Source organism: Lissotriton helveticus, chromosome 7 (assembly GCF_964261635.1).
Source record: "Lissotriton helveticus chromosome 7, aLisHel1.1, whole genome shotgun sequence".
NCBI lineage: Eukaryota > Metazoa > Chordata > Amphibia > Caudata > Salamandridae > Lissotriton > Lissotriton helveticus.
This window is the reverse complement of record NC_136068.1, coordinates 181098388-181235878: the sequence shown is the minus strand read 5'-3', so window position 1 is coordinate 181235878 and position 137491 is coordinate 181098388. Positions and strand designations below refer to the sequence as shown.

Genomic DNA, 137491 nt, shown 5'->3' with positions numbered 1-137491 from the left:
CAAGATCCTGTCTCTTACAAGCATAAGGTGTGCATCTATTGCCATACTGTTAGACCTGGCACCTTGGCGTGAGTTTCCCTTCCACTTTTTGCTGTTGTGCCTCCAATGTTTTGATGGTGTCTGCTACTCGGGGCACTGCGCCACGGCCAACCCGTGCCGCAGTGCAAGTGCTCCCTACTGTAAAGTGTACATATGATTGATGTCCATGATTGGTTCATTGGATTCACTGTTAGTCCCTAGTAAAGTGCACCAGGAGTGCCAGGGCTTGTGAATGCCAATACTGCTAGTGGGCCTGCAGCGCTGGTTGCGCCACCCACAGAAGCAGCCTTAAAATGTGTCTAGGGTCTGCCATGGCAGAACCTGCGTGCAGTCTGGTACTGTCACCCTGGCTGGGCAAGTGCACACACTTGCCAGCCCCTGAACCTTCCCTTAACTTCATATTAGTCACCCCTATAGTAGGCCTGAGGGCAGGGTGCATTGTAGTGTAAGGTAGAACATGCCCTGATGTGTGTGGCATGTTCTAATAGTGAATTACTACCAAATTCGTTTTTCACTATTGTAAGGCTACCTGTTCCCTTCTAGGCCAGATGGGCTGCTGGAATTATTACACTCTATAATCCCAGCAGGCTCAGGGAACATGGTAGAAATTCGTGTTTAGTATGCCTGAACTCAGAATAATAAAATACTTCTTTTAGTAAAGTTTATTTTAATATCCTGTGTTTGCAAATGCTACTTTTAGAAAGTTAGCATTTGCTTGCCTAACCATTTCAGCCCGCCTCTGCTTGGATGTGGATCTGACTGTCTGGTGTGTGTGAGTGACAGGGCTGGGAGTTGACAGGTAGTGATTAGCAGGAGGACCCCTTAATGGGTGGTGGGAGTTTCCCCTGAATGATGCATCAGGCTGTGCCCCTGCCACCACAATGCTGGCTCCGCCCTCCTGGGGAGCGACTGATGACTCAGCCTGCACCTGGCCCAGGAAGGACCGAAGCTTGTCAACAAAGTACTCAGGCCACTCCTGCCCTCTCAATGCCGGCTCCGCCCCCCTGGGGAGCGGCTGATGTGCCTGCCCTCACACTGAATACAGAAGTCATAAGTACCCACAACAAGTACTCAGAGACTGAAGCAGTTATGCAGAGGCCCCCCTGGCCAGTGAGAACAAAAGAAACTGTGTATAAAAGTAGGAGCCCTGCTCCTTGTAAATTAGATCCTGTTTGTGCTACAGAAGAAACTCTGCCCGAAGAGAAGGACCTGGAAGGACAAGGAGGAGTGCTGTCTCTGGCCTGTGTCTGGTGCCTTGCTGCCAAAGGAGAGGAAAGAAAAGACTACCAAAGACTTTTGCTTATTTGAACTTTGTGCCAAACTCTGCTGAAAGATCTCCAAGGGCTTGCCTGTGAACTTGCCCCCTGACCAGCGCTCCAGGAACAGTGAGCGCTACCCCCTGACAGAGGAACCACTGCAAGACGCTGATTTCCTTTTGCGAGCCTCTCCAGGAAAAGCAGAGCGCGCTCTGACAATCGCGCTTTCTAGCACCCCTCTGGGAGCTGCCCTCGCTCTAAACAAAGTGACTGCCGCCTGCCTGGCCCAGAAGCAACGTGACGACCAGCCCAGCTGATCCTAACACCGTGACTGGCCCCGAGCTGCAGCTCGCATCGTGAAGAGGAAGCCGTGCCCGGTGCCTGCTTGCCCCCCTTCGTGTCTTGTGCCCCTAAACGCGCCGCCGCTGTCTGAGAAACAGCTGCTGCGTGGGGTGCCTGAGCGTCGCCTGGATTGACAGAGGCTTGCGCTGAGGATCACTGCCCTCTGCGTGTGTACCCCCCTTCTGTGAGGAAACCCCGAGGCGTTTTCATCAGCCTGACCCGGCCCGCGCCGCAACGCCAACCCCCGAGCCAGAGCCGAGCCGCCGCTCGCTCCACCGTCGGAAGGAAGACACCGCGACGCGGATCGCCGCGCTGACAGACGCCCAGCTGCTTCAACAAAAAGGTACTGTTTCCTGCCCCGCGGTGCGAGTCCTTGCCATCCTCGCTCGCACCGACCTCTGCCTCGCCCAGCCCTCGGAGCCGCGTGGAGAGCGCTCCCTGAGCCCCCGCTCTCTCCCCCGCCAGCCGCACACAGCCGTGCAGCTCGCAGAGAGAGGCGGACGCTGACTCCCCGGCCGCCGCTCCCGCCAGAAGCGTGAGAGTGGGCAGACCGGGCCCGCTTTTCCTACGCGGAGGAGCCCAGGGGCGCAGAGAGGCCCACGGACAGAGAAAGTACATTGAAGAGCCTGAACCCCTTCCCTGAATAAGAAAGACAAGTTGAGAAAGAACTGTGACATTGATAAAAGAGTAACTGGAACCTGCTTTTAAAAGTAACCAAGACTGTATTTACAAGCCTGCTTGAGATTTATATAAAGAGATATATTTTCACAAATACAGTTTGGTGTCATTGAGTGGTGGGTTGGTTGTGATGGTGTAATATTGCAAATGTTTAACCCTACATGCCCCAGAGATTAGCCTAAGACTGCTTAAGCCACACTACCTAGAGGGTAAGCAGAGGTTGTCTTGAAGGTAACCCTCAGCCCTGACGAGGAAGAGAGAGGCCCTGCTTGTCGCCAGTGTTACACTGCGCCAACCAGAGACTCCCCCTTCCTACATTGGACGCAGCGGTGAGGATTCGCGAATTTACATTTGCAGTGTTTTACCTTAGCTACTGACCATTGCATAGTGATTACAGTCCAGTAACTTAGCCACAGACTTTTTGATTTTTTGATTTTGCTAAAGAAGAAGATCCCTAGTGTTGCAAACATGCCTGGCACAAACAGCATTGATGGAGGAGAGTCCATAGCCTCTAGTGCGCAGGGGCTAGAATGGGACGCATCAAAACTGGATGACTACACAAAGAAGCAGTTGAGTTATTTTTGCAGGAAACTCAAGGTTCCACACGCAGGATGCAGAAACAAACCTGAGTTCTACAAGGCCATGAGAGCCTGGATTGAATCTAGGAAGGCACCTGAGGATCAGAATGCACCTGTGGATCCTGTGGGTCTGGAAAAACCAGACAGCGTTCTTAGCTTTGGCAGAGGCCTGTCGCCAGAGGAGCTGGCAGACAGACAGGCAACCAGGGATCATGAGATCAAGATGGCAGAATTGAATTTGAAGGGCCAAATGGAGCTTGAAAGCAAAAAAATGGCTCTAGAAGAAAGAAAACTCCAGTTTGAGTATGATATGAAAATGAGGGAGATGAGTCTAAAAGAGAAAGCCTTGGATCATCCTCCCTCTGGTGGCAGCACAACGCCGGTGCAGGTAGAGTCAAGAGTGCACATCCCCAAAGATGTAGTTAAAGAGTTCTTTAAGGGGGATGACATAGGACAGTGGTTTAGGGCATATGAGGTAGCCATGCTTTCCCACCGGGTCCCTGAGAAGGATTGGGGAGCGGGGTTATGGGGAAGGTTCCTTAGCGAAGGAAGGGACACCCTGCTAGATTTGCCCACTGAAGACCAGAGATCCTATCCCCATATGAAAGAAGCTTTAATGACCAGGTATGGGCTTACCCCTGAAATGTATAGGCAGAAGTTTAGGGGGTGTAATAAGCGGCCTGGGAATACGTATGTGGAGTTTGTGACTTTTTTTTGCAGAGCACTGGATGGTTGGGTGAAGGGTAACAAAGTGAATGATTTTCAAGGTCTCTTTGATTTAATTGCATGGGAGCACTTGTCTGATCAATGTTTTCCTGAGTTACGCCAGCACCTGATTGATAGCAAGTTGTCCAACCCGAGGAAACTTGCTGAGGAGGCGGACCGCTGGCTCAGCACCAGGGTCCACAAGGGTCCAGTGGGAGACTCCGCCAAGGGTGGGCAGGGTCCCCAGCAGAAGAGTGGGGGGGACAAGGGAAAACAGAAAGGGTTCCAAAAAGGCCCCCAAAGTAATCCCCAAGGGGACCAGCAGAAAGGTTCTCAGCCTCCCCCACCCCCTAAGCAGAATGGGGCCCCGACAGGTCGACCTGTTCCAAAGGGGCCCTTCAATTGTTACAAATGTGGTGACCCGGGGCACATAGCCAGTGACCCCAAGTGTCGCCTGTTTGGAAAACCAGCACCCACTGGTGCTCCGCCCCGACAAGTGACCAGTGTTCACTTAGGAGAAGAAGTGATGGTCCCGGGGGGTGGAGATCCTGTTCAGATGACCCTAGTCTCACTAGGAGACAGTGAGATGGTCCCTACAAGCTACCTGCCCTCTAACACTAAAAAATATGGGCAGGTGGTTACCATCAATGGTAAGAAAGCTGAGGCTCTTAGAGACACAGGAGCCAGTGTGACGGCAGTGAGGCATCACCTGGTGTCTCAGGAGCAGGTTGTACCCCATGCCTACTGTAGGGTTGTCAACGCTGACAATTCAGAGAGTCAGTGTCCGATGGCTCAAGTTCCCTTCGAGTGGGGGGGGGGTCTCTGGTACTCTGCAGGTCTGTGTGAGGAAAGCCATGCCTGTTGACTGTTTGCTAGGGAATGACTTGGAGGACTCCCCTTGGGAAAAGGTGGAGAAAACGACTCACCTGAAGATGGTGGGTCTACCTGACTGGGCGTGCGTGACCACCCGGTCAATGGCAGCCAGTAGGGGTGATCAAGAGGTCCTGGGGCCTGACGGAGAGGCCCAGGAACCGGCCTTAGGGAGAAGGCGCAGGGCGCGCGGGAAACCGGCCCCTGAAGTTCCCACGGTCCAGGAGGAAGCAGACCTTGAGGGGGATGCCCTGGAGCCTACTGGGGAACAGATTGCCGAACTGGGGGACCTGCCTGAGCTGACCCATTGGCAGCAAGAAGGAGGCCCCTCCAGGGAGGAATTCTGCAGGGAGCAGAAAGAATGCCCTTCTCTCGTGGGTATGCGGCAGCAGGCTGCAGACCAGGCCAATGGTGTTCAGGCCAAAACACATTATGTGTACTGGGAGAATGACCTCCTGTACTCAGAGCCTAAGGCTGCTGAACCTGGGTCAGCCCGTGTGCTGGTGGTACCCCAGAAGTTCAGAGCCTTCCTACTGGGACTGGCTCATGATGTGCCTTTAGCGGGACATTTGGGGATGGACAAGACCTATGACAGGCTTGTCACCCACTTCTACTGGCCCCAAATGCACAAGAGCTCAGATGCTCATTGTAGGACCTGTCCAACTTGCCAGGCAAGTGGGAAGAGCGGAGGGAAGAACAAGGCTCCCCTCCAACCCTTCCCTGTGGTCAGTACGCCATTCCAACGAGTGGGTATTGATATTGTTGGGCCTCTGGACCCCAAGACAGCCATGGGCAACAGGTTCATCCTGGTCTTGGTGGATCATGCCACCCGGTACCCTGAAGCCATCCCTCTGAGGACAGTGACGGCCCCCGTGGTGGGGCGTGCACTAATGGGAATTTTCTCCAGAGTGGGGTTCCCTCTAGAGGTGGTGAGCGACAGGGGGACCAACTTTATATCTAAGTATATGAAGTCCCTTTGGCAAGAGTGTGGTGTAACCTACAAGTTCACCACACCTTACCATCCACAAGGAAATGGGTTGGTTGAAAGATTCAACCGAACCCTGAAGGGCATGATCATGGGCCTGGAAGGTCCAATGAGGCGTAAGTGGGACGTCCTCTTACCATGCCTGCTCTTTGCATACCGCGAGGTGCCACAGAAGTCTCTAGGGTTCAGCCCCTTTGAGCTGCTGTATGGCCACCCCGTGAGAGGACCACTGAGTTTGGTAAAGGAAGGCTGGGAGCAATCTCCCAGGAAACCTCCCCAGAATGTATATAGCTACATGCTGGCCTTCAGAAACCAAACCAGGCGCTTCAGACAACTTGCTGAGGCAAATCTGGAAGCAAGCCAGGAGGAGATGAAGCGGTGGTACGACCAGAATGCCACTCTGGTAGAGCTTCAGCCTGGACAGGAGGTGTATGTCTTGGCCCCAGTGGAACCCTGTGCACTTCAGGATAAGTGGACAGGCCCATTTGAGGTTGTGGAGCGCAAGAGCTCAGTGACATACTTGGTGGACATGAAGACGCCCAGGAATCCTTTAAGGGTCTTACATGTCAACCGCCTCAAGCCCCACTTGAAAAGGTCCGAAGTGGGCATGCTGTTGGCCACTGATGATGGAATGGAAGAGGAGTCTGAGCCTCTTCCTGACCTCTTAGTGGCCTGTGAGAAAGATGGGTCAGTGGATGGAGTTAACCTCTCACCCACCCTGACCCCTGAGCAACAGGAAGACTGCCGCCAGTTGCTGGGGCAGTTTCCAGACCTGTTCTCCCTGGTTCCTAGTGTCACAGATTGGTGCGTCCATGATGTGGACACAGGAGACAGCTTACCTGTGAAGCATAAGGCTTACAGGGTAACTGACAGGGTCCGGGCCTGCATCAAGGAGGAGGTCTCCAAGATGCTTGCTCTTAGGGTGGTTGAGTCTTCCAGCAGTCCTTGGTCCAGCCCCGTGGTCTTGGTCCCAAAGGCTGCTGCGCCGGGAGCCACACCTGAACTCCGGTTCTGTGTGGACTACAGAGGACTCAATTCAGTCACCAAGACTGACGCGCACCCTATCCCCAGAGCTGATGAGCTCATTGATCGGCTAGGGGCTGCCCGGTTCCTCAGCACGTTTGATTTAACGTCTGGGTACTGGCAGATCGCCTTGACCGATGGGGCAAAGGAGAGGTCAGCATTCTCCACACCAGATGGGCATTTCCAGTTCCGGGTTATGCCATTTGGGATGAAGAATGCCCCTGCCACCTTTCAGAGGTTGGTCAACCAGGTGTTGGTCGGGCTGGATGAGTTCAGTGCCGCCTACCTGGATGACATCGCAGTGTTCAGTGGCACCTGGCCAGAACACCTGCGGCACCTCTGGGAAGTGTTGATGGCGCTGCGCAAGGCAGGCCTCACAATCAAGGCAAGCAAGTGCCAGATTGGGCAGGGTTCAGTGGTGTACTTGGGACACCAAGTGGGGAGTGGCAAGGTGGCACCCTTGCAACCCAAAATTGAGACCATCCTGGCTTGGGAACCCCCCAAGACCCAGACTGCAGTGAGAGCCTTCCTGGGGCTCACTGGGTATTACAGGAGGTTTGTCAAGGGCTATGGCACTATTGTGACCCCCTTGACAGAACTGACTTCTAAGAAGCAGCCCAGGAATGTGATTTGGACTGACACCTGTCAGAAGGCTTTTGACACCCTGAAGACTGCCATGTGCACGGCGCCCGTGCTCCTGGCTCCTGATTTCTCCAAGGAATTCATAGTGCAAACAGACGCTTCAGAGCATGGTGTAGGGGCTGTTCTCTCACAGATGACTGAGGAGGGCTGGGACCAACCCGTAGCCTTCATCAGTAGGAGGTTACTTCCACGGGAAAGTAGGTGGAGTGCAATAGAGCGAGAAGCATTTGCTGTGGTCTGGGCGCTGAAGAAGCTAAGACCCTACTTGTTTGGGTCTCACTTCCGGGTTCAGACGGACCACAGGCCCCTCAGATGGTTGATGCAAATGAGGGGTGAGAACCCAAAACTGTTGAGGTGGTCCATCTCCCTACAGGGTATGGACTTCACGGTGGAACACCGCCCTGGCACAGATCACGCCAACGCTGATGGTCTGTCCAGATTTTTCCGCCTTAGTGATGAGGAACTCCCTGGGGAAGGGTAGTTCTCCCCACATTTCAGCTGGAGGGGACACGTGTTAGACCTGGCACCTTGGCGTGAGTTTCCCTTCCACTTTTTGCTGTTGTGCCTCCAATGTTTTGATGGTGTCTGCTACTCGGGGCACTGCGCCACGGCCAACCCGTGCCGCAGTGCAAGTGCTCCCTACTGTAAAGTGTACATATGATTGATGTCCATGATTGGTTCATTGGATTCACTGTTAGTCCCTAGTAAAGTGCACCAGGAGTGCCAGGGCTTGTGAATGCCAATACTGCTAGTGGGCCTGCAGCGCTGGTTGCGCCACCCACAGAAGCAGCCTTAAAATGTGTCTAGGGTCTGCCATGGCAGAACCTGCGTGCAGTCTGGTACTGTCACCCTGGCTGGGCAAGTGCACACACTTGCCAGCCCCTGAACCTTCCCTTAACTTCATATTAGTCACCCCTATAGTAGGCCTGAGGGCAGGGTGCATTGTAGTGTAAGGTAGAACATGCCCTGATGTGTGTGGCATGTTCTAATAGTGAATTACTACCAAATTCGTTTTTCACTATTGTAAGGCTACCTGTTCCCTTCTAGGCCAGATGGGCTGCTGGAATTATTACACTCTATAATCCCAGCAGGCTCAGGGAACATGGTAGAAATTCGTGTTTAGTATGCCTGAACTCAGAATAATAAAATACTTCTTTTAGTAAAGTTTATTTTAATATCCTGTGTTTGCAAATGCTACTTTTAGAAAGTTAGCATTTGCTTGCCTAACCATTTCAGCCCGCCTCTGCTTGGATGTGGATCTGACTGTCTGGTGTGTGTGAGTGACAGGGCTGGGAGTTGACAGGTAGTGATTAGCAGGAGGACCCCTTAATGGGTGGTGGGAGTTTCCCCTGAATGATGCATCAGGCTGTGCCCCTGCCACCACAATGCTGGCTCCGCCCTCCTGGGGAGCGACTGATGACTCAGCCTGCACCTGGCCCAGGAAGGACCGAAGCTTGTCAACAAAGTACTCAGGCCACTCCTGCCCTCTCAATGCCGGCTCCGCCCCCCTGGGGAGCGGCTGATGTGCCTGCCCTCACACTGAATACAGAAGTCATAAGTACCCACAACAAGTACTCAGAGACTGAAGCAGTTATGCAGAGGCCCCCCTGGCCAGTGAGAACAAAAGAAACTGTGTATAAAAGTAGGAGCCCTGCTCCTTGTAAATTAGATCCTGTTTGTGCTACAGAAGAAACTCTGCCCGAAGAGAAGGACCTGGAAGGACAAGGAGGAGTGCTGTCTCTGGCCTGTGTCTGGTGCCTTGCTGCCAAAGGAGAGGAAAGAAAAGACTACCAAAGACTTTTGCTTATTTGAACTTTGTGCCAAACTCTGCTGAAAGATCTCCAAGGGCTTGCCTGTGAACTTGCCCCCTGACCAGCGCTCCAGGAACAGTGAGCGCTACCCCCTGACAGAGGAACCACTGCAAGACGCTGATTTCCTTTTGCGAGCCTCTCCAGGAAAAGCAGAGCGCGCTCTGACAATCGCGCTTTCTAGCACCCCTCTGGGAGCTGCCCTCCCTCTAAACAAAGTGACTGCCGCCTGCCTGGCCCAGAAGCAACGTGACGACCAGCCCAGCTGATCCTAACACCGTGACTGGCCCCGAGCTGCAGCTCGCATCGTGAAGAGGAAGCCGTGCCCGGTGCCTGCTTGCCCCCCTTCGTGTCTTGTGCCCCTAAACGCGCCGCCGCTGTCTGAGAAACAGCTGCTGCGTGGGGTGCCTGAGCGTCGCCTGGATTGACAGAGGCTTGCGCTGAGGATCACTGCCCTCTGCGTGTGTACCCCCCTTCTGTGAGGAAACCCCGAGGCGTTTTCATCAGCCTGACCCGGCCCGCGCCGCAACGCCAACCCCCGAGCCAGAGCCGAGCCGCCGCTCGCTCCACCGTCGGAAGGAAGACACCGCGACGCGGATCGCCGCGCTGACAGACGCCCAGCTGCTTCAACAAAAAGGTACTGTTTCCTGCCCCGCGGTGCGAGTCCTTGCCATCCTCGCTCGCACCGACCTCTGCCTCGCCCAGCCCTCGGAGCCGCGTGGAGAGCGCTCCCTGAGCCCCCGCTCTCTCCCCCGCCAGCCGCACACAGCCGTGCAGCTCGCAGAGAGAGGCGGACGCTGACTCCCCGGCCGCCGCTCCCGCCAGAAGCGTGAGAGTGGGCAGACCGGGCCCGCTTTTCCTACGCGGAGGAGCCCAGGGGCGCAGAGAGGCCCACGGACAGAGAAAGTACATTGAAGAGCCTGAACCCCTTCCCTGAATAAGAAAGACAAGTTGAGAAAGAACTGTGACATTGATAAAAGAGTAACTGGAACCTGCTTTTAAAAGTAACCAAGACTGTATTTACAAGCCTGCTTGAGATTTATATAAAGAGATATATTTTCACAAATACAGTTTGGTGTCATTGAGTGGTGGGTTGGTTGTGATGGTGTAATATTGCAAATGTTTAACCCTACATGCCCCAGAGATTAGCCTAAGACTGCTTAAGCCACACTACCTAGAGGGTAAGCAGAGGTTGTCTTGAAGGTAACCCTCAGCCCTGACGAGGAAGAGAGAGGCCCTGCTTGTCGCCAGTGTTACACTGCGCCAACCAGAGACTCCCCCTTCCTACACATACTAACTTCTCATTCTTTTTCAAATGGCTGGAATAGTCGCATTAATCTAGGATTTTATCATCCCATCCTTCACATGCAAACTGTTTTCATAGAAAGATAACCTGCTACATCACTGTGAGAACCAATTATGTATTCCATTTTCTAACATGTGTCAGTGGTTCTTTCAACACCATTGGCGAAGAAAGCAGATACTAATTGTTTTGTTATCTGATTTTAGTGTAAAGTGAACAAAGATAACATTTAAAATGAGAGACTGTCCAAAATCAAGTCTGATCCTCTCTCTATTGTTGAATTATTACATTCAGATCCTTGAAGAGACCAAGATGTAAATGCTACAGTTTTTTCTGTTCCCTTTACTCTCCGAGATAATGTAGCCCCCAATACCTTATCACTTGCATCTGTAGTTACATTTGTTTTGAGCTAACATCAAAGTTCCCTAAAGCAGCAGCATTGATGATAGCAGTTTTCACAACTTCGAAAGCATTCTGACACTCTAAATTCCATACAAATTGTGTACATTTTTCTTCACAATGATCCGAGAGGATGAACAGGTTTTTAACACACTCAGGCATGTATTCTGTCAATCCTTGGCCATAGGAGAGGGTGTGTTCTTAACTGCAACAATAAACAATATTTTGGTTTATGCCTTTATTAGAAATTGTGTGACCTACATATTCAATGAAAAAACAACAGTTAATGGACAGAATGCAGAACAATGTCATACATTCACCCCAGTACAGAGATCTGGGCCTAAATCCATCATTTTTTTGCTCACCACACCAACCCAGTTCAGACATGACCATATGCAAATCAGCCTTGACCCTGTGCCTCATGGGAACAGTCCAGCCCGAACTGCCAAGCCGTCATAAACACCATGCAAGTACAGTGGGACACATAGTTTCCATGCCCAGCGAAGTCAGCAGAGGTAGGGTCCTGGAGGAGGTGCTGCCCATACAGGGCAGCAAAACACACAAGCTGATGGACAGAATGTTGCACAATGGCAAAACATTCACCCCCAGTCACAGATCTGGATAGCCAGAAACCGGTCCTAGGATGCTTGATTCCGGTCCAGGGTAGACATGGCTTGGCAGTTCGGGCTGGACTGTTCCCATGAGGCACAGGGTCAATACTGATTTGCATATGGTCATGTCTGAACTGGGGTGGCTTGGTGAGCAAAATAACGATGGATTAAACCCACATCTGTGACTGGGGGTGAATGTTTTGCCATTGTGCAACATTCCGTCCATCATCTTGTGTGTTTTGCTGTTCACCGTATGTGGGAAGGGTATGCCCAGACCTGGGTCCCGTGCTCACTAAGTCACTGGAGTCAAGCTATCCTGGCTGAAGACGGCTGATAGCCAGGAACCGGTCCTAGGATGCTTTATTCTGGCCCAGGGAAAACATGGCTTGGCAGTTCGGGCTGGACGGTTCCCATGATGCACAGGGTCAAGACTGATTTGCATATGGCCATGTCTGAACTGGGGTGGCTTGGTGAGCCAAATAACGATGGATTAAACCCAGATCTGTGACTGGGGGTGAATGTTTTGCCATTGTGCAACATTCCGTCCATCATATTGTGTGTTTTGCTGTTCACCCTATGTGGGAAGAGTATGCCCAGACGTGGGTCCCGTGCTCACTAAGCCACTGGAGTCAAGCTATCCTGGCTGAAGACAGCTGATAGCCAGAAACCGGTCCTAGGATGCTTGATTCCGGTCCAGGGAAGACATGGCTTCGCAGTTTGGGCAGGACTGTTCCCATGAGGCACAGGGTCAATACTGATTTGCATATGGCCATGTCTGAACTGTAGTGGCTTGGTGAGCAAAATAACGATGGATTAAACCCAGATCTGTGACTGGGGGTGAATGTTTTGCCATTGTGCAACATTCCGTCCATCATCTTGTGTGTTTTGCTGTTCACCCTATGTGGGAAGAGTATGCCCAGACGTGGGTCCCATTCTCACTAAGCCACTGGAGTCAAGCTATCCTGGCTGAAGACGGCTCATAGCCAGAAACCGGTCCTAGGAAGCTTGATTCCGGTCCAGGGAAGACATGGCTTCGCAGTTTGGGCAGGACTGTTCCCATGAGGCACAGGGTCAATACTGATTTGCATATGGCCATGTCTGAACTGTAGTGGCTTGGTGAGCAAAATAACGATGGATTAAACCCAGATCTGTGACTGGGGGTGAATGTTTTGCCATTGTGCAACATTCCGTCCATCATCTTGTGTGTTTTGCTGTTCACCCTATGTGGGAGGGGTATGCCCAGACGTGGGTCCCGTGCTCACTAAGCCACTGGAGTCAAGTTATCCTGGCTGAAGACGGCTGATAGCCAGAAACAGGTCCTAGGATGCTTGATTCTGGTCCAGGGAAGACATGGCTTGGCAGTTCGGGCTGGACTGTTCCCATGAGGCACAGGGTCAAGACTGATTTGCATATGGCCATGTCTGAACTGGGGTGGATTGGTGAGCAAAATAACGATGGATTAAACCCATATCTGTGACTGGGGGTGAATGTTTTGCCATTGTGCAACATTCCGTCCATCATCTTGTGTGTTTTGCTGTTCACCCTATGTGGGAAGGGTATGCCCAGACGTGGGTCCCGTGCTCACTAAGCCACTGGAGTCCAGCTATTCTGGCTGAAGACGGCTGATAGCCAGGGACCGGTCCTAGGATGCTTGATTCTGGTCCAGGGAAGACATGGCTTGGCAGTTCAGGCTGGACTGTTCCCATGAGGCACAGGGTCAAGACTGATTTGCATATGGCCATGTCTGAACTGGGGTGGCTTGGTGAGCAAAATAACGATGGATTAAACCCATATCTGTGACTGGGGGTGAATGTTTTGCCATTGTGCAACATTCCGTCCATCATCTTGTGTGTTTTGCTGTTCACCCTATGTGGGAAGGGTATGCCCAGACGTGGGTCCCGTGCTTACTAAGCCACTGGAGTCCAGCTATTCTGGCTGAAGACGGCTGATAGCCAGAAACCGGTCCTAGGATGCTTGATTCCGGTCCAGGGAAGACATGGCTTGGCAGTTCGGGCTGGACTGTTCCCATGAGGCACAGGGTCAAGACTGATTTGCAAGCGGCCATGTCTGAACTGGGGTGGCTTGGTGAGCAAAATAACGATGGATTAAACCCAGATCTGTGACTGGGGGTGAATGTTTTGCCATTGTGCAACATTCCGTCCATCATCTTGTGTGTTTTGCTGTTCACCCTATGTGGGAAGAGTATGCCCAGACGTGGGTCCCGTTCTCACTAAGCCACTGGAGTCAAGCTATCCTGGCTGAAGACGGCTCATAGCCAGAAACCGGTCCTAGGAAGCTTGATTCCGGTCCAGGGAAGACATGGATTGGCAGTTCGGGCTGTACTGTTCCCATGAGGCACAGGGTCAATACTGATTTGCATATGGCCATGTCTGAACTGGGGTGGCTTGGTGAGCAAAATAACGATGGATTAAACCCAGATCGGTGACTGGGGGTGAATGTTTTGCCATTGTGCAACATTCCGTCCATCATCTTGTGTGTTTTGTTGTTCACCCTATGTGGGAAGAGTATGCCCAGACGTGGGTCCCGTGCTCACTAAGCCACTGGAGTCAAGCTATCCTGGCTGAAGACGGCTGATAGTCAGAAACCGGTCCTAGGATGCTTTATTCCGGTCCAGGGAAGACACCCAGATTTTACATTTGACTTTTTTGATGGGAAAACTTGCATCTCTTAGATCGGTGATTACTTTTTCCAGAGATAACTCGTACTCTTTCTCAGAGGGACTGAAAACCAAAATATTGTCTTGAAAGCCACAACATTCTGGCAGGCCTTCTAATATGTCCGCATAATTCTTTGAAATACACCTGTCATGAATGCTAAACCAAATGGCATATGGCGGAATCTGTATGCTCCAAATGGGACAATGAATGATGTATGGTGTTTAGAATCAGGTTGTAACATAACCTTGTGGCGCCCTAAGGATAAATCAAGAACAGAGAGACATGTTGCCCCCTTTATTACTCCTATTATCATATTTGCCTAGACATATGAGAATAGGTCTAGGAAAATGGCCGGGAGGTCTGTTAGTGACCAGTGGAAGTCTATGGGCCCGCTGGATTTGACTATCTAAGTCCCAATCAACCAGTTCTGGAAAGGACTTCTGGAACAGATTGACAATATATAGTCGGCAGTCTGTCCCTTCCGATCTTTCTGGTACTCCGAATACTTGCAGATTATTGCGCCTTTGTCGATTTTCCATATCTTCAACCTTCATCTGCATCGATCTTATTTGAGTCCCATGTACATCCTTACGTTTCAATGTTTGGTTCAAAAGGTCTTCGGTGCCAGATACCCTCTGTTGAAGCTCTGTGATATCAGAAGTGACAGAAACTATCTAATCTTTAATTTCTGTCAGAGTGGATCTAATGGCAGAGCATAATGCGCCTGCGCTTCTGCCCTTTGTATTTGCAGTATCTTGATAATTTCTTGCAGCGAAGTATGTTCAACAGCCTTGTTAGAACCATCAATCAGGTCAATTATCTCTTCCAAATTTTCTTGAATAGGTAACGCATTTGGGGAAGAAGTTGAAGAGGAGAACATCGATGATTGCTTTTGAATATTAATGTCCCTCGTATCCTTACGACCAATAGCAGCCCCATTACTAGTCTTCCCTACCATTGAGGGAGCTGGAAAAACGGGACTTGAACCAGATAATCGTGAAATCATTTTCTTCACTTCCCCTTTCTTTGTAACCTACTTTCGAGTTGGGCTGCTAGTTGTAACAACTTTGGCAGATTTAAGAGCAGTATCACCTTGCTTGTCCAGAATCTTCTTTTTATTCTGCCTCTGAATCCTTGGCTTAGCAGATATTTGGATAAGTGTGGCTCAATGGTTAGAGCGGCAGACCCTGATGCAGAGGTCTAGCCCGGGACCAGGGTTCAATTCCCCGCCTCGGCGGGTCTTGGGCTCAAAATTCCACGGACCTGATAATTCTCGCCTCGGTGCCTATTCCAATCATGGAGTCCCACTCTGCAACTCTGGGCAATAGCTTGCTTAATCTCCACAACGGCCCCCACAACGCTAAGGATGCCTGGCCTCCACCTTGGGGGTGCCCAGGAGTGGACGCCTCACAGGGAAAGCCAGGATGGGTTCCACAGCGGTATTCGTACAAGCGCCTTGAGACCCTTGTGGGTGAGTAGTGCGCTATACAAGTATCAATTTACAATTTACATTTACATCTTTTATTCTGTTTGTTTAATAAAGTTCCATCCTTGCCATGTTCAGTGATAGATTTGTCACAACTGACAGATATTCATTCATGAATCCCATAGTTAGTTATTAGAGCGTCTGCCCCATCAGCATGTGAGCAGCTAGAGCTTTGTTCCAAAGTCTGAGATGCTAATTTCTTATAATCCTCCCTTGCACTTCTAGTGCCATGATCCACATCTTCAGACATTTCTTCCTGATTTTCAAAGTCCACGAAATGGCTATCATTACAGAGAGATATCGGCCTAGATAGAATATCATGCAAAATCTGGAGAGATTGTGAAAACTGAGCAGCACCAGAGGTCTCTAAATTTAAAGTAGAGCGTTGGGAGGGGGCAAATGCAGATGCAGGCATAGTTGACATCCCCCCTGAGACTGTTTGTGCTATTAATCCTTTCTCTTCCGTAAATTTTGATTCCCTTGTATCTGTCTGTACCTTCTGGCTCATAGGTGGCGACACTGTCTTAATTAATGCCCTCACCATATCAGACTCTGGAGGCTAAATAACTGCTCCCCCTGGATTGACAACAGACAAAGCCTTCCCAGATTGTAATACTTTTAGAATAGACCAACCTACCAGTGAAGTAGATTGAGTAATATCAGCCTTATCTACTTTCTCTTCTCCTTCCTCGTTTGCATTTTCGGTAGCCCTGTGCTTGCCAGAACTGCAGCCCCCCGAGCGCCGGCGCGCCCCTGTTTCACAGGATTCGATTTAAGTGGTCCCATAATTCAAAGTTTGCAGCAGAAATGGCTAGTCTGCAATTTATAATCCAGCTGGGGAAGGAGTCGGTTAGAACTCCCCAGGACATCCAGCGGCAAGCAGCAAAACCTGGAGTGGAATCCGGTCAGCAAGAAGGATCATACGAACAATTTATAATATCGTCAAATACCAAATAAGTATCAGGTACCAGCCCCCTTCGCGTTTTATTCTTTTTTATTTTCTCCCTGTATTAGCCCACTGGGTTTGCGATAACCCGGTGAGCAGCAATCACTCATCTGAGACCCTCGTCCCCTTGACTCTCGGGAAAGAATTGCGGGGCATATTATCAAGGACCTCTGTTAAAATTATCGCCGTTTTATCGTCAGGAAACTGCCGATAAAACTGCGATAATTTTAACACCAGTCCTTGATAATATGCCCCTCCGTACTTCCACCATCTGGTTTGTTTCGCAAATCAATCAGCCAGTCAGTTTCGCCGAAGGTCTCTGCAGCAGAGTCTGACTGGACAAGGACCTGACCTCTGCCCAGGCTCTGAATACTCCATGCCCCCCCTCCTGAACTCCGGAGGTTGGGGCCCAAGCCCAAGCCCCGGGAACGACAGAGTAAGGGTCCTGGAGGCACCGACCGCCAGGACAGCAAGTTATAAGGCAGCGCGAACGGAGGTTCCGCTGAAAGAAACGGGACCTGCGAAGCGCACCCAAGATGGCGGTCGGGGCTCCGTGATCAACCAGGCTGCGAGTGCAGCTCACCCGGTGAGAACTTTCGGGGCACATAGGTGACGCAGATTACCCCCACACGAAAATCCAGGGAGAGAGTTGCTGGGGGAATAAGGGGCTACCGAGTCGCTAAGAACCTGCTGAGCTGACCGCTCCGGAGGCAGCGGAGATGCAAGATGGCGGCGGGAGTGGCCGGCAGAGTTCTCGCAGCAGCGGAGGTTTGAAGCTGATGGTGATTTGTGGGGATGAGCTGTGCCGTAGCGCGACCCGGTGCAGGGTGCCAGTGGCGGTGCCCCCACTCTCTACTATTCGAGGTCGGAATCGGCGGCAGCGAGGTTGCGCTTGAGACATCTTGCAGCAGACTCCCTGCACAGCATGCTCCTTGCTGCTACCACCGGGGGACCTCTGTCATTGGCATAAAGGGGGTGCACTGTGTAGCGGTTGGAGGCCCTCACCCACCCCAGAGAACACTTCATCAGAGCGGCCTGTCCCGCCACGGATGGAGGGACGCAGAGGTGCCCCCACCCAGGAGTCTAAGCACACAGCTGCCGCTTCCAGGACTGGAGGCATGAGGACAGCTGAACCCAGCCTTCTTTCAGCCCTTCAACCCCTGTGTGCCCCCTCTCCAACAACTTCTGTTGTAGTCAAACAAAGTGCTGCTGCAGCCGGGCAAGAGTGAGGAACCAGTGAACTTTTCCCAGGTATGGGGTTGCGGGAGCCATGCCCGGCTGATTGTCTTTGAAGTTACTCCAGTGGACCGGAGCCTTCACGCCTCCTCTCCCTTCCGGACTTTGATTTCTGAACTATGTCCCCCCCACGGACTTCTCCTGGCACTCTAATTCACTCTCACTGGGTCACTCTAATGAACTTCCTAACGTTTTTTCTTTTGCCCTGCCTGCCATTTTGCTGCTGTTCTCTGCCGCTTTTCTCTTTTCTCTGGACCCTGACCCGCCATCCTGTCCATTCCCTCGTCCTTTCCCCTTTTCCCTCATTTCCCCCCTGGCGATCCTTAAATGTTTCTTCCTTTTTCTAATTTGCCTTTTCTCCATACCCTTATATCCCTCCCACCCTCCCTTGGTGTTGTGACTGCGTCCCCCCTTTGACCCCATTTAATGGAACTCTGCTCTCCTGGTTTTTTGGGTCCAGACCTGAGAAAATCTACTATTTGTATATATATGTATATAGAGATAACTCTAATCACTAGTATATGCAGTAGACCTTTGGACTCTCTACCATTCCTATGTGACTCTTAGAGTATATCCATTCGTATCCCTTCCCTATGTATATAGAGATAACTCTAATCACTAGTATATGCAGTAGACCTTTGTACATTACCATTCCTATGTGACTCTTAGAGTATATCCATTCCTATCCCTTCCCTATGTTTATAGAGATAACTCTAATCACTAGTATATGCAGTAGACCTTTGTACTCTCTACCATTCCTATGTGACTCTTAGAAGTATATCCATTCATATCCCTTCCCTATGTATATTGAGATAACTCTAATCACTAGTATATGCAGTAGACCTTTGTACTATCTACCATTCCTATGTGACTCTTAGAGTATATCCATTCGTATGACTTTACTACCTTTACATTTGCAATGTTTTTTTGTATCTCTTCCTTGTGTGACTTTATAACTTGTACATTTGCAATTTTTTCCTCTGTTTGTATCTATTATGTAACGCATGTAACCCTAAGTCCTTATGTATCGCAACTGGTTCCTATATAAAGCACTCTGACACCTTCGGGTAATGTTCGCGCTATAGAAAATCGCATTAAATAAAATAAAAAATAAAAAATAAAGAGCACGGAGCGGAGGAAGCTGAATGTAGATGCCCGTACGATCTCTTACTCTTTGGCAGCCTTTGGCAGTCTAATTGTCCGTTCCTCACCAAGCCTCCGTCTCAGTGCTTAGCCTTCCCCTAAGCTCACGGGAAAGAATTAAGCATGGAGTGGAATGGAACAAACAGGAAGCAGACCTGGGTAAAACTCCTCATTGTTTGATCGTCAATTATAATGTATAAGCTCCTCATATAGCTGAACTTTCCCCCGCATTTGTCATATTTTGAATTCCAACGTCTACCCTGCTTTGCCAGTCTTTTTTCGCAGGGGAGCTCCGTAGCGTCTTACGAGTGGCGGCATCAATCCGACATCTTCCTTTCCTCTGTTACCAAGGGGAGATCTCTGGCTATCTCGTTAAAGCTCAATTAGCTTCATTACCAGCCCAGGAATCCGCCCAACTAGAACAGGAGATATCACTAGAGGATATATGGTCTGCTTTGGCATCTCTTCCAATGGGAAAGGCTATGGGGGAGGATCCAATTCCTACTGAATTTTATAAAGTCTTTAAAAACATTCTAACTCCAATGTTTGTAAGAGTTTTTAAAGAAATAGGAGAAACAGGTATGGCGCCTCCTTCTTGGGATAATACAAACATGTTTTTTTCTTGTAGAAAAACAAGCCACCTGCATCTTGTGGGTCATACCGACCGATTTCACTTATTAATACGGAGGCTAAATGGTTTGCGAAGATCCTGGCTAGCCGCCTTTCTCCTTTTATGGAAAAGTTGGTCTCGGAGCAGCAACACGGTTTTATTAGGGGAAGGGTGTCTGCTTTGTTGACACTGTTGTTTTTGTGAAGGAAGGGACACCTTCCTGCACTAAAACAATCAATGTCAGTGTTTTTCTCTTTCTATGTGTGCTGCGGAATGCAGCACACGTAGAAAGAGGAAAAAATGGGGAGAAATAAAGTTATTTCTACTCATTACATTTCCCTTGGGGAGGCACACAGTTTTGATGCATTCCCAGGTTTAAAGATCCTTGTAAATCTGGGGATCTGGGAATGTGTCAAAACCCATGGGTGTTGCATGGAAAGACCCAGAGCAATGCCCATGGAATGCCTTCTCGAAGTAGCGTAAGGCAATGCAGCACTTTGAGCTGCCTTGCCTTACTCCATCTCTATGAGGCCATGCAAAGCCATGCAGGGTGGCTTTGCGTCGCCTCATAGATTTGATTGAGAGGCCTGCGCCACCAGAATGTCATAAAAAGTACGCTCCAGGGGCGCAGGCCTCTTGTAAATGAGGCCCTAAGATTTCACAATACTATGGTGCACTCCACACAACTTTCTACTTGGTGAGATGAGATGGCAGCAAGGAGAAGCCTCCCAGATGCTGGGGAAAGCTACTATTCTGACTGGCCACTTGATCAAGAGTTCTGATTTTCTTGCTCCCACCCCATTTTATTGTTGACTACTGCACAACCAGCGAGCTTTAGGGAGACTCTCGGGCAAGCCCACTTTGACTGATCTTCCAAAGTTTCCTACATTGACACAGGAGGACTGATCAGTCCCAAATATTCCTGAATACTTCTCTACTACTTGAATTACAGTGGGATAAAAGCTGGAGAGAAATCCAGACTGCAGCTGTCCTGAGTTTGAGGGTCCTGTACTTTGTAGGGCACCCCTTGCAGTCAGAGAGACCCATGTTTAACCTGGGATGGGCTATAGTCAACAATCTAGACTATGGTTTGCAAGTTCTACAGGGGTTAAGCGCTTGGATATGTTACCCCTTTCTCACCCACCCATTGATTCCCCAATAAGTCCTTCTGTTGAAGTGACTTTCACCACAGCCAGATCTGCCCTGTTAACTTACACTGTTATTGGTTGCTATGGTTCCTTTTAGTGGTGGATTTTAGCTGGAGTTGGATGTTCACTCACATCAGTGAATGATCTATAACACAGCTAGAGACTGATGATCAAGTGGGAAGGGGGGAGGAGGAATGTCAACAATTTCTGACTCTTCTTAGTTTGATTGTCTTTACCAAGGAAACATGATCATGTGCTTGAAAAACTCATGTTTGCCAACTTCCTAGGTTAACCTATCTCCTGATGATCACCTGCTACTGACAAGCTTTGTGGTTTGGTTTTGGCACTGGGCCTCTTTAGAATGCAATCATAAATGTTTAGCTTTGTACCAAGGGGATCTCATCCCTAAATAAGACATTTCTATTGCATCCTTGAAGTAGTTTTGTCCCCAAAAGTAGTAGGCGCTTGGGGTTATTATTAAGGCTCCCCGTTTTCCCTTTTTACTGATTTTTACAGATAAATACAGACCCAAAAATATTTTTTTTGTCTGTATTTATTTATTAATATGAATAAAAACGGAAATTGGTTTGCTCTTTGGGTGATTCTAATTACCCTCTGCCATGACTGTCAGGCCAATGGCTGTATGGATTGATAGGTAAGGGGTTAAAAAGTAAGTAATTTTAGTAAAGAGGCTTAAACAGCAGTAGATATGTACAAGGTTGATAATGAAATTTGCATATTTTTTAATATAAGTGCTTTGATTTATCTTCTGCGGGTGTTCATATCAATGAAACCTGGCAAGCATTCAAGCACAAGTACATATTTGTCAGTTAAATAAATGTGGAAATATACCAGATTCACCTTCATTGTTTTCACAAAACCCAATATAAACATAGATAAATACAGATAAAATTATCAAAAAAGATATATGGATGAATTCAGACGGAAATGTCCCAAAAAATAAATACTATTAAACCGGGAGCCTTAGTTGTTATAGACATGCTTGATTTCACTATTCTGTTAATCTGTTTCGTAAATACATTTTAATCATTTTTGATAAAGTCTACAATTGGCAAGGCAGTCACATTTATTCTATTTTCTATGAAAGTGCTACACTGTATCTGGGTTCCTACCACCTACTTCCATCTTGAGTAGGCATTGACTGCTTGACCTCACTAGCCCATGAGAATAAAGTCTCAAAACAAGAGCTGTAGCATATTTGAGTAGTTACTCGTGGCCTGATGTACTATCAAGGGCAGTTCACAAACAAGGGTGTGCAAATTGGACACCATTTGGGGGAGCGATAGACTGCAGTGGAGAAACACTTGGCAGTGGCTCGAGCCGAGCCTATTTTCCACCTGTGCAGCTCGCGGGCTACGTCCCTGACGTGTTCCATCCGTAGGCCACCCATATTGACGTGTTCCATCCGTAGGCCACCCATTCCAAACAGAGCTTTTCCCCGACGGATTATAATGAAAACGTTTTTTTTGCATATGCTAAAATTAAAACATGCCCATAAAAATGAAGTGAAAATGATGTTATTGATTTAGCACGCAGTAGAATTTGGAGAAAAAAAACTTCCTTTTTTAATCGTGTACCACTTTTTGGCCAGTTTGCGTCGGAGCAATGATGCCAGGAAGTGACACACGTTTGCAGGTGTTGATGCTTCTGCTGATTAGAGACACACGTGGCCATCTGACCGGAATTTCTTCACCGCAGTGAGTAGCGACAGCTTGGTGCACTCCGTGCAGAGACTTCCGTTCCGTGGCCTGCCCGCGTCGCAGTAAACACAAGATTAAGCAAAAGTCGCCACAGTCTCATTTTAGGCATGGGTGCAGTGCCAAGGCCCAGCGATATTCTGAAACCTACTTCATGCTCCATTTAGAGGCCCACAATATTGACCAATGACAATAATACTGACATTCATATGGTGCAACCTGGGCTTTAAGTGGGACGGGTCCTGCCGGTGATCAGAACCAGCAGTTCTAAAAAGCAGGTATTGCTGCGACGGGTCCCTTTCATGCTCTACATTTTTGCCCTCATCCTCAGGGTGAAAAAAAAATCTTAACTCTGAAGCATAACACCCTACAGTGCCTACACTTATAGGGGCATATTTATGAGTTCTGGCGCATCTCTACAAATCAGCAGGGATGCGCCAGAACAAATGCGCCACGCAAAACTACCCTTGCGTCACGGCGGATGCGCTGCATTTACAATGCGGCGCGCCGTGGCGCAAGGGTAGGCAGATGCGTGACGCATCTCGTGACGTAATGGCGGCGCATCGCTGGAGTCGCGTCGCAAGCGTGACGCGAATCCAGCAATGCTCGGGTGTGCCCTATACTTAACGTGCTGCATGCAGGCGTAAGGAATTGACGTAGCAGCGTCGCACAAGTGCCTGCGTGAAATCTTGTAGATTTCAAGCAGGCACTTTTGCAAGGCGCACCTGCCCCGGAACGCCCACCCTGCGCCTGAATGCCCACATATGGCGCAGGGCTTTACAACGTGACGCATCTGCCTAGATGTGTCACGTTGTAAATGGGTCGCAGGGATGCGCCATGTTTACGCCGCTGTTGCGTGATGCAACGGCGGCGTAAATGTGGCACAAGTGCCTTGTAAATCTGCCTCCTAGTTCTTTCACAGTCTCATCATTTCAAAACTGAAGAATTTTCAAGGTTATATACAAAGAACTCGTAGTTGGTGCTTATTGATCATATGCAACTAACAACCATTGACAAAGCCAATAGTCCTGGCTTGTTATAAGTGTAATGGTACTTGTTATATCATAAATCAGGATGCAATGACAGAAGCTGCAAAATACCAGTCGGGGGACACACTATCCCAAGCACATATTTTTAGGTTATGTTTTTAAGCCACGCCCCTAATTACATCAGCCACGCCCCTTTGAGTGACTCCCCGTTTTTTCATTCCCCTTAAAGCCCTGAACGCAACCTCTATTTTAACTAGCTCCTTAAAACCATTCATTATTTCAGTCGGTGAACCACTTGTTTCTGAATATAGCCAACACCCACATTAGTCCACTGCCCCCCCTTCCTCTATTCAACGCATCCCCATTCCTTACTTGCGCCCCACTTTGCTTTGCGATTAGAAGGCGCCTTTGACTGAAAGTACGTATCACAGATGCTCCATCAATAAAAGTATGTATATATGAGATAGAAATATACTGGGTTGGTCACGACGGAATGTGATGTTTTTACCTTGGTCAATTTTTTTACTGGGCTTATAGAGAGCAGAGTTAATCATCACAATAGCTTCAAATTGTTTTTTTACACTTCTGTTTTTGATGGGCCAGTCAGGGAGTCGATCCAGATCATTATGACTGGGTAGCAGCTACATTATTGCCACGTCTGATTACTTTTTAGGTCTGGCGTTAGCCAAGACCTCTTGATTTTACTAAAATGATATGTATAAGATACCTACTTAAAGGGCTTTCAGTCACCTCTCTTCATCCATTAGTCTGTTGTTGCGTCACTGGCTAAATTCACTTTGAGTCATTGCATTTAGCCCTTTCACAAGTAGCACATCCCGCACACAATGTAGTCCCCTTCAGTGCCAGTGTTTTTGTATTTAATGTTGACTTTCATTGTAGAGCCCGATGTAATAGCAGGACGCTTTCTACCAAATGTGAGCACAGGGTACATTCCAGCATTATCGGTTCCTGTTTCCTAACAATGCTATTGTAAATTCCTTTTTGAAGTAGCCTTAATTTATCTGATCACTGCTTCTTCTCAACATACTAGCCGCTCACATGAATTCTGAATATAAGCTCATGGAGGTGCTCTATCTTTGCAAGCCTAATGGTCTTTCTTTCTTTCTTTCTTTCTTTCTTTCTCTTTCTTCCTTCCTTTCTTTCTTTTCTTTTTTCTTGTTTCTTCCATTTTTTTCTGCCTTCCTCTTTCTTTCTTTCTTACTTTCCACTTTCTTTCTTTCCTTCTTTGCTTATGTCTTTCCTTCCTCTTTCATTTCCTTCTAGTCTTTCTTTCTTTCTTTCTTTCTTTCTTTCTTTCTTTCTTTCTTTCTTTCTTTCTTTCTTTCTTTCTTTTTTTCTTTCTTTCTTTCTTTCTTCCCCAAAGGCAAGAGGCTGGCAGCAAATACGAGACTGATTTTTTTTTAAAATTTGTGTTAAAATTATGTCTATAACATAATTACTTATATGGGTTTTCACCCTTACTTTATCTGTAAGTCTGTGGTTGTGTGATTCACATTTTTCTTCCAACCACTCGATCAAGCAACAAGGAGCAACACGTCAGCTCACTTCAGCCTTTGGCTGACTTCATTATGAATTATGTCAAGCTGCGGTTACACAAGGAGCACATCCACACACAAAGTAGACCTCATTCAGTGCCAGGGAGTACCATGGTATTATGCACCTTTTTGGGACCAAAAACATATTTGCCTTATGACATTTGTTTTGTTTTAGATTGCCGAAGGCCCAGCAACTTCCCCAATAGTAAAGGTTTGGAAAAACCATGACAAAACAAAACAAGAATTGCCAAAAGGCTGGCGAACTACACCAGGCCTATTGGTTATACCAACCTTTGTTAGCTATGGCACTTGAAAGACTGGCTATAGTGACATGTTTTTAGTTGTTTCTTAAAAGGTTAAAGGTTCTCTTGTTATATCAGCTGTGGATCCAGGTTGTGCAGGAATTTGCACTGGTCACACTCAGCACTTTACTCCAAGTACCCAGAGTTGTAGCCTGTAATTATCCCCAGGCCCTGAGATAGAGGTACCTGGGAATTTGGTCAATTCATGGAGGTTGGGAGGGGTGGTTATTTGGCATTATGTCTAGAAGCCTGATTTTCCACTGAGGAATTCTCCAGCTTATTCTTCATTGGCCCTGCTATTTCACCAGGAAAATCCAACTACTTTTAGCATTTGGAGTTCCAAAGTGAAACACAACAGATTCACAGAGTTATTACAGATGTTATAATTCCATTCCTAGCCACATTGGAAGAAAGAAGACCACTCATAATGAGGGTCTAAATAATCTGTCTCTCTGTTTCACTCTCTTGAAGAACTTCTTAATGATGAAATTATCATTGCTGGATCATAAATTCCCATCCAGAGAGTAGTGAGTTGTGATGCTATCCAGGTCTTTTGGGTCCATCTCCAACAAGGCTCCATTAGGTGTGCCCACTGGGGGAGCGCTATTAAAACTGTCACATTGTGGTTATGCATGATGAACACATATCAACAGATGGTTGCCATTCCACTAACTGCCTCATCAGCCAACATAAAAAATAGGGCGCTCATATTAGTGAAGGACAAATAAATATGTAAAATTCTGCTGCACGTTACCTAGTGTTCTTGATTCTGATGACAAAAATGTATTTAGACTCTCTATCAGGGTCTCTCTAGAGTAGCTACATCCCATATCTGCCTCTGGCTTAATAGTACATTCTCACTAGCAGAAGAACAAGGTGTGTGCAATATTCCTCCATAAAGCTGATCTATCCCCTTACCCAAGAGCAATGTAAGAGACTGGGGAATTAGCAAGTTGTTTATCTGCAAACGTAAGAGAGTACAAGCCCTAAACAAATAAGTGGGCCAACTAATCGGTATAAAACAAACACAAAGAGATGATGGCTGGAGCGCTGAAACTTTTCAGACACTCACAGATATGGGTTGAATCCATCACTCACAGATATGGGTTGAATCCATCATCGTTCTTTAGCTCAATTTGCCACCTCAGTTCAGACCCAGCTATATGCAAATCAGCCCTGACCCTGTGCCTATTCGGAATAGTCCAGCCCGAACTGCCAAGCCAGGTCTTCCCTGAACTGGAAACAAGCATCCTGGGATCGGCTTCGGGGTAACACCCCTCATCAGCCAGCCTAGCTTGTATCCAGTGGCAAAGTGAGCAAGGGACCTACGTCTGGGCATATCCTGCCAACTTAGGGTGAACAAAGCAAACACAAAGAGATGATGGAGGGAGCGCTGAAAATTTTCAGACACTCACACCCAGTCACAGATCTGCCAGGTCTTCACTGAACAGGAAACAAGCATCAACTAATCAGTATAGGAAACATCCAATGATGCTTTAAGAAATGGCAGAACAAGAAGCGATACCACAGGAATAAATGTCATTTCATAATCAATTGTAAGAAAGGAAATCAGTTTGTTGTGGTCCTCCACTTTTTCCTGTCAGGTTTTGCTGGCTTTAGGACTCCGTGCATCCAGCCACTGCTAAACAGTGGTTCAGCACATGTGTGGCTCCGCTAAAATATTGTTTCTCCTAATTGGCTTACCTTTCAATTAAGACAAGTGGGATGGAAGTGAAATATCATGTGTGGGCAGCATTGTGTATTTACACCACCCATATGTATGACACATAGATGTATGGCTCCAAATAATACAATTGTCCTCTGGTGGGGCTGCAGCTTAAACATACTGTACTGACACATAGTGAGGAAGAGTGCTGTTGACCCATGTAAAACCCATATGTACTAAACTATGCCTTCTAGGCCCACATGGCTGGTCGCCTAATTTATTAAAATGAGTCATGCTTTATATTGGGAAAAATATGCCCCATTAGTTAACAATTGCAATAAAACTGGCCTAGTTTTGAAATACAATGACTGTTTCTTATCTTTGTTTGGGCGAATACTAGAGTTCTCAATAAAACTTTCTTTTTCACTTAGTTCTAAAAGTCTAATTTAATGTAATTAGAAGTACATTTTGATAAGTTTAGTTGAAAAAAAACTTCATAAAAGTATGCTTTGTAATACCAGAAATTGAACTGGTTTCAAACTTGTTTGCTTCACAACCATGCTCCAGAGTCCGAATATGCATGCTTGTCAGACTGTAAACGACCCTCCTGCTAGTAGGCAATTGCTTGGCTTCTTGCAGCAGGAAGGCAAGAGTGGTATTGAGAATGGGCAGTTATTAGCAGCCCAGAAGGGGACAGGAATATCCGACAACACAAAAACACAAAGGGATGCTTTTAAGATTCGTCCTTTCAAGAGAAAATCCCAAACAGGGCAACCAGGATCTACAAGTAGTTATTGCAGACTCAGCCCAGACTTTTTGTCTGTTTCCTCAGCAGAAGGAAACAACAGTTTTCGCACTAACTGAGGGGAGGACACCTTATTTCCACAGTGGAGTGGATGGAATGAGGGACAATGTTCCTGCAGCTGGAGAAAGTCTAGGGCCATTTTGTGTTTAGGGCTTCTGAGAAGGTCTGCAGAAAACTCAGCAATTACACGCTAACAAAGTAGGAGGGAATTTTGCAGGAAAGTCGCCCAGATTGGGAGTAGGGTATTCTCCAATCATTGATTGGTGCATAGGATAAGACTAGCACCACACGGTCATACCCTCAGAACGTTGCTGTATCTGGGATGAAAACATCTTAAAGAAAAAAGATCTTGCCTGGCTGCTGGATGAAAGAAGACCAAGGATTCTCACCTCCTTGTTGCACCCTGGGATTGGAGCTGCACTCCAAGGGGCAATGGTTGGCCTCCTATTGACTGCCACAGGTACATAAATAGCAGACAGACATCTGACTTCAAGAAGGAATATCTGACCAAATTTACTGGACCCTGCATGAACCCTGACTGGACACTGTTCTTATACCTAGAAGCCTACTCCGAGGACCAGAGGAGTGCCCAGGAGTAACTTTTCCAGTAGTTGGAGAAATGTGTAGCTTAGTAATTCTTTCCATCTCCAAATGACAAAGATAATATGCTGAGGTGGGCAAGAAATCAAGAGTCGTCCAGAGGTGATTGTTGTGCCATGAATAACAAAAAGGTGTCAGTGGGGTCACGTGGCACAGGTATCTGGCGTCATGACTGTCTGGCTACCGATTTGTGCCTTGCCCTGCTGGTAGATTTCAAGAATCAACAAGCATTAGAAATGCAATCGGGCTCGGATTTTTTGAGTTTGAGCTAATGGCATTGTAAATGCCAATGTATTGTTGCTATGTGTTATGGAGTGTGTTCATGTGGTGTGTACTGCCAGTGATCTCCTTGTGAGTGTGAGAATATTGCACCGTTACTGCCTGTGATGTCCTTCTTGTGAGTGTGAGGAGCTTGCACCTCTGCTGCCTGTGGTCTCCTTGTGAGTGCAAGAAGATTGCACTGCTGCTGCCTGTGATGTCGTTCTTGTGAGTGTGAGAAGCTTGCACCACTGCTGCTTGTGATGTCCTTGTGAGTGGGAGAAGCTTGCACCTCAGCTGCCTGTGGTCTCCTTGTGAGTGTAAGAAGCTTGCACAGCTGCTGCCTGTGATGTCCTTCGTGCGAGTGTGAGAAGCTTGCACCGCTGCTGCCTGTGAGTATGAGAAGATTGCATTGAGCATCTCTGTGCTGTGCCTGTTCTTTGTAAGGGACTCTTGCTCTGTTGCTGCTGCTGCCTTGGCACAGTACCTGCTGTGAGTGTGTAAGGGAAGCTTGCACCACTGCTGCTTGTGATGTCGTTCTTGCGAGTGTGAGAAGCTTGCACCTCTGCTGCCTGTGGTCTCCTTGTGAGTGTAAGAAGCTTGCACTGCTGCTGCCTGTGATGTCGTTCTTGTGAGTGTGAGAAGCTTGCACCGCTGCTGCTTGTGATGTCCTTCTTGTGAGTGGGAGAAGCTTGCACCTCAGCTGCCTGTGGTCTCCTTGTGAGTGTAAGAAGCTTGCACAGCTGCTGCCTGTGATGTCCTTCTTGTGAGTGTGAGAAACTTGCACCGCTGCTGCCTGTGAGTATGAGAAGATTGCATTGTGCATCTCTGTGCTGTTCCTGTTCTTTGTAAGGGACTCTTGCTCTGTTGCTGCTGCTGCCTTGGCACAGTACCTGCTGTCAGTGTGTAAGGGAAGCTTGCACCACTGCTGCTTGTGATGTATTTCTTGCGAGTGTGAGAAGCTTGTACCTCTGCTGCTTGTGGTCTCCTTGTGAGTGTAAGAAGCTTGCACTGCTGCTGCCTGTGATGTCGTTCTTGTGAGTGTGAGAAGCTTGCACCGCTGCTGCTTGTGATGTCCTTCTTGTGAGTGGGACAAGCTTGCACCTCAGCTGCCTGTGGTCTCCTTGTGAGTGTAAGATGCTTGCACAGCTGCTGCCTGTGATGTACTACTCACTACTCTACTCTACTCACTACTCTGCACTCACTACTCACTACTCTGCACTCACTACTCACTACTCTGCTCACTACTCTAGTCACTACTCTACACTCACTACTCTACTCACTACTCTACTCACTACTCACTACTCTACTCACTACTCTACTGACTACTCTACTCACTAGTCTACTCACTACTCACTACTCTGCACTCACTACTCACTACTCACTACTCTCCACTCACTACTCTACTCACTACTCACTACTCTACTCACTACTTTCTACTCACTACTCTACTCACTACTCATTACTCTGCACTCACTACTTTACTCACTACTCTACTCTACTCACCTCACTACTCTACTCACTACTCTACTCACTACTAACTACTCAACTCACTACTCTACTCACTACTCTGCACTCACTACTCACCTCACTACACTACTCACTACTCTCTTCTCACTACTCACTACTCTGCACTCACTACTTTACTCACTACTCTACTCTACTCACCTCACTACTCTACTCACTACTCACTACTCTGCACTCACTACTCACTACTCACCTCACTACTCTATTCACTACTCACTACTCTACTCACTACTCACTACTCTACTCACTACTCTACTCACTACTCTACTCACTACTCTACTCACTACTCTGCACTCACAACTCACTACTCTAGTCACTACTCTGCACTCACTACTCCACCTACATCTGGCCCTATGTGCACTAACACATAAAAACAAAGCCTTTACATACGGAAAGGCAAATAGATACCCATTTACTGGATTTGTACCGAATGAAACCAGGAAACCTCTTTTGAATTTGTCAGTTCAGGCTACTAGTTTTACAAAAATATTACTTTTAATAAGTACTTCTCTGTGCAGTGCTATATTGTGCCATGGTAATGTCTAAGTTACATCATATTGAAGACATCATTTTTTTCAACTTTGTAGTGACTTTAGCATACTTTATGTGGCTTGTTGTATGTTTATTTAACACACATTTACAGCGCTCGGCTCGTGCACACGCTCTACGATCCGAGCCAGACCCGTGGCTCGGCTGACTCCCCCTGTTCATGTGTTGCCTCGCCCCCCTCTAGTTGAATGTACATTTAAGTTGTCCGGGATGGTTCAACAGCCCAAAATTTCAGAATTCTAAGCAGGATGTGAATTTGAAATGCAACATAGGCACAAATCAGACTGCACTATACAGAGTGGGGTGGGATCATTAGACGGCATCAAGGAGTCCAGCTCCATCGCTGTGCCTTGCACATGCCTCGGGAGGAGAGCAGCCCGGATCCTCGGTGCCTCTGCTCATTCTCGCGCACGCCCGTCATCTGCAGACTAGAGCGCCTCGCAGTTCGGTGCTTCTGCTGCCGCTGCCCTGCGCGTGCCCATTACCCAGTGCGGATGGGCTCGGGGGCCATACGGGAGCACAGCGGCGCTGTTGCTGCCACTTGCACGTCACCATACATAAACTGCAGAGAGCACCTCAGCACATCTACTGCTCCTGGCACGTGCCCATAAACTACAGACTAAATCAGGCGGGGACACGGGGGGTGAGCCAGAGAGCGGCAGAGCAGCTCCCCGGGCCGGCAGGAAGGAGCCGCACACGGCGTCTATGCCTGTGTGCACGTGAGGAGGACGCGCGCCAGACAAACACACTGCTAGATGGTGAACGCGCGCACACCATCTGGAATGCATTACACGGCCACCCTGACAGCTCCTAATTATAATTAATGTACTTCTTTGCGTGAGCACGAACGAAATATGCCCAAAATGGCGGAACAAAACTACATTTACCCTATCACTTCAAGCCTATTAAAACGACAACACAACGAAGACGAATCACTGGCCAGATGACAGAACACGCTAAGGAATGTGTGGAATTTGTCTCGGCCAAAGCCCTAGGAGATACTTCTTTTTTTTCTTCTTTAACATTAGTTCTCAAACTCCTCCCACTTTCAGTGGGGAGGAGTCCGAGCCCTAAAAAAGTGACTAATTCTGAAGTTAAAACCTTCGATCAGAGAAAGATGGCAAAATCTGCTCCAAAGGTGACGCAATCTCAGAGTCTACAAAATTCTGCTTTGTCCCACTCAGGGATTTTAGCTCCAAAACAGAAGGCTTCGGAAGGATCTCTCGACTACTGCGATCCGATTGGGCAACCAGACTGGCAGTCCATCGTGGCCGGTCTGAATTCATGTGTAGGTCCCAGTTAGTTATAAAGTGTGACTTCTAATTGCAACTATGCATTTGCTGGGTGCTCTTTTCCCCAACATCTTAAAATTAATACATCTATCTCTCCTTACCCGAGTTTTATTGTTTTCATGTGTTTTTGCATATTAAGTTTACCTTAATTATTCTAAATTGTGTTTGGAATTTTATTGTCATTATTTTCTTACTTTAAAATAGTTTGAATCTGTTTGAACACAGATTTGTCTTGGGAATCAACTACTGATTTTCTCTCTGCCACCAAGAGCTAAGTAGAGTTTCGCTTAAATCTGTGTAGTAACCTAACCAGGGTGAATTTAGGAGGTTGGGAGGTGTCCCATCCTCCCAAAATAATAACCCACTTTCCAACAATAACTTCATGAGAGAAAGCCAAATGTAAATGCGCCCAATAATACAAATGTGTCCTCTCAACTATTGGTGGACAATCTTAATACCATGGGGTATTTAACACAATTGGTAAGGATTTCCCTGCTCATTACTCAACTCAAATGTCTGACAATAGTAACTAGCCAAGTTACAAACTCTGATAAGTTGTGCGCTCTTTCACATGAAGACATGTTAAAAAGCAGTCTAAAGGGTGGGCGGAATTTGCGTAATCGCGTTATGCAAATATCAGCAAAACGGCAAAAAATCTCCGCGAACACGCAGAAATTCCACGAAGGCGCGGAATTGCTTGTTCGCGATGCTTTTTTACTGTTCGCAATCGCTGTTTGCGTGCTCGGGAGGAAATATCTCGCGAACATGCATTTTGAGAGCGCGAACAAGCAAAAAAGTTCGCTAAGTCGTGGAACGCAGAATTTTGGGCTATTTCGCGTTCTCCGCGGAACGCAAAATTACCCAAATTCCGCGAACGGAACAGAATTTACTGCCCAGGCCTAGTCTAAATGAGGAGTCTAAGGTTCTCCTTGTGATGTGTGCCCGGGGGGACTGCTGCATTCAGTAAAACTGAGTAACATACCTCTGATGCTTATCATCATCCATTCCTCATTTAACTCAGATTTAGAACAGTGAGATCTAAAAGAGGCTATTGTTCACTCTTTGCTGAAGAAGATTTCCCTTCAAACTAGCAAATTTTAGGCCAAAGTCACAAAATTATTGGAAAGTGCATCCATTGCTCAATTACTGCCATTTGAAGGATTGTCTGAACTTGATGGACCTTCCCAGACCAGGTTTTGGCTGATTAGGATAGTGGTGACATCAGTGGTTCAGGAATGGAGAAATTATTACTGATGGTGATGGTATGGGAGCTTTGATCCTTTTGTGCCTTTGTGCTGCTTTCAACATTGACCATCAGCTTCTCATTTGCCATACAGTTTAAATACCAATAGGTGGTTCTGTATTTCTGTGGACCACCTCTTTTCTAAGTAATAGGCTTCAAGCAGTACAACTGGCCATTTATTCTTAGAGGTTTAAATTCATACCATGTGGAGTGCCGCAGGTGTCTGTGCTTTCCTGTTTAGATTTTAATCTCCACTACTGCGCTTTGACTGATCTTCTGTGCTAGTTTAATTTGCTTTTTTTTAATATGTATGGCTATGTATGGCTGTGACAACCAGATCCAAGGCAACCTCTTAAAAGATAACTTGATTGCAGCATATATTGCCCCTCGGGCACTAAAATCTATAAAACATAGATGGTGAAAATTTTTGAGAAACATAGATGGAGCATATTTGTTTTCAAATTAAATCTGCCAAAAAATTCAGTAATGTTGACAAACGGTAATCCCAATCATTAAGATTCCAAACTGTGGCCACAAACTATAGAAACCAATGCATGGACAGTTTGTTGCAGTAAGGAACATAGGCGTAAAAATCAACTCAGAGCTTCATTTAAAAACCCAGATACTGCCCAAACAAGATGGCCATTCAATGCTGAAGCTCCGCCCCAGTTTCGCCCTTCCATCCCTGCCTCACTGCCTACAGGGCTTAACAGACACTGCCGATGGCTACCTGATGTCCTGAGCTTCCACAGCCGACAACAGCATATACTCCGGGAAGCAACCACAACACTTCACTGTGACTGAGGGAGCTGTGGTGGCACTGGACTCCTCAGCAGGGGCCCCGCCTGAGTGCTGCCATGCAGCAGCCCCCACCAACCTCCATTGCCATTTCTGTAGCCTACCAATGTCACGTAGAGCTTAGAAGACGTTGGACTGCAACAACACCAACAGCATTGGGTGCTGCTGCACCATCAGCTGAGGGCACCACAGAGTCCCCTTTACACCCCACACTAAGGTATTTAGTGGGTCCTGGCTGCGGTCATCCCTCTAGGACTTGACTGCCACCCCCCCATGGTGATATTCTGAATTGGGTCCCATGCTCCTCACTGACTGGCCATCTCATCACAGATGGCATCCTGCTGACCCCCACAACGGAACCAGAGGCCCCCTCTGCTTGAGAGATTGACTTGGGTGCCCACCTTTCTGGTCATTTCCTTTGCCATGCTTGAGACACCAAAGGCCTGGGTTCACAGGGCCAGGGAGCTACTTGTATGGTGTGGGGGACCTTATTTGTGAGTTAAGTGGCACATCCATGTGGACTGTCCTCCACTCATTTGATGTCCTCGAGCCATTGCCCGCACATGGCACTTGGGTAGGATCCTCACCACATTATTACCCCTCATTAGGTTTTGTGACTGAATGGTGGAAGACAATCTTCATGGCTCCCCATTGAGCTGCATTCCAATTATTGCCAATCTGTCCACGCCCTACCATAAGTGGTTTAGTACCCTTGAGAAGATCCCTGACACTTTGGATTCGTGGGTCCCTCCCCTGTATCGTTCAGGCCTCCTCGCCTTGGATAATTCTAGTTACTAGGTTGATCCTATCCAGAATGACTCGGTGAAAGAATCACACTAACTGAAGAGGTATGTGTAGTTGCAACAAAGGTGTATGTCACTTTGAAGCCTCAATTTTCCAGATAACTACTGTTCTCGGAAGCAGTCAGCAGACATAGGCCACCTGTGTGAACGACACCTCTGTGGCAACAACCTTACCACCTTATGGAGACGTTACTCAAGGATATATCCACCATAGGAGCCACAGTCACCACTATGAAACCAAACTCATTGACTTCACATCTGGGATAAAGTCGATGAGACTACTACCCACTCATGCCTGGACAAGGTGGGTCAACGCCTTGACACTGTGGAAACCCAATACAACCGTCTTCTGAACTGGGTCAGAGAAAGTAAATTCCTTTGTTATCAGATGACAGATCTGGAAGACAGGGTGCAGAGAGATAACTTCCGCATCTGTGGGGTCCTAAAGGGTGCAGAACAGAACAGCATGCCCAGATTCTTCACATTGATGCTAACAAAACTCAACCTGCACCTGGTAGAGCCACTGAAATTGCAAACGGTTCATATGTTTAGGTCATCCAGCACAACCCAGTCGAATACCAAGACCGATCATAGCATGTGTGCTAAGCTATCAACACACCCAAACAATGCTACGTGCAGCTGGAAGGGCAACAGGACTGTTGCTTTTTGAGGGGCATAGCATCTCCTTCTCTGCATACTATACTACAGACACCAATGCTAAATGGAGACGATTTTTTGCCCTCCACCCCTATCTGCAACTAAAAGACTTCAATTAAAAAAGACTTCACACATGGTCTTTTAGACCTGGCTCGTGTGCAATTGACCACAGATGCAGGGACAAAGGAGTGCTTCAATCTTGGAGACCTAGAACAGTTTGTAGACGCTCTTACTGACCCCTCCATGGGCATCATGTCCTATGGGACTGTGACCCACACCCCTATGACTGACCCCCATTCGGCATGGAAATTCCCTGGTTACCAACCCAGACCCCAGAGACTTGGTGGTGCCACAATATGAGAATCCGACAGTTCGGGTCTACATCAAGTGTTGGAAGTGCTCCATAAAGAAAGAGACAGAGCCAAGTTAAAGTTCCCCTGGAAGCCAGGAAATGTGGAATGTGTGGACGGCACACCAAAAGTCTAGTCTGGCACACCAGACATTCACCGCAGACTAATATGTACCACATCTCAACACCAATTATATTGCTTATCGCTTTTCAAAGAGACTTCTGTGGTATGGACATTTCCTCTGGAGCTCCTCTGGAGCTGCTCTATTATTACAGTTTGCTTGGAACCTTCGGTGTTCACCTCCAAAGCCTTCCTTCCTAGTCGTGTGGGAGGGCACCTTGCTCTCATCGGTGCTCTTACCCACTGAGAAGCCCATCTGCTCATACCTACATGGCTGGAGATAGCTCAGATCTGCAAGTTCTAGAGAAGGACAGGTCTTTCCTCACAGTGATTACCTCCCTCATCTGTCTGCCATGGGCACTGCCTGTTGCCTGGACCTTGACGCCAGAAAGATGATTGTGCTGGGCCCTATACCCTCGAATCACCTCTAACCCCCCTTTCTCTAACTTCACATCTTCCTCTGTTTTCCTCCTTGCCCTGCGAGTTTGCTACAGTGGCCTCCTCTTGGAATCCAAAGATGACACGGCCAAGAGACTGTCATTTGCCCTGGACATGGAGAAAGCCTTTGACCAGGTGGAGTAGCAGTATCTCTTTCATGTCATGTCCCACATGGGCTTGGGGAACAGTTCTTGGGTAAATATCACCTTTTGTGTGAAGGCCTTACTGCAAAGGTTATTTGAAGAGGCTTGCTCTCTACTCCTTTGGGATAGGCCATGGTACACTAGTTTTTCTTTTCGAATTGGAGCCCCTTTAAGCAGCTACATGCCACTGGGGGAGGTGTAGGACATATCCACTGCGATTAGAGAATTCAAGGCCGTCTCTAAAGCAGCTGACATTCTGTTCCTTTGTCCTACCCAAAATCCTCAATTGTGACAGTAATTTCTATCATTGATAACGTTTCTAGGCTATTGGGTTACAAGATTAACTGAACAAAGTGTAAGGTGCTTACCAATCCAGGTTCACTACTATGGCTCGTATACTGGGTCATGGTATGCACAGGGTCCCGCAGAGACTTTTATACCTTGGGATGGGGTCCCCAAGGCCACAATTAGCCAGGGAGGAGGCCCGCACAGCCCCCTACCCTAATAAAAAGAAATCTAAATAAAACTCGGGCCATGGGCAAAGGGTCCCGGCCGCCAAAATCGTCCACGTGACCCTTCTCCCCTAATAAAAATGAATAAAAATAAAAAAAGGCTGGCCCTGGGGCAAATCTTCGGAGACCCGACCCCTATCTCAACCACTGTGCAAAGGGCCTCCTGGCAGGCAATTGGATGGGTATGAAGTCCCTTGGCTGCTGACAATGTCAATAAACTACAAAAATAACCTCCATAAAAGCTTGTTCCTTGGTGGCACAAAACTTGACCCAGTTCAGGAATACATGTATCTTGGAGTTACTTTCGACAGGGATGGGTCGTTCTGGCGCCAGAAAGAGAAAGCCAGAAAGGTCTGTTGAATGCCCTAGCAATGAAAAATCTCGCAAGTAAACTGATGGGGCCTACCCTGACTCCGCTTTTGAAGGTAGTCCAGGCTAAACTACTCCCCCTAATTACCAATGGCAGTGAGGCAATGCAGGGAAGAGATGCAAAGGAGCTGGAAAGCACACAGGTCAAGGCCTATAGAATTATGTTCAGCCTTACGTCCTACACATCACCTGCTCAAATAAGGCTGGAGTTTGGCATCCTATGACAAGACCTAGCTAGGCATGGTGCATATATTATCTGCTTGCACAAGATCAGATGTGCCACCACAAATATGCTAAACTATCTGCTGTGGTAGGACATATTGCATAGGGAGCACTCCCAAGCCAGAAGCTACCTACAACTAGCCCTAAAATCTACCCAACTCACAGAACTCTGGGATGGGCAAATTGTCTATCCCAATTTAAAAAAACTGGTCTGGAAAACCTTAAAGCAAATCTCTTTGGTGGAAGACAAAGCAACCTTCTCAAACAGATCGCACACCTGGATGACCCTCAACTCCTACAAATCACTGGCTCCACAATCATATTTCAACCAGGGCTACCCGAAGTCCATAAAAATGAACTTTCTGAGGCATAGGATGGGAATCCTTCCATGCGATCATTAACAGAAGAGGGAGGGAGAGGGAGTAGTGGATTCTGTCTCCCCTAGCAATTATTATAAACAAAATGGAATCCACTAGGTGGAAGGCGGTTGTTACCACAATGGTGGGGAGCAACCAGTGTTGTTAAAATACCCCTCACACACCAACAGGCCCCTTGGTGTCATGCTTCATCATCGGGGTCTACGCAAACCTCTACGGGATGCGGCGTGCTACGACTTCACGACTACGCAGGAGCACTTTTCTTGTGAACTATGTGTTTGGTGTGTGTGAGTATAAAATGTGAGTGGTGAGGTGAAAGTGAAAAATTAAAAAATACCTGGCACGTGAGTACCGAAATTTTTTTATTAAGTCTCCGGCTGGTTTTTGGTGAGGGCCATCGAGATGCATTCCATCACCACACCTCGTGGGGTATGGTAAAGCCACTGTTTGCTGTATAGAACTTCCTCAATGATGTTGAGGGTTTCATTGTGTGGGAGACTGGTGTACAAGCTCTCCACATCGAGGCTCAGTAAGATTTGAGAGGAAGGATTGAAAGGATGGTCTTTTAGTAATTGAAGTACGGCTTTTGTATCCTTGAGATACGTGTCAGTGGCCTGTACCAAAGGTCTCAGGAAAGCATCTGCAAACTTGGAGAGGGGTTCCAATATCGAAGCAATGCCAGACACGATGGGGCGACCAGGGGGGTTCTCAAGATTTTTGTGAACCTTGGGTATCGTATAAAAATACGGTATTCGTGGGTTCTTTTGTGTTAAGCAAAGGGCCTCTTTTTTCGTGAGCCAGTCATGGCTTAGAGCTTCTTCAGTCATTGATCCTACTCTGATTCGTATGGACTCTGTGGGGTCCTCTTCCAGAACCTGATAGTTCCTTCTGTCTGCGAGGAGTCTCCTGCATTCTTGATCGTACGCCGTTGTTGTCTGAATCACAACGGCCCCGCCCTTGTCCGCCGGTTTTATGATGATTAATTTGTTTTGTGATAATTCCCTCACAGCTTCGTTCTCTACTCTACTCATGTTCTGAAAGACCCTAGAGTCTGTATCCATTTTGCCTAACTCTGACATAACGGCTTTTTCAAAAGCTAAAACTTCCACTGGGAGCTGGTTATCCTGTGGTGTAAAGGAAGATTTTGGTTTCAAACCCGTGTCGGATGTCTCGACTCTGGGTGCTTGATTGTGGAAGAAAGCCTTTAGCTTGATGGTCCTAATAAAATCCTGGACCTCTTTGTGTAAGAGAAAAATGTCTGGCTTGTTCGTGGGTACATAGCCTAGGCCTTTGTTCAATACTTTTTCCTGTATTTCAGTTAGTGGCCACGGGGATATGTTTATAACTAATTTCTGTTTTTTTCCTTTTTTTAGGGTTCCTGGACCTTCACTTTTGTTCCTTGTTACCCTTCTGTGTATTTACACAGTATGAGACTAGAAAACATGTATTACCCTGTTTTACTTGATTTTTCTGTTTACAGGTGTCTTTAATCGCCAATTGGGCGCAACGGACCTTACATTAAACATAGATAGGTACATTTTCACCTTATCTTATTTTTGTAGAGCACACTTTAAAATCTACACACATGTGAGTAAGGTGGGGATAAGTAGTGCATATCCTCGTCCTGAAGAAGGAGTTCTTTAAACTCCGAAACATGTCGACGCACTAACATGGTTGGGTTACCCTAATCAGTAGACCACAACCACTCTAGCACTCTTTTAACAATACCAGCCGGAGACTTAATAAAAAAATTTCGGTACTCACGTGCCAGGTATTTTTTAATTTTTCACTCTCACCTCACCACTCACATTTTATACTCACACACACCAAACACATAGTTCACAAGAAAAGTGCTCCTGCGTAGTCGTGAAGTCGTAGCACGCCGCATCCCGTAGAGGTTTGCGAAGACCCCGATGATGAAGCATGACACCAAGGGGCCTGTTGGTGTGTGAGGGGTATTTTAACAACACTGGTTGCTCCCCACCATTGTGGTAACAACCGCCTTCCACCTAGTGGATTCCATTTTGTTTATAATAATCCTTCCATGCGCTCATCATCTTCCATCATGGCAAAGGTCACTAGCACAAGAGCCGTGCAGGTTGTGCAATACCAAACGAGGCAACATACTACACCTAATCTGCTTATGTAAGGACCTGCACCAAGCACGGAAACAGCTTCTCAAAGACCCTTCAGATAGAAAGGCATTCGCACCAGGAGGCAAGCTTTGCTAGCCTGCTTAACCCCAGAAAATACACAACTAAACTGTAGAGTGGTCAAATTCCTTATGCTGGCTGAACATAAAATGCCCAAAACAGCAAAAACTGAACCAGGCCTGGGCAGCACACTGCTAACAGGAACATGTCCTTAACCAGACCATAATAAGAACCTACAGCCAGAAGTACAGGGATAACCCTCTTAACAAGTGGAGAAAACCTGACCAATACAAACACGATGACCTGCAACAGAAATCCATGGCTGATCCAAAGGAACACGCATCTGCAAACCATAGCATCCAATCATTTAAGGACACATATTATGTCTACAATTAACTCTGATTTTATATTTGTAGAGATTTATCCAACACTGGGTTTTAATTTAGTTTAAATCTGACACACACACACACTGTTGAAATTGTAAATATATTTTTGTATTTTATGTAGCAATATTGCAATGGTTTTAGGTAACTATACAGGAAAAAAAGAAACAGAAACTGAAACCCTTGGGTGCTGAGGGTCCGTGGGGGCCAAAAACCCATCGTACTACCTCCAGTAAGCCCGCCAAAGCAGTACTGCAGAGAGCCTAACTGTAATGCTGGGGCCTGTACCCTGGGGTCACCTCTACCCCCTTCCCTAACTTCACAACTTCCTCTGTTTCTCTTCTTGCCCTGAAAGAAACAAAGGTTACAGGGATGCTATAGTTTAGAAATAGAATTATAAAAACCTTAGAAAACTACTGAAAAAAACAAAGGTTACAGGGACGTTATTGTTAGGCTCATAAATCACTCATGCAAAACCAGTGAAATTCATCAGGTATAGTTACCTGAGCTAACTATAACTTATGCCCCCACAATGCACTGCTTATGATCTCACATGTTACATCCCTCATGACATGGTCAGGTACATCACTGATGACATCTCAAATGACACTGATGACATCATCCTGTGACTGATTTATAAATGTGTTTTGAGACTTAAAGTTATATACCATGTGACATCATAAGTAAAATTACTCTTCTTTCTGTACTAGTAACTAGTCATACTACTTCTAACATATCTAATCTGAGTGGTTGTGTGACTATTTGTATTTGTATTAGTGTGTGAGTGGATGTCTTAGTGGCTGTATGGGTGTGTGTGCTGAAGCATTTCAATTACTTAAGACAATAGTCAGCCCAAAACTGTAACAGAGACCTGCAATAACGCTGAACATCCTGTGATTGTGAGCAAATCACTCAATCTCCCCGTGCCTAACAAAAATGAATGTGTTCTCATGTAATGCAACTGGTGCTATGTAAAGCGCTCTGATACCCGATTCGGGTCAAGTTCGCGCTATATAAAGCTCTGTAAAATAAAAAATAAATAAAAATAAATATAAAAAGAGCAAATAATTAGCACTGTGAAAAGCTATATGTGATACTGCTCATGTATGCATGGGGCACTCATCAAGTTAAAGGTGTTGCTCTTTTCATTACAGCGGTAACTTGCCACACTGCCACTGATGACTATGTGTCCCCTCCTAGAACTGGATCATATTCTTCTTAATCGAGGATTACTTTCTTTCTTCAGTCATGAGTGTTGTGACTCTGATCCTTCTATATAGAGAAGTCATGGGCCCACCCAAAGTGGTCAATTGTGAATGCAACAACAGTGGGAGCATGCAGGTGTCTGCAAAGGGCAGAGTGAGCTCTCAGAAATTGACATCTTAGGCTTGGTGAATAGCTACCGACTGCACTCTGCAATTGAACACCTTTTCTGCTTTGCAACTGCGAGAGTGATCAAAAAAGCATTTGTGTATAACCTCATCTTAAGCCACAGTGAGGGGCAAATGGCCTATTGCCACCCCTTTCTATCTCAACGGCAAATGCAAATCTCTCATTCACTGTTTAGGTCTCGGCTAGACAGCGCATGTGCTGTCTGTTCGAGACATGTTGTTTACAATCAGTAGACTTACAGCCCTCCCATAGCTTACCATTTGTTTGCTTCCACGTCGCTCTTGTATCCTTCGTTCCTGTGTGTGATGTTATGCATGCATTGTGCCTCTTCTTGTGTTTGGCCCTCCCCTGGAGCATGGACTTAGGACTTGTGTCCAACCACGTTTGTGGAGCTACTTTATTTGTGTTTAAGCACTCCATATGAGTGCTTGTGTTTTCAGTTGCTATTTCCCCTCCCACCCGCACCCCCGTTCGTGCTCCTTCTTTTACCTTCCTACCTGCCCCCATCCTTGGTACTCTTTTTCCCTCTCAAGCCCGGTTGCATTCACTTTAATGCAGAGAGGATGTGGTATATTGGAAAGAGTTGCCGACTTTGGAGCTGGGGAACCAGGTTCGAGTTTCCTCATTTTCTCTATATCCTGTGATTCTGGGCAAATCACTCCCTGTGTCTACGAAAAAAGAGTGTGTCCTTGTGTAATGTAACTGGTGCTCATATAAAGCGCTCCAATATCTTCGAGTTGAGTTGGTTTCATATTAAAAAAAGCTATAAATCCCCAGTTCAAATCCTGTGGAATTCATAAAGCTGCTCATCCTTTCAAAGTCAACCGTACGAACTGATCCAGCGCCCCTATAGAAAAACTGTCTCACCAACGCTACCCATCACCATAATACTCACCATTAATCATAAATCACTCACAAGGCCCATTAACAAACGAGACAAATTTTGGGCGACTGAATCATGTGACCTAATTAATCAGAACCTATTCACAAACTATTTACACATTTATATACAACTGCAGTTTATTATTTCTTACCAGGGTTTTATGCATATATCATATTAATTAAGTCACTTAGGCAAATGGATCTGCTGATGGTAACTAGACCATGAATAAACAAGACCAGCTTGTCATTTCAAAAATCTAATTTATTAACTTTATTATTCAGGAAAGAGCATTTTATTAGGAATCTTAATTTTATTAGCAAAAATGCAAGCAGCTTTATTAAGGAGTAAACATATTAGACCAACACTTCAAGGCAAATTAAACAGCATGAATTAATAGAAAATAACAGTTTCCATTCCCTAAAATCTATTTCCTGTTTAAATCTCACTTTACCTAAAAAGAAAATGTAATTTAAGCCTGTTATCCTTACGTGCGCCAAAAGTCCATCAGCACGACACGCCCTTCAGAAATCGGAAAGCGAGAGGACACCCTCCTGCCCATGGGGGCAATTTTTATACCTTTTCTGCCTAGCTAATCTTACTAAAAGTATATTTTTTCTCTGCCATCCAGTGTACTCATTGGCTGATCGATGTCAGCACATATGGTGTCACCACTTTTCTCCAAGCCTAGATCGGGCTTTCTTAGAGTCCATTGTCTCTCATTCTCAAGTCACGCAGCTTCCTCAATAAGAAACATTTTACAAGTCACAGGCCGTGACTTCCTTAGCTTGTCAAACTTTGCCTCTTCCTGTCCTTGGGTCAGTCTCACCAAGAGCACGTAAAACAATTTTCATTCGAGCTTGCAAATATTTTTAACATGGTAAAAGTTTCCATGCAGGACTCTTGCTCTCTCTGGACAGGACTGGGCAACACCATTTTTCACTGCATTCTTTAGGCCTCACTTGAAAACTATTATTTAAACAAACACAAGACATCAATTAATTAGAGAATTGAGACCCATTCTGTTACCCACCCCCTTTGCTAATTATTAACCCGTTAATTTATGTTACCTAGCTTAAGCACAAGCCACAGAATTCTCCACAAACTTATACCACACAAAAGACGTAAAGACATAACATAAGCACACAAATAAGCACATGCCATTAATTAAACAGCCGCATTTAATACTGACAAAGACAATAGACAAGGTTAGTTTATTATTTTCAACGCACTTGCAAATGCAACAAAGAGCACATAAGTTAGTCCCTCGTGTCATGTATATGCATTTTAATCTAGGTTGGTTAATATTAATTCACCACAAATCAGTTAATACGGTTATTTATTATGGAAGTTTAACTTTGCGAGCCAGAACAAAATATTATTCTGAATCTCGCTCCATCAGAACACTGCATCTTTCTGAGGTTGGTAAAATAAGTACCACATCTGCGCTTAAAAAGGATGGATGTAGCCCGCCTTTGTTACTAATGGTCATCATAAAGAGTGCATTGTGGGATAGGGGACGTGAATAGTCGGGCCAGTGACATTTTAGACCAGTTTTTCAAATTGTATCAATTTGCATTTTGACTAACCAGTAGCAAGTTCCTTTTCTGTTCCACCAGTAGCGGTCGGTGGTGGGAGTGCTGGCAGGGGAGGGGCAGGGTGGTGGGTAGTAAACTACGGAATACGGTCAAATACAGGTAATTAAACATAAATAAATACAACGAATTTCGTTGCACGCACTGCATCGAATTTGGCAATGTAGTGCACGCAACAAATTTTGTTTTATTCATTTATATGTTTACTTACCTGTATTTGGCCATATTCCATAGTTAACTACACCCACCCTGCCCCTCCCCCGCCACCGCCGGGCAGCACTCCCACGACCGCCCGCTACTCTCAAAGGAGACAGTGCAGCAGATGGCTCTCCCTAAATAAACAACTGAAACAGAGACCATTGCAAATCTAAATTCCACTACTGGGCCATTTGTGCATTGATGCTGACAAAAGATTCTGTTTCCTGATGTTTGGCCTTTGTCCTGGAAACAGCAAAAGACACACCATGTGTGGAAAGGGACTGCAGCTGACCAACTACCGCTTGGCTTCTGCATCCACTTGTGGCAACTACAACAACAAAGGAATGTGGGACCTCGACTGCGGTTTGAATCATGAAATACAGCAATACTCAGGGTTCAGTGGGTCCCTCAGGCCTCAGTGGCCCAGTACCACTGCAAATTCTGCTGTGCCAATGGAAACTACGCCCCTGTGTGGTACCTCCGATTTTTGCTGGAATCTTGGTTATGAATTGGATGAAAGATGTCTAGTGGAACAGAAAAGGAACTTGCCGCCGGTTAATCAAAATGCAAATTGATACAGTTTGAAAAACCCTAAAAAATGAATGTCTCTGCAATGTAGTTGGTGCTCATGTAAAGTGCTCCAATACCTCCAGGAGACGCCCCCGCTTATAAAACTGGAGAAAAAAACCTGTTACATTACACCAGGATACATTTATTTTTAGGTCTCGGCTAGACAGTGCATGCTCTGTCTCTTCACCCCAGTGCTGAGTTCATTGTCCTGCTTCTACTGCCACACAGAAAAAGCGCGATGACGTGGCCAGTGACTCCGGGCCCGATTCACAGAACTAATCTGAGACAAAATCCTACTTTTGGTTAAACTTACCACTTTTGGTTAAAACTTACTACTTTTGGTATTAACTGAAGGCATTTAATAGTAGTAAACTAACTTTACTATTACTAAATGCCTTCTGTGAATACCAAAAGTAGTAAGTTTAACCAAAAGTAGTAAGTGCATTCTGTGAATACCAAAAGTAGTAAGTTTAACCAAAAGTAGTAAGTGCATTCTGTGAATACTAAAGGTAGTAAGTTTAGGATTTAGTCTCAGATTAGTTCTGCGAATCGGGCCCGCCCTGATTTACAGCCAATCTGAACAGAAGGTGTACTGCTAGACAACATGGCTAAAAGACATTCACATTGACAATGCCAATAGCGCTTGCAATGCTGAGACCTAATGGTTTTGCTAATGCTTGTTTCATTCGTAGTTGATTTCACACCGGATTATGGAACGACAAAAGCTTTGTACATCCAGTGATTCACTTGGTACCAAATGAATGTATTCCAACGTGACTTATATGCAGCTCTACATGCTATATGTACCTCGGTAAACAATAGAAACAAATAGTTCATAAATAGGGCATTTCCTATGAAGTGTGCACATTTCTGGGTCATGATGAACTGTCTCTGACAGCCCCAAACGATTGCAAATCGAATTAAATGTCTGTGTCTTCCTTCAGTGAACGGTAAGATTGCATAAACTATGACAGCCCCTATATTTATTTAATTGAGTGAGTGACACTCAAAATGTGCTTGATTGAATCCCCTAGATTTTAACATTTCACAATTTAATTCTCTGACAATTTTGAGCACTGTTAATGTTGGTGAGCATTTAGCGAATAAAGGGAGGTTTCATTTCCTGTCTGAAACAAAGAAACATTTCACTTTCATCTCTGTCAGAAAAATTAAACGACCAAGTTAGCGTGCAGACGAACATGGAGACACTCTTCTTCGGTGAGTAGTGATGACAATGATTAGTTTTTTATATAGTGAGCTTCATACCGCACTTTTGCCGCTTCTAAGCGCTGTGAATACATATACTACTAATCTCCGAGTTATGGTATTGAAATTGATGACCGCGACTTTGTGTGTTTTTTTATGATGTCATTATGTAGCATGCGTTCTCTCATTAGTAGGACATCGCAGCGCTATGGCAATACATTCAGAGCTCTGGTAATAGCACTCATCCTAGTCTAATCCATGGACAGTAGTTGGGGCTCACCAAATGTAGCCTTTGATAACCTTCTCCTCATTCACGCAACCCCTGGCATCCTCAAGCAATCGTTTTTTTTGCCAGTCAATAAAAATTTCCCTCTGGAGCTAGGAAAATGTGAACATTTTTTAAATTGTGACAGGTTTGGCAAGAGACATCTTGATCTGTCTCCCAGAGCTGACACAACAGCTATCCATACAGCATTCTGAATATCGACGTTATAGAATATTGAAAGGTGAAATTGGATAGATTTTTTATAGATTACTCCAAATATACGTAATTCGGTGTTTGATCTATCTATCTATCTATCTATCTATCTATCTATCTATCTATCTATCTATCTATCTATCTATCTATCTATCTATCTATCTATCTATCTATCTATCTATCTATCTATCTATCTATCTATCTATCTATCTATCTATCTATCTATCTATCTATCTATCTATCTATCTATCTATCTATCCATCTATCTATCTGTCTGTCTATCTGTCTGTCTGTCTGTCTGTCTGTCTGTCTGTCTGTCTGTCTGTCTGTCTGTCTGTCTGTTCTGTCCTGTCTGTCTGTCTGTCTGTCTGTCTGTCCATCCATAAATATATATATATTACCTTTTTTTTAACTTGGCTATAGTTTTGGCGTTGTTTGACCAAATCTTCATGAAATATTCCCAAAAAAGGGGGACATCGTTCACATTGAATGCGGTAGAACGCATTCTGTTAGAAAGCATTCGTTACAACGACCGCATTGTTACATCGCAAACCATTACAATGCAAATTGTTACAACGACTTGCTGTAGGGGCAGAAGGTGTTGGATTTAAAATTCAACACCTTCCCTACTGTTGCACAGACTGGAGTTGGAATAGTAATTTATACTATTCCAACATCCAGCACCCCCTACACCAAGTCGTTGTAACGACTTGCATTGTAATGGTATGCGATGCAACAACGAGGTCGTTGTAACAACCCCGTTGTAATGGAATGCGTTGTATAGCATTTGATGTAACATCACATATTCCCCAAAAAGTGCCACGGTAGGTTCTGTGGGTCATGGAAAGTGTGGGGTGATCTGTGCAGTGGGGGCCGAGAAATTTGGCGTGAACTAAGGGTGCATTTGTAATGTTATTTCCATATATCCACTGCTACAGCCGGAAACGCTGAACAGACTTAAGCCAAATTTGGCAGGAAGGTAGATGTTGGTTCAAGGAAGTGCCCTTTGCTTACTTTGTGTAAACCCGTTCAGTAGTTGTTGAGAAATGTAAGTTGAAAATTATAGTGATATCTCTGGCCGGGAAGCCTTCGCGAACAATGACGAGCTCGTGCAGGGATATGCACTGCTCTGATTGGCTGCTAACACTTCCTGGTTGAAGTGTTTGCAGCAATCTTGGGACTCGGCTTCACCGAGTCCCCCCAAAATACGTGAAAATAAAGAAAAGGGGGCAGAGTAGAAATACCCTGGCCCCCAAGCCATGGTCTTGGAGTCCACGGGACCCTGCCACGGCATAAAAGCATTTAAAAAACAAAATTGCTGCGAAATCAAGATGTTCGCAATTTTGCAGCAAAATAAAAAAGCATTTTTTGGCTCCCGCACTCGCTTTTAAATAACTCCCAGGTGGGCCAGGTAGTAAATATAGGAGGGGGCACACTGGGCCTCACTCCTAGGGCTTATCAAATCCCCGGGGACCGTCACCTCCCCGGGGCACTTTTCATGATTAATGCGGGTGGGTCCAGTGGACCTGCCTGCAGCCCTAGGCACCGCCACTTCCCAGGGCTATTTCCAATTATGTTAGGGGGCCTCGCTGACCCCGCTGCTCCAGGGACCCCCCCTTCCCGGGGCTAATTAAAACAATATGGGAGGGCTTTGTGGACCTCCTTGCCCCACCCGGGACATTGCAGTGTGCTGTAGCATTGCGGGAGCCCTACTCCCACAATGCCATAGCAAACTGTGTGCTCCGCTTTGAGCAAGGGAGAGTATTTTGCTCTTGCTTGCTCAAAGTGGAGCACACTATGCTTTTGCACCCAGGGAGCGGCAGGTCAGCAGTGCAGTGGGTTTCCTGAGAGGTTTTTGGAGGCCAAGCCCCCTTTCTCCACCACTTTGCAAACACGACTCCGGTGCATTACTGGTTGGTGGATGAAGTCCACTTTACTCCTGAGAGGCCTTGGGGGCCAAGAAGTCCTCCTCCTACCTCCTGTAAGTCCTACACATTGGAATTCCTGAGAGCTGGTCATAGGCCCCTTCCCCTTTCTTTCCCACTCTTCAAACGCAACTATTACTTTAAAAACCATAGAAATTCACTGAAAAAAAACAAAGGTTACAGGGACGTTATAGTTAGGAATTAGCATTAAAAAACCTTAGAAATTCATTAAAAAAAACAAAGGTTACAAGGACGTTATAGTTCGGCTGACATTTCACTCGTACCAAACCAGAGACATTCAGCAGGTATAGTTAGCTGAAGCTGAAGCTGAGCTAACTATAACTTGAGCCCACGTAATGCACTGCTTATGGCCTCACATATTACATCACACATGACAAGGTCAGTGACATCACTGATGACAACACTGATGACATCTCAAATGACATCATTGATGACATCACTGATGACATCACCCACACAATCTCTGACATACCCACTCACACCCTAATATAACCTTTCATACACCCAATCCACCTTCCACACAAGCATTCTCAAAACCATTGACACACCCATACCTGTACTTTCACACCCACTCACTAATTCATAGGACTACACACACACATCCGCTCAGTCACCCATGCAGCCACACATACACCAACTCACTCCTTAATACAACCACTGATATATTCACTCATATAGTCACTCACACACTGTCAGTCACCCATAGAGCTACTCACGCACCTACTCACTCACCCATAAAGCCAATCACACAGTCACATACTCACCTATACAGATATACACACACACACTCACCTATACAGCCACTCATAGCCACCTCACTGACCAATACAGCCAATAATATATCCACTCATACACCCATACAACCACTCACTCACTGCCAGTCACCCATAGAGCTACTCACACACCTAGTCACTCAACCATAGAAACAAATACACAGCTACCTACTCACATATACAGTTATACACTCACTCACTCACTTCTTCATACAGATACTAACAAATATTTAATCACAGTGGAGTAGTGTGGCTCACTGGTTAGAGGCGGCAGGCCTGAGAGCAGAAGTCAGCCTGGGACCAGGGTTCAATTCCCGACGCGGCAGGGTCGTGGACCTTGGTCAGCGGACTCGATAATTCTCGCTTCGGTGCTTACTCTAATCAGGGGTTCCACTCGGCAACTCTGGGCATTAGCTTGCCTAATCTCCACAACGGCCCCACCAATTCCGGGGATGCCTGGCTCCACCTTGGGGACTCCCAGCAAGGGACCATCCCACAGGGAAAGCCAGGACGGGTTCCCCAGAGTTATACAGCGCCGGGACGCCCCGTTGCTGGGGCAGCTGTGCGCTTTACAAGTATACTACTTACTACTTACATATACAGCCACTGACACAAGCACATACTCACTCATACGGCCACTCTTGCAAACACTCAGTCACCCAAAAAGTAACTCATATACTCCCAACACTCACCTATACTGCCTTTCACCTATGCAGTTACTCACCCATATACAACCAAATACATCCATCCACTCACCGCCACAGCCATACGCACACTTAGTCACCCATGCAGCCCCTCACAGATGGGCTCACTAACCCATACAGCCACTGACTCATCCACTCACTCATCCATGCAGGTAATCACACACACCTTCACCCACAGACACTCATACAGGTACTCGGACTACCAATCAATCAACCATATAGCCACTCACATACCCACTCACCAACCCAAACAGCCAATTAGACACCAACTGACAGATCAATACAGAAATTCACATAACCTAGTCACTCACTCAAAGATTCACTGATACACCTAATCAATCACCTATACAGTAAGTCACACACCCACTGAATCATCCATACAGGCACTCATACACCCACTGATTCACCAATACACCTTGGTATATATATATATATATATATATATTTAACATATTCACACTAGAAGGGACGGGGGCGTTTAGAAGGTCCAGCATACATGCCCCAAAGCAAAGAGGTCAGACAAGAGGTATGCAGTTCCTATGGAGAAGGGCCGGGAGGCAAGAGGGTGAAGGGCAAGGAGGCCAAGAGCGTGTCAGGAGGCTCCAGGTAAGCGAATGAAGGAGGGGAGGGGATAGCTCCTATAAGGAGCAAAGGCCCTCACACTCCTCGAGAGGTGTCATGCTGCATCATAGGGCAGCTCCTCATTGGGCTGGCCCTGCAATTCCCCAACAAGCCCTGTAGGGGGTCTCTTTGCCGTAGATCCTTTGTGTTGTTTGCCAACAGGCCCTAGAAGGTGGGGTGTTGGAGCGAATGTGTGATAAGTAGATTGGGAGTGAGAGTGTGTCTAAAAATAGTTATGAGTGTCCAAAAAACCTTTATTCACTGGATACTGATGCTATGATTAAAACCGACTACGTTAGTCGTGGCTGGCAAGGAGAATTAAACCTGCTGCAGCTCAAAGTAAAAGGTGAAGTGTGAAAAGTGGTCAATTGGTCGATATGTTCCATGCCTGAGTTCTCCAAAAGCATGAGAGGCATTTCATCAGGACCGGGGGGGGGGACCTCATCTACTCTGAAATAGGGGGAATGGTCAAGTAAGTGTACTAAGAGGTACTGTGCCTGCAATCAGGATTTATTATGAAATTCAGGATGCAAGTGGGAGGTGGGTATAAGAAAACCTTCTACCTTCTGGAAATACCTGGAGGGGGAAAGAAAGGGGTACAAAACACGGGTAAGTAATCACAGCATAACGTAATGTAATGGAGGGACCTGTGACCCAGCACATGAAAATGAGGGGAGAGCAATCGCTGCAATATAAACATCAAGTTATCGGTGACATGATGTCAAAGGTGCCATACCAAACCTGTGGTAAAGATAAGAAACATGCAGACATAAATTACGGCGATCATGCGCAGCCTAAGTCGGGTACATCGCACCCCAACTCCGGAACATCATCAACACCTCCTTCAACACCGCCACCTTCCCGGAGAGCTGGAAGCATGCCGAGCTCAGCGCCCTACTGAAGAAACCAACAGCGGACCCCACCGACCTCAAAAACTTCCGCCCCATCTCGCTCCTCCCTTTTCCTGCTAAAGTCATCGAGAAGATCGTCAACAGACAGCTTGCCGCCTTCCTCGAGACGAACGGATCCCTCGACCCCTCGCAGTCCGGTTTCAGAGCCAACCACAGCACCGAGACCGCCCTCATCGCAGCCACCGACGACATCCGAGCCCTGCTCGACAACGGGGAAACAGCGGCACTCATCCTCCTGGACCTCTCTGCAGCGTTCGACACTGTCTGCCACCGCACCCTAGTTCAACGCCTCAGCAACATCGGCATCCAAGAGAAGGCACTGGAGTGGATCATCTCGTTCCTCGCCGGAAGAACACAGAGAGTCCGCCTCCCCCCGTTTCGATCCGAGGCCACCGAAGTCATCTGCGGCGTACCGCAAGGATCTTCACTCAGCCCCACCCTCTTCAACGTCTACATGAGACCTCTTGCAGCCATCGCACGCCAACACAACCTCAACATCATCTCCTACGCTGACGACACCCAGCTGATCATCTCCCTCACCATAGACCCCGACACCGCCAGAACCAGCCTACACGAAGGGATGAAAGACGTCGCCGAGTGGATGAAGAACAGCCGCCTGAAACTGAACTCAGACAAGACGGAAGTCCTCATCCTGGGACCATCGCCCTCCGCCTGGGACGACTCCTGGTGGCCCCCCCACCCTGGGCACCACTCCCAAGCCAACAGACTACGCACGCAACCTGGGCTTCATCCTGGACTCCTCACTCTCGATGACCAGAAAAGTCAACGCCGTCTCCTCATCATGCTTTCACACCCTACGCATGCTTCGCAAGATCTTCCGATGGATCGCGACCGAAACCAGGAAGACGGTCACCCAGGCACTCATCACCAGCCGACTGGACTACGGAAACACCCTCTACGCCGGAACCACAGCCAAGCTACAGAAAAAACTCCAACGCATCCAGAACGCCTCCGCCCGACTCATCCTGGACATCCCCCGACACAGCCACATCTCCGGCCACCTGAGAGACCTGCACTGGCTCCCGTCAACAAGAGGATCACATTCCGGCTCCTCACCCACGCACACAAGTCTCTCCACGACCTGGGCCCCAAGTTCCTCAACGACCGCCTGACCTTCTACACGCCCACCCGCCAGCTACGGTCTACTGACCTCGCCCTCGCCGCCGTACCACGCATCCGAAGAGCCACCGCCGGAGGCTGATCCTTCTCCTACCTGGCGGCCAAGACATGGAACTACCTCCCCATCCACCTTCGGCTGACCCAGGACCATCTCGCCTTCAGGAGACAACTCAAGACCTGGCTGTTCGAGCAGTAGCGGACCCTTCCCCCAAGCGCCTTGAGACCCTTCCGGGTGAGTAGTGCGCGATACAAGTGTTATGATTGATTGATTGATGTCAAGGCCCAAGGAAGGTACGGACCAATCTGTTACTAGTGAATGAAGGTGGCTTGGCCACGCAAATGCCTGAACCACGGGGATGGTCCTGGGCTGTGCCGGGGGCTGGCAGCAAGGAAAGGACAAAAGGAAGTGAGTGCTGCGGATAGGGCCACCCTAGCCAGCATGAAGCTGCTAGGGCGGTGTCAAAGGTCACGCGGAAGTGGTGGGAAGCATGGTTAAGGGTCGTATGGGCTGCCCCTGAAAACGTGAGAGGCTTGGGGATGTCCAAGGTGTGTGGAGCACAGCATGAGGTTGTAGCTAGGCAGCCGGGACAGACAGGGTGATGTCCCTATGGCCAGGCATAGCGGTGTAAGCCTTCCATGGGAAGTGAACTGGGGACTGTCCGTGAGGGGAGAATAGTCCGGGAGCCTGGGCACAGGAGAACTAGCGTTGTAATAGCATCATTGCCGTGGCGGACCAGCGTGGGCCAATCTCGTTGAAGCCGCGGTGGTGTCGACGAGGACAGGGGACAGTGCAGTAATCTGTCAGTGCGTACTTACTGGAGTACGGGAGTTCCTGCATGTGGGACCTACCCCGCCCGGATATTGAGGGAGATGTCAGAACGAGGGGAGGGCGGTCTTATGAACCGCATCCGGCGCGGAAGCATGCATCAAGAAGTACTCTTGCAAAAATTAATTGTAATTATTCAAAACCGATTATTTACAAATAATAATAGAGTCACAGGTTAATAATCTATTATATGCGGCACTTAGAGTCGGCATTCCTCACATTCGATTAACATTTTACCTCTCAATAGACATAGAAGAGCGATTCCGGTAGTTCCTACTATACGGACACATATGTGATCGTAAACACCCCAAATCTATATTTGTGTCGCATATATTCATATATAAGATATTCTCATGAATTTATGATCGGTACGATCCAACAGACGAAATTATGCAGGGTTCCTCACACAAAACCTGTTTCTTTAATATGCTCTATATCAATTCCTTTGCCTACCGTGAGCATTTTATTAACATGCATGTAATGTTCGCAACAGAATCACCCCTAGCAAATGGCGACACTGTTGTAAGTTAATAAATAATTCACTGAGAAGCTGGAGAACTAGTTGAGTGCTGTTTATTCTGGTCATCCACTCTCAGAATGCATGAATTGCCAACATTCTAACATGAACTCCCAGGTGTACTAACAGGTAAGGAGGAAGGGGGGTAGATGGAAGGTACCAAGGGAAGGAAAAAAGGGGAGAATACAACACATCTCCATACCCATGAAATATAACAAACCACAGAAAATAAAAGCTATCTATAAGCATTAGTTGGTCGTAGCAAGTCTATCCCCACTCCAAGTATGTCCATCCTCCAGCTGCACCACATTTTTCCCAGTTTTCCTGACATTCTGTGGAGGAACAAATCTACTTTGCCCTACCTGTGCATGAGTGGGTTTCCTTACCACGACTGGGTTGTTAACTTTGAGGTTAAGTTCCTTTACCCCGTGTTCCCGGTCATACTAATTTTTGTAATTGGCTTGATGCTGCTGGACTTTTTGTTGTCTCTCCCTGCTGTTGTTTACCACAGCTTTTCCCACATCTAGCCAGAGGGAGTTCAATTTCGTGCCAGGCTCTATTCCCCTTAGTTTCGAGAACCAAAAACTATTCCTGACTTTGGTTTTAGTAATACTTCTGCCCAAATGGCCCTCGAGGGGGAAGGCCTATTATTTAGTCTCTGAGGGCAGGAGGTGGGACTACTTTCATGTTGCGATAGACTTTGTCGTCAATGATGGTGAGTTCATGTCGTACTTCCCAAAATTTCTTCATGTCATCCATGACATCACTGCATTTCTCTGGCGAGCCATTGATTATTAACTTTTTTAGAGAGTTCATTTTAGGGTCTTTCTTCATCCCATCTTCCCATTCCTCCTTGGTGAGGGAAGGAAGTTGGATGGTTAGGATGGGAGCATTTAACGTATCTTCTTGGTGGTTAGTCGAGAGGGGTGACATTGATAAGTAATCTGCCACCACGTTTTCATGTCCCGGCAGGTATTCAATCTTAAAGCAAAAATTCTCTAACCCGAGAACCCATTTGGCTGTTCTATGTGAATCGCAATGTGCTTGTTTAGCTGAAAAAATGCACGTTAAGGGTTTATGGTCTGTTCAGACTGTGAATTTTGTCCCCCATAGAACATTTTTTAAATGCTTAATGGCCCAGTAGCATGCTAGGTCTTCTCTCTCGATTACGGAATAATTCTGTTCTTACTGACTCAAGGTGCGGGAAGCAAACGCTATGATGGTCTCACCCTCTTCCCCTTGCTGTGATAGGGTTGCTCCAAGGCCTTTGTTTGAGGCATTGGTGCTTGAAATAGTGTTCTTTTTATGGTCAAAGGGGCCAAGAGCAGGTGACTCAATAATTTCTTGTTTTAATCTGTTTACTGTTTCACAGTGTTTTTCCTCCCACTTAAATTCTTGTTTAGCCTTTAAAAGTTCTCATAAACTCTCACACTTCTCAGAAAACAGTGGAATGAACTTTGCCATGTACTCAATCAGGTCTAAAAAGGACTTGAGTTCTTCTTTATTAGAGGGGAATGGTGCCTCTTTCACTGCTTGAATTAGACTGTGTTTAGGTCTGATTCCTTCGTGTGAGATTTTATGTCGAGGTAATCTACTTCAGTTACCTTCACCTTGCACTTGTCCCGCTTCACAGTCAACCCTGCCTCAGATAATCTGGCACAAACTTTCCTGAACACTGTATCATGCTCTTCATCAGTTGCTCCATAGACTAAAACATCGTCATGGAAACACATACCGTTCGGAATGCCATCAAGCCCTTGCTGCATCATCTTTTAAAAAACAGCGGCAGCTGAAGCAAGGCCGAATGGCATCCTCCTGAACAAATACGTCCCGAAAGGGGACGAGAATGCAGTCAAGGGTCTGGAGTCCGGGTGTAGTTCAAACTGATAGTAGGCCATGGGAAGATCGATAACAGAGAAAATTTTGGCTTTTCCCATTGTGCTCAGTATTTCATTGATATTGGGGAGGGAGAATCTCTCAACCCAAATATTCTCAGGTAATGACAGTCCACAGAGTACCGTTTCATGGAAGGTTGAAGCGCGTCAAATTCTCCCTTGATGAGAGAGCATAGAAAGGGGAGATGACCAGAGCTGCCCCCTGTGCAGGATCGTCGCCAGTGTTGTAAGTTAATAAATAATTCACTAAGAAGCTGGAGAACTAGTTGAGTGCTGTGTATTCTAGTCATCCACTCTCAGAATGCATGAGTTGCCATGATTCTAACATAAACTCCCGGGCGTACTAACAGATAAGGAGGAAGGGTGGGGGGGGATGGATGGAAGGTACCAAGGGAAGGAAAAAAGCGGAGAATACAACAGACACAAATATAAATTTGGGGTGATTACGATCACATATGTGGCCGTATAGAAGGAACTACCGGAATGGTGAGGGAGGAGTTGAGTATGATGCCAAGGTTCAGGGCGTGGTCCGTGGGGGTCAGGGGCTGCCGAGGGCGGTGGGCCACCTAGGTGTTGTCTCCTGCAGAGGGAGTCAACTGAGGATGAGGACTTCTTTCTTCTCTGAGTTAAGCTTCAGACAGCTGCTGCTCATCCAAGATACAACGTCCTTCATTCCTTCCAGGAAGCTGAGTCTGGTGGTGAGGAGTTCCTTAGAAAGGGAGAGGATGAGCTGAGTGTTGCCGGCATAGGATACTATGCTAAGTCCATGCTGTCTGACGATGGTGGCGAGGGGGACCATGTAGATGTTGAAGAGCGTGGGGCTGAGCGACAATCCTTGGGGCACTCTGCAGTTGATCTCTGTGGGTTCGGTGAGGAAGGGGGGAAGACTGACTCTTTAGGCTCTGCCAGTGAGGAAGGAGCGGATCCAGTCAAGGGTGGTTCCCTGAATGCCGATGCCGTGGAGTCTGGCGGTGAGGGTGAGGTGGGAGACGGTGTTTAAGGCTGCAGAAAGGTCAAGTAGGATCAGGGCTGAGGTGTTGTTTTGGGTGAGGAGGGTGCGGATGTCGTCTGTAGCAGCGAGTAGGGCGGTCTCAGTGCTATGGTTGCTGCGGAATCTGGATTGGGAGGGGTCAAGGATGGAGTTATCGCCGATGAATTTTGTTAGTTGAAAGTTGACGATCTTCTCAGTGACTATGGCCACGAAAGGGAGGAGAAAGATGGGTCGGTAGATCTGCTGAGGGCTTTTTGAGGAGGGGCTTGACTTCTGCATGATTCCAGTCATTAGGGAATGTGCCGGCTTTGAAGGTTGTGTTGATGGTGCGTCATAGCTCAGGTGCGATGGCGGTGGCCGCTCTGTGGAAGATGTGCGGAGGGCAGGGTTCCTTGGGGGCTCCTTCGTGAATGCCTTTCATGGTTGATGCGGTGTCTTAAGTGGTGACTGGGGTCCAGGAGGAGATGGTGGGCTGGTTGTCATTGCTGGGTGGAGCAGTGGCTTCGGTGTCCGTAGTCTGTTTGTTGAAGTTGTCGTAGAGGGATCTTATTTTCAGGTAGAAGTAGGAGCCGAGTTTGTTGCAGAGGTCCTGGGAGGGTGTGACGTCCGTGGCTTCGCTGGGGGGCATGGTGAGTTCCTGAATGATGCTTAAGAGTTCTTTGGAGTTGTTGTCATTGGCGTGGATTTTGTTTCGGATGAAGGACCTTTTGGTGAATCTGATGAGTTAGTGGTATTCTTTCATTGCATTCTTGTAAGTGGTGCAGCCCCTCATATTTTTGCTGTTTCTCCAATTCTTCTCAAGACATCTGCAGGAGCGTCTAGATTCTTGGAGGTTGGCGGTGAACCAGGTGGCCTTCCTGTGGCGCTGACTGTCGGGGTTGCGGAGGGGGGGCAAGCTTGTCTGCGCAGTTGGTGATCCATCTGTGAAGTTCTTTGGCTGCGGAATTGGCACCAGTAGAGGTGGTGGGGCATCGTTGTAGAGAGTGGAGCTGAGGTACTCTTCGGTGACCTTGCCCCAGTACCTTCGTGGAGGGCGGGGTGTAAGTTTGGGGTCGGTGGGTTTGTCGATGTTGAAGTGTATGCAGTGGTGGTCCGTCCAGGGGGTTGCGTGGTGTGGCTGAAGTGGATGTTGTTACTTCCTGTGAAGATGGGGTTGAGGGTGTGTCCTGCCTTGAGGGTAGGGGTGGTGACAAGTTGTTTCAGTCCAAGGTTGGTGAGGTTGTCCAGCAGAGTTGGGGACACTGATGTTGTTGAGGTGGAAGTTGAGGTATTCAATGAGTGTGTAGCCCATGGAGGCGATGGCGTGCGACACAATGAGGTCGGCCATTGTAGCGGTGAAAGCGGTTCGAGGTCCGTGTGGTCTGCATGTAAGGCTGCTGTGTAGGGTGTTCTGGGGCTGGGCTGGATCTGGAAGTAGAGGTGTTCTGTGGTGGACGGGGAGTCGTTCATGCAGGAGGTAGTGAGTCAGAGGGAGCTCCTGTGTGCGATGGCGAGTCCTCCTCATGGGCGGTTGGGGCAGTCATTCCTCTGGACCTTCTATCCGTTTGGGATGGCGGTGACAATGTCGGGGGCAGAGGTGGGGTTGGTCCATGTTTCCGTGATGGAGGCGACGTCCGGCGCCGTCTGGCAAGAGGGTGTCGAGGAGGTCCCAGATCTCTACAGCATCTCTGTGCAGGGAGCGCACATTGAGGAGGATGCACCTGAGGGCTTCAGAGGTTCTGGCGTCTGGTGCGGGGCCGGCGGTTGTGGGGATGTAGAAGGTGGTGAATGTTTGTTGGCAGGAGAACTGGCCATGGGTGGTGTTTGGTATAGACAGCTATCATTTATTGTTCCTTCTGGGGTTGAGTGTAAGGAGGGCAGCTGAGTCATAGCGGTGGGTGGTCAGAGATCCAGGGTCCCTGGCGCTGGTCAGGGATGGGCACAGATGGGCTTGCCTTTGGTGCGCCTTCAGAGCGGGCGTGCAGCAGCCGCCATTAAATACCAAAGGGGGAAGGGAAGTGCAGCTGGAAGGCGAGAGTGGGAACCGACAGGGGGAGGGGCCATGGAGGCAGCAGCGGCAGGAAAAAGGCGGTGCAAACGGCACAAAGAACACAAACAACAGCACAAAAACAGGAAAAATAGAAGAAAGAAAGCAGAATAAAATTCAAGGCAGAAAATTAAGGCACAATGAGAAGAAAACAAAAGGGCAGACAAAAACAGAAAAAGTGGCACGCAGATAGAAAACAGCGGACCAGCAGAAAAGCTAGGCTCTCCCACTGGACCACCATTTCCTTCGAACACTTACCTTATGTGTAAGGTAATCTCTGTGCACAATATCAAAGTTAAGTAATTTGAACCTGGCATTTCGAGAGTCAGTGACCATAATGAAGTGTGTATTTACTATTCTAACTCCACGCATGCTTTGATAGTAGGGTAGGTTATAAAGCAGACGGAGGCAAATAGAACTGCCCTTTTTTTTTTTTTACACACTCGCTCGAAAGTCCCTAAACACACTATGGGATCCCGTCCTCATAACGCACCGGTCGTCACAAAGATATTCTTTGTCTGGTTCTTTGGGGGTTTACTCATGCTGTGAGGACTGATCTGATCTCCACACACACAAACACATGCACGCACAAACACACACACACACACCAATGAGCCACATAAATCATTCAAACCCAAATAAAAAGCTGAGACCATATTTCCCTATTTCTGTAATGTACAGTAAACATTAGCCACAACCAAAGAAATTAAAACCTGAAGTAGAAGAGGAACTTCACAGAGGATGAGACACACATTAGAGCTCACTGAGTGACAGCACATTATTGTAAGTGCTTCACAACCTTAAAAACAGGCCATAATAACACACTTCACCAGTGTGGTGAAACTTCTGTAGAGGGAGCACAGTAAGTGAGTGAGTCAAAAAAAGAAGTGAAAAAGGGAAAAGAAGCATGCGAAGGAGAAAGTTGGCAGACAGTCCCCTAGCCACACAGCATAATACATTTTGGAACACCGCGTTCTCACTTCCCTACAGTTCGTGCATACACGCACGTTTTTTATACACTCGGAGAACCTCACATTTCACTTCCTATCTCTGTTCCTCCCAAAAATACCTTTCAACTTCTTGTCATGTCCTAATGTACAGAAGCATACTAGCCTGCTGTGACATCAAAATATCAAGTTTTAAAGACTGACCTGCGCATATATTGACTCCAAGAAATTGACTTGCCTATAACAACAACTTTTTTAGTAGATGTGGAGTTAGCTACTTTTCCCTATGTATGCTCACCTTGACAAGTCAATATTGTAGATTTAGTATGTGAGCAGGTCGATATTTCTCTGGTTGATTGTGTGTTTATGATATGTGGAGTTTGTGAAAATATTATATCTTGCAGAGATATGTCAGTTCTGCATTACATGCCCACTGATAAACTCAGTGATTCACTCACCATCTTAATAACCTGGCTTTGATGATTTTGGACATTTAGAAATTATGAATGTTGAGAAAACTATTAAATGTGCAATGGAGAGAACTGGGGTGGGTTGAACAAACATGAACACCTTTATATAAAGATGATGGGTGTAGATCTTGTCAATCAGTGAATAATGAACATAAGTACCTGGCACTGTCCTGGCCACAGGCACGAAACTCGATGTACAAGGTCATTAAAGCTATAAATCCACAAAAATTAAGCTGTAAATAAGCCAAAAAGTGCAAAATCTATGGCTCTTTAAGGGACCTGTCATTTTGCTGTGATAGCTAAATCCTGCTTCACTTTTTGCTGCCATCAGTGCTGACTATCAGCATTTTCACCTCTTCTTCCTGTTTCGCAAAGCACCGGAAGCTATGGAGGAGGTATTGGTGGTGGAACAAGTAAGACTTTTAATGCCAAAAGAGGGTGAGACTTTGAGATTGTTGCAGCACAGGAGGACATTTGGCTAATTACCTCCCTGTTCTAAAAAGCAAGCTATGCCTTTAGATGGTCAAAACAACGCGTGATGCTGGAACATTTATCCAATATGTGACGGGAATAGCAGCAATAGGGGCTTGATGACCAGCATAAAACACATTCAGCTGCCTGGTTACCATCTGAGAGTCAACAAGGAAGAGGTTGGGAGCAGGCGAGCGAGTGTTGGCTGCAGGAGATGGACAGATGCTTACTGGGGGCAGAAGGATAGTCTGGTGTTGAGGTCTAAGGAGCAAAATGAGACTTTGCTGGAGAAGGAATCATAATGGCCTCCATAGCTGGCATGAGGTCCTTGCGTGGGCCGACTTCTGATTAACCCTGTGGGGCTGTGCTTGTGTCCACCTGATACACATCTTCCTTCATTCAAGGATTTGCGGTCCAGTCGAAGAGCCAGATCTTGAGGTCCTTCCTGAATTGGTAAAATAAATGGTCTTTGGAACATCTCCTTTCTTTAGACATGCACATGTCACACTTGGTCAGTGCATGAAAAACAAGGCACCTAGCTCATTAATGTGCATTGAATGTGGTAGTCCCATCACAGTCCTGCTCCCCACACATGCTGGGATTCGTGTTTAACAGACTTGGACATGTCACAGCCAATGTTCCCTGCAACTATTTGTGTCTGTGTGCGGCAATGAAGGGGCTCTGTGCACTGCAGTGATGCCTACATGCACTGAAAACAGACAACAAATTGCTATTCAAGAGAGTGCAGTGTGCCAGCTAACATAAACAAATATTTGTTTCAAAATCAGTGCAAATTAGTCATGTTGATTCAATGTTGCTTGTTGTAGTGGAGAATTTTGATGCAGTTGTTGTAAAGTAAATCATACCACATACTAATACGGTGACATCAGCACCCCAATGATTACATGCATAATGTACTCCAGTAGTACCAGCACTCAACAGAGACGGAAATGAGAATACTGAAAATGTTGTACTTCTATAAAAATTTACTTGAACAGCGTGATGTCGAAAGTGACCACCTGAAAGAGGCAGAGTGCAAAGTAAGATATATGCTCAAGCGAGCAGAAAGTGTATATTCACAGTTTGTGAATAACAAATGTGAGTTTATTTTTGAAAAAAAGGTCTTTACACACCTCCATTTACTATATGTGTTCTAGGTTTCATATACCTGTGAAATATATACATCTAAGAGACTCATTACGATGTTGGTCGGAAAGCATTCCGAACGACTTCTTGTCGGAATCGTTTCCGACCGATTCTGGTTCAGTGAGTCCGACCGATCAATTACAATGCGTTCGGTTGGACTCCCATTGACTTTAATGGGATCCTGTGTTCCAACCGATAATACCGGCTCCCATTGAAAAAAGGGATGGTTGCGGAAAACCTTGCACCCTGTCCCAGGCACCCTTTGGTGCATACCACAATGTGCATGGTTGGAAAGAGGGGTCCCATGGGTACCCCCACGGGCCCCAACTGTAGGCCTCAGGATGAAGGGGGCCTGCTACGGGCCTCCAAAGTCTGTTTCCGACAGCCGTTTTGTGTCGGACAGACTGATTAAAAAAGGCTGTCCGAATCTGACATTGTAATAAGTCGGTCGGAAAAGCGGTCCATAGACCTGTACGATTATGCTCTGACCGACTCGGAGTCTCCGAATGCTGGTCGGATCTGAGTCGGGAAGACAGAACGGTTACCTTCTATCGTATTTGGTTGATTGGAAATGTTTCCTAGTCAGTCGGAAACATGGGTCCGACACGGGTTAGGAAATTCTGAATGCCATTCAGAGCCTTTCCGACCAACATCGTAATCAGGCCCTATGTGCTATCCGCTTTAGGACATCATACATGGAAACGTTTGGGAATACAGGAGAAAAAGATTTAGAACAAAAATGGAGTAAATTAATTTCTCTATTTACTTGCATGAAGTATAGGATTTTTGGGCACATGAAGCTAAATATAGTTAGTTTTTGGCTTAAAACAGATTCTTGGGTCCAAAGCAAGAAGGTGGACATGCATGCGACACAATGACAAGATTAGTGAACTTTACTGAACTTAATCTTAGTATAGAAAGCAAGTCTTAATTGTTTTGAAAGGCGTGGGTACATACCAAGGAAATCTAAAAGTAATAACTCTGGAAATTAAATAATAGTAACAAGAGTTGCATGCTATATGCATAAATTCCTTGATATTCTGGGACACAAAGCAAGCAACTTTAGAAATTAGCTCTAACCATTTAGCCATAATAAAAGTTCAAAGCGGACAACACTTCGTAGTCACTTATGAAAGCAGAGCTTCTAGTGTTTACAGCTCTCTCCTTCGGCTCTTCCTCATTTTCCTGCTTTCACCCTTCGCTTTCTTCCACCTCACATCTTGAGCTGCAGTCTGTTCCTTGTTTGGTTGCTTTTGCGGACTTTTAATTCCTTATCTACTGTTGCACTCATCCTCTGTAACTTCTGAGGAACTCTTGGTCTTTCCCCAAGTGCTTAATTTATAAAAGAATGAGTATAGGTGCCCAAAGTACCGTCCGAAGGTCTACGACCAGTACAATTAAATGCCGGCAGCCAGAATACCAAGGCTGGGTAGTCCTAAATCCACCACGTGCCTGTTTAATCCACTACCATAAACTCTCTGCCCCTTTATCCGCTATTGTAATTTATGTATTTTGCCAATCATGCTGCACACTATACAGTTAAATCAGCAGTCCTTACACAGCTTTGAGCTGCATACTTCTGATGCTTGATCTGGGTCCCAGAGGAGCACTATGACCTTTTATGAAATTGAACGACTCAGCTTCTGTGGACCCTGCACAGAATTGTACTGTCTGCAGAGCATGGGCAGAGGTCTTTGATCACATGTGTACACCATCTGCTTACCAGCATGGAACAATTCAGCTACAAATAAAAGGAATGAAATGCGGATACATGCTTATAGTTGTAGAGATAGAGATGGTTGCACCAGTGGCAGGGCCATGGAAAGAGGAGCGAGGGCGACTCCTCCTCTAAGGCAGAGGAGTGTCACCCCACTGCTCTCAGAGCAGGAAAAATAAAACGATAATAATGTCATTATTAATTATTTTTTTTGTTTTAGGCTGGATTAGGGTGGGGCAGGCTGGTGGCACGGGGGGGGGGGAGTGGTTTGTGCACACTAAGTGCGCATGGACTGCTTGGCCGGCCGTCGAGGCCAGCCAAACCAACATGCGCACTTAGAATGTTCAACACCAGGCTGTAATGCACAGCCTGGTGGGGAGCATGCCGAGGCTCCCTGTTTGAGTGCTGAACCACGATGCTCAGACCAATCACAACGCTGCATTGTTAAAGCAAAGGAGGAGATACGGCAGCCAGCGGCTGTGGGGATGGAGATAAGTGTTTTTATTTTTTACATTTTGTTTTCCCCCGCCTCGCCACCCCGTTCACTGCTGTAAGAAAGTGGCTCTGTATATACTGTACAAAAGGGGGTGGTGATGGACGGAGCATCTGAACCAATCAAACACTCACACCCAGTCAACAGATCTGGGTTTAATCCATCACCGTTCTTTAGCCCACTCTGCCACCCCAGTTCAAACATGGCCATATGCAAATCAGTCTGACCCTGTGCCTCATGGGAACAGTCCAGCCCGAACTGCCAAGCCATGCCTTCCCTGGACCGGAAACAAGCTTCCTAGGACCGGTTTCTGGCATTTCAGCCGTCTTCAGCCAGGCTTGCTTGAATCCAGTGGCAAAGTGAGCAAGGGACTCACGTTTGAGCATACCCTGCCAATTTATGGCGAACAAAGCGGTACAAAAGGGGGTGGTGATGGACGGAGCATCTGAACCAATCAAACACTCACACCCAGTCAACAGATCTGGGTTTAATCCATCACCGTTCTTTAGCCCACTCTGCCACCCCAGTTCAGACATGGCCATATGCAAATCTGTCTGACCCTGTGCCTAATGGGAACAGTCCAGCCCGAACTGCCAAGCCATGCCTTCCCTGGACCGGAAACAAGCTTCTTAGGACCGGTTTCTGGCATTTCAGCCGTCTTCAGCCAGGCTTGCTTGAATCCAGTGGCAAAGTGAGCAAGGGACTCACGTCTGAGCATACCCTGCCAACTTATGGCGAACAAAGCGGTACAAAAGGGGGTGGTGATGGATGGAGCATCTGAACCAATCAAACACTCACACCCAGTCAACAGATCTGGGTTTAATCCATCACCGTTCTTTAGCCCACTCTGCCACCCCAGTCCAGTCCAGGTGTTTGGCAGAGGCTAAAGTTAGAACGGCGCTTTCACTCCCTTCTTTCTACTATTTCTACACCTCACCCACGGGACTCCCTGGTCTTCGGGGTCCGGCGCAGGGGTATGCAGGTGCAATAATGGGGGCCTATCCAAGGAGGCGTGAGTAATATGGAAGCTAGATAAGTACACCGCCTATATGTTTTAACTACCTTATGACCCGTTTCTCTTTTTCCCTTTAAACCAACAGGGTGTGCCATTTTTCTATCCACCCTCCCCCCGTGACCCACGGCGCTCAGAACTGTAGCGCCCAATGTAAGAGCATCTTTCGAGTGTTTGGGAGTGTTTTATACGTCAGATTAGACTAAGTATGAGCATTTCTTAGTAGCCGAAGTACGCACTGAGAGCCAGACAGTTTGAATTATGCCACTCGTAAGATCTATATTTACGGGCATTCTCACTATCTTTTCCGTCCGTGTTTTATCTTTATCACGATATGAGACATGTAGGACATTTGTCACTGTGTGTACACAAGTTTGTTGTTACCACTTATGAGCACGAGTTCACCATACCCTCACTCGTACTCTACATATGGCTAAGTTGTCACTATGGTAACACCCCAAGCACAGATGACAATGAACATTGTTTCTAATTATGATTTTTTCTCCTTTTTTCTATTTATGTTATGTCTGTCATCTGTCTATGTCTATAAATCAGAATAAACTCGGTTCCACTCCAATACGTTGGAATCTCAGAAACCTTTGTAATTAATTTTTCAATTTTTCACACCAGTAACCCTAGGTTAGGGTGGGCCTTAGCGCGCCCATACCGCCGGGGTTCTGACATAACACTAATCTCTTACACATTGGTCCTGACGATTGCCTGATTAACTACATCACATAGGCTAAAACATGTTGACCTAAATCACTAAACTTAGGGGTAAACCTGGACTTATAATTTTGGTCCTTTATCCTTCACTGTTTTTATACTGTCCAATTGGCAAACTAATAAAATACTTTTTTGACCTAATTGTGACATTTTAACTCTTCACTTCACTTTCACGAACCAGCTCCGCAGTATTTCTGGCGTTGTAGCACACTGGGGTGGCATTCGGCCACTCCCGGTGGGGCCCAATGATGAAGCATGTCACCAACTAGTGGTGACTGAGGGCCTTTTATAAGAACCTAACACTGTTTCTTCTATAACTGTCATAGACTATGTACCAGTCCACTTGCTGACAAACTAACCTTTTTATACTACAGTCACTACAATTGTGACGCTCCTTTGTTGTTTTTGTATGATTATTCCAGGGGAATAGGAGCGTCTCCTTTCCTTCCTTGACTCTCTTGTTGTTACGAGTAAAGTTAGATATAACCTTACTCTCTAAAGTGGTAGCTTGGTCGAGCAGTAAGGCAAATTCAGAGGACAGTCTAAAGCATTTGTTGTACACGCTCAGTCAGCAAATGGTCTCACACCCTCAAGAACTGAACTCTAGGCCAATTGTTTTGTATCAAAAGATAAAGTTTTTTTTTTTTAGAACCAACAAGGTATCAAAATATACTTTCTCAGAATGAATTACTTGAGTTAAATACTTTTCAAATAGGCAATAGACTTTTTGATTACAATAGCTACAGTTGTTGCAAGAGGCAACACAATTTCAAACACTATGCCACATTGAGCACAATGGGTATTTCTAGTTGAATGCAATCACTTACTTCGTAGATTACTTTTCCAACCACAGGACTGGATACTAGATTTAGTCCTGGGACATGCACTGTAAACAGTTAAGTAAAAGCGTTTTGGTTACAGTAGGGATTTTTAATGAATATTATTGTATTTTAAAAGTTGACACTTAGAAACTTTTCTAGGTGAAATTACCAATGTTATCCTATTGAAGGAAATTCAGTTTGCAGGTAAAGTATGTTGCGTTACTTTTGTAATCCAGTGCTGGGCTCCTACGTTCAGCACTGGGACATCTATCTAAAACAGGCAAGTAATTACGTTTTTATCATTGGCACGATTTTTAAAGAATATTTGTAAGTTTCAAAAATTGACACAAACATTTTTTCAGCAAAAAAGCAGACAATGATATTCTATGGAAGGAAATTCAAGTTACTGGTAGGTACGGTTAAAATTACTTTTCAGGGTCAGTACTGGGCTAAACCATGCAGCACTGAGGTCTCTCCTGATAACAGGTGAGTAAATGGGAATTCGTTGTTCGGCTGATTTTAGATGAATATTTTAAAGTTCCAAAACTCCACACTTAAAAGAATTTCCAAGGGAAACCAGTCAATGTTAGCCTATGGAAGGAAAGTGAGTTATCGGCTTTTAGGTAAGTACTCGACTGGCAGAGTTAAGGTTCTGGACATAAACTCAGGGGTCTCCCAGGGTCAGGTAGGTTCAGTTGGTACACCCTCAGCGGCACAGGGGCCGCTGAGTGCCGAGGTAGTTAGGTCCATTGTTATCCAGTAAGAGGCAGGGGGCCTTTTGGTTGGTGCCTGCTGGCAAGCAGGCCATGCGGCTGTGGGAGCTGAGCTCCTGGTCACTTGCTCAGGGCAAAGGGGGAAGTAGATTAGGGCAAAGGTTGCCCTGCCAGGGGCACTCGGCGGCTGGGTGCAGCATACTTTTGAGCCATCGGGCACTCAATGTTATTCATTGGAGATCTTGGAAAGTGGACAAAGGTTGCAGACTCGGGGACGGAGGATCTTCAGGAGCGACCAACACTTCGAGGGGTAAGTTGGGATCTTGGAGGATAGGTAGACACCCAGGAGTTTGGCACAGGTGGCCGTGGGGCGCCCGGTGGAGGGGTGTCTTTTGACGTCGGGAAATCTTACCCCTGCTGGTCGCGATTGGAGGGGTCCCTTGTTTTGAGGTTGCAGGCGTCGTCTGGGTCATCGAGGAGGGTTCTTGGGCACTGGATTCCAGGTCACAATCACTGGAGGGACAACTCAGGGTCTTTGTCCACTCAGGCACAGACCGGGCTCGGTGGGTGCAAGGGTGTGCTGGATTCGCGGTTCCTGGCTGGCACCAGGGGTATTGCTGTTTGAGCAGAACCACTGCTCGTGGGAGTCCCAGTCTTGGTAGAATCACAAGGCAGACAGGTCCTCTGGGGTTTTTGAGGTTGCTGACTACAGAAGGAGCCAGGGTTTTGCAGGAGCAGGTTCGAGGGTCGACAGGCATGTAGTGCTGGGGCCAATTCAGTTGGTGTCGTCCTCTTCTTACCAGCTTCACGGCAGGTCTTCATGTTTCTTGATCTTCTTGATGGTTTCGGTATTGGGATCTGCGGAAGGAAGGTTCAGGGTGCCCCTAAATACTAAATTTAGGGGCGTTACAGGTAGGGGAAGGTCAGGGACCAATAGGTCCCTGTCCTGGGGTGAGTACACCCCCTACCTGCTCCTCTCCTGTGGAGGGGAGAAGGAGACTGTTTCTGATTGGGCAGGGCTCCCCATCCTCAAAATGTCCGGAGCCCGGAGTTGTCCTTCACCTCGCCTCTCCCACCTGAGGGGTGGAGTTGGCACAGGCTGGCACACCCTCTTTCCTTACGTAGGGTTTCCCGCTGGTCTTTCCACCAGAGTGGGGGTCAGAACCGCTAGGGGCCAGTTGCTGAGTACAGCAAGTGGCCTGGAGAAGCTCACAAAGGCGGCATGCCTTTGAAGCTTCCCCTGCCCATCCTGGGGGAGGAGACCCAGGAGAGCGGGGGGCTCTCCACCCAGGGATCCAGCAACATTTATGCTGTGTGGCAGCCTAGGCAGCATCTCAGACCAGACGTGGATTGTAGGTTAGGTTTCAGGGGGCATCTCGAAGATGCCCTTTGTAGTGCATTTTACATTAAATCCCACACTGGCATCAGTGGGGGTTTAAAGTGCTGAGAAGTTTGATATCAAACTTGTCAGTCTTCAGTGTAGCCATTATGGTGCTGTGGAGTTCGTAATGACAACCTCCCAGCACCATATACTCTTAATGGCATCACTGCATTTACAGTGCCCAAGAATGGCCCTGGGTACTGGAGGGGCACAGGGCTCATGCACATAGGTGCACTAAACCAGTGGCATAGGGCACCAAGCTAGAGGGGTGACTGATGTATGCCAGGGCAGTGGGTTTGTGGGCATGGCACACAGGGCTGTGTGCCATGTGGACTCTTTGTTTAGTTCTGCACCAGCACACTCAGCCTGCAAAGGCAGTGTGTGTGTGTGTGTGTCAGGGTTCAGGGCCCCTAAGGGTGGCAAAATAAGTGCTGCAGCCCTTAGGGGTCTTCTCGGGTCACAATGCCCTGGGTACCTAGGGTACCATTTACCAGGGGCTGACATGTGGTCAGGGATGCCAATTGGGTTTAGGCTTTAGTACAGTTTTTGGGGAAAGAACACAGGGCCTGGGTACCTGATTGGCAGGGACCCAGGGCACACCAAGAAAAAGTTAATCAGGTATCAGGCAAAAAGTGGGGGGGTTACTGCAACAGAAACCCAGTTCCGTACAACTGCCACTGTACTACTGATGAAGAGCCCTATACCCCTGATATTCTACCAGCTTCAAAAAAGTAATTGAAAATGTATTTGACAATAAAGTCTGAACACCAGCCCCAAAGAGGCCCCTAAACTGTGTGTTGGTTTCTGCAAAGACCTGAAACCTATTATCAGGCAGCATGAAATGAACATCGAAGAGCATGTCATAGCAGGACTTTTGAGCCTGACTCCGGCTATGCTATCATGTTCTCCCTATACCATTGTGGATCATCTTGACCATTATGGTAAAGTTCAAATGGTAAGAATGGAGGGCTTTTATCGTCCTCCTGTGCCCTGTAGAGGAAGATGGGGAGAAACCACCATGAAGAGATAAAATACCAGAGTAAAAGAAACACAAATTCTAGTGTACTTCTCACACGGAAATAAAATAAGCAACAAAAACACTTCTCTTTCAGTGTCTTAAAGCTATATCAAGGGGTGTGACAAATTCACATAGTTTGCATAGTTGCGAGGACACATTTTGAGGTGAAAAAAAAGTAGCAAGGAAAACACAATTGGTGTTCTGGACATTTGCATTTTCCCTGTGCACGCATGGTAAGATTTAGCAGTAAACAGTGTACAATTAGGCAATATGGCATGATACCGTAATTTCGGGAATTTTGCATAACACGTGTAATGCGAAATTCCCAAAAATCCGCAAATTCCGTTGGCGTGTTTTAAATTTCCATCACCGCCTCGCTATATCTCCCTAGAATATGATTTGTTGCCAGCTAGAAATTGCAAGTTACTTGCTGCAGGTAGCAACCACACTTTCAGGATAGCAGTTGCTTCGCCTGCCTATCCACCCTTGAAAAAAAAATTCTCTTTATAATCTGTGCCATTTTGCCCTGTGCTTAATAAACGATGACCTCAATATCCCATGACTGTGAATTCAGTCTCTCGTACTCAGGGCCGGACTGACTACCGGGCAGTTTGGAATGCTGCCGAGTTGGGGCAGGGCCGGCTTTAGGCATGTGCAAAGTGTGCACCTGCACAGGGCCGCCAAACCCCAGGGGCCGCCACGAGGAATCGGATACATACATATTCGTGGCGGCCCCTGGCAGGGATTTGGCGGCCTCCCCGGCTTCCACTATTACTAACTTCCAAAGCCCAGAGTAACCCCCCCCCCTCCCCTCCCCTCCCCTCCTCCCTTTCACTGCCTGGCCTCTGGCTCCGCACCGACCTGTGTTCCTCGTTCCTGTTTGGCAGTCAGCGCGGCGCCGGGATGTTTCAATCAATCAATGTCACCAAGGGCGGCGGTTGTGGCTGGCAGACGCCGGAAGCTAAGGATAGCGTAATCTGCGCACTGCAGACTCAACCTCCTCATACTGCTTCCCGCGTGCGTCGTGGTGGCGTATGTCAGTCTGCATTTCTGGTGGTGGTGGTCGGACTAAGCTGAGCTGACCTGCTTCAGAAACAAGGTAAAGTCTGAACGCACCTGGCGTCAGTTGCAGAGGCAGATCTGAATGTAGATTCTGCTGTAGTCACACAATGTGTCACTCTGACCCTGGGTGGGAGTAGTACTGTCCTTTCCAGCGCGTGCCTGCCCTGGGTCTGATGGAAGGCCGAGGGAAGGCCACCCGCATAATAGATCATGTCCAATGCCTATGCCTTCCAGTGTTCATAGCGGCGCAATAGTATAGGGTGGTGTGTCTTTAGTTTCAAATATTATACAGCAGCAGGTTACCGTCGAAGGCCTCAAACAGGCGTCGCTGTTTGAGAGCAGGAGACCGAAGGCCGGAGGGCTGTGACGTCGAGCGAGAGCAGGTTGCACTGCTGGTTCATCATCTGGATGAAAAGATGGCGCGCTATTTTTATTTTACTGATTGTGTTTTAGCCCTGCTCTATCTCCATAAGACACGTATAACCAGGGGGTGCTATTTTTTATAATGATAGTTGTTCGATTACAGGTTCATTTCAATACGGCACACCCTTAAAACAACGCTATTAGAAAGTATACATTTATAAAGACTATTAAACTCCTAAAAATACACTTACTCTCAATTAGCTGAAATAAAATAATAAAATAATAAAATAACATCACATGCCAGTAACATTATAGGAATCAATCACTCTGCAATATTCTAACACCAGTAACGTAGTCCAGTTACAAAATGTATTTGTATAGCGCTTCAAATCTCTCGCGAGGAGCCAGGGCGAATTGCTTCTCGAGCACCACGCTAAACCGTGAGAGAGTGCTTGGTTGGAAGGGTGATGTTTTTGCAGTGGCTTTTCTGATCTCAGAAAGCCCTGGCATTCTTGTTTCTGCTGGTCCAATCTGGGTCGGGATGTTGTTGGTTTGCTCAGGTTACAGGCTGTCTCAGTATAAGTATCCGGCACCTGCTTTCGTATCATTAATAATAGGGGCTTCAGGGGCTGGCCGCATGTTGTATGTGGGTGTGTGTGTGCAAGAGCTCATTTGTGTTCCTTTCCTTTGCATGCTTACAGTTGTATGTGTGTATGCGTGAACTGGGTGCTTGCTTGGTGTGTGGTTCGTGTATGTTCAGTGCGTTTTTTTATTATATCTGTGCGTGTTGCGTGTTTGCTTTGAGCGCGTGCCCCTGTTTGTCCCGTGCGTGTTTGTGGCTATATATCTATAGGTGTCTGTGATATGTCCATGTTTTCTTGATGTGTTTGCGTTTGTGTAGGAGGGCGTGTGCGACAAAGAGAGTGTGTCTAGGTGAAAATGCAGCCCCATTGCCCCATGTGCAGGTCTGGAAGAACGTTTGTCTAACATTAAAATGTCGACGGACAAGCAGCTAACATCAATGTAGGAAGTGCCAATCGGAGGGCTGCTGACCAATGAACTCGAAGTTAAATGTCAGGCAGACTGTGGTGACTTTTCCCTATGAAGAGATGAAAACACATTACCGGCGTGTCACCCCAGTGCCTCGGTGCTCGCCGTCTTCCGTGCACTCCCACTCCATCTGACAGCCGGGCGCCCTGGAGCCCCCACTAGGACCTCTCAGAGAAGTATTATTCCAAGACCGCTTAGAGTTGGCCAAAGTGGTGCATAATGGTGGTAATTTCTGAAGCTTTTCCTGGAACTGGCCTCATTCTTGTTTTTTACGTGGATCGTTTTTAAGCAGTGTGTTTTATTCTGACTTCACATTTGTTTGGGTTTGCAGAGATAAGATGCAAGGCTAGTTCTGTATCCTTATTTTGGAAATAATTTCAGATGGTCATTCATGATTTGTATCTCACTTGGCAAGGTGTTCCAGAGCTTTTCCACCTACACTAAGAATGTTTTTATCTCAAAAGATGTTTTCTTGTTGGATGGCATGATTACACAAGATGATAGTCCTGAGAGGAGTGTTATACTCTGTTTATCTGTGGAATTTAGCCAGCACATACAACAGATGTTTCACTTAGATGGCTTTGTGGGAGATACCAATGCTTCCAAGGCACAATATCTTGCTACAAGTAGCTAGTGCATAATAGATCATGTCCAATGCCTTCCAGTGTTCATAGCGGCCGGCGTAATAGTATAGGGTGGTGTGTCTTATATTATACAGCAGCAGCTTAAAATGCGGGAGAGAAATCAATTATCGTATATGTGCAGTGTCTCTTCTAACAAAGTCGTCAAAGTTAAACTATGCCCAGAATGTTATAAAGGTACTAATTTTAAGATTGCTACATACTCCGCCCCGCCCGGACCCCCTCTTCCGGGGCCCCCTACCTACGCTCCCCGCACAGGGCCACCATGAGCCTAGAGCCGGCTGCTTTAATTGCAGTGGGGGCTGATTTTGTTCATGGAGACCTGCGTGTGCTTCGAAATAATGAAAGCAAAAAGAATTTTGTTTAGTACACGTAGTCCCCATCAACGAAATCAGCCCCCAGCTCAGCAGCATTCCAAACTGCCCGGTAGCCAGTCTGGCCCTGCTCGTGCTGCATCGGGAAGGCAGTGTTGACACTTTAAAACTGTCTCCCAAGTGCATGATTCGAAGATGGTAACTGAGGGACCGCTGTGTTATAAGGGACTTTAGAGCGAGGTCAAACAAAGTCCTCGTTTTGAAATTATTCAAAACGGCTACAGCACACATGATCAAATATATCACACTGCCTAGCAGCTGGAAGACTTCAATTGTGGGGCCAGACAAATAAGAAAGGCCAGACAAATAAGAAAATTATGCAGTGTTCAGAAAAGCCGCTTATCTTTTCAAAACAAAGTGATGCTGTTGCAGTGGCGGTTCCTCCATAAGGGCGTAGAAGCGTTCCCCTCCCGACTGCAACGCAGAAGGCCTGAAAAATAAAAAGGTAATAAAATGAAGTTATTACCATTTTATTTTTAACACTGCCAGCCGAACTGAACTGAGCTTGAGGGTGGGGTGGGGCCATTGGCCCATTGCTGCTGATTGGCAGCAGTGAGGAGTAGTCAGTTTGAAGTGTGCGAGTTGGTTTGGCTGCCTATCTTGAAACGGCCAGCAGAATGTGCAATTCAAACCTCTCCAACCCAGCTGTCTCCAGGGTCTGTAGGAGCGGTGAACCAACCCACTACAGAGAATCCTGGCGCTTCACTCATGCTACTCAACATAGTTAACAGCATGTGAGCAGCATGAAGTTGGCTGTAGAACCATCCGCTCGGAGCTAGGGATTAGAGAACATCGAGGACGTGCTGGAACGTGCTGCAGTCTGCTAAGGTAAATTTAACATTTCTATATTAAATTTTTCTTTCTAAACTGTTTTTATAGATTTAAATAATGTAATGTAACTGGTGCTCACCTAACCTCTCTGCAATTCCTTCGGGTCAAGTTCTGCTAGTGAGGTGCCTCACCATTTTTGTATGTCACCAACCGCCACTGGTGAAGTCTCTCAGCATGCACACTTCCAGTGAGGCCCTGGGTGCAGGGTACACTCAAGTTGCGCGTGTGCACCTGTGCAGCCTGCAGGGAACACAGGTCACAGCTGCCCAGTGTCAGTGCCATGGTTATGACTGTTCCATCATTGAGGTCAAGGCCTCTGGCCCTAAATTGGCAAACTAGGTCAAAGCGAGTCACAGGTGAGCCAGGAAGGTACTCTCAGCGTGCAACTAATAATGAGTGGACCGCTGCATGTAATGGTATTACTCATCACAGCACACATGGGCCAGCATGTATGTGACCTGCTTCCCAAAAATTGTCTTTGAGGTTTGTTGCAAAGGTCCTGGAGCGTAATTGGTTGATGTGCAGTATCAGTCCCACCCCAGACCATTGGGCGCCGTCATAATTATTGAGTTGGACTCACTTCTTTAAGTGATGGTGGATGTCCTGCTGATTAGCCTGGGGTCTGACCTCAAACAAATGAAGGTGTCCAATGCCTCTGGGCTTCGGTCAAGAGTGTGAGAGCAGAGTGATCAGGCGGCATGGTCTGGACCGTGCTGTTAGTCACCTATGAGGACTGTGGGTCACAGTGTGTGCCAAGAGAGTTGTGCTTGTGCCCACTACTTTCTGTCTTTATGCTACTTTGTGCCCAGTTTTCCTAACTAGGACATGAGCTTTGATAACAGTTAAAATGCACCTGTGTCCCCTGGGTATCGAAGCTGTGGCGAACCAGCCGGTACAACTGAAGGTCTCAATCAAGGGGAAGAAACATATTTAGGTAGGCAAAGCCTTAAAGAGAGACAAGAGTAAGAGTAAAGAGATACACTGCCATTGCTGTCACTCCTATTGGAGACGAGGGGTGTCAGCTAAATTAACTTAGTGTTTCAGCCATACTCACCTGTGCATGCCGATTTCACAGATCCGTGTTGTAACAGTGCGTGGCGAATTAACATCAGAGTACGTGATGTTATAAACTGGTTAGTTACTTGCATGGTCACACGTTACAACACACATGCACCGGTTCACACATATAACTGACGGGCCACAGCATACAGCAGCAAGATGGGGTACAGTTTCACATGATAAGCCGTTAACATATTTATATGCAAAAAGTGTGTATTGTAAGTGTGAGAGTTTGAGGGCATTCCAATAGGTAGGTGACAGGGAGGCTATTAGACTGCTGCTGAACATGTCTTTAATGTGTGTTCGAGGCATATGAGCTGCAGATAGTACACTTTGCATTAGATCGCCATCTGGTGTTGGGCTCGGATGCTTGTGCCTTGTTGTCTTGGAAGAAGTCTTATGTAGTCACGAGATAGGTGACTCCTCCCTTGGACGATAGTGTGCATGGGCATCCACTCCACCCTTAAATTGTTTTGTTCCGCCATTGGGTTTGGATGTAACTTTTGTGCTCCGGTTCAAAAACCGTGATCTTCAACGCGCATCTCATCTGCTCGATTCCGGTTGTCGACGCGGGCAGTTCATGGAAAAGACTCCATTAAAAAATGCCCCCAGTATGGAGCCAAATTCCCACACAGTGATAAGGTCTGTAATCTGTGCCTCTCGCCAGAACACGACGAGAACAATTGCCAGGCCTGCGCCTCTTTTTGATCAAAACAGACCATCCGTGATCGTCGGGCCCTACGACACATCATGGGGCAGAGAGCAGCTCCGGAAACAGAGGACATCTTCGACAAAGGCCCTGAAGTCCCGGAGGAGGATTCTGAGGACCTGGAAATTGGTCTGAAACAGACGATTCAGACTCAGACTACCACATCACTCCTGGTCAACGAGTGAGTAGAACTGCCCCTACCCAAACCCCCCCAAGCAAAAAAGAAGGCCCTGGTCAAGACTTCATCTGTTGGCCCCAGTCGCAACCAAAAACATACTTCAGAAGCCCCGGGCCCGGCTCTGAAGAAAAAAGACAAGCCTTCCGGTAGCTCAGGGATGCATGCCATAGTTCCACAGATGCCTTCGGCACCGAAGCCAAAAGAACACCTGGCTCCCAAAACTAAATCTGCCCCTACAACTTGAAAGCCGAAAGACAAACCTTCCGATCCTAAGCCGAAATCTTCGGAACCGATAAAGATTTCCATCTCCATAGTCTCTAAAAAACCCTTTAAAGACTTGAAGCACAAATCGCAACTCCGCTTGGACCCGAAGAAATTGGTGCCGAAACCGGTTATCGAAGAAGAGGAACTTTTTCGACAGGATCCTGTGGATCCTAAACAGAAAAAAATGTATATTAACCCATAAAACAGGACCTGTGACTACTGTACCACACAGGAAGAGGAAGCTGGACACACCAGACACTCCTGCAGAGCCTGTAAAAAAAGAAGGACTGTGCTACTTCACCTCCAAGACCTTCTTCTCCTGTGCTTCCTTCTAATGCTGTTCTTCCCCCTAAACTTGTTACACCCCCTCAGCCTATACCGTTTCCACCACATTCACCACCACCACATCATGATGATGATGATTTAGGGGAAGGAGGTGGCAACAGTGGGCCCGATTCACAGAATGAACTTAAGACTAAATCCTAAACTTACTACTATTTGGTATTCACAGAATGCACTTACTACTTTCGGGATTCACAGAGTGAACTTACTACTTTCGGGATTCACAGAATACACTTACTACTTTCGGTATTCACAGAATAGATTTAAGACTACTAACTCTAAGTCCGAAATCGGGGAGTAAATTCCGGCCCAGAGGCGGAGCTTCCGGCTTGGGGGCGGAGCTTGCAGCCCGGAGGCGGAGCTTCCGGCCCGGAGGCGGAGCTTGCGGCCCAGAGTTGGAGATTTCAACATGGCAAAAATCCCCACCTCCGAGCCGGAAGCTCCGCCTCCAAGCCGCAAGCTCCGCCTCTGGGCCGCAAGCTCCGCCCCCAAGCCGGAAGCTCCACCTCCGGGCCGGAATTTACTCCCCGATTTCGGACTTAGAGTTAGTAGTCTTAAATCTATTCTATCTCCTGTTTACCATGGCGTTCACATGCATTCAGACACTGCAGAAGAGGATTTCCTTCTACGCACCTTTTAACAGTCACCAAAAACTGTACAATGAATGAATGAATGAATTTGGGATTTCTAAAGCGCATGGCTGCCCGGGAGCGTACAAATACTGCAGATGATTAAAGGGGTCATTAAACATGCCCCTGAAATATTTAAGGACCCATTGAGAACTAGGTTTCTCAATCCTAGGATTGAAAAAAATATAAACCGGCCCGATAACCCTGTATACCTCAGAGGACAACTACCCCTAGACTCACTGGTAGTATCCAATGCTAGAAAACGCACCAACTCACAAACCCCCGGTGCTGCACCACCTCCGGACAAAGAAAATTCTAGATGCCTCTGGCAAAAGAGTTGCTGCTCAAGAAGCCAATCACTGGTGCATAGCCAACATCCAAGCACTACTTGCCAGGTATGATAGGGCTCACTATGACCAATTAGAAACCCTATTACAACATTTACCTGATCAATACAAAACTCAGGCAAATGATTTAACTCAGGAAGGCAAATTAATAACGCCTCAATCAAGTGTGCCCTTGATGCAGCCGACACAGCCTCTAGGTCTAATAACACTAGTGTGCTACTCAGACGTCATGCCTGGCTACGCATTTCAGGCTTTAAACAGGAGGTCCAAACAACTATCCTCAACCAGCCGTTCAATCAACAATAACTTTTTAGACCGGCTGCAGATACTACTCTCGAAAAAATGAACAAGCATTTGCAATGCAATAGGTCTCGCATTTGCGAGAGTTTAACCTATTGCCATTGTAAATGCCAATGCCTTTTATTTATGTTTTAAAAACCAACACGTAAGTAAAAGGCATTGTCATTTACAATGCCAACAGCTCAAACTCTCGCAAATGCGAGACCTATTGCATTGCAAATGCTTGTTTTTGCACATAGCACTGAAGCATCATGCATGTGTGTATTTTTTAAAATAGTGTAGTGGTAATGTTTGGACCTGCCTAGTACACACAGGCTCGCTGTACCTTCCTCCAGTTCAGCCTTAAAGTAGTGCAGAGTGACTTTTAGTGCTTAATACACTGTCCTTGCACCATGTTAGTTTGTTGTTATGCTTAGTTCTGATAAAGGTGCACAGTTGCTGATGTTCCATGAGTGTCTGCATGTGCACAGTAGAAGCAGCTGCCACCCACCTTTCTGTGGTAACAGTAAGCATGAGAGAACACCGGAGGCATGATTATGTGTTACATGTGTCTTGTATGTAAGCACACATTCATGCAATGGTCATGCTGCATGCCCAGTATGGAAAGCAGACACTGCTATAAACTCTCATAGCTGTGTCCGGTTTACCTACTGGGCATGTGTACATGATCATGGGATGCAGAACGGTGTACAAGAGACCAGTAACCGGTTTGTAAAAGTTCCTGCGCCTTGAAGAGTTTGGTGTTAATTTTCATGACACATGGCCTTAGGCTAGCATTCTTCCCAGTGGAGCACAGTGTCTCAGACAGGAAGTGCTTCTCCGGGGCTGGAAGTATGTTGAACATCATGCAGGGCGGGCCTTTAGCACAGGCAAGCTGGGCCCAGGCTGCCAGTTTTCTGAGGGGCGCACAGAGTTGTGTGCATTAAGGTGATGCCAAGAGCAATGCCCTTCTCATCTTGCTCCAGCCTTGTCCTTGTCCCTGCCTGCTCGTTTCTGTCTGATTGGCCAGTGTAAAGTGGTTTTACTTTTTCAATATCATACAGTGGGTGATGTTTCTAAGACCCCTTTAGGAAGAGGGTTCCTTGCCCTCCCTTCACCCTCTGACACTTGCTGTCACACATCAACCAAGCCATCATCTGCCTGAGAGAGCAAAGCTATTGGTGATTTAGGTGAGCTAGGGAGGTCCAGGGATGTTTGTGTTAAGGGGCCTGGCCCTGCTCATCCAGGTGCTGACCGGTGAACTCAAAAGGGACCCCCTGCTGCCTCATTTAATTCACTACCATAAGTAAGGGTGCCAAATGTCTCTCTGCCCACGCCTGGGGGTGCTATCTTAGCAAAGGCGGGCTCTGATCTCACGCACTCAGTGGTGCGCATGCCACGCAGACAGGTGTGAGGTTAATTGCGTCAGGTGCCTCGAGAACTGTCTGGGACTGACCCAAAAATATATGAATATTTTATTTACTCTCTTTGAGAAATGCTTGTAAACAGAAGGCTGCATTTGAAAACTGGTGCCAATTAAGTCACTGTTTGCCCTCATGTATTTTCTCTTCCACTTTCCCGGGCCGCACCTGTTCACTGTGCTCGCGCACTTGTTGCGGTGCAGACTGGTGTGTGCAGTTCCGGCGTCGCATTTGACACAGTCCGAGAGTCTGAGATCGAGCCGTGGAGGAGAGGGCGCACGCGCCCCCTCGCGCCATCGGCTTCGCAGTTTTCCTTGCCGTGCTGCGTTACTATTTGCACACTGAAAGGTCACTCCTTTTTCAGAATTTCTCCTTTATCCACTCCTCAAATAAACAAGCATTGGCCGCGCGGCAGTAAAGATGCGCGGCAGTGAAAGCGTTTGTCTACATTTCTTTTTAAACACGCGCCTCGCGCAGCAGCAGGGGGTGGGGGCCTGCACGATTCCCTTGTAGGAGCATGCGACCATATGGCGCCACCATATGGAGCCACACGCTACCGCAAGGAAATCGCCAAGATGTGCATGCGTTGCATTGCAAGCAATGCAACGTGTGCACTTTTTTGCCCCCAAAGCTGTGGTGATGTCTACAGGTCTCTGTCCTATGCAGCGCATGCGTGCGCGTGCTGCGTAGGCAAGACCTAAAAAGGACACAGAGACTGCAAAATCAATGGGAGCATTACAGTCTCCATCCACACGTGGTTCCTTTCATCGCTCCTTTTATAGAGGAGCATCCAAAAACATTGGATCAGATACCTCCTCTTCTTTCAAAAACACTACTCAAATATCCCCCTATAGAAAATATTCAAAAGGAGGATATAGGGGAAATAATAGCAAGGACAGATGCCGAGGTACCAATAACACTGACACCTCCCCCGCTAATAAACAATGACTTCCCTCCACTACCCCCAGACTATTCCACTATAGCCGGGGGAAGATTATCACAGTTCCTACCTGTCTGGAACTCCATTACAACAGACAGGTGGGTAAGACAAATTATCCAGTATGGTTACTGCCTGGAACTTACAGCCAACTCACCCACCATACCACCCAAACAGCGTCCAATGTCCACACAACATCTTGCGCTCTTAAAACAGAAAGTTCTCTCAGTGCTTCAAAAACAAGCAATAGAACCAGTTACCTTAATACAACAAGGAACAGGGGTTTACTTGCTGTATTTCCTAATCCCCAATAAGGGCGGAACTCTAGGACCAATACTTGACCTCAGACCCCTCAATCTGTATATGCAGTCAGATCATTTTCATATGATCACTCTCCAACAAGTGCTCCCACTGCTGCAACAAGGCGACTTCCTTGCCACACTAGATCTCAAGGACGCCTACTTCCACATTCCCATACATCATGCTCACAGGAAGTATCTAAGGATTGTAATGGACGGATAACACTTCCAAAGTCCTCCCATTCGGGGTAACCACTGCACCCAGAGTGTTTACAAAATGTCCTGCGGTTGTAGCAGCACACTTATAAAGATAACAAATCCATGTCTTCCCGTATCTCGACGACTGGCTAATAAACGCCAAGTCATTTAACCAGTGTGTTCATCACTCTTATCAAACCATCCAATTGCTACACGACTTGGGATTCACAATAAACCACACCAAGTCACATCACCAACCCTCTCACATACATCCGTATCTAGAAGCCACAATAGATACCTCCAAGGCTCTGCATATCCCGGTCCAGCCAGAGTAGCCAGTATACAACCCTTAGTCATCAAATTTCAGCCACAGCACTCCCTTCCAGAAAGGGTATTCATGGAACTTATAGGAATGATGGCCTCTTGCATCTTTATCGTACCTCATGCAAGACTTCAAATGCGTTCCTTAAAGGAATGTCTAGCACATCAGTGGAACCAGGCTCCGGGTCAACTAACAGATCTGGTGGAGAGCCGCATACATTGCTCTCTGCAGTGGTGGAACATACAGAAACTGTCCATAGGGCAGCCGTTCCTCGAACCAGTTCCACAAATAGTGCTGACAACAGACGCATCACTCACCGATTGGGGAGCCCATCTCCTAAAAATGTTATCAATACACATTGGCTGATTGTATTAAAATTGCATTGTGGTATATATATATTTTTAATAAGCATGTTTTATATTGGCTGCAATACATTGATGACGTTTATATTTTATGGCGAGGCAGTGAATCCAGTGCATCTGAGTTTATTAAGCAGATAAATATCAATACTGCTAACCTCAAATTTACTTCTAACCTCAGTAAAAGCAGCATTGAATTTTTAGACGTCAAGATTTACCAGAGTCAAGGGCAACTTTGTACCACTCTATATACAAAAGACACTGCTGGCAATTTAACTTTACATGCCAGTAGTGCACATCCCAAGCACCTGATCAACAATATACCATACGGTGAATTATTGCGACTTAAGAGAATATGCAACAATAATGAGGACTTGAACAGATGCACTGAGGAAGCCTACCAAAGATTCAGGCAAAGGGGTTACAGTGAGAATATTCGAAAGGCGGCCATTGACAAAACTAAGGACTGATCAAGAGAATCTTTACTCACTGATAGCGTAGATTCAAAAACAAGAACGAATGATTGTTCTGCCCCCAGGCTGATTACTACCTTTAGTAAGCAAGAAAGGAAAGTATGTGCCATAGTTAAGAGTCATTGGTCGATTATTTTACCTGACGGGGTACTGTCCACCAGACTACCGTCCTAGCCAATTGTCACTTATAGGAAGGGCATTTCTATGCGCACGCAGATTGGCAAGTCCTGTCCGGAGTTGGCAGCTGCTAAAACGTGGTAGCAACCTAAAAATGGCTTTACTAAATGCTCTACTTGTAGAGCATGCAAGTTTGGGGAGAATACTACACACTATTCTTCACCTTTTAGCACAGACGAAATAGCCATTAGAGGTAATTTTTCATACAGGGCGGAGTTTGCAGTATATATTCTGACATGCACCTGCGGACTGAGATATGTGGGCAGCACTAAGTAGCAGGTGCATGTCAGAATATTGCAACACTTGTGTGCCATAGTGAATAACGATCCTTCCTATCCCATGGTTCGCCACTTTAAACAAACACATAATAATGGTCTTAGTTGTTTAAGTTATTTTGTGGTGGCAGCCATCCCAAAATTACGCCGAGGAGGAGATCGTGAAAAAGCCCTTAGTTAATTGGAGTCGAAAATGATTTTAGATCTAGACACTAAATATCCTTACGGCTTGAATAACACAGAAGAACTGCACAACTTTTTATAGAAGTCGGTTGGGATTGAGAGAGCGCCATTTACAGTGAAATATTGTAGGGGTGCATCATATGTACAAGTAGTCAGCACCCGTATATGCATAGAGGACTTTTAACCATGTTTAGATGCAGTGTGGAATAGGGTACTAGAGAAATTGGTATTAGAAAAATGTGCAGAACCAATGTTACAAAGTGCAAATCCACACTTGCGGCATAACGTAGAGATGCTGTTGAAATGAAATCTTTCACTAATAAGAAGCATGTTTAAACGAGCACTAGTGTGCATATAGAGGCTGCATTTATTGAAATATATAACCGTGTTTATGTATTCGATAATTAGTTTAAGTTAGACAATGCATTTGTTTAAAGTAAGAGGCCTAGAGAACTAAAGTGAAGTGTTCATGTAAACGTTAGGCCTATAACCAAGCAGAGGCCTAGTTCATGGAAATTGTGCAGGCCTGATCGAAAATGTCTTGTTTAGCATTTAACTGTAGAAACGTTTGGTAAAAGAAGATGCTTTTAGAACATATTGCAACATTGATAGAATGTGAGCCGAATAGTATGTATTTCTTTGCAGGTGCGTCACCAAGTAGACTGTAGAGTAGAAGGGCCCATTGTGTATGAATGTTAGAAATACTAGACCCACATATGGAGGAGTAGATTAGGAATTTGAAGAGACAACTTGAAAGGATGAAGAGTCTGGGACCCAAGGACGTCTGCACGGACAAGGATGGACAAGAGCCAGGGTGAAAATTTCCAGAAGTAACACCTTCAAGAGGGGCGTACCTGAAGGCGTGTCGTTCATTGTGGGGTTTCGTATTAGGGACAGTAACCGGAGGGTGGAGGCAGAGCAGATGAGCTGAGGAGTTAGAGAGAGTGGTTGTGTTGGGCAAGGAGCTTAGCGTGGATGAGGAACTCTAGTCTAAGAGAGGAGTGGGCGAACTTCTTTGGAAAGTCACCACGGCTGACACCTTTTGGTTAGGATGGGCTGTTGTTGAGTAGGGATGTCACTTAGTAGAGTGTAGGGACAGATTAACTTGACTTTTCTTTCTAATGCATACTAGAATCCAAGTTACAGCAATCTTTGTTAGCCTGATGGTTTTGGAGCTGATTCTCATATTATTCATAAGTCGCCTAAGGCTTTTCCGTAGGATTATGTTTGTATTAGTGCCCGTTTATCTTCTGAACCTCATGTTGAGGTGTCTGTATCTTCAGCTGTTTTCATTTCTGTAATAAATCTTTAAACTTGGTTCTTAGTCAGTGGTCATTTGGGAAAGGTAAATGGGAATTGTTGCAAGTATCGATTATTAGTAAATAGGTTGCCTAATTCACTCTATGACAGGTAAAAAGGTTCAGTCGACCAGTGACGGGATTCTGGAGAATGATAAACAGGCTCTAGAGAAAAATCCCGCCTTTCCAGGATCAACCGACACTATGTTCTATGACTATTAATTATAATGGCCCTCCATCATATAAAATGAAGTTCCTGTATCAGTATGTAAATAAGTATTATTCTGGGCAGCGGCCATTTTAATTTGGGTGCAAGCAGAATTGGATTGTATTCAGTTTTGGTTGTATTTAATTATTTTTGGCCCATAAATTGAGAACGTTTTAAAATTATTAAGAATTTGTTGTTTGAACACATATTGCATTTGCACGTTAGTAATGTATTAGATTGGCACACTGATTAGGCACTTTATATATGAGTTGCACTTTAGACGAAGAAGGTTAAGAGGTACTGTTGAATTCCTAGGTGCATTTATGACTGAGGATGGAGTAGGTTCTGGGAGGGATTGAGATATACCAGCATTTATGCAGGAATTTGAGGCAGTTCCAGGATAGTAACATATGTCGCTTTTAATCAAGCGGAGATTTGAAATAAATATTCTCATCTAGGAGAATTCATATACATATTTATATTGTTGTATTCTGTGATATATTTATGATTGTATACATTTAATGTGATTGGATGAATATTTATTTATCTATTTATATATTAATATAGTTATTTATTTATGTATATGATATTTATTTATATATTCTCCTATATTATAGATGAAATTGGAAATATTTATTGAAACTATTTATTGAAACTGCCTCAGAACTCATTGGGACCTATCGCCTCTATATGGAAAATGAAAGAGAAGATCATACATAATAATTGGATGTAACAGAAAAAAGAAAGAAAGAAAGACTTGGGGCCAGATGTAGGTAATTTTATTTTACCACTTCTTAAATACCGAATCATACCGATTCGGTATATAAGAAGTGGTAAAATAGAGGGGGGAGATGTAGGTATTTCAGATTCGGTAAATACCGAATCGTTAAGATTCGGTATTTACCGAATCTGTAAATACCGATTCGGTATTGCCCATTGATTCCTATGGGCCCTGAAGCCCATAGGAATCAATGGGCAATACCGAATCTGTAATTACAGATTCGGTAAATACCAATTTTAGCAAGGGTGTAGGGGGTGTCACTTTGACACCCTCTGGCACCCCAAAAATAGGCATGTGCGCCATGTGGCACACAGACATGCCCTAAGGGCATGTCTGTGTGTCACATGGCACAGGTGTGCATGCACACATGTGCATGCACACCTGGATTCGGTATTTTACCACCCAATTGGATTGGGTGGTAAAATACCGATTCTTAAAGCCCTGTGGCACTCTGACATGTGCCAGCTACATCTGCATTTACAGAATCGGTATTTTACCGAGTCTGTATTTACCGATTCGGTAATTTTACTGAATCAGTAAATACAGAATCGGTAAAATACCGATTCTGTAAATGCATGCCCTACATCTCAAAATCCAATTACCGGTCGGTAACGGCCGAATTCGGCCGTTACCGACCGGTAATTGGCCACCTACATCTGGCCCTTGGTACCTTGTTTGGCGTGTGTATTTTCACTATGTTTACATTGGGTGTTCTACCACGTGGTTTAAGCATTTAAAAAAATTGCGTTTTTCACTCTTTGCTTGTGTGGTCAAGGGCAAGTGGTGCCCGAAACGCCTAATCGAGAGGAAACAGCAATAAACAGTTACAATTACCTACATTCTGATGGTTCGTGGTTTCTTTGTGGCGGATGCAAGCGCTGATGACGCTGCGAGCTGGCAGAGGACCTTTTGCGATTTATCTTTTTGCTTCCATCTTATAATGTGGAAAAACTGTTGTTGGCACCTTACAATAATTGCTGAATGCAATAAATAAGAAATAAATCCAATTGGTTACCATTATAATTCCTGATAAATCACCTATTACACATATATACACCAATTGGTGACGATTTAGGCATTTGGGTCTTAAGAACATTATACTATTGATTGCATCATCAATATATGAAATTATGTACCAGAATCATGCCTAACTAGGAACAAAAGACAGCACGGCCGTACATAAGTAAAAAATTGCGTGTGGTCTAAATATTGTAGACGAGTGACCTAAGGTGAGTAAGTGTATGTTAATAAAGATTGGAAATCGCTGTGTCCCAATTATTAATAGCCAAGACCGATATAGGTAACTTACTGGAAGGCATAGTGCCAGAGTAGAAATGGCTGTGTCCCAATTATTAGTAGCCAAGACTGCTATAGGTAACTTACTGGAAGGCATAGGGCCAGAGTAGAAGCTACTGTTATATAGATGGAGTTCGTGAGCTGAGAGGCAGTGTGCCTGTCTGTTGTATACATGTCACAACACCAATAATCTGCAGGTGTGTGGAGGTCAAAATCTTGAGTATATTTCTACAGTGGCAAATGGCTATTATAGTACAGAAGAAAGCAGGTATAAGGTGCATGGAACATTATGCTGGACAATGTCAAGGAATTGCATCTTGAGCTGACCATGACTTATAGTAAATTCATGACTTGATCACAATTATGGTAAGTACATATGGCAGAAACCATAGTCCACGAACACAGTCTAAAGTATATGGGGGCAACAAGCCTTAGGAACATTCATTGTGTATTAATACACAATCCTGTACAACAAAGGAGAAGCAAGAAAACAAAAGGAACCAATATACATAAGTGAAGAATTAATATAATTGAAGAAATCTGAATATGGTGATGCCCCTAAGGGGGAATAAAAAGGTAGGGAGCCCGTGTATGTAAGTGTCCGTCAAATGGCGGTGGGTCCCTTCCTTTCCACCTGTGAAAATATAAAGACAAAAGTGCAGAATTAGAAACATTGTACTTGATCTTATACAAATTATAAACATTATAGTGTATGAATGCTCAAAGTTTACATAGTATGGAGGAATTCAAATGTTAGCGGTGGGAGACCTGCAGAGAGAACGGATAATTCAGTCTACATGTAAATGTATACTCAGCTCCTCATCTAAATTGTGGCCACCCAGCTGTTTGGTCTCGAGCTTCAGGATCCATTAGGACTCATGTTTGCGCAACAGTTTCACTCTGTTGCCCCCACAGGTGCCTGTGTGTACCGGTTTGATTATGAAATAACTCAATAAAGAACTGTTCGACAGGTGTTGTGTTTGAAAATGGCGTGCAACCGGGTAATGAGGATCCCTGTTATTTATGGCCCGCATATGTGCTAGGACTCTTTTTTATGGCCATAAGAATGGTGCTACGAATATAACGGAGTCCAATGGTCAGTCCAGTGCGCACACAACAAAATAGTGCTACAGGTAAGGAATTGGGTAATCTGTTTTTTGTTGGCTCTTCCTGGTATGGTGTATTCTTTAACCAAACAGCTGTTCCGGCAGGCCTTACAGTGCCGCAAGGAAAGAACCCTTTCAAATTATGGTCTCTTTATAGTTGTGGTTGTGTAACGTCGTTATGAACTAGGATGTCCTTGAAATTACAGCCTTTCCTGTAAGTGATTCTAGGACGTGTGCGAATGGATTTGCCTATAACAGAGTCACCTGTAAGTATGAGCTGGTGTTTAGCAAAGATCTTGTAGATCTGCTGGGAGTTGCAATTGTACGTAGTAATTTTTCTAGTTTCATGTGATTCTATTTGGTTTTCCCTGTCTGTTGTGTGTTCACTCAGGGTATCAACTCTACTGGTTTTGTTGACTTTTTCTATTGCTCGGTTGAGTACCCCTTTCGGGCATTCCCTGTTGGTGAATCTGCTCATCATGTGTTCTTTTTCAATGTTGAATGTTTCTTCAGTGCTGAAGTTTCTCCTCGCCCTCAGCAGTTTTCCAAAAGTAATACTCCATTTAAGAGTTGCAGGATGGCTGCTGAGGGCGTGCAGAATGGTGTTACCTACAGTTGTTTATCTGGAAAGACTGGTCTCCAAAGTGTTATGTTTCACCGAAACCAATACATCCAAACACTCGATCTGTTGTTTATTTATATTGGATGAGAGTTTGATGTTGTAGCTATTGGAATTCAGCTTGCCAATACATTTGGTGACCTTGTCATGTGTGCCTTGCCAGATAAGGAAAATGTCGTTCGTGAATCCCAACCATAATCGTACCTTGGAAAATTCAGATACAAGGGTGGCTTCTTTTCTGATTTCCTCTTCCCAGAGCCCCAGGAACAGGTTGGCAAAGCTAGAGGCAAAACTAGTGCCCTTAGCAGTGCCAAGAACCTCTTTGTATACCACCCCGTCAAACATGAAAATGTTATTTTTTAAACATTGGTACATCATTGCGATTAACATGTTAGTATGGTCCAAGAAACCAATAGGTCTGTTCTTGAGATAATGGTAACAAGCCTTCACACCCAGGGTGTGATCTATTATAGTGTACGGTGAATTTACATCTAGTGTGACTAAGAGGAAATTCTCTTCCCAGTTCATACCTTCTATTTTGGTCAGAAATTCTTTTGCATCTCTAACGTAAGAGGGCAAAGCTGTTACATATTCACTTAAAAAGTGATCCACATATTTGGACACAGGGCGAATCACAATACTGGTGTCTTCTGCTAGCGATTTGATAATAGCCTTTTCTTTATGGTTCAAATTGTTTTTGGAAGATACCTTTTTCCAACTTTGTCATTTGAGTTTGAGTGAATCTTGCACAGCCATACCACTAAGTGAATCAATGTTATCGCGGGGTAACATCGGGTAGAAAACGGAATGGGGTTTGAATTTAGTCGAGGCTGCTAGGTCAGTAGAAAAGTCAATGTTGATTATTTCCATGGGGGACATATTAGATACTTCAGATACTTGGTATAGGTCACCTACAGTCAAGCTTGTCGGTGTGATAGAGGTTGTTTCTGATGTGAATTGCATACCAGTTGCTGTATTCTTAAGAGTATGCCATTTGGTACGTTTGCATTTCCTCACAAATTAAAAAAGATCTACCCATGTATCTGAGTAACTGAATAGTTCGGCAGGACAGAATGTCAGGCCTAGGCATAGAGTTTTCTTCTCCAGGAAAGAGAGGGGATAGGATAGGTTAATAATTGTTTTGTTTACCATGTCCGTTATTGGTTGGTCGTGGAGCTCATTGCTGTTCCCATGTGCTTCTTTGATCTGTCACTTGTGGTTTTTCTGTTTTCTTCATTTCCTTCTTTGTTTGCTCCTCCCTTCCCTCTTCCTCTGGCTCGTTGTCCCCGTCCTATCCCTCGGTTTGTTGGTGGTGGCCTTGTTCTTGGTATTTGCCGGCCCCTGAGTAGGTGCCGGTACTCGTCTAAAAAAGTGACAGGTTTGGAAGGTTTCACTCTTTCAGATATGGAACTTGTGGTTGCTATGGAGATGTCGGTATCCAATTCGCTTGCTTCTACTGATGATGGTATCGTAGTCTTGCTTCTCATGATTGTAGTTGTCTGGATGTTGGATAAGTTATCATATAAGTGGTTATATTTGCCACTATATGTTGTTATGTGACCACTCTCGTAGTCCACGCAATCACGGTGGAGTTTGCATTGTTTGTGAGGTTTGATATCATCTTTGTGTTGTTTAAGCTTGGGTTTGAGTTCATCCATGAATGTATTTATGATCCCTTGTTCTTTGCTGGCAATGAATTCTGCCTCCAGTGTTGCGATCTCTGCCATGATGGTCTCATGGTGTGTTCTCAAACTTTTGGCAGAGTTTTCTGCCCATTCTTCCAGCATCCGTGGGTTGGGCGACTTGTATGATGGTGTTACATATATCCTTAGCCCCCGCGGCACCATGTTTTTGTTCAGATAGTCTTGCAGAGAAAGTGCTTCCCACCATTTGGCTGTTTCAGACTTCTTCAGTTTTCTCAAAATGCTTTAGTTTAGTATTTAGAGTTGTATCACATTTGTTGGACGTTTGTGTACTGTCCATTTCAACTAGGTCACGTGCCAGTAGTGTTTGTGCCGCTGCACGTCTCTCATTTTCCTCCTCCATGTTGAGCGTTCAATAAAATGTCTTCGGTTTGCGCTTCAAAGTCTTGTAATTAATGCCACTGCCAACAATCCCCCTCTGAGTAAGATATATATATATATGATTGATATATGTACATATATATATATATATATATTTCTTGAACTCCGCCTGATGAGACCGCCGTCCCATCCCTGTCCGTTTTCCCTCCAGACAGCTCACAAGGAGAAAGCGAACAGAACAGACCCAAATTTTCTTAGTGCAATTAGTGTTTTATTTTAAATAAAACCCAGCAAGTCCGCATGACGCGTTTCGCCTCCGACACGAGGCTTGGTCACATGATTATATATATCAATGCCCGAAGGTGTCCACCATTCAGTAGCACGCGAACAGCAGCTTGGTTTATGTATAGGTGAGGACGGGGATCCACTCGTAGACGCCGCTCCGTACGGGATCTGCCCGACGCGTTTCGAAGCTCCATATGCTTCTCTTCAGGGGCTTTAACGGAAGCGGTGTGCGCAACCGCCGACCCACTTCCCCATTTTATATATAACACACCCACCGATGGGAGGCTCAAATGAGACTGTGCATTCTGGGAAGTGTGGTCCGGGAAGCACACAATCAAGTCCTGTATGGACTCCACAAGTGGGCCTGTCCTCGATTCCAAGTAAGACTGCTGCTTCACTTTCGTGACCCCCAGGGTACCGGGGTGGTGCATACTCCGCGGCTGGACGGCCGCGTATAAATCAATGCTCGACGGTGTCCACCTTTGAGTAGCACGCGAACAGCAGCTTGGTTTATGTATAGGTGAGGACGGGGATCCACTCGTAGACGCCGCTCCGTACGGGATCTGCCCGACGCGTTTGGAAGCTCCATATGCTTCTCTTCAGGGGCTTTAACGGAAGCGGTGTGCGCAACCGCCGACCCACTTCCCCATTTTATATATAACACACCCACCGATGGGAGGCTCAAATGAGACTGTGCATTCTGGGAAGTGTGGTCCGGGAAGCACACAATCAAGTCCTGTATGGACTCCACAAGTGGGCCCGTCCTCGATTCCAAGTACAACTGCTGCTTCACTTTCGTGACCCCCAGGGTACCGGGGTGGTGCATACTCCGCGGCTGGACGGCCGCGTATAAATCAATGCTCGAAGGTGTCCACCTTTGAGTAGCACGCGAACAGCAGCTTGGTTTATGTATAGGTGAGGACGGGGATCCACTCGTAGACGCCGCTCCGTACGGGATCTGCCCGACGCGTTTCGAAGCTCCATATGCTTCTCTTCAGGGGCTTTAACGGAAGCGGTGTGCGCAACCGCCGACCCACTTCCCCATTTTATATATAACACACCCACCGATGGGAGGCTCAAATGAGACTGTGCATTCTGTGGGAATATCAAAGGAAGGTGCATTATGGCACTTAGCCTAGAATGAAAATGTACTCGAGTGACATTATTTAACTAATTGCTTGTAAAATAGTGCACTATCGGTCTAAGCAACATGGTGTTGTCTTTGGAAAAACAATTTTCCGTTTAGAACCGAAATTTGGTGTATTTACAGTAAACCTTCTATGATTTAACCACTTTTTCTTTACAATATTATGAGAAGGTATCATTTACAGAAAGATATAAGTAATGTTTTTGCATATTAGGAACGTTTTATTTGTGTCAAAATTGTTAAACTACATATCCCAAGATGCTTCATTATGAGCTGATTGGGAGTGAGATTATAAATAATGGAAAGTGACAATGGACCAGTGGTAAACACTGTGAACAAGACCTGCGGTCGAAACGCGTAGGTGAATGGGGCTCCTTGAGTCTCTTGAATAAAGCCCTTTAATATAAGCAACTGGACGTGTGCAGACATATTTATTCTTGGTGAAAAGATATATATATATATATTTTTTTTTTTTACAACAAAAGGAAAACGCCGTACTCAGGAACTGTAGTGATTTCGTTTATTTGGCATACTCCACGGCAAGATTAGTCTGCCACACCGACGCGTTTCGGGTACACGCCCTTTCTCACGGTGGGCGGCACTACTTTTTTCTTTATTTAAAAAGGCTTTGCATCACAGCCCAGTTTTACAGGATTTCTGGGACTTGTAGTTCCTATATGTGTATGTAACACAGTGACACCTATTGTGACAGTTACGAGTCTTCATTACTATAATGCATTTATATAATACGTTACTTTGTATGGTTTTTGCACTGATAATGCGATTGTATGCATAATTAATTGCAATCATGTTATGTTTTGATGGTATAGTACCTTATACAACCGTACTCTTAGCTTATTGGTCACATGACATTGGATACAAAAAGATAATCAAAAAATTATTATTATTATAATAGTATTTCCAATATATATACTAGCAGCCCGTCCCGACGTTGTCCGGGTATGAATTGCTGCTGGCCAGTAGTATACTGTTTTGTAGGATTTCGTTTTGATAGCATTTCTTATCTGTGACAGGCCTGTGAAACGCTCCGATTCACAGTGCACTGCTGATGCACTTAAGAGTGCGCGTTCAGTAGTGTGTGAACTCGAGTTTCCCTACTTTATTTTTCCTTGCAGTATTATATAGCGCGAACTCGACAACATGGAATGAGCACAATTTACATTACAGAAGAACACATTCATTTGTGGTAGGCACGGGGAGACAAAGCGATTTGCCTGAAATCACAGGATGTTGAGCTGATGCCGAGATTCGAACGTAGCTCCCCAGCTCTAAAGTTCGCAATTCTAGAACTTGTGGCGGGAGGTGTGTCTAAAAGTGTATGTCGGTGCTGGCTATCAATGAGAGAGACCTGTGCATTTTTCAAGTCGGTGGTGAAAAAATATGAGTATGTTGCTGGAGATGTGGGCCGCGGTGCCACCAATGTACTTACCGGGGGAGGGTAAACACCCATTATTCCGCAACGTTCTTTCCGCATACCAGCACTCCGCATACTTTCATTACGAAAGTACCAAGACTCCGCAATGCCATTATAACGCATGGCATTACATTTTATATGCTTTTACCACGCATACATTTACAACGAAATTCGTTGTAAATGCAAGAATGTCAAAAGCATGTTTTTTTTTAATGTTTGGATAAGGTAAGTATGGGTATGGGTTATATGCTTTGGGGTACTGAGGAATATGTTTTGGGGTGTTTGGGTATTTTAAGGGTTCAGATATAGTTTTGGGTTATGGGGTACAGGGGTAGTTTTAGGGTTTAGGGATAGGTATGGGTTTTGGGGTACAGGGGTATTTTTAGGGTTCAGGGCTAGGTTTGGGTTTTGGGGTATAGGGGTATTTTTAGGGTTCAGGGGTAGGTTTGGGTTTTGGGATACAGGGGTATTTTAAGGGTTCAGGGCTAGGTTTGGGTTTTGGGGTACAGGGGTATTTTTAGGGTTCAGGGCTAGGTTTGGGTTTTGGGGTACAGGGTTTTTTATGGTTCAGGAGTAGGTTTGGGTTTTGAGGTACAGGGGTATTTATAGAGTTCAGGGCTAGGTTTGGGTTTTGGGGTCCGGGGTATTTTTAGGGTTTAGGGATAGGTTTGGGTTTTGGGGTACAGGGTATATTTATAGAGGTTAAGATGGGTTAGTGTTTAAGGGTGTTGGGGTATTTTAAGGAGTAAGGGTGGGTTATGATTATGGGGTGCAGGGGTATTTAAAGGGAGCAGGGTGGACACCCGGAGCTGGGATGTACCGAACCTGGGAAGAAAAAACAATGAAATATTGGGCACAACGCTCGCTTTTTTTCCCCGTAATCCCACGCCCCGCACACGCCCATGCCCCAAGCACACGCCCACAGCACACGATATGAGACAAGGCATGAAGGGCGGAACGTACCACACACCCCCAGCGTTTGTCACGCCCCCAGCACACGCCCACAGCACAACGCAGACACGCCCACAAGGGACTACTTTGCTGCCACAGTTCTTTTACCTTTTAAATGTATATGGTGGGCGTCTGCATAGCCTATGTCCTTCTGCTGTAACTGCCCTTTCCAACGCTGTATTGGGTGTTGTGATTGGTGCTGTGGTTCCTGAGATTAGCCGCCTCAAAGGTTTGGGCTCTCTCTTTATTATATTAGTATGGATATATATATATATATATATATATATATATATATATATATATATATATATATATATATATATATATATATATATATGGCTGGAGGACTTTGAGGTGGCAGCCAGGGAGTGCGTATGTAGGTTTCTGGCTAGGGGGTACGGCGAAGCTCTTCTGAATAACACCTTGAAAAGAGTAAGGGCCATCTCTAGAGACTCTCTGCTGACAACAAAACCAACTAAAAGAAATGACTTCAATACAACACCAGTTAGCAAAGGAAAATTTAGACTAATTACTCCCTTTTCCACTGGGGCTGATGACCTAAGAGCCATGCTTCGTAAAAATTGGCATATTCTCAAAACAGATAGCACACTCAAAGACGACCTACCGACCCATCCACTGATAACCTTCAACAGAGCCAGATCCCTCAGGGACCATTTGGTGGCTAGTCACCTGGAGAAACCACTACCAAAAAGTAATACCTTAAGAACAATGAGTGGTTTCTACCCATGTGGTAAATGCAAGGCATGTGCAGGAAGTAGAAGGGTGCTTTCTATTGAGGTACCCGATACTGGCAAGAAACTGGAGATTAAGCGGTTCATTACATGTAGCACACCCCTAGCGGTCTACTGTTTAACCTGCCCGTGTGGCCTCCGCTATATAGGGAGTACCATCAACATGCTTAAATTACGGATCTTAGAACATCTTCGAGCAATCGACAAAGCGGATCCATCTTATCCGGTCGCTCGGCACTTCGCCGAGAAACACAATAGAGACCGCAATCAGCTACAGTATTTTGGCCTTGACACCATAAAAAAGTCCATTAGGGGAGGGGACCACCTGCGACGGTTACGCAGGCTAGAATCACGCTACATAATAGACCTCTCAACAAAATGGCCTCGAGGGTTAAACAGTGGTGAGGAAATGATATTTCATTTGGGAAAATGATATTTCATTGAGGCAAATGATGTAAGTGTTATCTGCAAATTTGACTGTAGAACATGTGTATCTCTAATTGCTGAATTCTGTGGATTACTGTATGATGCGTAGACATTCTTTTCAGATGGACTTGAGAATTTTGTAGCGCTCGCGCTTGGTAGCAAATAGGACTGCTACAAGCGTTTTCTTGTATTCCTGCTTAAACCACTGTTTTTAGACCGTTTTTAATAACTGTACAATTGTGTAACTAAGATACCTGTTGTGTGCTCGCTCACTCCCCGGTCCACCGCAGCTACCAGTGCTGTTTGTTGTGGAGGGAGGCAAGCGGCACTACTTCCTGGTTGCTCCATCTGAGGCGGCCATATTTGGTGGGTCGACGCGCTAGTCTCCCACTCCGCCTAACCTACTTAGCCCCTCATCTGCTCGCGCAGCGGTGACGCGCAGCGGTAGCGCTGTAGACGCGCCGGAGAGGCGCCGGAGAGGCGCCAGAGAGAAGCCAGTCTGCGCCAGTCCGCGTCCAGACGCTTCCTGCTACCTGGTGGCTAGGCCCATTCGTCATGGCAATTCTCCCGCTGGCTTATGACTGTCCTTCGCTTTATGCCCTACGTCCTGCTACCAGTCCGGTTTGTGATCACTCGTTCCTCCCTACTCACATTGATTTTACTTGTAAAACTTGCAATTGGAGCCCCTCTCCAAGCATCGCTTGTCGCCCACTCTCTGTTCAGGAATGGAGAATGTTCCTCCTAAATTGTAGGTCTCTTAGTAAACACCACACCGAATTACACCTACTGGTTGAAGAGCTTAATCCCCATGCCCTCTTTCTAACGGAAACATGGCTTTAGGCAGACAATGATCCAGCTATTGTCAGGGCCATTCCACAAGGATTCACGCTTAAGAGATTGGACCGCCAGACCGGGAGAGGTGGGGGACTGGCTATTGTCTATCGAGACAGCTACAAATGCCGAATTACCCCCACCACATCATCGACCTGCGAAAGTTTTCAATTTTCGCTAGAACTCTCCCCCACTACCACCTTCTCTGGCATTCTTATCTATCGTCCTCCTGGCGCTTTGAACAACTTTATTACTAAAATAACTGAGCTTGCCGCAAGTATTGTTTTATCCTCACCTAATTTCACCCTGTTGGGGGATCTCAACCTGCATCTTGACGATCCACACGATACCGCAGCCAACTCTCTTTGTGCCAATCTTCAAGCGCTGGACCTTCATCAAAAGGGCTTTCATGCAACGCATAATAGAGGTCATCTCCTTGACCACGTTTTTAGTAACATTAATGACATCACGGTTGAGCCCTCCATTCCATTGCCTTGGACGGACCATTTTGTGATACCCTTTATTTGGCGTACAAACACCCTTCCCTCCACTCACTGCCTTGCCAAACATCAAGCGAGGAAATGGTCCTCTCTCTCCCTCCCTGCATGGGAAGCTGCCTTGGCTAGAGACCCTCCCAGAAAGGTGTTGCATGCAAACACAGCAGTCAACAATTTCGATGGTTGGATCACCTCTTCACTTGACATGGTCCTTCCTGTTCAAAACAATAACCTTACAAAAAAAACCAAAGCTGCCCCATGGTTTACACCCGCACTTAAGACTATGAAATTAGCCTGTCGTAAATATGAGAGAGCATGGAGACAGGACTACTCCCAAATTAGGAAGGAAGAATACAGAACCAATATTAGGCTCTATAAACAAGAGATAAAGGCGGCACAAACCTCCTTTTACGGCAGTAAAATTGATGCAGCCGCCAACGCCCCTAGGGAAATTTTTAAAATTGTGAAATCCCTAATTTCCCCTCCTGTTGAATGCCCTAATATTGAGGGCGCTCAAAACCGCTGCAATGACCTGGCCGATTTCTTTTCCCAAAAAATTCAAACTATATATTCCTCATTTAGGGATGCCAACAATGATTTGGAACCCAGCACCTCTTCAATTTCTGATGCCCCGGTCCCTTGTAGGCTAGACATAATTCCATTCTTGGACTTTCCGGCTTTAGATAAACTGGCTGCTAAAGTTACCTCTGGATCTCCCAACGATCCAGCACCCCCACAAACCCTCAATCTGGATATGGACGTGATTCGCCCAATCATATTGGACGTTCTCAACACCTCCATCTCCTCTAAATCCGTCCCCCCATCTTGGAAGTGCGCGATGGTGAGGGCGTTGTTGAAGAAGCCCAATCTTGACCAGAACAACTTGGCGAATTACCGTCCTATTTCCTTGCTCCCCTGGCTGAGCAAACTGCTCGAGAGGCACGTAAATAACACCTTGACGAATTACCTGGAGTCAAATAGTCTCCTGCGTGCCTCTCAGACAGGGTTTCGTCCGCTACATGGGACGGAAACTGCTCTTTTAGCGGTCACGGAAGAAGCAAGAGCAGTGTTGGATCTGGGTGGGAAAGTCGCCATCATCCTATTGGACCTTAGTGCCGCGTTCGACACGGTCAACCATGTCACGCTGTTGCAACGACTGGCGGACATGGGCGTGTCGGGCGCGGCCCTGGAATGGCTGACATCCTTCCTGGCTGACCGGTTCTTTCAGGTTTTTGAGGGTGAGGCAGTGTCCCCTAAACATCCACTCAGGTGTGGGGTTCCTCAGGGCTCCTCCCTGAGCCCCACTCTGTTTAATGCCTACATGGAACCTCTAGACAGGATAGTCCAACCCTTCGGTGTGCGTATTGTCACCTACACGGACGATACCCAACTGGTGGTCTCCTTAGACCACGCGGAGGGATCGTCCCACACCTTAGGCCCCTGTCTGGAGGCGGTCGCCAGATGGATGCAATCTTCCTGTTTAAAACTCAACGGGGAGAAGACTGGTGTCATCTTGCTGGGTAATTCTTCTCCCTCTGTCTTTGCATCCATCTGGCCACCATGTTTGGGCGTGCCCCCCATTCCCAAGCCCCAGATAAAAAGCCTGGGGATTTGGTTTGATTCAGCCTTGAACTTTTCGGTACAAGCCACAAAGATTGCGGCCACCTGTTTTGGGTTGATGAGGATGTTGCGGAAGGTGCTCCCCCTGCTTCCATTTCAGGCTAGGAGGATCCTGGTCCAGGCCCTTATATTATCGCGCCTGGACTATGGAAACGCTCTCTTTATGGGAGCCCCCTCCTTTGTTATCCAGAAGCTCCAAGTCACCCAAAACAGTGCGGCCCGTCTACTCTTCAATCTTCCTCGCTGGCAGTCAGCTAGGAATGCCTTAAGGGAACTTCACTGGCTCCCTATTGCGGCGAGAGTACAATTCAAGGCTATGTGTATTCTACCCAAGGCTTTTCATCACACTGGCCCTGCAATTTTACAGTCCTTGGTCACTCCCTATGTCCCGTCTCGCTCCCTACGCTCTGGTTCCCTCCAGTTGGCTACTTCCATCAGAGTTAGGAAAACCCGTTGGGGCGGCCGCTCTTTCTCACACACCGCGGCCAAGCTCTGGAACACCCTCCCTCTACCCCTCCGGAAAACTACTAATCATCTTTCCTTCAGGAAAGCCCTGAAAACACACCTGTATGCGAAGTCATATTGATCTGCCCTGAGCCCGCGCTAGTAAGTTTCTGTCATAAGCGCTACGAGGCCTCCGGGTAGATGGCGCTATACAAGTGTAATTTAATAATAATAATAACTATGAACGATGGTTCATTCGAAAGTATGGATGAATTCTATTAACCTTACATAAATCTCGCACCTGTATGCCAATCTATGGATTGGAATATCATTCATCAGAATTTTTATAGGTTCAAAGGGCCCTTTGAATCCTAGGAGAATAGAAAGTTTATGTCTAAAATACAATGTATACTTGATATTTTTCTTTCCCTTTTTCTCCTCCCCTTCTCCTCTTCTTCCTCGTTTGCTTGTTTTTTTCAGATACTCTTACCAGTTTACACAGGACATTATATCCTGTTCATTAATTATGATATAGTATCTGAAGTGCAAGAGGGTGACACACAGTTATTGGCCTCATATATCCCCAGGGGACTGTTGCCGATCCACGGCTTTATGTAGCAGCGCTATTCAAGTACACGCGTTTAATTAATATTATATACCTCCTAGCACAACGCGCTCACCTATCTGTAGGTTTAATTAGCTCAATATTTCAATCATATATATAGAGTTAAGTGGAATTGTACTATTAACCACTACAAAATGGAGCTGGCGTTTGCAGTGAGGCTTTTAGTCCTCTGTCGATGCCAGTTAAGAGGTGTAACCCTTGCACGTTATCCTATGTTATTGTTATATATGTGTACCGGTTTGTGCGTGTGGACACACACACTGACGAAGGCAAATTGCCGAAACGCGTCTGTGGTTTAGCCTGTAACCAATAAACTACGTGACAAGGAACCTCCCGAGTGCGGTATCTTTTTTCCTGGGGATTTACCTGGAGTTGTTGAGCGCTATATATATATATATATATATATATATATATATATATATATATATATATATATATATATATATATATATATATATATATATATATTCCAAAGTGCCCTGAAGCATTAGGAGGTCATGCAACAGAGCCTCGCCATGTGGCTCCTTAATGCAGTCTGCCTTCCTGCTCTTAATTCTTGCAATTGCCAACGCGTTTCGAGGAAAGAATCCCCTTCTTCTCGGGCTGCCAACAATGAAACATCTGAGCCTCGCACTCCTGTTATTTTACAGCTTTAATGAATTATGTCACCGCCCCCCAGTGGGCGTATACTCAGCGCAGAGTTTGATAGATGCTGGGACATGAAGTCCTGAATGCGAGCGTCACTCTTTACTTGCAGTAAGTTCAATTGTTTCATTAAAATTAAAGGCACATTTCTTTATCCTATAGTAGGTGTAGAGCATTTGGCAGGCTTGATTTAGCATATTTAGGCATATATAGCAAGCTCAGTGGGGAGTGTCCCTCAGGCTTTGGGGAAGCGCTTCACCGCTCGAGTGCGGTTCGCCTGAGGGACACTCCCCACCTAGCTTGATATATGAAAATTTTCCAAACACACATTTTTACAAAATGTCTACCACAGATTTACAGAGAAAAAAATAACTATAACTCGTGCTCTAGAGTAACTATAACTCGCAGCTTTGCCATGCACTCCTAATTATCTCATATATTACATCACTCGCTGCATGTTCTATGACATCGTTGATAGTATCACTGCAGCATCACAAATGACATTATTGATGACAACACTGTGCATGGGAGGGTCAGGAGTAGTAGTTGCTTTAGTACAAGTCATATTTACTTGAGGTAACTATAACTGGTGAATTTCAGTGTTTTTGTTAGTTTAAAATGTTATGCTGTAACCAAGCATTGTCACTTAAGTATAACGTCCCTTGAACCTTTGTTTTTTTCAGTTTTTTTCAGTGAATATATATATATATATATATATATATATATATATATATATATATATAAAAATATATATTTTTTAAAGTTGTGGATGTTTAGTCGACTACTCCAAATCACTCTTGAAATGATGTCCCGAACACAACTGGATCTCTCACCTATACCTCTCTATTTGCTGTTGCCTCCCTTCTCTACTTTATCGCTCTTTAAGCTCACCCAAGTTCAGTATAAATCCAGCATGCTCCTTTTTCTTTTTCCCCAGGTGTTTGCTCCTGTGTAATTATAGTGATGTTTAGTTTGTCCAAGACTGAATCACCTGGAATCCAAAGTGCAGAATGTGGCATGCCTGCGGTTCTGCACTGTCCACTTGCCCATGGAGCCCGCTACCTGCGCATTACATGGTACAAGGTATGAGTACCAATCCTCGGTTAAAACCCTTAAGCGGATCAATGATACTCCTAAAGCTGTTGCCATAATGTGGTATGAAATGGATAGCTGCAAGTGAGTAATTGGGTAGCAAGATTTTCTGTTTGCAAAACAGATTTGCAAAGAACCTAATTTCGGGCTGAGATATAATAGCTATGGGTGAAAATTCACCCTATTAAATAAGATTACCATTATTTAATGAAAGTGGAGTATATTGATCAATACTCAGTGACCACAGACAAACAAAACTAAACCGTTACATTTAAATTTGTTTGGTGGTTATGCACTATCTAGATTTTTTAATATTGTGATACCCAAATATTGTGTAAAGTATATCATTTGTACAAAAAATATTGCATCACAGAATATTTTGGTCAAGAATATCATTTTTTGACATATACATTCCAAGTGGCTTATAGTATATATAAATAATATATTATTAAGATGGAATACAGTGAATGATCATTTTCTTTTTAATTGTGTTAACTAATGATTAGTGTAAAGTTATTTATAGCATTGAAAAAGTTCTGTCTTGCACAAAACACTTGATGGCTGGTCACCCTTCTGTGATAATTATCCGATTAAGTGAAAAAGATAAGTGGAATTCAGAGTGTAAGTCCTTGTGAATGTATTATAGATGTCTATTGAAAATTAGGTCAAACCTAGAAGCACCCACACCTACTATAGAAGAAGGGTAAGTGCTTAAGAAGAAACCTTAAAGTGTGAGCAGGAGGAACTACCAAGTGAGACTCCCCATTTTCAATCGAGGTTTGAAATGGCACGGAATAAACTGCTAGAGGGGATTTTGCATTGGCACAGTCTGGACTCCACAGCTACAGGCCTTCTGACCAACACACTCCTCTGAGACAAAATGCCAGACCTACAGTTCCAAAAGATCTTCACCCAACCAAACCCCTAGGGCAAAATCCCACATAGACATTCCACACTATCGCAGGGAGAGAGTATGTGACAAGCTACTCTTTTTTGTACTATACTCACCGGAAATGTTTCTCTCCCCCCTGCAGGTGCTCAATGGCAGTGACCTAAATGTACTCATCAGTAATTATGGAATTAGAGATCCACGGAAAGCAAATATAGATGGCAAATTTGAGATGGATGGTAATGAGTCTCTCATTATTCATGAGATTCAGGTAGAAGATGCTGGTATGTACCGCTGCGCTCTGCGTGCTCCATTGGGAGAGAAGAACTTGGAGCTAGAATACAAACTAATTGTTCCAGGTGAGGATGTTAATTTCTGACTATCAGCATAAGAAAGGTTCTGCCTTGAGATCCAAAGTGAGGTCAGACTAATGAAGAGAAGGGGGTAATCATGTACTATATCAAGGTGAAGTTTTTGGGATTCTGATGGATTTCATTTATGGTGTTAGTACACACAACATATGCCTTGGTCAGATCATTATGGCACACCTTTCACAAAGCATTCCCCACCCATATAAGCAAACCCACTCACCCATATAAGCAACCCACCTGAGAGTGGTAGCAACTCTCCACCAATTTGGTAGCTCTGCACTTGTCTGACTGCTACCCACTTCCCCCAAATTCACTTCACTCCTAGGTGGCCCAACCTCATAGTCAATGTTGTGGACAAGTTAAGTGCTGCACAGCAAACAAAATTATCTTTTAAAAAAACACTAATATTAGTACATCTTACCAAATATTCAACAAGGAAGTGATATGGTTTGTATTGCATTTGCCACTTACAGGTTAAGTAGGAATGTGGGTTCATGTCCAAGATATAATTTGGGTAAAATATACTCTAGAGAGAAAGTCAAACTGTGAAATCAGCACTGCTTTTGAAAATGGTAGACCACAGAGAAGGATGACTGTAGAACTGGTGTGTGGAGGGTGTGCAGCCTTAGAGTGTTATCTTTAAAGAATAGTGACTTGTGAATTAGTGAAGCAGTGGCCTATGAGCTTGGGGAGTTGCGTGCTACAGAGCAGCAATGTGGATTGCTTCAATTGGTAATGTGGGGATGAAAGGAGCATTGAACATTGCTGTCGAGCTAAACCATACGGTTCATGCCTTATATTGCATAATATCAGTTTCACCTTCACCACCTTGCACAAGGACGTCCCCTTTGCTAATGCCTCTATCCACACTCCGTCTCTTTTTGGTGACCCTATAAGAGATAACATAGTCAAGCCAATGTCACATTCATACCCAGCACTAAGGCAAGACTCAGAAATTGTCCACACTTAAGAGAAGATTTACACATGCCTGACCAGTGTGTTGGCTCAAGCTTCATCACGTCAGAGGCAGGCTGTTGTATCGATGGAGTCACTTATGCGTCTATGCCCCTACAGGAACCGTGAAATGTCTGAGCCAGGCAGTGGACAGCCTGGAATGCAGACAGCGATGGTGGGTCTCCAGGATATTACATGATATATGGATTGAAAAAGTTTAGCCTCATGTTGATAACACTGCATAGATTAAAGCCTAGTGGATGTTATACTATGGGACAAAATGGTAGACATGTACGTGGGCATGACTACTGACAGTGATCACAATCCTCTATGCATGACACTAAAATCTCCTTGGGCTCCATTAACCGCCCAGCAGATTAATATGGCCCCTACTTCCATCATAGACATCGTCTCCTCGAATTGTAAAAGACATCTGAAATGGAATAAGGTGTCATCCCAAGAAATTAACCTAACTGGCATTAGGGAAGTTGTCATGACTAGTACATTAGAGGTACAGGCAACCCTGCTGGTCACTGAGTCCTCTGTAGGAGCTTCCGTAGTCCATTCTCATACCATAGCGCAACTAAGCACTTTCTTTTTAGCCACTGATAACCACATTAAACCCAATGCCCCCCAAAAAAGGCAACACCTGTGGTTCACTAAGAATTGTAGGTTAAAAAGGCGAGCTCTAGCAGTTGCGCTCAGGACAAAGAATCGTAATCTGGTTATATCAGCAAGAAAGGAGTATAAGGTTGCCCTCCATCCTGCCAAAATTGAGTGGGATGAATCATACTGGCAGGGTTTGAAAGCTACTAGTCTGGAGAAAAATAAGAATCAGTTTTGGTCCTTAGTAAGCAAGGGCAACACTAGAAATACCTCCATTCTATCTAACCACATTACCAGTCAAGAGTGGTACGACATGTGCAAGGCATATGAGCTGCAGATAGTACACTGTGCATTAGATTGCCACCTGGTGTTGGGCTCGGATGATTGCAGGTTGTTGTCTTCTTGGAAGAAGTCTTTGTTAGTCCCGATAGGTGACTCCTCCCTTGGAGAATACTGCGCATGGGCATCGGCTCCATCCTCAGATTGTTTTTTTCCGCCACTGGGTTCGAATGAAAGTTTCTCCGCTCTCGCCAGAAACTGTTTTTCTGCAACTTCGATGCCCAGAACTTCATAAAACATATACTACCTGCCTTCGACATCGACTGCGACACCTTTAGATGACGAAGTCTCCATTCCGGTCATCCAAGTGGGCCTTTGGGCCTATCGACGCCGTGCGGCCTGCACCATATGGAAAGAACTCCATTCCGAAAATGCCCGAAATGTCAAGCAAAGTTCGCACATAGCGACCACAACGAGGTTTGTAACCTCTGCCTGTCTCCGGACCACAACGAGTCAACCTGCACAGCCTGTGCTTCCTTCCGCTCAAAGAAAACCATCCGAGACCGGAGGGCCCGTCGACACGAGATGAGGAGAACAGCTCCAGCACCGGAAGACATCTTCAACGACGAGGTTCCACTCGTTCCCGAAGAAGACTCAACGGATCTCCTGATCGTCTCTGAGGCAGATGACTCTGACGACTCCATTCCATCGGGTCAGCGTGTGAGTACTACTGCCCCGGCCACACATACGCTCAAACAGAAGGCAAAGGTCACGACTCCGCCCGCAGGGCCCACTCGAGACCGATCATCTACTTCGAAAGTCCCGCCTTCAGGCTCGACTCCGAAGAAATCTTCCACGCCTTCCGGTGCCTCGACACCAACCAAGAGTCTTCCATCGGCTCCGAAAAAATTTCCTCTGCCTTCCGGTGCCTCGTCACCGAGCAAGACTCCATCGGCACCGAAGCCAAAACACCCTTCGGCTCTGACACCGAAAGAGGTGCCGATAACGAAACCGAAACCTGTTTCGGTCCTGAAAACGAAACCAAAAGACGCACCTGCTCCAAAGCCGCACACAGTGCCGAAAAACGCACAGCCTGATTCTGAGGCCTCCAAGCCCTCGAACTTGTCTTCTAAGCCAAAGACGATGCCTTCGGCGCCGAAACCTAAGCCACAGGACGCTTCAATACCTTCCAAGGCTAAGGACACTAGACAACCTACTCCGGCACCAAAAAAATCGACGCCGAAGAAGGTTGTGCCTCAAGAGGACCTTTTTCAACCAGACCCTTAACAGAAAAAGATCTTCATCAACCCGAAAACCGGTCATATTGGTGCCACACCGCTCAAGAAGAGACCTGCAGCTACACCATCTACACCGGTGGTTCCTGCCAAAAAGAAGGACTGTGCAACCTCTCCTCTGCACTTTTCCTTTCCTGTCTCTCCTCCTTCTCCCGCTCCTCCCTATATTTCACCTCAAACCTCTCCTGTACAGTCTCCATTGACACCACATTCACCACAGAATGATGATGAATCTGATTTGGGTGGAGGGGACGGGGAAGGAGACACTGCATACCCTGTAGGCGAGGGCACGTGGAATTTTCCATACACAATACCTGCGTCTGGGTGGGGCTTTCCATACCTTGCAAATGACCCTGATGTCCCTGAGGCACCCTCATACCCATCTAAACCTTCTCCTACTGAGGATACTATTGGGTTTGGCCAGCTAATACACAGAGCTGCTACATACCATGGTGTCTCCATGCATTCTGAGGCCATTGAGGAAGATTTTCTCTGAGATACTTTTGAGCAGTCTCAGAGATCCGCTCAAATTCTTCCCATTATCAAAGGAGTGGTTAAGCATGCTACTGAGGTCTTTAAAGATCCTGTGCGTACCAGAATTTTAAACCCCAGGATTGAAAAGAAATATAGACCCGCACCCTCAGAGCCAGTCTATATTAAAGGACACCTACCACTAGACTCCTTAGTGGGGTCCAACGCACGTAAAAGGGCCAATTCTCAAACTTCTGGTGAAGCACCCTGCCTGACAAAGAATCCAAAATTATTGATGCGTCAGGCAAGAGAATAGCTGCGCAGGCTTCCAATATATGGCGCATAGCTAATACACAAGCCCTCCTCTCTCGTTATGATCGGGCTCACTACGACCAATTGGAGAAATTGCTTGAGCACCTCCCAGATCAGTACAAAGATCAAGCTACAGACCTCATACAGGAAGGCAAGTTAATATCTAACGCTTCCATCAAATGCGCACTAGATGCAGCAGACACAGCATCTAGAGCTATTAATACCAATGTCGTTATTAGGAGACATGCGTGGCTACGCATCTCAGGGTTCAAACAAGAAGTACAAACCACCATTTTGAACCAGCCTTTTATCAGAACCAATTATTCGGGCCAGAGGTAGACACTACCCTTGAAAAAATTAAAAAAGACACATACACTGCCAAGTCTATGGGGGCCTTTCAGTCTACCCCAGCTCAAGGTTCCTTTCGTCGCTCCTTTTACAGGGGTGGCTCCAAACAAACTGGAACAGACACTAACATGTCTTTCAAGACACAAACCTCCTCCAACAAGGGTTAATATAGAGGAGGATACAGAGGCAATAATACCAAGGGCAGAGGTAGAGGTAATAACAACACTCGAGCCTCTTCCACCCCTAAGCAATGACTTCCCTACGCTCTCCCAGCAGCATTCCACTCCTGTAGGGGGCAGACTAACACAGTTCCTGCCTGTCTGGAACTCCATTACAACAGACAGGTGGGTGAGACAGATTATCCAACATGGCTACTGCCTAGAACTTACAGCAACCCCTCCACACATACCTCCCAGACAGCGTCCAATGTCTACCGATCATCTAGCTCTGCTTCAGCAAGAGGTTCTGTCCCTTCTACAGAAGGGTGTGATTCAGTTAGTACCTTTACAGGAACAAGGGACGGGGTTTACTCGCTGTATTTTCTAATTCCCAAGAAAGACGGGACCCTAAGACCGATTCTAGACCTCAGGCCCCTCAACCATTACATACAATCAGATCATTTTCATGTGATCACTCTGCAACAAGTGCTTCCACTGCTGCAACAGGGAGACTTCCTTGCTACACTAGATCTGAAAGACGCCTACTTTCACATCCCTATACATCCTGCTCACGGAAAATATCTAAGGTTTGTACTGGAAGGACAACACTACACTATCAGTTCACAGTCCTTCCATTTGGGGTGACGACGGCACCAAGAGTGTTCACAAAGTGCCTAGCAGTAGTAGCAGCACATTTGCGAAGATAACAGATCCATGTCTTCCCTTATCTAGACGATTGGTTCATAAAAGCCAAATCAGCCAGTCAGTGTGTCACACATCAGACGATCAAAACGTTGCACAACTTAGGGTTTACGATAAACTACACCAAATCGCACCTAGAGCCTTCGCACGTACATCAGTATCTAGGGGCTACAATAGACACGACTACAGCTCTAGCTTATCCCAGTCCAGCCAGGATACAGAGCATTCAAAACTTAGTTGCTGTGTTTCAACACCAACAGTCTCTCCAAGCCAGAATGTTCATGAAACTCATAGGCATGATGGCATCTTGCATCTTCATGGTTCCACACGTAAGATTGAAAATGCGTCCGTTACATGAGTGTCTAGCACGACAGTGGAACCAAGCTCAAGGTCAGACCTGGTGTTAGTGGACAGCTGCACACATCGCTCTCTGAAGTGGTGGAACACCAAAAACCTGACAAAGGGGCGGCCGATCCTAGAGCCAGTTCCACAAGTAGTGCTCACAACAGACACATCCCTCACAGGATGGGGAGCCCATCTCCTACGACATACCACTCAGGGTCAATGGACCGCTCAGCAGCGGCTACTCCATATCAACAACCTCGAGCTGCTAGCAATATTCCTAGCACTCAAGTCCTTCCAACTTCACGTGCAAGGCAAGGCTGTCCTCATCCAGATGGACAATATGACAGCCATGTACTATATTCAAAAACAGGGGGGACACACTCTCTGCAACTGTCCCAGCTTGCACAAGACATTTGGAGATGGGCCATCCCTCAAAACACACATCTGCTAGCGGAACACCTTCCAGGAGTTCACAATCAGATAGCAGATCTGTTGAGTCGGCAGTCACAACAGATTCATGAATGGGAATTGCATCCACAAGTTCTTCAACCATTCTTCCAACAGTGGGGTCATCCACACATAGACCTATTTGCCACCCACGAAAATGCAAAATGCCCAGCCTTCGCCGCCAAGTTTCCACACCCACTGTCCGAAGGCAATGCGATATGGATGAACTGGACTTGCAGATTTGCGTACGCTTTTCCGCCTCTCCCACTAATTCCATTAGTGGTGCGCAAGCTCAGACAACAGTCTCTCAAACTAATCCTTGTAGCTCCCACGTGGGCACGCCAACCGTGGTTCACCACGTTGCTGGAACTCTCCCTAGTTACACACCAAAAGTTGCGGCTCACTCCATATCTGTTAACACAGAACCATGGCGAAATCAGGCACCCAGACCCGCACCAACTGAATCTGGAGATCTGGCTCCTGAAGTCTTAGAGTTTGTTTATTTAAACCTACCACCAGACTGTATGGACATTATTAAAGAAGCCAGAAAACCCACTACCAGAGCGTGTTACGCTGCTAAATGGAAAAGATTCGCAATATATTGCACAAATAATCAAACTGACCCCCAGGATGCTTCCATCCAAAATATCATTTGTTACCTTCTACATCCACAAAGGTCTAATTTGGCACATTCTTCCATACACCTGCACCTTGCAGCAATTGCAGCTTATTTACAAAACAGACAACATCTGTCTCTCTTCAGAGTTCCCGCGATTAAAGCGTTCATGGAAGGCTTGAAAAGGATAATCCCACCCAGGTTGTCTCCTTCTCCTGTGTGGAACCTAAATGTTGTCCTTACCAGACATATGGGACCCTCTTTCGAGCCCCTACATAGATGCGAGCTGCAATTCCTAACATGGAAAACTGCTTTCCTTGTTGCCATCACCTCTCTCAGAAGAGTAAGTGAAATTCAAGCTTTCACTATACAAGAACCATTTTTTCCTTTCATCCTAACAAAGTGGTTCTTAGGTCTAATCCAAAATTTCTCCCAAAAGTTGTCACTCCTTTTCACCTCAATCAGTCTGTCGAGCTACCTGTGTTTTTCCAAACCCCAGACTCGGTAGCAGAAAGGGCTTTACACACCCTAGATGTTAAAAGAGCTCTACTTTACTATATCGACAGGACTAAATCATTTCGAAAAACTAAACAAATGTTTGTCGCTTTCTCTCCTCCACACAAAGGCAACCTCATCTCTAAAGGCGGGATTGCATGGTGGATTGTAAAGTGTATACAAATATGCTATATAAAGCCTAAACGCACACTAACAGTTCCTCCTAGAGCGCACTCCACTCGCAAAATAGGAGCCTCTATGGCTTTCTTAGGAAATATACCACTAGAGGACATATGCAAGGCAGCAACATGGTCTACACCACACACCTTCACTAAACACTATTGTGTTGATGTGCAAGCCAAGCAGCAAGTTGCAGTAGGCCAAGCTGTCCTTAAAACTCTCTTTCAAACCACTGCAACGGATACAGGTGACCACTGCTAGAGGGGATACTGCTGCACAATCGATGCACAGTGTACTATCTGCAGCTCACATGCCCCGAACGGAAAATGCTACTTACCAGTATGCATCTGTTCTTGGCATGTAGAACTGCAGAATAGTACACACCCTCCCGCCTCCCCGGGACTTGTATCCGTTCCAGTTTTCATCTTACTTAGATACATAAGCATGGACATCCTTCTTTTCTTTACTTCTACTGACTCCATCATTTCCCATCATAGCGAAAAACAATCTGAGGATGGAGCCGATGCCCATGCGTAGTATTGTCCAAGGGAGGAGTCACCTATCGGGACTAACAAAGACTTCTTCCAAGAAGACAACAACCTGCAATCATCCGAGCCCAACACCAGGTGGCGATCTAATGCACAGTGTACTACTCTGCAGCTCTACATGCCAAGAACAGATGCATACTGGTAAGTAGCATTTTCCTTCAGGAAACTAGATTCCGCTCCCACTGACAGATGTCTGGAGGAGTTAAGCGACTCCACAGACACCCCTCTGGTCGGGAACATTAGAGAATCATTTTCTATGGCCGAATTGAATTGGCAATAACACAAATAGTTCCTGAAAAGGCTCCTGGACCAGATAGCCTTCCTGCCAACCTCTTACTGTCTGATCTATAAAACAGGTCGCGCTACATCCAACTTTTGATGAACGCCATAGCCAATGGGTGCACAATACCAGATTCCTGGAAAGGTGCGACGGTGGTCCGGATATTCAAGAAGGGGGACAGGGAAGACCCATCAAACTACAGACCAATAACCTTAATCGATGCCATGTAAAAAACGGTAGGTAGATCCTCCTCCATACAATACAGACTTAGGCTGAAGAGGAAGATGTTCTTTCTCAATAACAGGCTGGGTTCAGGTCGAAGACAGGAACGATCAACCAAGTTTTTAGATTTTAGACTTGAAAACTGCTTTTGACCTTGCACCGAGGATAAGACTATGGCAGACATTGAGGGGCCTGGGTATTCCTCCCCTAGTACTTAATTTTTTAACCCGCTTACATGAAGAAAATTATGCCCAAGTGAGATGGGGGCACCAAAGGGAAGTCACCAAGAAGATCCCAGTTGGCAGAGGAGTCCGCCAGGGCTGCATCCTAGCCCCCACCCTGTTCTCTTTATATGTCATTGGGGGGGGGGGTGAGATTTCTTCAGGAGGTCTCGGCCGATGTGCCAATTTTGGCGGGCGACAAAGTCCCAACCCTCTGGTTCGCCGACGACACCCTGTTGGTGTCAAAAACTGCATCTGGCCTACAAAAATTTCTAGACAGATACCAATTATTTTGTGACTCTCTGTGTTTAGTTATAAACACCACTAAAACAAAATGTATGGCTTTCAATCCTGCCAAGTCTTTTAAAAACAACCTAATGCTAAATGATACTTTACTGGAGAGAGTGAATATGTTTGATTATTTGGACATAAGGTTTTCTGACAAAATGCATTGAAAGCCGCACTTAGCAAAGATGCTCATGAACCATAAGCGTGTAGTCGGGGCTTTAAGTAAAGAACACCGGTCTTCATACAGTAGGCCGGTTGCACCAGCCCTCACAATTTACGATGCCAAAGCAGTCAGCTCCGCCCTGTATGGTCCGTAGTTCTGGGGCTTTGAAAACATGAGGATATCTCCAGATCTGAGCACAAGCTCCCGAGGGACTTGGTGATGCTTCCTCGCAACACCCCTCTAACTCCCCTAATGTTTGACATGGGTAGATGGCCGCTAAGGGATATTGCTAAGTTGCACCCATTGCTCTTTTAGGCTTGCGTAATGCGCACCCCTGAGCTGACAAATTATGCTGCTGCCCTGATTGAGGTGACCAATCTAGATGTGGGACACAGGGTCAAGTGGATATCCAATGTTAGAAAGACACTGACTAAGCTGGGTATTTTGGACTCATGGGAAACACGTGCCCCACCAAACAAGCTAGAGCTGAAGCATATCTATTGGAAATGGGTTGATTCCAATGAACTAGGCAAAACAAACTTGGTGAAATTGACAGATGAGTTCTTCCGTCATAAACAGTGCAGAGCCCTAGAGCCTTACCTGGATATTATCCAGGTTCCACGCAATAGGCTGCTAAACTCCCAATTTAGGCTAGGCACACTTCCAGTATATGCAATAACATCTAAATGGAGTACTCACGAACATCGAATCAAGGCTTGCCCTTGTTGTAGAGCCCCCTCGGAAAGTGTGTCCCACGTTCTATTTGCTTGCTCGACTTATTCCACCGCTAGGTCAAACTGGATTAAACCAATTTGTAAATCATTGGGTACACGTGATCATAAGGTCACCCTGCGTATTCTTAAAACTGACTCAAGCACGTTTTTTTACTTGCGGGGTGGCCAAGTTTTTGAGCCGTGCCTGGAACATCAGACACAAAGCTTTGAAGGACTCTCACAAGCCAAGCGAAAAGTGAAAATGGGAGCTCCTCTCTCATTCCAGATCTATCATAATATGTTGTGGAGCCCATAAATTTTGAAATGTTGAACCCTTCGTGGAGTGTACACGTTAAAAAAAAAACTAAAAAAAACGGTGTCTCCAATTTCGAGATACATCCCCCTTGTTTGTGAGAGTTCATCTTTAGTTTGTACATATTTACGTTTTACATATTACTGTTTGGTGGTGTTTTAACTCCTCTCCCTCTACTGTTTTATTCATTCTTGTTTTTATAATTTTAACAAAAGGAAAAATCATTACTCAGGGCCCCTTTTTTCTTACTAGTATTCTCTCTTATTACATTACCTTTAATAAATTTAACAACTTAAAAACTCAATTTAATCATGTTTTAACTTGATGTGAACCCCCACCGATTTCTAAATGTTTTTGTATGTGTGTTCCATATTGTTATTATGATACAAAGTGATCGAATAAAGCATTATTTTATTGATTGATAACACTGCATTGTGAATTCCTGGTTGGGGTGCAGCTCATCCATATATAGTCATTGAGCAAGATGGTGGTCACTATATTGGAAGCTGTGCATACTTCCCAATCCAAGGTGTGGTAGAGTTTCTTCTTATGAGATCAGTTCCTCTTCAGGCATATAAAAGGCAGCCTTAGCATGGGCAAGACACACTACATTGCATTAGTGCGTCTATTTTTTGTGGCACTCTTTATCCATTCTTTTGACATTGTGTCCCTGATTTTTTTTTCAGCAAATGTTATCTTCCATTCAGAAAAGCATGCAATTTTTCTTGAATATTTTCCTAAATAGATTTGGACAAACTCCCTATGGATCAACTGGCTCTGTACCTGTAATCCCTGCTTGGCTCTCTTTCTCAACTCTGATATCAGGGGGAGTTTGGTCTCTTGTCAAGACCCATCAACAAAAACAATATCTTAAATCAAAATCTACACAGGTTACCAATTAGTTGTGTTCTCCCTGTGGGGCTTTAGGCCTAGCTGTGTTCCTTTAAAGTAGACACCTTTCAATGTTCTCATATCGTTTTCTGAGCACCATGGCTACTGGGAGAAGTCACCCTTTTCTCAAGCAGTCTCCACAGGCACTCAACAGCCCCACACTGTGAACATTCCTTGACAAGGCATAGCTTATTACCATTTAATTAGTGCACTTGTGAGCAGTTTAATGCCTGTTTCGTGGACAAGCATAGCTGGTCAACAAATTTTAAAAGTACAATCGTCTGCCTGCTACTGACACACACAGCTTGTCATCCTTTGGCAGAGTTATCTAAAAACTGTGTAATTGATTACCACAATTCTTGCCATTTCAAAGCCAGAGACAAAGGATGCATATATGCAGTATCTAATTTATGATTATCACAGACTGCATACTACCAAGCTTTTGACGATAAATGCGTAGAATCTTTCCAATGCTTATTGATTTATTGAAAAGCAACTGCCAATAAAAGGTCTATTATGTGCACATTAAATGAAACATTAGGCCACACATCTGATACACTTCCTAGGAAAACATTTAAAATAGAGTAGGGTGTATTTAAACAAACAATGGAATTATTCTGATCCCAAAATTGATGCCAGAAATTGGAGACATAGGAACAAGTAAAAAGTACATGTTTAAGGCCAGTCTGTTGTGCAGAGCACGTCCAACATGTATCTGGAGTATCGGAATTAATTCTATGAAGAAGAACGGGTGGTGTAAAAGGTCTATTATAAATAAAAAAATTGGTTTGCGTAGTATTGGCTGCACAGGAGAATTTTCTAATCTTGATCCAAATCACTTTCCACGTAGAGACATGTATGATAACTTGAAGGTCAGCTTGCCAAGCAAGTTTGATTGGGGATTTATGACAATCACTAATAGTATGTTGGAGAAGGGAATATATGGAAGAGGCCTTTGGATTTGTAAGTCGAAGATTGGTCAAATTGATGGAAGACGATGAGTTAAAAAGAGTAGCCAATTGAAAGGAATTGTATGCCTGAAATATGACATTTTAAAGGAGCAGAAATTGATGGTGGGAAGCAGATGATAAACCAAACAATGTAGAAGCCTCTGAGAAAGAAATAATAGAATCATTTTTATACAATTGTTTGACCCAAAGTAGCCCTTTAGTTCTCCAAAAGGGCCAATAAATAGATTTATTATTTAGTTGTATCAAAAGATTAAGCCAGATTGGAGAATCCCCAAACATTTCCACATTTATAGGGTCACCCGGAATGACTGAACTCATCAATTTACCTGTATGGCGAGCAATCGGAGTACATATCTTCCGAGGCGTGCACGTGAACTTGATGATTTCAGAAAAAGAAAATGGAAAGAGAAACTCCTTTTCTAAGTCAACCCATAATGGAGTGAATAAAGAAGAGGAAGAAATACAATGGGCAGATAGATTGCTTTAAAAGAAATGCTTTGTGTTCATTAGCAAAGTCCGGAAAATGTACACCTCCCTCCACTTTGGGACGCTTCAATTTAGATAGGGGTACAAAAGGGGGTGGTGATGGACGGAGCATCTGAATCAATCAAACACTCACACCCAGTCAAAAGATCTGGGTTTAATCCATCACTGTTCTTTAGCCCACTATGCCACCCCAGTTCAGACATGGCTATATGCAAATCAGTCTGACCCTGTGCCTCATGGAAACAGTCCAGCCTGAACTGTCAAGCCATGTCTTCCCTGGACCGGAAACAAGCTTCCGAGGACCGGTTTCTGGCATTCCAGCCGTCTTCAGCCCGGCTTGCTTGAATCCAGTGGAAAAGTGAGCAAGGGACTCACGTCTGAGCATACCCTGCCACACTTACGGCGGCCAAAAGCGGTACAAAAGGGGGTGGTGATGGACGGAGCATCTGAATCAATCAAACACTCACACCCAGTCAAAAGATCTGGGTTTAATCCATCACCGTTCTTTAGCCCACTCTGCCACCCCAGTTCAGACATGGCTATATGCAAATCAGTCTGACCCTGTGCATCATGGGAACAGTCCAGCCCGAACTGCCAAGCTAGACATATGAGATTTTCTGTTATTCCAAAGAAAAGAGGATAAGATAGAGTACAGTTTCTTATAAGATTTTAACGGGATATTTAACGGAATATTAGAAATAGTAAATCATTTTAATTGTATCCAGCCTGCCCCACCAAGATAAGTGCAAAGGATGCCATCTAGAAGCTAAGGAAGTAACTTTCTGAATGCAGGCATCTAAGTTGATAGAAATTGAAGTAGCAAGAGGAGTGAATTGAATATCCAGGTATTTGATTTGAGTAGTTCTCCATTCAAAGTTAGAGGAAGAGAAGTCACGTTTGAAAGTAAGTTTATTTAAAGGTATAATTTTGCATTTGTCACTATTTAATTTGTAGCCAAAGACCAAGTTATAAGATAAAACCTCTTCTGAGAAGGCAAGAAGGGAGGATTGAGGTTGAGACCTAAAGAATAAGATGTCATCTGCATATGCAGCCAGATTAATATGTTGAGCATTGTAGCAAAACCCATTGACAGAAGGATTTTGTCTAATCTTGGACAAGAAAGGTTTAACAGCCAAATTAAAGAGAAATGGAGATAGGGGACAACCCTGCCTAACTCCCCTGCCCAAAGGAACAAAAGCAGAAGTAAGACCTTTAACACAAATGACAAGAGGGAGACCAAGTTAATAATTTTTGGGCCAAAACCAAACCAATTAAAAACATGATATAGGAAAGACCAGTTAACCCTGTCAAAGGCCTTTTCAGCATCCAAAGCAATGTCTACCGATGGTTGAGGGAAGTCACCAACCGTTGGTATAACATCAAAGAACAGACAAGTATTATCTGACAGGTGTCACCTTGAGACAAATCCTGATTGCTCCTTCCGAAGAAGATTAGGCAGATTGGCCAGGGCCTTGGCAAACATTTTATAATCTAAATTGACCAAAGAGATGGTCTGTAATTTTTGCAATAACGTAAATCTTTACCATTTTTCAGGATAAGACAAATAAGTGCTTCGAGAAAAGAACCAGAAGACATGGAGGAATCAGAAAAAGATTTGATTAAAGTATGTCATTTGGGTAAAAGAATATCGGAGAAATTAATATAAAATATAATGAATATAACATTCTGCCCAGGGCCTTCATCTTTTTGGAGGAAAAGCATAGCAAGATGTAACTCCGAAAGCGATAGTTCCGTTTCCAAAGAAGAATAATCTATATGAGAAAAATCCGATTTTTGAATAGAGGAAAGATAATGCACAATGTCTTGATCTGAAGTTAAATATTCAGGTGTATATAAATTGGCATAAAAGAAGCGGAATTGGTTCAAAATGTCTGGGTCAAGAGAGTGCTTATGACCAAAATCATCTGTAATAGAGTCAATAAATAGCTTGTTTTGTTTAATTTTAAGATAATTTGCTATCAACTTCCAAGATTTATTTTGGCCTCCATAATATTTGGCACTGGACTTAAGACGATAAGAGGAGGCAAGCTCAGTAGAAGTTACCCTACTGCGCTGCCCTCCGTCACAGGGAAAGAGCAGGAATGCGCCATATTGATCCAATATGGTGCATTCCACTCCTTTCCCCCTGTGCTGGCAGCCTAGCACCAACGCAGGAACCCTTGCACCATGATGCAAAGGTGCCTGTGTTGTTGGCAGGATTGCTTTTGTGCAATGATGGGCCCCTTTCTGCACAAAGGCAATCCATAGAGGCTTTTTCCTCTTTCTGAGTGTGCTGCAGAATGCAGCACACATGGAAAGAGGAACACATAATATTTCTCCTTGTTACGCCTCACCTGGGGAGGAGTATCTATTTGGCGCATTCACATGTTTACCAGGTTTGGTAAATCTGGGAATGCGTCAAAAACCATGGGATTTTCAGGGGAACACCCACCACAACGCCCATGGAACGTCTACCTTGTGCAGAGTACCTCAACAAAATGATTTCTGCTCCATATTTTTAAAGCTATTCAAAGCTGTGCAAAGTGTCTTTGCGTGACTTCATAAATATGACTTAGAGGTTAGCGTTGTGCATTCACTACATTGCGTGTTGCAAGCATGACCACTTGGCCCCAATCTGTTCCCAGTGTTGCGTCTGCCCCTCATTCCCCATGTTGCTTCTGCCTCCCCACCGGAGCACCACGTGTTGCTTCAATCCTTCCAGGTGTTGCTCCCCCAACATCTATTTTTTACAAGAAAGAATAATTGTGCAATTTTTTTTAAATTACTGATCCAACTTGGACTAGTAACTAAAAAGAAAAAAAGCACCTGTGTAATTTTATAGGCTTGCGCCTGCTTGTTGCGCATGCCTAAAAAATGACGTAGCCCAGCTTTTTTTATTCTTTGTTTAACCATGCTAAGTAGCATCGGTTGATGCTATGCTGCTTGGCAAACTGTTTTGCTGCATGTTCCTGCCAGGCCACATTTAGCAACCAAACAGAAACACAAAAGCTTCTGTACAAACTTTTTAAGGAGTGATGAACATAGGTGGGAGTGCCCGTTCGCCCAACAAAACCCCGTTGTTATTGTCATCAGGAAGCCATAAACAGCAATGAGAAGTAGGTTCACATAGGAAGACAAATACGAACTTTGTGGGATTGCTCTGTGCATATTGCATTTGTCTGGTTATTGATGTGATAATTCTGAGGTCAGAAATACCCTGTCCTTTTCTTTTCTGTAGAATGCCCCACGCTCAAGCCACTGACCTCAGATGGGACCTCAGATGGGACTCTGGAGTTGGATACAAGTGAAAGTAATGCACTCAACTTTACCTGCTGCAAAGGGGAACCTCTCCCTCTCCTTGCTTCCGTGCTGTGGCTCCTGTTCCTGAGCCTGGGCATGGCACTGGCTAGCTCTGTTGTATTTGTGGTAAGTGTGAGAGGAGCAGTTCTTAAATCAGAGAAAGGGCCTGTGGAAAAGACAAAGGAAACACATGTGGAAGTGGAAGTAAGAGTCAACTGCTTTTCCTGGCTTCATCCAGGATTACACTCTTTCCTAGGCAGAAACATTGCTCACTAAGGGGCATATGTAGGTAATTTCCATTTTGAGATTCCCAAAAATAGCAATTTTTAAGGAATCGCTATTTGGGAATAGCAAAATGGAATGTAGGTAAAAATTCACAATTTTTTTGCGAATCTCTAACATTCCGAATCGCAATTAAGGAATGAGTGTCCCATTCATTCCTATGGGCCTCTTAGCCCATAGGAATGAATAGGGATATATTCTCAAATTGCGATTTTCTATGAGAAAATCGCAATATGAGAATCGCAATTAGAAGGGTGCCAGGGTGTCCAAAGGACACCTGTTGCATCCCTGGAATGTGCCTCTAAGTACATGTAGCGCACATACATGCCCTAAGGGCGTCTGTGTGCCACGTGGCACTTTGAATTTAAAAAAAAATGCATTTTGAAAGGAAATCGCAAAATACCATCTACTTGGAGTAGGTGGTATTTTGCGATTCCTTAAGCCAAATTCGCATTTTAAAATTGACTCCTTCATAGCATTTAAGGAATCGCAAAATTGCGATTCCTTAAATGCTTGAGCAAAATAAGGAATCGCAATTTTTGCGATTCCTTATTTTGCCAATGTGCACCTACATACCAAAGGGGCATTTGCGATTCGCAAATGCCGAAATTCAGCGAATTTCAGCGTTTGCGAATCGCAAATGCCTACCTACATATGCCCCTTAGATTCCTGTATGTGTTAAGGGGCATATGTAGGTAGGCGTTTGCGATTCGCAAACACCGAAATTCGGCGAATTTGGGCGTTTGCGAATCGCAACCACCTACCTACATATGCCCCTTAGATTCCTGTATGTGGGAAATCTGGAAGCACTGAAGAAAAACACCATACATCCTCTTCAGAAGGTATCAGGTCTCTATAGTGACCAGGTAGCTTGCAACATGAGGTTATATCATGGTAATTGATAAATCATGATAGTCTTGTGTCCGCAGCTGTCTCTTTATTTATGCCATCCAGGCTGAATGCTTTTGGGAACGGTTGCTTCTGCCCCCATAAAAACAAGCTCCTCTTTTCCATTTCATCATGCCTTGCCTCATTTTGTATCTCATTCGCTCTCATTCTGTGTCCTGCTTTGTCTTTCTCTCTTACTTACCTTCTTGCTCTTCATCTTTCAAATCTAAACTCTTCTGCTCATCCCTCTTCCGAGTAATGGGGTGGTTGGTTGACTAGGGTGGGAACCCTGATCAGACAGCAATCACAATCCTTGTCAAGGTGGTCAATCCTCTGGGAGCTTGGCATAGAGCACTCAGGCTTCACTTAGAGGCAATGTGTGAAGTATTTGTGCAACACTTCATACAGTGCTAATGGAATGACACCACAAAAATAGGTTCCCACACCAAGTTAGAAAATAGAACCTTCGTTCATAAATAAAACAAGACCAAAACAACAAAAATACAATCAGTAAATCTGGATATATTCAATTTTAAAGATTTGAGTAAAGATACAAAGTGCAAACTAGGGATATCTGGTCGTGCAAGACCCTGACAAAGTCCCAAGTTCAGGCCAACCACGATGGAGCAGGGGCAGGCTACATGGGCCCAGATAGGCTTGTTCAACAAAGTACCCTAAATCCGGGTTTGCAGAGTACTGCGAGGATCAGTGTTAAAGATGTGTCACACAACTTAAGCAATGCTTTGGTTCCGAGATGCAGCAAGGGTGTGATGCGAGGGCCTGCGTTGCCACTGAGGATCGCGTCGAAGAAGTGAAGTCTGGCGTCAAGGAGGCGGCACACAGTCGGGGCAATGTGTCAGTTCCAAAGAGCTGTGAGCATGTGCTATGGAGTTCAACATCACTGTCAAGTCTGCCGTTAATGATATGCAAGGGCCTTCTCTGAGGATGCATCACGCTGTCAGGGTGATGATGAGTTGGTTCCGAAGGGCTGCAATGCGATTCGGGTCTTTGCTATGGGTCCAATCCTCACAGCAGCAGCGATGCATTGGATCAGCTCAGGTTTGCACCACACAGCAGAGGAGATGCGTCAGTTCCGCTGGATCCACAGAGGCTGGCAGAGCACCTTAAGCCCACTTCCAAGGGTCCAAGACTGGGGTGGCACTACTTGGTAGGGTAGACTCCAAAATGACATTGTCCAGGTGGAGCTACAAGGTTGTTGGAAGCCTGTGATGCCCCTGAAGCTTCAGATCAGGAGGCCAGGCAACTAGCCCTTGGAGTCACCCTGGGGTCTGGGTTCAAGAGATGGAGTTCCTGTCCTTATCACCCAGGCAACAGGGCACAGGCAGCAGGTCAGTACAGCAGGGCAGCAGTTCCTCCAGAGCAGTAGTCCAGCAGAGTGGTAGTCCTTGTAGTAGCACAGCAGTCCTTCTTCCTGGCAGAGTATCCACAGGTCCAGAAATGTACTGAAATGGTGGTGCCTCAGGTCCAGTATATATACCCAGTTGGTCCTTTGAAGTGGGTGACGTTTCTAAAAGTATGCCTTTAAAGTGCACAGGTGCCCTGCCTACCTGTCCCTGGCTCCAGACTAATCACAGGGGATATGCAGCCCTTCGTGTGGAGACAAGACACAGCCTATTCAAGTGTAAGTGGGGCTGGGTCCAGCTCCTCCCTCCCATCCTGCCTGTGATGGAGCATCCAGTTACTCCTAAGCTCCCCATTGTCTTTGACTGTCAAGGAGGAATACACAAAGCCCAACTGTCAACTACACTCAGTCATGTGACCCAGAGACAGGATGCAGGCATCAAATGGCTAAGGCAAGAAAATGCCAACATTCTTAAAGTGACACCAACAAAGGCTTGGGTCTGGTTACTGCCTGGCCTACTACGTGACGTGCTCTAGCAGTGGAACCAAGCAGCCGAGTCTGAAGCCGGAGATCGAATGCTGAAAAACACATCGAGGACCCGACGCTTACACCGAAGCCAGTCAGCAACGCACCAGTCCTACTCTGCGAGGAGAAGTGCAGAGAGTGAATAAAGGACAAGATCCGCTGACCAGACATCAAGGCAGCCATGTTGCATCTGAGCTCGTATTAACGAGAAGTTCAGAGCGCAGCGTCAACATCCAACTACAGTGCAAATCGTTGACTGAATAAGGGACAGAGAAAAACAAACAAAGGTCCAAGACATTCCCCGTTCTACCACGAAAGGTAGACAGCAGCACTGGGAAGAGATAAAGATATACAGGCCACCTCCAGTCCATGTCCTGAGGAGAACCACCAGAACAATCTAAGGGTTCGAAACGCGTTGACTCTACGCTGGAATAAGAATTACAATGGGTGGTGCAGGGATACAGCTCAAATAATCCTTCCCCGCAACCACACTCTGCCAAAAAAGACAGTTTCTAGTGTAGTTGACAGGCAGGCCCCTTGAAAGTATTGATTGGCCACTTGTTTTTTTATATGTAATATCAGGACTGGTGCCCCATGAATATAAGATTTGGAGGCATCACCCACTTATTTTTCCCTTGTTTATATGGTGTATATATGAATGTCTTTCATTTATTGATTTATGTATATTAAATGTTTGTATCGATGGTGTTTAATGTTTTTGATAACAGTGTCTTATTTTCGCACATATTGAATTGAAAAAATATATGAAAATAAGTAAAAAATCATCAGAATGAAAATGTTGCCCGCCTAGGATTATTGGATAGGTATGGTGTGAACTGATTGAATTAATTGACCTGGCCATATTGTTTGTTTATCCAACATTCTTAAAGTGGCATATTTCGAATTGTAACCTAAAATCTGACTTCACCATAAGTTAGCATTTTAAATTGCGATTCTAGAGACACCAAACACAGAGGGGCTACCTATTCCCATTTGGAAATTATACTCATAAAGTGTAATAAGATAATTTCAATGTTTCTCCTATAGGAGACTTAGGCCTTGCAGAAGTGAAAAAACGAATGAAAGAGTTTTTCACTAGCAGGACAAGGAAGGTTTGGGCCTAGCAAAAGGTTTATGTTGCCAGATCGAAACGGCAGTGTAAAACTACACACAAGCTACGTGGCAGGCCTGAGACATATTTAAAGAGCTACTTAAGTGGGTGGCACAAACAGTGCTGCAGGCCCACTAGTAGCCTTTCATTTACAGGCCCTGGGCACAGGTAGTGCCACTTTACCAGGGACTTACGAGTAAATTAGATATGCCATTTGGGTTTAGGCCAATTCATCCTGTTTTAAGGAGGAAGCACAAGCACTTTAGCACTGGTAGCAGTGGTAAGGTGTGCAGAGTCCTAAGGCCAGCAACAACGAAGTCAACAAAAACAAGGGGTCTGGAGGCAATAAGGTATGGGAAGATTAAGTCAAGGATACCAGGTCTAACATCTCTCATCATGTCACACTCTTTCTGTATCTCCCTCTCATTCTGTGGCTCTTTCTTTCTTTCTTTCTTTCTTTCTTTCTTTCTTTCTTTCTTTCCCTCCTCCTAATACAAACTCTTCTACTTACCTCTCTCATCATGTCTATTCTTTGTTCTTCAGGTTGGTGCTAAAGCCATTAAGGGCAGAATTACAACCAGACTAAAATGAACCACTGGAAAAAGGTATGAATTTAAGAAGATCGGACAGTAGATATGAGTCTGATTTCAGCAATGGCTGGGGGTGCGCTGATGAGCAGCCGTTCTGTGGGGTTGGTCCTGAAGAAAGGTGACGCTCCAAAAAGGACAATCAGAGCAGAGCCCTGGGCGACATTCAACAAGCAGAAGAAACCACGCCCACCATGGACCATTCAAACATTGACCTCAATGTAATTGTATGGGTGGAAAAGAAGATATCCCAGCACTTGATACACCTGGAGCATCTCAGCAACTCAGATAGACTGGAAGACGTGTTGGCATCTCATATTAACGTATTAGAAAGTATTGTACATTCCGACACAAAAGAAGCTTGGGGTAATTAAAATAAACTTTGTTTCTGCCAGAAATGTATCAAAAATGTATATTTGTAACAATCGTTTACTTAAGATGGCAAATAGATACATTATTGGATCGCATAAAACACAGAACCAAAACCCTGATGAATTTTCCCATATTCTGCTGTTTATGTTGAGTCCCTTCAGATCCTGCATTGCTTTCCTTATAAATCGATTTTAGGTCTGTCTGGAGAGTTGCAATGGGCAAGGAAACCATAAAGGTGGCACCTATATCTATGTTTTAATCTCACTCTGAGGATTCAGGTGAACATGACCCTTCACAGATCCAATGGGCGAAGGGGCAGACAGAAAAATCCTCATGTCAGCTCGAAGATCATATCATGCATGACAGAAATATCAATAATCTGTATCTGCTACAGATAACCCTTTGCATGCGGGGCTGATTCCCCTGCTGAGCTGGGGGGAGAGGGGCGCGCACAGCGCCGGTGCTCATGACGTGTTGAGCTCGTCATGACCATACCCGTTCCTGTAGAACGCTCGCACAGCAGGGGAATTAGCCCAGCGTGCGAGCGTTCCAACGGTCATGACGAGCTCAGCTGGTCAAGAGCGTCGAAGGTGTTAATTAAAATGTAAAATAGCAATTTGCTCCTTATCAAGCACTTGTACCGGAAGTTATTTACAGAGAATGTTTTTATCTTAAACAGAAATTAGTACTCATTTATTTGACCTTCTTAGGAGGAAAGACAAAGTCAACACTGACGGGCCTGATCCCGTGATTGACATACATAGAACATCTGCTTGTGCTTAACTCACTGAGCCATTGTACTTACTTCTGTCCAATGCTGTAACATAAGATATTCTGGTGAGACATGATGTAAAACTGAATTTTTAAGTCTCTGGGCCAGATGTACGACATGCCAAATAGCACCTCGTAAATTGCGTCACATTTGCGACTCGCAATTTGCAAGGTGCTATTTGGCATGTACAACAGTGTGTTTAACACTGTTTGCGATTCCCAATAGGGTTGCAAATTTCGAGGCTCATGAATATTAATGAGCCTCTCGCAGTTTGTAAGCCCATTGGGAAAGACAGGCCCTCCCAGAGATGCTGGCCTGCTGGACTCAGCAGACCACCAAGTCTGGGACTGCTTTTAAATAAAGCAGCTTTTAAAAAAAATTTCAGACCGTTTTTCTTAAAGGAAAACGGGATGCATTTAACAAAAAAAAGACAAGGACACATTTTCGTTTAATTTTTTAAGGGAAGGCAGTGGTCTCTGGGACCGATACTTGCCCTTAAAAAATAATATTGCATGCATTTGCAAAGGGGAAGGGGCCCCCTGGGGACCCTTCCCATTTGCGAATGCATTACCACCTACTTGAAGTAATTGAGGTCGCAAAACATTAGTACATAGCTTTGCGGTCGCTATTAGGAAGGGAACGCCCCTTCCTAATAGTGAGTCGCAAAACAGTATTTTGTGAGTCGCAATTTATTTGCGACTTTGAAGATACTGTTTGTATATCTGGCCTTGTGTGAACAATTAGCGATTGGCAAGCTGTAATTGAAGAAGAAGAGTTAAATTTAAGAAACATAAATGCCATCCACAGCTAACGGATGCTGGATCTTATCAAACATCAACTATACATTGCATACATTGTACATGAAATACTTTGTGGGACATCATGACAATCCGAGCAGTTGACATGTTTATTTTGCTCATTTTGCCAGGTAGACTCCGTTCAGATACTTGTGTAGTACTGGATCCAGGGATCTTGGAGCTGTATGTTCTGATTAGATCCATGTCGGGTGGGCTTGATGCCCTAGTTCGACTTGTCTGAGTTATTATAGTCATGTTTGTCCTCATGCAGGTCTCAGTCAGCTGTTCTTTATTCTAGGTATTATGGTCAAGGGATGCTCCCAGGGTCAGATTGGCCATAGCAGGCACCAGGCATTTCCCCGGTGGGCCTCCAGGGTCGGGCCGGTTTAACCCCTTGGCTGCGGGGCACATTCCCCCGCTGTGCTGGGGGCGGGGGGGGGGCGTGTACAGCGCCCCGGTGCTCATGACGAGGTCAGCTCGTCATGAGCTACGGCGCTCCGGTGCTCATGACATGGTCACACCTGTTCCCATGGAACGTTCAGCACAGCAGGGGAATCAGCCCAGCGTACGAGCATTCCACGGAACGAGCTGAGCTCGTCATGAGCACCCAAGGGGTTAAGACACCTGGAGGCTGTTTTTGTTACCAGGGGCCAGTGTTCCAACATAGCTGCAATATTGATCCCTTGCAACAAAAGCGGCACAAAGGTTTCCACTAACTAACTTCTGTAGAGAACAATAGGGTAAGCAGATTTGAAAAAATAGTGTTTTGTTCCGTACTTACATCAAGAGTATGGGCCCTTATTAACGTGGCTAAATATATTGGGTAGATTAGCCAGTTATCCGCCTTGTTCTCCCTCTGAGTCTTCCTTGAATGAGATGTATATATGTTATTGATATGTTGTTTTACATAATTTTGGCTCTCGGCTGTTTGTCAGTCAGATTGGATAGTAACTTGTCTCTACTCTATTGCCTAATGCTGTGTTAAGATTGTACTATTAGTAAAATAAGCTGTTAGTTGTTCATATTCTCCCCTCAAAATGTAAATAAAGTTGTCAAACAATGTTGAGAAATTCGTATTTGTTTGCTGTAATTTGCAGGCCATTCTGCTAAACAAAATATGACACTATCCATTCATGTCCCACCTCAATGGATTCCCCTGAGTTTTTAGTTTTCATAATTATCTGTGAATTGTAAGGCTCTTGGGTTGTCAGCTGTCCCTGGAGCTAAATACTGCATTCATACCCCATGGTAATTTGGTACCGTCTTTGCTTCTTAGAATAACATTTGAGGGGGCCACAGTCTTGCTCTCTCCTGTCCAGTTTGATATGTCTGCTCACACACGTGGAGTACTTTTTTTAGGAGAAATGTGTGAATACATGATGGTCGGGGGTATGCTATTATCGTTTGATTTTGCAAGTGAGTTTGCAAAAAATATTTATTTGGACTCTTACAGTGATGATCACCTGTAATAGCGGGGTCTGGTGGCTCAATGGACTAATGCATCCATTGCAGGGGCCTGTGTTCGCCCTCATGGTCACAGGTTCAAATCCCGGCGGGTCCACTCAGCCTTTTATCCAACTGAGGTCGAGAAAATGAGTACCATTGAGTTGGGTAACAATGAACATCTGTTATTCCGCGCCAAGAGACCTCTGGGTGAACGTGCGCTTTACAAATACACATGTTATGTTATGTTATTCAACTTCTCAATATCCTTCTCTCTTTTTATGCAGTACACACTGTTATGTTTTAACTAAGATTCATAATATTTCATTCATTCATTTACTTGCTATTCACTTACTTGTTTTTTTGGTTTATATTTATTTATTTCTCATTAATCACTCATTTTTCTCTATTTTAGCATGAACTTCTCCTTCTAAAGGAAGACCACTGAGACATAGGGATTTTGTTTACGATCCTCTAGTCTGATACACTGTTTTCAGGCACCTCTCAAAGACTTCAGTTTTTACACCGAAAGCTCCGAATGGCACAAATATGGATTTTGTAGCAACCAAAATTAGTTCACCAGAGGGTGAATTTGTTCTTCGCACATATCACAAGTTCAGGATTCTTGCTTAGTCTTGTCATTTTTGGTTCTTAGTTTTCTTCAGTAGTGCAAGCTAGAAGCCTGTAGTCCATGAGAATTCCTCGGGGTCATATACTTGTTTTGAGTGGAGGAGTGTGTTACAAAGAAGAAACTCTAGTAGACAGGTAGGTAGGTTGAAAGATTTGTTCAAACATATCGTATTGGACCACCAGTAGCTCCAGCATACATCCACAACAATCATTCCTTTGCTCTCTCTAAACAATCGTTCTTTACTGGAGAAGAGTGGCTCACTGGTTAGAAGCGGCAGACCCTGAAGCAGAGATCAGGCCCCCGACCAGGGTTCAATTTCTGACGTGGCAGGGTCTTGGGCTCAATGTCCATGGACTTGATAATTCTCGCCTCAGGGCCTACTCTAATCATGGGTCCCACTCTGCAACTCTGGGCAATAGTTTGCTTAATCTCCACAACGGCCCCAACAGCGCTGGGATGCCTGGCTTCACCTTGGGGGTGCCCAGGAGGGGTATCTCACAGGGAAAGCCAGGAAGGGTTACACAGCGGTATACAGCGCCAGGATGCCCCGAGGTGGGGCGACAGTGCGCTTTACAAGTATACACACATTTACATTTACTTCTCTAGAACCCCAACACCTCATAGCATTCCACCCCCAAGATTCCAAGCCCCAAGATACACTTAACACACATTTCCCACTTAAAACAAAATATGAATGTAAAAGCATAGAAACAAAAACATAACTTTACAACTGAGATAAGTATAAATAAACAGTAATACTTAATTAACAAATATCTAAGTGATTTTTATAATACCCCACAATTCAACAATTGTCAAACCCCGAGACGTTGCGCTGTCGTAGCCTGTTGGAAAAATCCAGAGTAACCAGATGAAATATCTCATGATGGCTAAGCCCTGCTGACGACCCGATCACTCGCCCGACTTGTCTTTGACTTATACCAATGCCCAAGAATGTAGCTGGCTAGTGTGGTGCAGTGCGACGTGGTAGCAGTGTGAGTGCTGTTCAGCTGTGCCCCATGCTGGCTGGTGCTCCGGACCCCTACCTGCCGCCATACTTCGACTTGCCCGTGGTGGGGCTACCCTCTGTCCCCAAGGGACATTTCTGGAAATACTACGACCCTCAACCCTCATCATGGCTAAGCCCTGCTGATGACCCAATTGTATCCCTCACTTACCTCCAACCTGGTTATTCCCCAGGGATCAAAATGGCTAGCCTGCTGTAGCATGACACAGTAGCTTGGTGAGTGCTGGACGGCTGTGCACTGTACTGGCTGTTGAACCGTCCTCTCAGCATCGTCTTTCGACCCGCCTGCAGTGTGGCTACTCTCTTCCCCCACAGGGATTTCCAGCAAGATTATGGTGGTATGCTGATTCAGAACAGCTGAGTGGCTTGCTTTCACCTGAAGCATTCCATCGAGGGATCCCACACCCCTCATGAGACGCCCCTTACATCCTGCAGCTCTTTCTGCTTTCCCCTAGGGCTCCGTCCTCCATTCTATTCCTACTTTCAAGCCCGTCTGATGTTCTCCCAGGCTGTAGCTTGCCCTGGCATGAGTGTCGGACGAGACTTAACGAGACTTGACTCGACTGGGGGCAATCTCGACGCTGCACCAATAACCGTCATTCCTCGGGCTTTGTATCTCAATGGGTTTCTTGAAGCCTGCGATTATTACGCCATTTTGGGGATCCCTCTCTTCACCACACGAGAACCTCATCCACAAGATGGTGGCAGTTAGGCCTGAATTGAAACCGACATAGGACCTGTGGTTTGCCGATACAATAAAAGGAAAAAAAGGACTCTATGTAACATGCTGACACATGGAAAGGAAAGTCAGACTCTGCCTCCCTAACAGTCAGGATCTCCCGAGCCTCTGTGGAGCTGCCCTTTTTCAAGGACATTGGGCTGATTACCACTTGTACTTGATGAACTGCTGTAGAGTCTTCAGGGCTTCTTGGATGGCATTTTTGCACCAGCCAGTGCTTTAAATGTGCTGGTACGGTAGGAGAGTACCAGCACTTCTCAAGATAAATGCAACACCTTTAATTTGAGAGTACCGGCACTTCTAAGAAACAAGCACGTACTCTGACACAGAGTACCTGCACTTATATTTTTCCATTTCAAGCGCTGGCACCAGCTACCTGTGCCCCAGTCACTTGCCTCAGCTGATCCCCACCTGGACAATTTAAACCATTTATGCGGTGTCCCTGGGCTGACTCACATGAGGTAAATGTTACTTTCTATCCACTCTTGTCCTGCCAATTCATCAGGGTTACAGGGTTCTCTGAGCATGGTATCTTATCTACCCCCTGTGCTCCAGTCCCTGGCTTGCAGCCTGGCCCATTAGGACAACTGTCTCCCACATTTAATCAAACCTAACACCCACAACCGACACCCATCCTCAACGCTCAATACACAGCCTAGGTTTCCTGCATATAATCAAACAAACTCTCCGTACCAGACAGTTCCTCTGAAGGACTCTACACACATTCTCAGCCCCGCTCAGTACTAGACATTTCTCCATCAACCCTTGCCATTGTCTCCAACCCTAACCTACTACCACTTATACTCTACCCATCCTCTCTGCAGCCACCTCCCCTCCTCCCCATACCTCCATACAACAATTACTTAGCACCCCCAGGCTCAACCATAGGACTCTGATCCCAGCCCAGCCCCTAGACCATCTACCTGCTTCAGAGTTTTTCTTTTTTTTTTAAAGCGGCTTACTTTAACATAATAACATAACAGGTGTATTTGTAAAGCGCACGTTCACCCCTAATGTGGTATATTGGTGCTGAATAACAGATGTTTATTGTTACCCAACTCAATGGTACTCATTTTGTCGACCTCAAATGGATGAAAGGCTGAGTGGACCCGCCGAAAATTTGAACCCGTGACCATGAGGTCGAACACAGGTCCCTGCAGTGGATGCATTAGTCCACTGAGCCACCATGAGCTCCACCCTAGGACCACTTACCCTTTGGTGCCACAACTCTCCCCTGCACCCATACATGACCCCACTTGACTCTCCAATGGAAAGACATGGTCTCAGTGTCCACTGCATCAAATTTCCGCCTAATCTCTCAAACCTACAAACAAAGAACACCCAGAAACTCTAATAAACAACATCTACTAATGCGCAACACATGGAGGCCGTATAATAGATCTCATTTTCTTCACTAAAATATCTGCCTGATGAAGAGACAACTTACAGCACCTTCATGTAACTAACACCATAAACATCTCATATGGATCCAAACTCACTATAACCCCATCCCAAAGGTTTGGCGGTGAACTGTCCATATTCAGCTACAGAAATGGCCACATCCTAATCCCAGCCACAGAACACAATCCCGTCATGTTCGACCGCCACTTCCCCATCCTCTACACCGCTTGGGCCGTCAAGCCCACCATACCTCCACCATTCCGGAACTTACCCTCACTCGCTCTTCGTACGAAGCTGAATCCAACACCCCTCATCCAAGGCCGTACTAATGGTGGATTGGCTATCATACACAACATGGACCTCCGCCTAAAACCATTCCCTTAATCAAATACTCAAATTTTAAATACCTAGGAGTTGATCTCCCTGACAAAGACTCCAACCCCATCAACCTCTACTCCACTTATCACCTCCATGTGAAAAGCTACTCTTTGTTGAAGAACCTACAGACCTTATAACACTAAACATCATGAACGATTCCACATACATTATACTAAGAGACCTAAACTTGCACTTGAATGATGCTAACGACATAACAGTACAAGCCCTATCCACCCTCCTTGAATCGAAAGGTCTCACTCAACACTGCAAAAACAAACCCACAATAAAGGCTCTACCCTCAATGCAATGAACACAAACCATAAGGGCCTAACCCGCCACTCCATTGTTCCAGTTGACTGGACAGACCACCACCTAATTCTTTTCGATCTCAACCTCAACCTCAACAAGCCCAAGCCCCCTTACCAAACCGTTCCTTTGAAGCACTGGACGAGGAACATACAGAAAATCCACCAATCATAGCTAGAATCCATAATCAGCACCAAAAGTGTCCCCCTCCCGAACTTACTACCGCCACTGACCTCACCTCCCACTATCACAAAAATGATAGAACTGCTGGTCACCACCGCCCCTTTAAAACTAAAAGCAATCAAGAAATATCCCTTCCAGAACTTGGTTCAACACAGATATTAACAAGGAGAGATGGCAACTGAAAAATTCTGGAGAAAACAACCCTCACTTGCTCATCTCTCTCTCCTTCCAGCGGGATGCACAAAATATAAAAAACACATCTACAGAGAAAATTTATCTTTTATCCGAACCCAAATTAATCATTCCAGAAACAGATCCAAAGACCTCTTCAATATCATCAAACACCAAACCTCCTCTATCCCACAAAATCTTATTGCTACCTCCACCAAGTGCTGTAAAGAGTTTGCTAAATTCTTCTCAGATAAAATAACAAACATTGAACTCTCTTTTTTTTTTAGTTTTATATAGCGCGAACTAGACTCGAGATGTTGGGTATCAGAGCGCTTTACATGAGCACCAGTTTTGTTACAGACAGACACATCAATTTTTTTTTTTGTTAGGCACGAGGAGATGACATGATTTTCCCAGAATCACAGGATGTTGAGCGTCGTTGCTGAGACTTGAACCTGGTTCCCCAGCTTCAAGGTCGACCGCTCTAGCCGTAAGGCTCCATCATTGGACCCACTCACCCTCGCTCCAACAACTAAAGTTGACTCCCTTTCAAAGATGCCCCCAGCCTGCCTCATCATCAACTGAAGATGGTCCCTCCCAATCCACCCCTCAGAGAACCAGAACACCATCATCAACCACTTACACCTTAAGAAAAATGCAATATGGTCTAAGTTTGAAAACATCTCTGAAAAGGAAGTCCTTAAAATACTACTATGCCTGAAGCTGACCTCCCACCTCTCTGACCCTTTCCCCTCCCCTATTGTCAAAAATCTCAGACACATCATCGCACCAACCTGGCCTGCCATCATCAATTCCGCCCTATCAAGTGGTACCCTGCCGGCCTCTCTTAAACTCGGGGAATAATAATCCCTCTCCTCAAAAAACCTGTTGCCAGCCTAAAGGACCTCAACAACAACAGATCTATAACCAACCTCCCTCTCCTAGCCAAAACCATAGGAAAATGTGTGCTTTCCCAGATAAATAACCACGTTGAAAAATTCAACTTACACAACACCTTCCCATCTGGATTCAGGAAAGGCTGCATCACAGAGACTACAATCCTGAACATCACTGATGATCTACATAGATCCCTCGCCGATGTCGATGCCTGTCTTCTAGTCCTCCTGGACCTCCCTTCGGCCTTTGATACAGTCAACCACAACATTCTTCTAAACACCCTTTCTCAACGTGCTGGTATCAGCAGTACGGACTTGCAATGGTTGGTATCATACCTGAGCTATATAATCAAAATAAATAATTCCACATCACCAGCAGCACTAGTCAAACCAGGAGTTCCCCAATGCTCAATCCTATCCCCTGCCCTGTTCAGCAGGTACATGGAACCTCTTGCATTGATCCTAAAACAAGCTAGAAGAGCCTACCATCTTTACGCAAATGACACCTAAATCTACATCAAAATCTTGTCACTCAGGACATCCACCACCTAAACAACTTTCTCTCCTTCAAACATGGCTGGCCAACAACCAACTAAAGCTCAACACCAACAAAACATAACTTCTTCTCATCCAGCCAATCACTAGCCTTTACTCCATCCATAACTTGCTCGAGAACCTAACTGCACTAAAATGCAATGTCTCCATCTCCAACTCTGTTAAATCTCTTGGGATCACTCTAAAAAACGTGAACATGGACCATAGAAATGCCCCAACCAAAAGTGCTTTCTACATGCTAAAACACCTTTAAAAAACATCAAAACATTTAACCCCCTTGACGACCTGAAGACCATAATGCAGTCCCTAGTCCTCTCCAAACTGGACTACGGCAGCGCAATGATCACCAGTACCCCAAAAATCTATTTTTTTACCATTGAAGTCCACTAACAACACAGTGGCCTGACTTCCCTCTGGAGAGAAACTAAATGACCACATCACTCTTACAGTCAACAAACTTAATTGGCTTCCAATTGAAGGGAAAACTATAATAAAACAGCTTGCATTACCCACAAAGCCCTCTACTCTGGAAAACCAACCTACCTTGCCAACAAGCTCTCAAAGACTCGTCAAAAGAGACCACTTTGAAGCTCTACGGCTCTTCTCTGGATTCCACTCAAATTCAAGACTCATTAATCTCTCATCCGCTCCTTCTCAGGGAATGCTCCCAGTATTTGGAATGACCTTCCAGCAGAACTGCATGACAATCAATCTTACCTACACTTCAGGAAAAACTTCAGATTGTATCGCCTCCACAAATACCTAAGTCCTCCCTCCTAAATCAAAACAGCTACACTGCTTGAACTCAGAACACATTGTTGCATCCTGACCAATGATGCCATGGCCTGTGCCGCAAGCTCCTGTAACTACCTCAGAACTACATTGACAATTCTCACCTTCCCTCTTTGTATATTCAACCCCTGTTTATATTGCATGTTACCGTATGCTTCCTACTTGTATTATATTTCCTTTGTGCATCCTGCTGTTTTAGATCTGTGATCACAATATATTCAACACTGTAAAGCGCTTTGATGCCATCGGGCCATGTTAGCGCTATACAGAACTTGTAAAATAAATATATAGATAAATATGTTTGCCCTATTGTATAGCATGTGGACACATTTAGCTACATCCACTCACACCTACATAAGGAAATCCCTTTGCCAAGAGGGTCTTCTTCTGAACGCCCTTAAAGGTCACCCAGAGCCATGTCCACATCAGATGACAAACATTTTTGCCAATTCATTGACTTGTGGCGAGTACAACGCTGTCTGAAGATGTTTTACTGACAATCCTGATAAAAATGTAATAATCTCCTGGGAAAAAAACTGCACCCCATTATCAGTTATTAGGGTTTCAGGAATAGTACACACGAAAATTCATCCCTCATAAACTCTATCTCCACACTTGCTTCCACTCTGGACACACACCTGGTCAATACCCTGGTCAATACCCACCTTAATGTGTAATCTACCAGCAAGAGTTCAAACTGCTCATTATGGGGCAACAAATCAAATGGTCCTTCAATTTCAAGACCCAATTTCGTCCATGACTTAGTCAAAATCTCCACAGCTGCTAAGGGAGCATTTCGTACCAGTTTTGTTGTTGTCATTTTGAGCACACAACAAACACTCTTTAACAACAGATTTAACATTGTGACCCACCAAGACCACTCACAGAGTCTAGACTTACTCATCTTTCTACACAGATGACCATTGTGCTAGGTTGACGAGTTTCTCCCTCAAGCCACCAGAGGAATTACCTTGCCCCCCCTACAGACCATATTGTCCCAAAAACAAAGTTTCTCCAACACATTCCAGGATCTTTTCAACTTTTGAGATACTGTCGTAAGTTCCAGCCATCTTTTTACTATATACCCCTTCAGCACTTGCAACTCTTGCTCCTTTGCTAAGGCATCAGTCCACTCACCATCATTATCTGCATTCTGACTTAACCATCCCATTAAACATCCATCATCCAATGTACTGACTCTCTCAATAGGTAATCTGGACAAGCAGTCAGTAGCATAATTTTTAGGTCCAGGAAAGTATTCCACAACAAAATTACATTCTGTGAGGCCCTCCTTCCATTTTTTTACTACACTCTTCCAGACTGTCCCTTTGCTCTCTAGGTCTAGAGTGGCTGCCTGCCTCGGTGCTTGATCACCTGCAGTGTTAAGATGGGTCGAAGGTGTGTGCTTGTCTGGTGGACCAGAGTTCCCACCTGCAATATGGCGATCTGGGGGCAGCTCACTCTCCCAGTCCTCGCTGCTGCCTCGCTGCCTCCCCCATGCTGGCCGTCTGCTTGGATGTGCGTCGCCTTGGTTCCGACTTCTGGGACCAAAGAGTCCTTTCCAGGTATGGGGGTGGGGGAGCTACGCCCGGCGGATTGTCAACACTGATGCCCCTGTGGTCCTGAGCCTCTGCACGCCTCTTCACCCTTCCGCCAGCCTATGGTTTCGTGGCTGCGTCCCTCCCCTGACCATTTGCATTTAAATCTGCTCTCTGGTTCTTAGTTATGGATTTTTTTACTTTTTCTCCTACCGCCATTTTGTTGCTGGTTGCAGTCGATACCCACGACTCCCGACCCGCCATCTTGTTTGACCTCTGTCCTTTCCCCCATTCCTCTGGTCTCCACCTGACGATCCTCAAACATTTTTCTCCCTCTATCTGATCTGCCTTAGCTCCATCTCCCTTTGGTTCCCTCCTCTGCCCTCGCCCTCTCAGAACACTACTCTTGTCCCCCTCTACCTTCTCTCCTACCCTATAATTTCCCACTCATTCTGTAAAAAACGTGCAACTAATGTTTTTAAATTATTGTAACTTGTAACTCACTATTTCTGTTCCTTATGTTAAGCGCTCTGATACCTTGACTTTTGTGTCAAACGTTTTTCTACTTTTGCTGGACTGCCTTTACTCCATCTCCCCTCAGGTTCCCTTCCCCCCTCTCACCTATTCTTAGACTCATATTCGTGTCCCCCCTTTCCTTCTCTTCCTCTCATGATTTGTCATTTACTGTTTAATTTCTGTGAAAAAAATGTTAAAATTATTGTACCTGTAACTCGCTGTTGTTCCTTATGTAAAGCTCTGATACCTCTGGGTCTAGCCAGCGCTATATAAAACTCAATAAACAAACAAACAAACAGTGATAGCCTGGCACAATTGACAATAAATTTAGAACCAAATTCTGCCAACCCAAGGAATGATTGAACTTGGTCCTTGTTAACTGGTACGGGTGATTCTGCAAATTCAACTCCTTCACCAGATATAGTGTGACCAGGATACATAACTATTGTTAGCCTAAACTAACATTTTTCTTTTTTAAGTGTAATACCTGCTTCTCATAATTTACACAAAACAGATCCGAGTATTGCATTGTGTTCTCTCTGATCCTTCCCATAGACCACAATGTCATCCTGAAAGAAAAACACCTGAGGAAGGCCTTCCAAGATCCTCTTCATCAACCTTTGGAAGCACACGGTAACTGATGCCAGGCCAAAAGGCATTAGTATAAATCTGTAAGCCCCCAAGGAAGTCATAAATGATTTAAGATGCCTCGACTCTGGACGTAGTGGAACCTGATTGCAGGCTGATGACAGGTCCATCACCATAAAAAAGTAGTATTTTTTATCAAAGCCATGGTTTCAGAAATATTAGACATTGGCTGGCGTTCCACCCAAATGGGTTTGTTCAATCTTCTGAGATTCGCACACATACTTATCTTCTTACCTCCATCCTTTGGTGTCAAAACTACAGGGCCAAGCCACTCTGATGATTCAATCGCCTCAATCAATACAAGGTAAAGCACTTTCTGTAGTTCCTCCTTATGTGGTTGCAACATCATATTTGGTACCTTCCTCATCTTATATACATACGGAACAGCACTTTGTTTCAATATGATCTTATGTCCATATTGCTTAACCATGTCCAGTTTCTCATCAAACCCACTCAGGAACTCATCCATAAATTCACATGGCATCTCACCATGCAACAAAAGCCTCGCACACTGTGGTGAATTAGGGTTCAGTGTTATACCCATATCACCCTGGCGTCTCCAACGCAGTAAATTGTCACCGCATCTCGCCACATTCACCTTCCCCACAGTTTCCCTGTCTTCAAACCAATTTTTCATTACAGAAAAACCCAGGACATTAATTTTCATACCACCGTAGCAAACAGGATAATGTTGGGAGGAGACAATTCTATGCCCTCCTCTCCAAATATACTATTCCAGTTCTTATTTCCAATCATGGAGTAAGGTGATCCTAATCCTGCCTGAACCATGACAGTCTTACCACCAATTTCCTCTTTCCACTCAGGCATCAATAACGGCTCGCCATCAATCACACCATCAACCCGAATACTCTGCGCCACTTTCCTTTCCTCGTCCGTGCCATTCACCACCCGACTTTCAGCAAAACCACCACAAGCTAACAGAGCATAGTGTCCCTTTTTCCCCACATTTTTTACATCTTGCAAATCTGGCAAATCAATCCCAGGCTATTTGAAAGATGACCTTCACTTCTACAGTGATAGCATCTGGAACGCTGTTCCTTATTTTCCTTGATTTGACGTCTTTACTTTCTTACTTCAATCCCTGCACATACCCTGGATCAATATTGACATTAGATTTCTTTACCCATATTTGTCATATTTTCAGTATAATTTTTACAATCTCTCATCTCTCGTACCCACAAATCCATATTTCCATGCCCTTTATTATAGCTATTGCCTCCTTCAAATTTGGATTCCTTGTAAGAAGCTTTACCTGCGCTCTCTGGTTATTGGCGCACCTCACTAACCAGTCCCTAATTAGTGAGTCAGTAAGATTCAATTCAATTCAAAGCTTTATTTCGATAAAAATTTATCATAAAAGCATCGTAGGTGTTAATGACTGTACAATTGATAAAAGTATTTACTTTTAAATAAGAATTAAAAATACATAACAGACATTCCTGAAAATTCCCACCTGTTCATTGTAACATAAAATAGCAATAAATATTAAAAGTTTAAGAACATATTAAATCTTAGGAGCTTTTGGCTAAAATACACTTAAAACATAGAAAAACCTAGTTAAATGTTTTCGTTCCAATGTACCATGCCCAGCCAAGAAACTTCGCCACCCCACACACAATGACCGTGGTAGTGTCAGACTGCATGACTCTAAGGCCTGCCCGATAATCTCTAATTCCTATCAGCCTGCAGGTTGGTTTCAGCCATCTTGATCTTGGTTTGTTATAAGCTGGGCAGGCAAACATAAAGTGTGGGGTGCTTTCTAACACTCCATTACAGTACATACAAGAAGATAGTGTCTGACCTGGAGATTTCCATTTAGAGGTGTATTCTCGGATCGGGAGCGTACCCAGTCTAAATTGTATATATAGCACCCTATCCCTGGGTTTTTGGATAAGGTCAAGATAAGGTTCCAGGCTAGGAACCTGTTTGAATAA

At 45.6% G+C, this 137491-nt stretch overlaps 1 protein-coding gene across 1 annotated transcript; it reads left to right on the top strand.

Moving 5' to 3' along the window:
• The first annotated feature begins 46071 nt into the window (after positions 1-46071).
• Positions 46072-125385, top strand: LOC144766689 (uncharacterized). Its single transcript, XM_078650458.1, has 5 exons — positions 46072-46169; positions 100600-100745; positions 101789-102002; positions 117557-117744; positions 122331-125385. The coding sequence occupies exons 1-5, from the start codon at positions 46151-46153 to the stop codon at positions 122376-122378; spliced, it is 615 nt and encodes a 204-aa protein (XP_078506584.1). The 5' UTR covers positions 46072-46150; the 3' UTR covers positions 122379-125385.
• Positions 125386-137491: the final 12106 nt, after the last annotated feature.

Coding starts and splice junctions, on each gene's coding strand:
- LOC144766689 (XM_078650458.1), top strand. Junction 102,003..117,556: donor ATACAAACTAATTGTTCCAG/GTGAGGATGTTA, acceptor TCTTTTCTGTAG/AATGCCCCACGCTCAAGCCA. Junction 117,745..122,330: donor CTAGCTCTGTTGTATTTGTG/GTAAGTGTGAGA, acceptor TTTGTTCTTCAG/GTTGGTGCTAAAGCCATTAA.